The 132,558-nt window shown below is 42.6% G+C and overlaps 1 protein-coding gene across 1 annotated transcript; it reads right to left on the bottom strand.

The window, feature by feature from the left end:
* Nucleotides 1-15,020: 15,020 nt before the first annotated feature.
* On the bottom strand, nt 15,021-121,890 carry Dnajc13 (DnaJ heat shock protein family (Hsp40) member C13). The gene is made up of 56 exons (XM_052187468.1): nt 121,669-121,890; nt 105,217-105,297; nt 96,619-96,694; nt 95,668-95,817; nt 95,206-95,247; nt 90,471-90,671; nt 87,781-87,987; nt 87,442-87,537; nt 86,823-86,914; nt 85,729-85,895; nt 85,541-85,620; nt 85,283-85,452; nt 84,708-84,807; nt 82,857-82,964; nt 81,675-81,830; nt 80,762-80,818; nt 78,535-78,656; nt 77,263-77,338; nt 76,947-77,042; nt 75,997-76,140; nt 72,712-72,794; nt 71,215-71,368; nt 66,482-66,585; nt 66,241-66,400; nt 64,948-65,010; nt 64,056-64,157; nt 62,241-62,345; nt 60,800-61,002; nt 59,686-59,770; nt 56,984-57,138; nt 56,463-56,508; nt 54,312-54,466; nt 53,076-53,277; nt 51,528-51,643; nt 50,404-50,482; nt 47,870-48,005; nt 45,809-45,993; nt 45,295-45,369; nt 44,255-44,374; nt 43,304-43,483; nt 41,837-42,004; nt 39,620-39,733; nt 38,681-38,797; nt 37,359-37,536; nt 35,410-35,501; nt 33,637-33,736; nt 31,274-31,348; nt 30,791-30,903; nt 29,576-29,745; nt 29,403-29,445; nt 28,665-28,838; nt 26,436-26,615; nt 26,043-26,183; nt 24,350-24,493; nt 20,442-20,541; nt 15,021-15,874 (listed from the first exon to the last, which is right to left on the bottom strand). The coding sequence occupies exons 2-56, from the start codon at nt 105,282-105,284 to the stop codon at nt 15,777-15,779; spliced, it is 6,723 nt and encodes a 2,240-aa protein (XP_052043428.1). The 5' UTR covers nt 105,285-105,297; nt 121,669-121,890; the 3' UTR covers nt 15,021-15,776.
* Between the last annotated feature and the right edge of the window lie 10,668 nt (nt 121,891-132,558).

The raw sequence follows: 132,558 nt of genomic DNA, 5'->3' as shown, positions 1-132,558 counted from the left end.
GGTGCACTCAGGAAAATCCCATGAGACATTGAACATATAACCATCTCTCAATTCTTCTTTTTGATGGATAGTAAGTAGGAATAACAGAAATTTATCTTATTAATAAACTAGATAGAAAAATATGGTTTGGGTTATATTTAATGCCAACAATTCTGAAGATATATTAAGTCTTGTGTTTATTTTACACAAGACTTTAACATTGCATTTTGTTTTAACACTGAAGCCTACTCTTAAATGGAGGTGGTCCTTGACTGCCAGGAGTGTCTACAGGGGTCTGAATAAAACATGATGCAGCAAGTTTAATCGAGGTTCCATTTTCTGTTTGCCCCCATGTCTGTTCTCAGGAAATCTTCTGTATGTGTTTGTATGTTCCTTCATCACTGGTAAAAACCTAACAGAAGAGACAAAAACCATCATGAATCCAAGAAAAGAAAAAATATCCAAGAGAAGATAAACTAGCGAAACTCAGAGAGGGCGGAAGAACCCAGGGCTAAGTGGGGCCCTACCACTTTGCCACTCTCTACAAAGAACCGCAGGGTGGGCATAGAGGTGCATTTGAGTGCCCATACCAGAGAACAGGAAATCATTACTAAAAAGACTAGGACCCAGAAATAAAGAGACGACCCCAATAAATAAATTTCAATGGGGAAAGAAGACCCCAGAACTCACCCTACAGAAATACAGAGGACCATTGGAATTACAAGACACATTGTTCAAACACCTAAAAGAAACAAACAGTATTCTGTAGATATAGGACACACAGAATGAGCAATGAGGGTGTAAGAATGCCGAATGATTCTAAAACAAGTAGAGTCTGAATCAGCAGCAAAAGTCACCCAACAAAGAAGCACCCAGGCTTCCTGATGAATTTTGCTACACATTTGAAGAAAAGCTAATACTAATTATTCTCAAACTATTCTAAAGAATCAAAAGGGAGCCCTCCCAAACTTATTCTAAGGATCAGGTACCCAAATGAGAGACCTGAAACTGTGGTGGATAAAAAACCCCACGGGGCAAACAGGCCTTATGGATAGAACCATGAGACCAGGAAGCAAGACCCACAATTGCCTGATGAAAAGACAAACTAGAAACTGTACAACCAAGGAAAAGAGTGGAGTGAAGACACAGCCTGCAAAGTAAATGGAATATCACACAGAGTACCTTACAACTCTGTAACGCCAGATCAGGGATGCAACACCCTTCTCTGGACTCTGTAGACACCTGTACTCATGTGCCCACATGCACATGCATGAACACACATATACACATACTTACACATAATAAATGATTTTGAATTACAATGAGATTGTCATCTCACTCTGGTTAGAATGACTATTCTTTTTGTTTTGGTTTGGTTTGGTTTTTTTGTTGTTGTTTTTGTTTTTTCAAGACAGGGTTTCTCTGTGTAGCCCTGGCTGTCCTGGAACTCACTCTGTAGACCAGGCTGGCCTCGAACTAAGAAACCTGCCTGCCTCTGCCTCCCAAGTGCTGGGATTAAAGGTGTGTGCCACCACTGCCCAGCATGGCTGTTCTTAAAAGATAAAATGATCAGTTGATTATAATGGAACAAACCAGTAATTCCAGACCTGCAGAGGCTGAGATAGGAGGATTGCTGAAAATCTGAGGTCATCCTGAGCTAGGTAGTGAGTATCAGGCTAGCAAGAGCTACATATTGAGACACTTTAAAAAACTAAACAAGCCCGGTGGTGGTAGCGCACGCCTGTAATCCCAGCACTCTGGAAGGCAGAGGCAGGAGGATTTCTGAGTTTGAGGCCAGCCTGGTCTACAGAGTGATTTCCAGGACAGCCAGGACTACACAGAGAAACCCTGTCTCAACAAAACCAAATCCAAAAAACCAAAAAAAAAAAAAAAAAAAAAAAAAAAAAAAAAAAAAAAAAAACCCAAAACCTAAACAAGACAAAAACCTGAACTGCTAGTGATGATGTACAAAGAAATGAATTTTTATGCAATATTGATAGGAATACAAATGAGTTTAGCATTATAGAAGACAGCATTGGGGTCCCTCAAAAAACTAAAAATAGATATTACCACATGATTCAGCAATATCACTTCCAGGTGTGTGTGTGTGTGTATGAAAAGACACCACCATACCATAAAGAGCATGTTCTTATTTTTTGAAGTACTAATTCATAATAACTAAGACTTTAAGACTACTCATAATAACTAAGGATTCAAACTAGATACACACAGATAAAGAAAACATATATAAACAGTTTTCAGTCCTAAAGCAAAATAAAACGGTATAGAAGTGAAGGATAATGTTAGTGGAATAATCCAGAGAGACAATACCGTGTATCTTCTCTCAAATGTGAAAGCCAGAAGTCTGTTTGAATCTTCAACAGTGGTCAATAACATATCAGAAGATGGTAGGGTTCAGAGTAGGAAAAAGAAGGTTGGATTCGATCAGTGAACAACATAGACATCAATGAAAATATTACGTTAATATGTGCAGTTTATAAATTAACACTTGATACTGCACTTTAATATCATCTAGTGCTGTATTAAAATGTAAAAATTCAATTTATTTAACTCAATTATGTCCACATATTATTTCAATGTACAGTTAACATGAGAATATATAAATATTTCACATTTTTTCCAGATTCAATATACATTTATATTCCATCTCATCTAAATTAACTATTTAATAATAATACTTGTTTGGTTAAAAATTTAACTGGAGATTTCATAATATTTATTAAAAAGTGATTCACATATTCAAGTTGTTTTGGATAGTCCTAAGGTCTCTTAAAATTAAGCTCCCAGTTTAAAATTTGGCATACATTAATTAAATTGGAAATTCATTTCCTCAGGCATGATTAAGTGTGCACGAGTGACATGGGGACAGCCACATGCAAAAGTCTTTGCCTTTGATTTGCACAGCCTGAGAGGTCATAGAGAGGTCATAGTGACCGTCCAGCTCTTCCTGTAACGACTTGGTCCCTGTAAAGGATTTTTAGCATCGTTAACAACAGGGAATTGTGCAGCCAAAAGCAATAGTCTGTGCTAGTCATTAAGGGTGGCAAGGATTTGTATCCCTGTCTCTTTTGTTTATAGAAGGAAATATTCTAACTGGAGTTCACATTTTGTATCTAAGAAAGCAAAAATTTAGCTTGACAGGAAGTTGCTAAGTAGGTCTAGTTTATCAAAGGCCCATCCTTTGGCTACGAGCATCCTGGAGATCATCTAAGGGCACGGTAGGATTTGTTCACGGTGATAAGAAGCTCCAGCTACAAAACAGCACCTTGGCTCTGCTGTCTGGAAGGGAAGCCTGTGAAGTCAGTGTCCATGACTTCATGGTTGACTGAGGAGCCAGGCTCCTCCCAGCTCCGTGGGAGTTAGAGATGATCTTGTCGTGAGAATAGAGAAAACATTTTTTATAAAAGTCAAAACTGTAATCATTATTCTTTCTGAGTCCACCCTGTGGAAAATGACTTAAACAACATTTTTGGCTTGTGGGAATTGGCTTCCAGAGGGCTGACTTGCTGCACGTCATTCCATATATATAGAGCACACTATTCATCTCTTCTTCCAAGACACCAAGTAAACTTTCTAGTATGACTAAGCTGTGACCCAAAGTGGCTCTTTAACCATGTGAAGCCGCCACAAAAGAGCAAACTATATCTTTGGAGTGAGAACCAAATATGCTTTCTCCACAGTCTACCCTCACTGTGGCCTGGATTCTGAGTCTCAGGCTGGGTCAAGGGAGAGAGGTAGGTCTTAGCATGAAATTTCTGGTAGGACGCAGGATGCTGAAGGGACTATCCTCTGCCTTGTGAGGCATACCTTCTGGCAGAGTCAGTGGGACAGCTGACAGCTCCTAAGACAAGATGGCATGTTACAGTTGTAGAAATATAGGTTCTGGGGACTTGGGAGGACCCAGTGTGAGTTCAGTCTTTGGAACAAGGCAGTTACTAAGATAAGCCAACTGCCCAAATTAGATGTAAATCCTGTGAGCACTGTGGAGTGCTGTAGTCGGAACTTGGGGAGTCTGGGCTTGGTGGCAGTTTCTCTTACCTTTATTGGTGTGCAGTACATTTTGGGCCACCAACTCCAGTCAGGGTTAAAGTTACAGTCTTCTTGCTTCCCCTGTTGTGACAAAGGGAGACAGCTGAGCAGTTCCTCTACCTTGTATTCTTGCTGATGCCATTTTGGGTTTAACCAATTTAATCTTCTTGATGGGGAATCCCATGGGAAGTTACCCACACCTATTCTAGAAACCCTAGGTCAAGATGCCCCAGTTTATGTATCTTAGCATCTTTTAAGTGGCCTGATTATGCAAACCTCCCTGCTCTAGATAACAGCCTACCTTGCCTTCTATTAAACTGCTTGCTTGTGAAAACCTCCCCCTGTAGCTGCTGAGCCAGAGAACATAATGTGTTTTTTGCCTTTAAAATCCCCTTGCTCTACACTTGGATCCAAAAAACCTAAGTATAGTTCCGGATGGCTGGAATAGAGACTTTCAATTGGCAATAAACCATGTCTGAGTATTCATGTCTGGTGGGCTCCCCATAACATTTTAGAGGCCCCAGTGAGATCCCCAGAGACTGGATCCCAATACTGGGTTTGCGTGGAATCCCTAGGAAAAGGGATGAGTGTACCAGTTGGAGAAGACTATTGAGAGTGTGCCCCTGAGATGTTCAAGGGTCTCAAGAAAATCCTCTCTGGCCAATTACTGCCAAACATTTTAGAGGCACCCCAACACTGCTACCCAAAAGAGAAGAAAAAAAAAGTAAATCTAAAGTCATCTGGTCTGAACACTTCTGGAGGCAAGTTTTGTTTTATGAGGAACTATTTGGTTAAGACACAAGAGGGGAAGCTGGGCACTGGTGTTGAACGCCTTTAATCCCAGCACTTGGGAGGCAGATGCAAGCGGATTTCTGAGTTTGAGGCCAGCCTGGTCTACAGAGTGAGTTCCAGGACAGCCAGGGCTACACAGAGAAACCATGTGAACCCCCTCCCTCAAAAAAAAGACACAAGAGGGAAGATTGAGCACAACTGTAGGTCCTGTGTCTGGGATCCATGTGAGACATCATCAGACACCCCTGGTCTGTTTGCATGTATGAATGTGTAGTGGCCACCCCTGGTTGTTTTTACTACATGTTTCTCTGTATGACTTTTTCTCTTGTATGTTTCTATCCGTTCTGTTGGATAAAATGGAAGTGGGAGTGAGTTGTCCTGGAGTATTCAGTTCATTAATCCCCTGCTCCCAAGGAGGTGCATGGTTTTCTTCAAGTTCATGGGCCATTCCCAGCTGTGAGCTCTCCATAACACCTTCTCTAGTTCTTTTCCGTTCTGACACTTCTCTGTGCTCTCTAGGATTCCCACAACTACTCAGTTCCAGGGATTGAACTCGAGTGCTCAGAGTTGGTAGTAAGTACCTTCTTCATCCACTGAGCCATCTCATTAGCCCCCCAAGACTAACATTTTAACCCCATTATCTGTTCTCATCATCTTCAGTTATGACTACATCTGTGTTCCTTAACTTCCACAGAAAACATAGGATCTTAGAAGATCAATTTTGAACACATTTTCCTTTCATTTTCTAGGTGGAGTCTGTTTATTTCTCAAGGCTGAGGAGAACCAGCTCTATCTGGTAAGGAAGGGTGTGGTTGGATACACTGCCTCCCAAGGACGACAACAGAGCCACGGCCACTCTGTCACTGGTTCTAACTATGGATGATGGAGCAGTTATCAAACCAAAGCCCGACTGGCTCCTATGTGCATTCATCGCATGCTCTTTCTGCTCCAGTCTGCCTGTATTGTATTATTTCAGTTAGAATGAGAAATGCATTCATTACATTTCTTTAAATAAAGATTCACGAGTCAGCAGAGATACCACAAAGTGGGAAGGAAGCAGCTCGGGCGCCACCCATGCTTGACCCTTCAGGAACTAGGGAGGTCTCTTTCCTAGTCCATGGCCTTGGGGCTATGGTGGCTGATACAGAGTCCTGGCTTCTCTAACACCTATCAGCTGGGAGCTAAGAAAGGTCCCACCCATGCTCACCTTCTCAGACCTGGCTACCAGTGCCCAGCACCACGACTCCTCATCCCACAGTGTGGCACAGTAATGCCAGCACAATAACTCAGAAGGTGAAGGCATTGCCACCAAGCTTGGTGGACCAGGTACAGATCCCAAGGTTCCTGGGTTGGAAGGGGAGATCTGACTCCTGTTGAGGTTTGGTCTTTTGCTATGTATTGTAATGCTAAATACTGGGCACCAAGGCCTGGTTGGCCCCAGGGTTGAGAGAATCTGCTTGTACACAAGTGAGCTGTGTAACCTTGGCCCCCCCTCCCCCAGTTATCTCTGATTAGTGAATAATGATGCCTATAGCCTATAGCCGGGCAGAAAAGAGATAAGTGGGGTTTGGGTTCCTGGGCTTGAGGTTTGGAGAGAAATCACAAGAAGGAGAGGGAAGAAGGTAAAGAGAAGAGAGATGCTATCAGTCATGAGATGAGTCATGAGTCATGAGAACATGGCCACGAGAGCTGGCAAATTGGAGTTAAGAGCAGCCCAGATGGAACAGAGCAAGTTATAACTTGGGGTTATTGATAGGGAAGTAAAATAATAGCATGGTGGGTAGATTTCTGTCCAGCTCTAGTGCTGATTAAGGCTTATTATAAATATAAAAGTTGTGTGTCTTTTATCTGGGAACTGATTGATTTAAGGTGGGGTAGAAACCCTGCTTTGACCAACACACACACACACACACTGGCACAGGAGCACACATGCATACATACAACAGTCTCTGGGGCTTTCATGAGGTGATGGGTGGAAGATTCTCAGACTTGGAAACTTGGTCCTCAGGCTCAGAAAAGGCCTGGCAGAGCTGAGAGTGTCCCCACCATCTGGCTGGAGGTCTTCCTCTGGCCTGACCTCCTGCACCTGTTATCACAGCAGTTCCACATGTGGAAATGGTGATAGCTGAAAGGGAGGGGGATGTGTCTGACTGCCTCGCCCTGGAACAGAAGATGAGGCAAAGGGTAGGAAGGCAGGCCGGCCAGGCCTTTGTTTACACTGGGTATCAAAGCCCAGCAGAGGGAGGGCAGTCTCCTTCCTGTGAGTTTCAGCGCCTTCCTTATACATTTACTTTTTATTTTCTCTGTTTTTAAACAGTGTGTGTGTGTGTGTGTGTGTGTGTGTGTGTGTGTGTGTGTGTGCGCGCGCACACACACATGTGTGAATGAGTGTGTGCTCCATGTACACTGAGTGCTGACTGTGTGGGAGTAAGCACACACAGAGGCCGAAGCTACTGGTTTCTCTCATCTTGGCCTTGTTGCCTTGAGACACACTTTCTCACAGAATGCTAAGCTGCACGTTTCAGTGGGGCTGTCAGGCCAAGGAGCTCCTGGGACTCCCCTGACTCTGCTCACTATTGTTGGCCTCCCAGGTGAGAGGTTACACAAGTACAGGTAATGTCTGGGCTTCTGGAGATGTAGGGTGTGTTAGAGTCCTTCCTGAGATGTAACAGAACAGATAAAGGATACCCAGAGAGCTGGGAGATAGTGCAGTGGCTAAGAACCCTTGCCCTGCAAGCAGGAGGACTTGAGTTCCAATCCCCAGTACCAAATAAAGCACATACATACATACATACATATAATTATATACACATACATATACATACACACAACACACACATACATACAACACACACATATACACAACACATACATACATTCACACATATATACACAATATAAACACATATGCAAACATATAGGTAATACACACACATACACACAATATACACATACACACATACATGTAATACAAGCACACATATATGTACATACACACATACACACAATACACATATTCATGCACACACACACACACACACACAGCTATACATTGTTGCATATTCCTAGAGAAGAGCTGTCCTACACAGTTCAGGCTTGAACACATACCTGTAGGTGGCAGCTTGTATGAGTCCCTTGCATTTTGTCCCCTGGGACTTGGGAGAGGTACCCCATGTCTCACAGATCTGCATGAGGGTTTCTGCTGTGACAGATACAAAGGCCCCTACCATATAGCCACCCGGCTCTACTTGCCTCAAGGACCCTGACACAAAGGCTGGGGCCACAGTTAGGTATAGAATGCTGGATTCAGAGGTGGTCAGTAAGCCATTGAAGGATTGATTTTGCCTGAAATCTGTCTTCTTCCAACCCTCAGGATTTCAGGATCTGGTCTAAGATCCTGAACAGTCCCCATTCCTTTCTTATTCAGGGCCATTCTGAGCACAGTTCAATGCTTGAGGGTGGATGTGCCTTATGTGGTGCTCCTGCTCTCGATTGAATAAAATCCTCCTGGGCCTGTTGCTCACTGGGTTCCACCATTCACATGTCCGGCTCCCTCAGCTCCAGTCACAACCAGACGTCATCCTAGAGGACAGAGCAGCAACTCTTTTCTTTCCTTCCCAGGGACTGCTCAGTCCCTCCCATCCTCTGCAAGCATCCAGGTGGGTGTGCCACTCTCCATATGACCACCAGGGGCACTAAGTGTCCTGAAACACGCCTGGTCATCTGGGGCTGGAAATGCTGAGGAGCAGAATAGCTGTGTGGACACTGTTCTTGACCTAGATTCTTCAGAGCAACATCTATGTTTTAGGACCAAATTTACTTAACTGTCAGGTACAACAATGTGTTACCAAAATTCAAACCTTTAAAGTGTTCACCAAATAGCAATAGTGACCAGTGTCAAGCTGAAGTTTCCAGCTGAGACAGCTACTCAGGTGAAGCAGTCAGGGTAGCAAAGAGGGGCGCTGTCCTCCTGTCTCGGGCATCTCTTGGGCTCTCAAGTGAAAGGAAGCAGAACTACTCACTCTGGACAGTCTCGGCCTTAGAACTCTGAAGGTATCACCTCCTCGGCTCCAATGACCCCTCACCTCCTATGACCCTTCACCTATAACCCCTCATCTCCTACAGCCCCCTCATCTCCTAGTTTGTGTTCACACAGTGCCCACCCGATGCTCTCTCCTTTTTCAAAAATGTTCTCCTATATGCCTCAAACTCTGCAAAGGCTTTGAGGACTTTGTTTCCACACTAAGTGATGTGTATCTGTGATGATTTGTCCTCCTCCTCTAGGCTGGAGAAACACTTCTGGGAAAGTGTCTGATGATTTCACATTTACCCCGCTTCTGAAACTAGGCTGTTTTCCCCAATTATTTCATTTCATTTCATTTCATTTCATTTCATTTCATTTCATTTCATTTCATTTTTGCTTGAGGGCACCCTGAGCTGAGCTTCCATTTGACTTGTCTCTTGTTTTGCCATCTCTCTTCCTGGTCTTCCTCCTTAACCACCGTGTGTGCGCAAGCCTGCGTGTGTGTGTGTGTGTGTGTGTGTGTGTGTGTGTGTTGTCGTTGTACATACATGTGGTCCTGTGTGTGCAGAGGTGTCTGCAGGTGCACGTGAACGTTGCTCTTTAGTTTTAGTTTTTGACACAAGAGTATCTGACTAACCTGGAAGCTCATCAATTTGACGGCACCTCCTGGCCAGTGAGCTTCAGGGATCGGTCACTCTCACCCGAGCTAAGGCCCCAGGAGCCACCTGCCATTCTTGTGCTTGGTTTTCAGATATAGAATTTTTATTCATCTTTTGAGAGTTTTATGCATAAATATATTTAACCATACTCACCCCCTCACCTCCTTCTGGACCTCGACTATCCCATTCCAAAAAAAAGCAAACAAACAAACAAAAAACAATAACCTGAGCCCAACCTGTTTACTCACGGGTGCAGACGCATGGCTTTTTCTGCGGGTTCCTGACCCTGAACTTCCATCTTTGTGCTTGAGCAGTGGGCACTTTACCTACAGAGCCGTCCTCCAGTCCTGTTTTGTTTTGAGTCCACTTCTCAGTAGGGCCCATGCTGGCCTCAAACTCACAAGGCAGCCCAGCATCCCAAGCGCTGGCTACAGGGCATGCGGTCACGCCTGGCTCCTGTGAGGGCTTTTCACTTTGCTTCTTAGCTTACTTAACTTACCTCTCAATATTGGCTATTTACACTTTTGCTCTTTAAAATTTATACGCTCAGGCCAGTGAGATGGCACAGCAGTTGAAGGTGACTGCCACCAAGCTTGATTGAGTTTATCCCTGGGACCCACATGGTGGAAGGAGAGAATCGAGTGACAGTTCCTCGTGATCTCTACTTGAGTGACATACATGTGCGTGTGTGTGTGCACACACTCACATATACAAAAATAATTTTAAATATTACAAAGCCTGATCTTAACTCTCAGAACAAAAGAATTCTGCTTCCCAAAATGGCATTGCATCCTGTTGTCTGGAGGATACAAATGCCTTTCTCTGAATGACAGATTTTGTTTTGAACAAGTTCTCTGTCCGTTACCCCCTTCACACCCCCAGAAGTCCCTTTCCTGTTGGGCCCTGGTCACATTCATGCTCTCCGGCTGGAAGAATACACCTGTCAGCGCTCACACCAGGGTCTTACTGCAAAGATGTTCCATCCTGCCCTTCGGAAAGTCCCAGCTGCAGGAAGGGTGTGGCTATCAGTTTGTCCTCTACTGATAATGGCTTCTGACTCTGGCTCCATTGCTCACAACTCTGACCTCACCTCCGTCCTCCCGAGGACTCACAGACAGGTTCAAGCTGGGTCTTAAATTTAACACTGCATGAACTCATTCCACGTCTTGCCTTGGGATGCTGATAAATCTGAGAGATTCATAAGGGGGCTTGTAAATCACATAAAATAACGCATGAGTGAGCAAAACCTCTAATGTAAGTAAGAAACTTTCTTTCCATTTAGGCAAAACTAAATATTTGTAGAATTACTTCCATTTGACCTTTCCCTTAGGAGGCAAACGACTCATCCATCCAGTGACTCAAACCACATCTTCATAAACCATTCTCTGAAACAAACAAACAAACAAAAAACAACAGCCCCAGGGGTGCAAGACCCCGCTTTTCCTTTGCTCAGCAGCCAAAGTGCGGCAATGTTCTTTGCTGGAACTACACTTTACATATGCTATCCTAAATTACTGAAAACTCATGCCTGAGTATCCTAAAACAGTATCCTAAATTACTGATAACCATGCAACTGGGATAGAAACTCAGGGCCCAGATGACAAAAATGTGTCAACATTTTTATTTGTGTATGTAACCAGACTTTTCCATGTACAGTTCTGGAACCTTCTTTTTCTCTTATAATTACAAACAATGGCACGGTATGCTATCTTCTTCCATAAGTTTGATAGTAAAAATAATGTTTTTAACTTCCCACCTCCACCTCTACTCATGGCCTCCAAATTCCAGTGCTATGACCTACCTCTCTATCTCTAAATTAAAGTTAGTGGCCATCCGCCAATCCAAATGTGAAGATGTTTTCTATGTTGAATGATTATTATCAAACACACCTAGTAAGCACAGGGAGAATACAAAGGACCTGGAGAAGTGTCAGGAGTTTCTGTGAGTGAGGGAGAGGCTGTGGTCCCTGGTGTAATGGTTTTACTTGTTAACCCAACACACTCTAGAATCACCCTGGGAGGGAGTTTCAGTGAGGAATTGTCTTAAGTCACAGTGACCTGTGGACCTGTCTGGGCATTGTCTTAATTAGGTTAATAGATGTGGGACGTTCCAGCCCACCGTGGGCAACACCATTCCCTATGGGGTGGGGGGCGATGGTGTCCTAAATTGTATAAACACATCTTTAGAAGTTTATGAATTAGTCAAGTACAATTAATAATAGAATTATTTTATGCTGTGATAAAGGTTATGTGAACATGGTCTTTCACAAAATATTGTTTTATCTTTTCAGTTAGAGGTGGTTCTTAACCTGTGGCTCAAGACCCCCATTGGGAGGTTGGAAAATCCTCTCACAGGACTTGCATATCAGATATTTACATTTCGATTCAAAACAGTAACAATACTATTGTTAGGAAGTAGCAACAAAATATTTTATGGTTGGGTGGGGTCATTACGAGAGAAACTGTATTAAAGGATCACAGCTTGAGGGAAGTTGAGAACCGCTGACCTAGAGCAAGTGCTTTTTAGCTCCTATGGCATATACTAAAGGTCTGCACCATTGCTAATGTGCTTTTGGGGGTGTGAATGGGGAAGCTCTGTAATACTTCAGTAGCCCTGTGCTTACGGAGACAGGTATGGTATAATTAATGGGTGGGTACTCTAGCTAATCGATGAACCCCATTCAAGTGCAGGACAGAGTAGGTAATTGAGACTTTACGATGTATGAGGCTTACTTTTTATTGTTAACGGCAGGATCTAGAATCAAAGAGGACAGGCCTGTGTGGGATTTTTCTAGGTTAATTAAAATGGGAAAGCCTAAAGGGACCATGGGAGGTATCATTCCATGGTCTGGGACTCTAGACCACATAAAAAAGAGCATCAGAACTTGTTGCTCTCTGTCCCCCAGTTTTGGACACAATGCAACTTGTGCCCTCAATGCTTTGCCAAGACAAACCCTTCTGTTAATGTTTGAGTGACGTATTTTGTCAGAGAGACAAGCAAAGCTACTAATATAGTGCATTGTGTAGCTCAGAAAGGCATGGAATTCAAAACTGACATGTTAATTTCTGCAATTTTCCATTTAGTATTTCAGGGTCACAGCTGATTGCAAATGGTTGAAACCAGATAAGGTAGGCCTGCTCTCTAAGAGGCCGTGCACTCCCTCCAAAAATCTCAGAGTTAAATTCCATGTGAGGTTTCTTTTTTTCTCTAATGCTAGTCCCTGGGTGTGAACAATGCAGTTTCCCTTTTCACACGTACGGGCGGCTCCGGTGTGAATCCTTGTGCACGGAGACATGTCTCTGAGCAATCCTGGTGCTCTTGCTCTGCTGCCCTGAAGGCCTGTGCATGCCTTGGTGTATCTTGTGAGTGTCACCACCTGCTCTCTAATACACCAAATTGATTGTACCCACCGCTGATATCTTTTTCCTAATTTTTTTCAACAGTATATTGTTTTTACATCTATCTCCCTCAACACCTGTCAGATCCTTCCCATCTCCCTATCTACCCAACTCTCTTTACTGAAAAACAAAATCAGAAAACCAAAACAAACCAACCCCACAAGAAACAAACAAAAAACCCAAAAAAACAAGAAAAACACTAATTAGAACCAAATGTGCTCCAACCAACCAATCCACCCAATAAAATTCAACAAGTCCCCCAAAATACCACTGAGTTTGTTTCATGTTGGCCAACAACTCCTGTGCACGTGGCCTGCCCTAGAGTGCGCCCCACTGGAGAGAACTGACCTTATGTTTATCAGCTGCAGGAAACTTCTTAGTTAGGGGGTGACACCCTGTGTGCTGGGGAGCCTGCCTTGACCTGGTGTACAGGCCTTGTGTGTGCTGCAATAGTCTCTGAATTCACATGACCACCAGTTCTGTTTTGTCTAGAAGACACCTTTTCCTTGGAGGCATCCCTGCCCTCTCGCTCTTAGAATCTTCTGCCTCCTCTTCCACACAGATCCCTGAGCCTTGATGGGAAGGGTCTGCTAAGCATATCCATTTAGGACGGAGTTCTCTGCACACTGGCCAGGTGTGGTCTGTGTCAATTCCCGTCTACTACCAGAAGCTTCTGTGAGGACTGAGTGAGGCGCTGATCCTATGGGTACTGTGATACAACATCACTGCTGTGCTCCTTTAGCAGAATAATATCAGGTCCCCCTCCCCCAAGAGTCCACGAGCTCTCTAGTGTCCTGACCACATAGGAGTGTTAGGCGTGTGGGTTTCATCTTATGCACCGGGTTTTAAAAACAATCAAAATTGGTTACTTCCATAACATTTGTTCTACTGCTCCAGTGCATCTTGTAAGCAGGTCTCTGTTGTAGGGCCCGGGTTTGTATCTGGGTAGTACTGACAGTTTCCCTTCTCCCCCAGCAGTGTGCAGGGCACCTTCAGGTCCCATCAACACTAGTCAGTAGGTGCCACCAGCTCAATGTCTCCATGTTCTATTATGTAAGTAAATGCTGTCTTGTTATTGGGTCTTAGCATCAGATGGTGGAGAACAACCAATAGATACCCTGTGATGTTTGGGGTCATTATGGGGTGCCTTTGACTAGCAAGTCAACAAGATAGGACCCACTACTGGCACTGGAGGTTTTACTTGGTGATGTCTAGCTGTGGCTTTGTCTCCCTTATCTGTTGATTTCATGTGGGTGCGTGTGTGTGTGTGTGTATACACACATATACATAAAGCTTTATAGTAGTTTGCATGTGGTATTCAAATGGCCTTTAGTGTGATGTTGCCCCATATTCATTTTAGCGTTAAAGTTGTGCAGTGCTGGAGCCTGAACTCAGGGCCTCACGCACCCGCACTCTACCGTGGAGCTGTGTCCCCAGTCAGGATGTTGTAAACTTCCTTGAGCTTTGGCTCGTCAATACGGTATGCAATGCTGGCTCAGATCTTTGTCAAACCACTATCAGACTGGATGCCAATGGCCAGCCTGCCTGCCACCCTGTACACAGCCCAAGTGGCCCCTTCTGCCTTCTGCTTTTCAGGCAGGGTTCTCCTCTCCTCTCCGGGTCCACCAACCACACCAACTACCCTGTTTTTACCTTCCTGCTACCTGTTGCTAATGGTTCACGTTTCTATCTTGGACTGTTTCTCCCCTCAGACTGAAACTCAGGCTCTCCCAGCATACACACATAGAACTGCAAGCTTGAGGGCAGCCAGTGTCACAATGCGGTGACTGTCTCAAACCAAAACAAAAGAAGGATGTGGACAAGTGTTTGCGTGATTTCCATGTTTACATTTTCTGTAGTCTGTGGTCTGACTGGAGGACCTATGCATAGGATCTGTTATGTGAAATATTCTCTGGCTCTTTACCGTTCTCCTGAAACATTAGACTGTTACACTCTTGCTGCATTCCTTAGCAGTCCGGCCCATTCCCAAACAGGACATAAAAGTAACTGAGCTGCTGTTACATCCGAGCATGGGGGTGCCTGCCTTCTGATGTTCCTTCTCCCCTTTAAGTGAACATGGAAGTACTTTCCAAAGGCTAAAATTACAGAACATTCATCTCATTAACAAAGCAGTCAATTCCCTTTATTTTTAAAATTTTATGTACACATATGAATGATCTGTATAATGTACATTCAATATAGAAAGCTTTATATATTTGATAATGTATAGAACATTTCACAATTACACTAATCTCTTACATAACATTTTGACATCCATTTTTAGTTTTAATTTTTTTGTACAAGCTCCTTGTCATTCAGTCTGGTGAAGCCGTCACACAAACACAGCGATGTGCACCGGCTGAGCTCTCGGAGCTAATGACTGAGGATCTGGTCACAGGTGGAGGGGCAGAAGCCTAATGGCTGACGATGAGAGGAAGACGCCGTGGAGACCTGGTGCGGGAGAGAGAGGTGCCCTTTTCTGGGGATAAGATTTAGCCCAATATTTGTAGACTGCAGCTTAATCCCACAGTCACAGTAATTAAAAAAAAACATTATAAAAACTAGGAAGAAAGTTTGTCTTTTTGATTCACAGTCTTGTAAACAGAGATAAAGGAACAAAATGTGCTTACATACATCAAGAAGAAGAAATTCTTGTGTACCCAGGTGGCTGACCCACAGAGTGCTTTCTCAGAACGTGATACGTCAGAATCATGGACTCTTCTCCTAAATAAAAAAATCTATTTATAGAAAAAGGAATAACACTGTCATGAACCAGGAGAAAGGCAGCAGAGTCTGTTACAACATGTCGGTTGGAGGAATGTGGGCGCAGTACTGGCCTTTCAGCATTTATTGTCTCTGAGTGATTCAAGTCTGCTAGCCCAGGTCTCCTGCCTCATGGTCTACAGGAGGTGGCAGGTTAGACATGGCTGATGAGGATGTTCCTGCGGTCAGGTAGCCAGCAACTCCAGGTCCTGCAAGAGAGAGCGGAAAGCAGCTACTTTCTGTATCAGTCAGGTGGACACGGTCCAGCACCCAGTACAGACCACTGGAAAGCTCCAAGTATTATCTATATGTGTAACTGCTCCACAGGCATCGATATAGCATCTATGTATGCTCATGGCTTTTATTATATGACACAATTAGAATAATTTCAAAATTCATGCAGTAACACTAGTGTAAAAACAGGGAATTTTCCCTCTTTTCACACCTGGGAAGTTCAATTTTACAAAAAAAAAATAAAATAAAAAAAAATCCAAGGTAAAGAGCTATGTTACATGGAAAACATGGGAACTAACAGATGGTAAACGCCCTCCCCAATCAGCTCAGCCCGATGAGACACAACTGGATTCTTGACATAAGCAGCTTCCGAGACAGACATTCTAGGTAACCTGTTTTCACTTGGTGCACAGAAAGGCCATTTTAATAAGGACACCCAGTGAACACAGCTCACTGCGTAAGGTCTCTTTGAAGAGGAAGGCTCTGGACATTCTTCTCATAGGTCAACAGCACACTCCAAAGGAGACATTAGCATTTTAGTTGTAGTCTCCACGTGTTCTGTGACTGAAAGTCTCTATCGCATGAAAAGATGGCGCTTGGAAGCGAGCTTGTCAGCAGTCCTAGGCTTTGGCCTCTGGAGCTGACTTTGAGCACCACACAATGGAACAAGCGCTTGCAAGAGAAACTGGTTTAGCACTGCACAGGGGCAGTGCTTAGAGTCAAAGGAAACATGGCAACCGTGTACACTGGAGGGTCAGGACAGGAAAGGTGGAGTGAGCAGCATGCATTGAGCAAAAGGTTTCTCTACCTGCTTCAGAGAGCTACACAGAAGTTAGCAAGCTGCCTGGCAGAGCAGTTCTAAAGCCCACTCCTGAGGTGAAGGGGGCTGCTGCCAGTTAGAAGGGAAGGAGAGACACCTGGGGGGAAAAAAGAAATGTAAGCAGCAAGGGAGTCGTGAGGGAGGACTGGCACACAGCAGGGCGATCTGATGCAGGAAGGCAACAGGACTGATGTAGGACAGAGGCCAAAGTTCACTTCCGTCTCATTGCTCAGCTTCTGAGCACTGAGCGTGGGTAGGAAACGGCTGTCACACACTGTGCCAGTGCTGGTGAGGCCACAGGTGACTGACTGCATGAGCTGGGACGAAAGCTAACCAGAGTGTCAAGTAGTTTTAACACTTACTAAAAGGGTTTTCCCTTCTTAGGTCTTGGGAGCCTATACTATCAACCTTCTGCTGCAGCTCAGGAAAAAGACCACCAAACAAACTGGTCCATCAGTGCAGCTCAGGGCCAAAGCACCACAATGCTCTCAACTGTAGACAGGCCCAGATAAGCGAAACCACACACACTATGGAGGGGTGTGGTCTTAAACAATTCAGACTTCGGGCTACGTTGGTTAGAACTGCCCCTCACAGAAGGACCTCTGAGCATGTCTGTAGGGGGTTGTCTCAATTATGTTAACTGAGGTGGAAGACCTGTCCACTGTGGGTGGCACCATTCCCTCTGCAGGAATCTGAGCTGATATAAGATGGGAAGGAGATGAGCACTAGGAGGCACACACTCATCTCCTGTTGGCTGGATGTAACGTGGCCAGCTGCTTCAGGGTCCTGCTGCACTGACTTCTCCGTGATGGACCGTGCCTTCAACACTTAATATAAACCCTTTCTCCTTTAAGTTGCTTTTGTCAGGGTATTTTTTTCATGGTGATAGAAAAAAAGAAACCAAGACGTGGGCTCAATTTGATTCTTATCAAAATAGGAGGCTATGGCACCAAACCCTGAATGCTACATACTAAAGCAGGCAACACTGAAGTCACTGGGGAGTCTTGGGCAAACTCACAAGGATGGTGAGGTATTGATACACAGTGATACTTGTTGATTACCATAGTCATACAAACAAAACTTTACAGTTGCATACACATGCTTCCTAAACTATCTTAAACAGGAAAACAACACAGAGACATGAAGGGCGTTCTGAACTGAAGGACAAATTTGGACTCCTAGACTGGGATCAAAGGTGTAAATGATGAGCTTACAAAGAAGCCAGCCGTCTACTTCTACTCCCGTCCCTTGTCCCCAGGGAAAGTGACTTGAGTCCCAGCAAGGCTTGAGATGCTCTCAGCTGTGTGCCTCTGGGTCCTAATGGCTTCCTTGGGCTGAGAGGAACAGCTTGCATCTCAGAAGCAGACACAGCAGTTGTGTTCTCCAGGGATAAGTTCCAGGGCTCACGAGAACACTGTCAAAGTGTCAGGTGTTAGAGGAATGAGGCAGACGTGGCCGAGGAAAACCACTCAGCAAGACTGGTGGTATTATCATTTTTATTTTATTTTGAGACAGGATTTGTAGTCTTAGCTATCCTGGAACTCACTCTGTAGGTCAGACTGGCCTCAGACTCAGAGATCTGCCTGCCTCTGCCTCCTGAGTACTGGAACTAAAGGTGTGCGCCGCCACCACCCAGCAGAGACTGGGGTTTTAGTTAAATTGATTAAGCACATGGTATATATGTGGCAGCACACAGGTGGTGAGGAAGCACCCTCACCTGCAGGGCGACTCCCCCTCACCTGCAGGGTGATTCAAAAGCTGAACCGGAAGCACAGGTGGGTAATCCTTTCAAAGGAGTAAAGTTAGGGGGAAATCTAAGTACCTAACATCTCAAAAGAGAACATTCCAGTCTGGATGAGGTGCCAGGAACAGCGCAGATCTAAGGGAAGCATGAGCCAGCTGTGCTTGCCTCATGGCCCCGCCTGTCCAGTCTGAACCGCTTACAGGCTTCACACAACACACAAGTTCCAGCCCTTTCTGGGCATGAGGGTGGGGTGATAGCACTGCTACTCGGCTGTGCCTGTGCAGACGTTCGTCAACTGCAGCCCCCGCAGCATCACTGCTGCTTCCTAGAGGCCACCGTCACCCAGGGATGTGGGTGAGAGAAAAGGCACAGACAGGACACCTCTGTCTTCGTGCTCACTGCTCCCACGTCCAGGACCACAGCAGGTCCAGGTCTCTGAAGAGAAATCCCACGGCCCCAGCTAAGGAAGCGGGGTCAGGGACGCCTTTTCCTTGAACCTGATGGGTATACAGGGAACAAGAAGCCTCATGCGCGGCTCCTGAAGAGCAGCCTTCAGCCTGCACAGCACCTCTGCTGCAACAACTTCATCCCAGGCTGTCCCCCAACTCTACCACAGTTACACTGAGAAACACGCCGAGGAGGCCTCTGGTGGTGCAAGACTACAGTTTGACCCGAGACAGGCAGGCGTCGGGCCGTCCAACACTACACTCTGGGTATCTCTCCATAGAAAACAGTAGGACCCAACCACAGGACCAACGGCACAGTCCAGATGCTCATGGACTGAGGGCTCAGCCCAAGTTAGGAGGAAGGACGGATATTAAAGTGGTCACAGAGGGAAACAGTAGTGTCTGGGCTAAGTGGGGAATTAAAGAGGTGGGCCATTTTCCAGATCTAATGGATTTGAAAATCTGAGAACCAAATCTTTATGATTCTTACAGACTTCTGGGAGAACAATCAGCATTATTAAAACAATGGAGCTATGTGGGGGAAACTGGCTGTGAACATTTTTTCTCTTTATCTCCAACTCTGGTTAAAGATCGTGTGGGGCTGCTACCTACTTACGCTATAAGTTCAGGTAGGGGACGAGCTGCTTCCTACTCAGTAGTCTAACCTCACACTGAGACCTTTAGAAGAGATGACATGCTTGGCCTTTAGTACAGCAACTTAACACTGCTTCTTTTCACGCCATAGTCAATGAAGAAAAGGATAGTTTTAAATGACCAGGCAGCTTGGGTGTCAAATGAACACATGTCCTGAGCATTAGGTACTGTCTTCAGAGCCCTCAGCAGTCTTATTTATAACAGCACTGACATATTTTCCCCATGTGAAAGACACAACATGGGAAACTTAGCAAAACTGCACTGAAACTGTTTAAGAAAAAAAATCTATACACAATTATTTGAAACATCTCTGTTTAGACAGAAAGTGGATGAGGCAATCAGGTTTCAGATACAGACTTTTTTTGGGGGGCGGGGAGTGCAAGACAGGGTTTCTCTGTGTAGCCCTGGCTGTACTGGAACTCACCCTGTAGACCAGGCTGGCCTCAAACTCACAAATCTGCCTGGCACTGCCTCCCAAGTGCTGGGATTAAAGGCGTGTGCCACCACTGCCCAGCTTAAAAAATATTATGTATACATCATTCTGCCTGGTTATGAGCCACTGTGTAGTTGCTGGGAATTGAACTCAGGACCTCTGGAAGAACAAAGTGTGCTCTTAAAGTCTGAACCATCTCTCCAGCCCTAGACACAGACATTCTTTTCACATTCAAATTAAACACTTAAGCACAAGACACACCACACATCTAACCTATAGTTTCTAACTCACCCGATCAAAGCTAACAAGCACTCAACACTGCTCCAATTGAGCTTCTGACGTGCTCACAGCAGACCCTAGGCAACGCTAGCAATGTTATTTTAAGTCTGCTCAGGGCAGGAAGAAGACCAGAGGCTTCTGAGGGGTGTCTAAAGGTCTGACTTACCTGTGAGGTATCCTGCTGTTTGGGAGTCAGAAATGAACAAGTCATGTTTCTGGTCTTTGAAGGCACTCCAGACTGAAGATCGGGAGAGGATTTCATTCACCTGGAGAAGGAAAGCAACCCCTACTTAGCATGATTACGTCAGGGACTAGTCATGAAAAGATTGGACCAAGAAGGAACCATAACTTCCAAAGGCAGAAAGCCACTAGGAAAGAACCAGATCTCAGAAGGGCTGGGAAGAAGATGCTGAAATTGGATTACAACCTTCAATCAGTCTTTCTTTCAAAGGATGAGCTGTGTCTTTGACGAGATCATGAACATGAATGTGCATAGACAAAACATCAGAGTATCACATACAAAAAGGGTATTCTATGAAATACATACATGCCAAAAGCAGTGTATGTGTGTGTGTACACAAGACTGAGATGGAAAATAAGTGTATGTAGCGCAAACACCGCAGACCCAGAGGACACACTCCAGAGTCTGTCCACCAGCCCAGCCCTTTGTGCACTCTGGCAGCAGCATTTCAGCCTGGGCAGGGTGCAGGGCGCATGGGCGTCTGAGAAGGATGAAGAGTCCTGGCTTTAGAAGGCGTTGTTCAGAGGGTGGGTGTCAGGGTCACTTGCCTGGTTTCATTCCTAGACATGCCACTGCAGTCAGGGGAAGACAAGCAGGACACAGGGAGCCTCACTTGCCGTGCAGAACACCAGACATCAGTTAAGGACTGACGCCACATCTGCCATGTGTCTTCTTTAGTGTCATTTAAATGATTCCAATACTGAGAGAAAGCCAGAGGCATAAAATAATGTCTTTTCTTGATAAACCAAAACCTAATTTCACTAAGGGAAAGTTTAGTAAACAAAGCATAAAATGATGATTCTCACACAGAAATGTCCCAAACCTTCATGGGGATGAATGGGCAAAGAAAATGTAGCAATTATACACAATGAAAACCGGGATTGGTGGTGCACGCCTTTAATCCCAGCACTCTGGGAGGCAAAGGCAGGCGGATTTCTGAGTTCGAGGCTGGCCTGGTCTACAGAGTAAGTTCCCGGACAGCCAGGGCTATACAGAGAAACCCTGTCTCGGAAAAACCAAATCCAAAAAAAAAAAAAAAACCCCAAAAAGAAAAAGAAAAACTTAAACAAAGAAATGAAAGATTTTAAAACATCCCACAACAGGGACAAATTCCAATGTTAAGATGAACCATGGTAGAACAGACAGACCCATATTCAGAAGACAGAGCAGTGGCTAAAGGGGTGAAGCTATGGGATAAAGAGTGAGAGGTCACAGGGCAATCCCTGTGCCTGGGAGCAAGGCAGGGTGGCGTTATCACAGTGCTGCTGAGGTGGGAAGGGCCATTTAGTTGTTCACTATAGATGAGCTCACATTATGTGTGAAAGCTATCAACTTAAAACAATCTAGACCAGTGATTCTCAACCTGTGGGTGGTTACAACTGGAAAACACCTATTTCCACTGGTCTCAGGAACTCAAGACTCTGCTCAGTAGCAAAATTATAGTTATAATGTAGCAAAAAGAAAAATACATTTATGGTTGGGGGGTGCTAAGACCATTGGAAATATGTGTTTTCTGATGGTTGTGACCCCCAGGCTAAGAACTGCTGCTCTGGACTAACCTGGGTATGACTATGGGGACTGTCTAAATTGCCTTAATTGGAATAGGAAAATCTGTAGGAAGCCTTTGGAGAAGGCTTGCAGAAGAATCTGAAGGGTCTGCAAGTTGGATTAGAAAGCCGTCCCCTGAAAAGAAAGCATAGCTGCATACTCCATGGGCACAGAAGACAGGAATGCAGAGAGGAGGAAGAGGCGGGGCCCAGCTCAGGAGCTTGCTGGGCTGGGGGCATTTGTGTGATGTTTTGGCTGAGAATCTGGTCTAATCATTCTGTCCATGTTCTGAGAACTTGGATGAAGTTTAGGTTAAAGATAACAGACACATTCATATGGCAGAGGAGATTCCCAAACAGGAGAACATTCAGGCTGATGCTAAAAAGGTTAGTACCACTAAAAAGAAGTTTCCCATGCTGCACCAGGACAACAGAAAACATGTCCCTGGCAAAACCCCGGTCCTCAGACATCTATCTTGTGATGCTCCAGATTCATTTAAAGAAAGAGAACCTACACTGAATGGGTTTCCTGTTCCTCAAGAACAACCCCTGCAAGTGTTTCCTCAGAGTCAACGCGCAGAAGCAGATGCAGTGTGTTCCTTGGGGAGGGACCCTCCTGAGCTGGTGGCAGAGCCTGGCAATAGCATCCATGTAGGACTGATTTTGAAGACTTGAAAGGAAACAAGATTTAAGGCGGTCATTAGAGCACCTACGGCCAGACAAGGTTCTTAGGTGGGTGTCCCCACAGCATTCCTGGGAAGCCACCACATGCGGCTGTAAGGGCCAAGCCTAAGATGCAGTGGAGCCCTGGTCCATGGGGAAAGCTGCAAGAATAGAGGTGAAGCAACTGAAGCTCTTTGGAGGCAGAGCATCTTATCACACGCCTGAAGCAGCGATGGAGCTGGGCTTCCTTGTTCACTGTCTGGAATGTGATCTTGCTTTGGTCTGATCACTCCTTGATAAGCCAGGGTGCTGTTGTGTCATTATATGCATATAACTTGATTTTGCCTTTATAGAAACACACGGATAAGGCACTTTAGACTGCTGATAACCATGGGGACTTTTAAGAAGTTGGACTGAGCGTATTTCATGTAATAGCATGGTCATAAGTCTCTGTGGACAAATAGTGGAAGATTATGGCTTAAAAATTATGTATTTGCGGCAAGGTGACAAGGGGTGCAGTTGTGGTGGTTAGTGTTAATTGTTGACTTCAATGTACAGTCAAGATTCCAAAGAATTTTGACTCACCCTGGAGATGGGCTCTGGGCCATGTCTGTGGAAAACTACCTGGAATGGCTTAATTGATGTGGAAGGACCTGCTCACCCGGTGCACCTCTCCCTGGAGGGATCCTGACCTGCTCACCCTGTGCACCTCTCCCTGGAGGGATCCTGACCTGCTCACCCCGTGCACCTCTCCCTGCGCTCTTGGACTGAAGTAGGAGAAAGTTCCTGAGCAGCAGCAGAGATGATTTATTGCTCTGTTTCCTGACTGAATACAACGTGCCCAGCTGCCTCAAGCTCCCAGCACCCCAAACGTGAACCAGAGTAAGCCTGTCTCCCTAAAACCGCCAGAGTAGTTTATCAAAGCAACCGCAAAGGATGCTGCAGACATCACTTCAGTGAAGAGGACGAAATCTTCAGATGCAACAGTACCAGAGGGCTGGAGAGATACTCAAGGTGCCTTCTGCTGAGCCTGACAACCTGAATTCACTCTTCAGGACCTACATAGTGTAAGGAGAGAACTGACTCTTGCAAGTTGCCCTCTGACCTCCAGATTGAGTCTGACACATATGTACTTATGCAAGCATGTGCACACCCATACATCTTGTTAAGATAAAATAAATTAAAAGTGAAGATAAAAAGTGAATCCTTCAGAGGCCTGAACTCATATGTGCAGGTAAGACATATTAACACAGCTGTTCTGTAAAGGAAAAGAAACTAGCACTTCACAATCACTAAAAAAAAACATTTAAAATGACATTCAGCTCTTTTAAATGGCACCTGATTCTGTACTAAGTGTTTCAAATTCTTCCACACTAAGACTTCTACTTGTTTTCTTCTGGAAATGCAGAACACACTGTCACTTTGCAGAAAAAGAACCCCCTGCAAGTCTTTTGGGGACAAGATTGTGATTTCCTGCAGCTGTGAAGCAGTTATGCAAAACTAGCACTAGGCACCCCTGTAAGTGACGTAAATGCAGGTTCTCAGCTCGCTGACAGCGAAGCTCCTGCCTCTGAAGACCGTTACAGTCAGGAGCACACCGGCGCTTCTTTCTGGCAGCCTCACCTGCTCTCCATACTGCAGACTTCGCGTCATTGCCTTAAGAGCTTTGACGATCTGGGCCTTGGTGGCGGCAGGGCTGTCGAGGTTCTCCAGGCCCACACCTTCCAGCAGCTTTAAGAGGTATGGGACCAGCTCCGTTTTCAAAGCCTGGAACAAACAGTCAACATCCATACGAGCACAGTGAAGGAAATGTCCATCAGCTACCAAAGGTGTAATTTCACTGTGAGGATCATACCTACAGCAGGACAGCCTGTTCTTAGCATTTCAATGCAGTGCAGATTTTTTGTTTTAGTATTAAATAGAAACAGCGTTCTTATATAAAGTGATTTTTACTCAGTTTTACCAACTGCTCTAGGACTATGCATCAATTATATAATCTTCCCAACACTGAATAAGGCACAATTATTATTTCAGATAAGAAAATCAATGCACACGGGGAAAACAAACGTACACCACAGAGCTGGACCTGAGAGAGCCTTCATCTGGACCCAGGAGGGCAGAGCCAGGCTTTAAGCCACAGCAGTAGGGTTACCTGCACTAATGGCGTCACTCTAAACAGGCAGTAGCCTCTGCCTCTGAAGTACTCTATGACCTTTGGATCCTCCTACAACATTCGCTCTGCAGTCATCACGGGGCTATCAGCCTGTTAAGAGCTAAATAACAACATGGTGTCGCACAACTTCCTCAGAATCCAGCAAGGTGACTGTGGTGTGCAGAGCGATAAGCCTCCTGTTGGCTTCACTCCAGGGGAGAAGGGTGGGCAGAGTGCAGTCAGTGGTCAGGCCTGCGGCCAGAGCCTCTGCAGCCGACGAGCTGACACCAGCCACCTCAGGTCTATGCCCACTTAGTACCTTTGCCTGTTTACAGAGGGCTGGCTTGGGGAACAAGCTGAAGAAGAGGTCAGGGGAGGCAGGGGCCCATGTACAGATGTGGGGGGTTTGTCTCCAGTTTAAGGGCAGCAGATGTCACTTGGTCATCTGGCAGGGTTTGTTGTCAAAGGCTGAAGATGAAAGGTGAATGACCAGTTTTTTTATTACTTTCATATTTTTTATGGGAAAAGTGATGTGAAGGTGTATCTGTCCAATGTAGAATGAGCACATCAAACTAATTAGCAAAATTACACTTTCAAGTATCTTTTATTATCGTGAAGACACCTAAATGTACTCTTAGTGGTTTTAGCAATATGTGGTACACTATCTGCTGCAGTTGCCATAGACCAACAGACCCACAAACTGTAGCTTTCTCCCTGTGACTGACATTGTTCTTCCTCTATCTCACCCTGGCCTCACATCACTAACTACAGTCTCTGCTTCCAGGAGTAGGATGGCTGCACAGGTGAGCCTATGTGGTATTTGTGCCCAGAGTAAGAAAGCTCGCTTTTGCCTGACTTTACATTACTCTTTCCCCTCAATGTCTGTGTGCACTGATACCTACTAAGTCTGATTTCTATTAGGTGAAGGGACTCTTTAGGCTCAACATGAGTCTAAAACAAGGAATGAATGAACAGAACCCAAAAAGAATGAAGTAATTTTTACAAAGAAGCTAAGAGTGAATGCAAAAAAGAAAAAAGAAAGGAAGTTCCATGTGAGCATCCACAACGTCCTCCCTGTCCCCCCCCCCCCCCACCCTCCGCCCCCAGAACATCCGTCGGTCTGGAATGCCTGCTTTCCTGAAACCATGCATAGAGAGCACTTACCTGTGCTACTAATTCACCCTGCTCCTTCTGGAACATCCGGTGAAGTGCTTCACAGGCCAGACCCACAGTATCTGCTCGCTTTTTCATTCCATTCATCAGTGGGCCAATGGTCTCCAACGATGCCATGGCTCGAACACACAGCTAAGAGCCCGAAAGACAAGGGTACTTGTAGAGCAGACTATGATACAGAGCAAGGTTAAGTTCCATAGGGACAAAATGCAATTTAAATCCTATTTTGCTGTTTATGAGGGAACTGAGTTCCATCTCTACTAATCACCCTACTGAAACGGACAGAAAAGCGCACAGTAGAATGGGGTCCTGGACTCTGACGTGCCATCAAAAGAGACCACAGATACTGTGGAGCTCCAGGCTCCCGAGTGGACTCAGCAGTACCTCATTGTCAGACAGGACGTGAATAACCCGAACTGCACTCTTAGGAATGGCACTGTTTCTGTGATTCATCGCCTGGATAACTTTGGGAAGATGGCCCAGTGGCGGGACTTGATCTGCCAACTGAGGCTGTGCACTGAAGAGGCAAACTGTGGCCATGGTCAATGTTTCCAGAGTCTCTCCCTGGGAAGAAGAAGAACAACAACAACAAAAATCAGAACCGATAAGCCATAAAGCACTGAAAAAATTCTTAAATTCCCTTAATACATTTGTTCAAAACTAGAGATTAAAAAATTCCAAGCACTGACACTTGAAATCCAACTCACATATCCTAAGAGAGCAGTAAACTTTTCTCTTTGATAAAAGGCACAAACCTAGGGACCTAAGAATGTGCCATTGCATTCTAACAAGTCCTCCTTGTCCAGGCATACTGTGTTTTTATGGCAGAGGTAAAAGATGACTTCTAGATGGCTATGTGAGAATTTAAAACCAGGTTACACACATGCTACTGTGATACAGCAGCAAGAATCCAAGAGGATGCCAAAGTAGCTGGTGTTTCTAAAAGTTCTATGGAAATTCCTATCACATGCCAACAACCCCTTAACTGAAATGCTTCAATCTAGAACTGTCTGAGATCTTAGGATATTTACAGAGATATTACTACCTGGCTTTGGGAATCATTGGGATACTTAAGATATCTGAGACTTTCTAGTTTCAAAATAGAAATGTTTGATCTCTGTTTAATATATCTAGCTACCATTAGATCATGGCCTCATTCATTCTCTCTCTCTCTCTCTCTCTCTCTCTCTCTCTCTCTCTCTCTCTCTCTCTCACACACACACACACACACACACACACACAGAGCAAATGCATCTGAAAGGAACACAGAAATCAGAATACGGCCTACAAAGAGCCATTTTTACGTTTGTTAGCTTCTGAGGATCTCCATTCTTCCCTCTGTCACTTAGAGACTGGGGACTGAGCACAGGCCTCCTGAATACTAAGTGTTTTACAACTGAGCTACCTACCTGGTGCTGGGGGGTTTATGCTACAAGAAACCATGTGACAGCAGAACTATTAGCATCAGAGAAACACATCTGTGGAGAGAACACTGGCAAATATTTGGCACGCTAATCCTATTTTTAAGCTGATTTGTGTGTATGAGTGTTTTGCCTGCATGTATGTTTGTATATCACATGTATCATGTGTGCAATTCCTGCAGAGGCCAAAGAGGAATGAGATCACCAGGTCCCCTGCAAGAAAAGCAAGGGCTCTTAACTGCAGAGCAATTTCTTAGCCCCACTTACAATTTTATTTTTAATTTTTTTCACAAAGTTAATGATAGTTACAATTTCCAAGGTCTTCAGTGTGGTGGCAGACATTAAGCCAGGTATTCCATGCACATGAACTCATTACAACCTCAGCCTCATGGGTAGGTAAAACTGCACACAGCAACTGAGGCAGTTTCAACAAGCCACAGAGCTAATTCCAGTAGACTGGGGTGGTCCAGAACCATCTAACTAAATAGCCCGGGCTCTTAAATTTAGCCTGCTCTATGCTGATGAATTTGGGTTGGTCTCTGTACTTTTTAATCTAAACATTTGGTCAGTAAATGTATTAGTACTATCAGGAAGACTGACCTGAACAGCAGGCTCAAGACCATGCCATCACTTGTTATCCTAGCAGCCTCTGGTGGTGAGGACAGGCACAGCCCTCCCACTCACCCAGGTATCGTGACAGCCCTGCTAACAGTTTCTAAGGCAAGGGTTATGCCTGCCAGACATAAAATGTGCAGGGAAGAGCCTTTCAGTTTCAGAGAAAACCTTAGCATTTAATGTTTAACTCTTCAGCTATGTATGGGTAGAAACCTTTCGAGTGTTGACAATTGTTAGAAATAGCATTTTCTCAATAAATGCAGCTCTAACTTTGTTTCAGAAACAACCACTTTACTGAAGGGTTTCACTATTGAACTACCATTCTCTCTCCCTCTCCCTCACCATGTGCATGTGGATTCCAATGCAGCTGCTCTCCTGAGTTTTGCTTTCTTTCATGCAGTGCTGGGCACCACTCTCAGAGCATGCACATGCAAGGTAAACCCTCCACCACTGCAGAGCCCTGGCCCTGCAGCTGCCATCCGAGTGGTCCAGGCAGCCGAGCTCCCTGGTCAGTGAGGAGGAGTTCTAAGGGAAATGGAACTAGTCTATTTAGCGACTATTTGTCGATGAGGCTTACGTGAGGATTGTTCTTGTCCAGGAGCTCAGTCAGTTTTTCTAGTAGTGCAATAAGGAACTCTCTGGGTTTTCTCAGCACCCAAGCTGGCTGTGCAATAAAGATCCTTAGGAAAACTCCTCCCACAGCAAGTTCACCCTCTGCTTCTCCAAACACCACAGAGAAATCTTCAGGCAGCTTTAAAGAGAGGACAAAGAATCACTAGTAAGTCATCTTAAATGATTACTTGTCTGCAAAATAAGAAATGTAAGACCATTAATAAAATCGTCATATAATAAACTAGTACAAAAATAGCCATTGGCATTGTGTTTTAGACACAATAAAGTTATAGTAATTAAGAGATTTCCTGGGCTAGAGAAACAACTCAGCAGTTAAGAGCACTGACTGCCCTTCCAGAGATCCTGAGTTCAATTCCCAGCAACCACATGGGGCTCACAACCATCTGACTCCCTCTTTTGCTGTGTCTGAAGACAGCTATAATTGTACTCATATACATAAAATAAATCTTTAGAGAGAGAGAGAGAGAGAGAGAGAGAGAGAGAGAGAGAGAGAGAGAGAGAGAGATTTCCTTTTAGTTCAAATGTTAAGTATTACAACTTTTACTTGTGTTTGAAACCTGGCTTTCCAATGGGCATACCAATGTGTCTTAAAAACAGAGTTACTAATAGCTACAGGCTGACAAACTGACTCAACAGGAATTAGAAACAACAACAACAACAACAAAAACTATAAAATGTTTACCTTCCAGTTCACATCAGGGTTGTCCCGTTGGTTTTTAAAGTGCCTTGTGGGGCAGGGAGAAGAGTGTAGGAAAACTACACGTTAGTGAACAACCTTCAGAACATGTGCTGCGGGGCCAGGCAGCAGGAGCACGCCCCCCACCCCAACCCACCCCGGGACCTGTCTGTACTCACTCCAGCATCATCTCTCTCACGGTTGTGGACACCTTATCTCTGGAGCTGTCATTCCAGATCAGCTCTGGGTTTTCGTGAGTTCCCTCAAATATATGCACAGCGGCTTCAGGGTTGTCTCTCATGGCGTCCATGAACACACTGGGCAGAAATTTCATCAATGTAATTCGAACCTAGGGGAGGAAGTTCAGAGTTTTAAGGGCTACTGGACGCATCTCAATATCTGACTGATTTCAAGTTTTCTAAGACAGGATAACATCCAATCTATGCCACAGGTTAGATCAGTAAGGACAAAAGCCCTGCAGAGGGAGGAAAGATAGGCCTTGATCAATGCCAAAGTGACCTTAGCAAGATGAGTCGCCTGCCACTCTTCTCCACCCAGGTCCTTCTCTGCTCCCTGTAGTTAAGACACCTGAAAACACCCGAGCTGGGCATGGTCCTTACGCCTGTCATTCCAGCACACGAGGCTGAGGTCAGGGGACCAACAGGCGTTCAAGGCAGGTTAGGCTATGTAGGGAGTCCCAGGGCAGCCTGAGCTACAGTGTGAGTAACTGTCATGAAACCAGAAGACTGTCGATGGACCGACTGACCAACATATCCACCCAAGAAAAAATTCAGCAGCCCTTGTGTGAAGTTCCAAGAACATTCTCTCTGTACAAGTTTGTGTATATGCAATCATGTTAGAAGCTGAATGAAGGGCCCATCAGTTCATCTGTACATAGTGGTTTGAAGTTACAGAGCCTTTCCAGTGCAGAAAATTTAACTTGACCCCTAACCTGCTGTCCACACTTGACTAAAGATTTCTACACAGCAGACTGTACCCTAACCCTCTGGTCTGTGCCTGTGCTCCTCAGCTGCCCAGGACAGGACAGGACAGGACAGTGGGTTGGCCTACACACCATCTGTTATGGAGCTCTCCTCCCCAGCTCCTCCATGCCGGGAATTCCAACTCAGGTCTTTTTGCTTGCACAGCAGGCAATCTTATCCACTGAGCCACTTCCCCAGCTCAGTACAAGTCTTCTCTTGGAGAGTGTAGTAAGCAGCTATCACCCTGCTCCATACTCTCTTGAACCGTCTGAGTTTTAGCTCAGGCCTACCTAACACAGAGCAACAAGCTCAGCTTCCACAGACAAGCATTTCCTGTCCTTATCATCCCAGACAGACATGAAATCAAATGTCATGAAATAATTACCAGAGTAACTGATATTTTATGCTTACCTTTGGACCTATTAGTTTATCTGCTGTCATTTTGGCAAAAAGTTCTGCTGTCTGGGATCGGACCTGTGGGTGTGTTGAATTACAGAACATATCCAATAAATAAATCAAAGCTCCTATGAAAGAAAGGAAAAAAAAGATGAATGCTCAGATGCAGAGTGACTCTCTCCTCCGTACAGCCTCGGTTCACTTTCCATGATTTCAACTCAGGACATCTTACACTTTTGATCTGTGTCTGTCTTTTGATAAGGTCTCACTCATTATTTCGCCCAGTTTGACCCAAAGTCCTTGGCTCAGACGAGCCTCCTGCCTCAGCCTGTGTAGCTGGGAACTGGGGCCACCATAGTGGCTAGGCAGCTGTTTGAGTTGTCAGAGCTCTAACAACATTTTCATTCATTCTACTTCTCCAGACTGCAAAGCAGCTCACGGTGAACTTCAGATACCAAGCTGGACGGATGAGAAAGAGCTCATGAGTGGGTACATTACCTTTTGCCATGGCTTCTTTGATTATCTTTGTATTTGATGCCAAAGCATAGAGAGTCTCCAGAACAAGCTGACGGCCTGCAGAGCAAAAGACACAGGGGATGCATCAGCCTTCAGCTGACATTTACAGAGCACCCGTGTGTGCAGGCTCAGCCTGCATCGCTGTGTCACATTGTTATACTTCACCCTCATGTTAACCAGAGAGGCAAGAGCACTAGGGCTGTGCTATGATGAAACTGAGTCCCAGCGCCCCCAGCCCAGGGTCTCACAGAGAGGTGGCTCTAGCGGGCTTTCCCACCTATGTCTGCTTCCCGCTCAAGCCCACACTCATGATCATTACACTACATTTTCTTCCTACCTCATGGTTTCTTGCATAGCCCCATCACTACTTCCTAACATCCAGAGAACACCCTATTAGGCACCTAAGATTTCTACTTGTTGTTACCATCTTAGGAGAAAGAGACACCTGTAACTCAGAGCTACACTCCAAGGACACAACAGTATCCTTCTGGACACAGCCCTCAACCACTGAAGCACTGATGTTCATAGTCAAGTAAGTGGGAATGACAGACAAGAGGCCAAAGAAATGAAGAGTTCACTACAAGAAGAGGCTGACAAGCACTGGCTGAGATTCAAACAATAACAATGCTCCTGCACTGGCTGGTTTTGTGTGTCAACTTGACAGAAGCTGGAGTTATCACAGAGAAAGGAGCTTCAGCTGAGAAAGTGCCTCCATGAGATCCAGCTGTGGGGCATTTTCTCAATTAGTGATCAAGTGAGGAGGGCCCCTTGTGGGTGGTTCTATCCCTGTGCTGGTGGTCCTGGGTTCTATAAGAGAGCAGGCTGAGCAAGCCAGGGGAAGCAAGCGAGTAAGGAACATCCCTCCATGGCCTCTGCATCAGCTCCTGCCCCCTGACCTGCTCGAGTTCCAGTCCTGACTTCCTTTGGTGATAAACAGCAATGTGGAAGTGTAAGCTGAATAAACCCTTTCCTCCACAACTTGCTTCTTGGTCATGATGTTTGTGCAAGAATACAAACCCTGACTAAGACAGGTCCTTAGAAAGTGAGGACAGGCCGAAATATCTAATTATCAGATATTCAACTTGCAAGAATAAAGTACAGGCTATGCTATATAAGTGAAGCAGTAATACATTTATATTTTGTCTTTTTAGAAATTATGTATGTGTATTATCATTTTGCCTGCATGGATGTCTGTGTACCACATGCGTGCCTGGTGCTCAGAGATCAGAAGAAGGTGTTGGATGCCCTAGACCTGGAGTTATGAGCTGTGAGATGCCATGTGGGTGCTGGGAACTGAACCCAGGTCCTCTGCAAGAGCAGCCAGTGCTCAAAAATGCTGAGCCATGTCTCTCTCTTAACTCCTAAATTTACATTTTGGAACTGTGATGTTTTACCGCCTGTACTTGTAGGTATGGCAATAATATGCAAATGATTTTTAAAGCTTGCCATTTTATTGTTATTGTTCTTTTTTTTTTTTTTGGAGACAGGATTTTACAGTGTAACCCTGGCTGACTTAGAAGTCAGAGATCCATTTGCTTCTGCCTCCTGAGTACTACCATTTTAAAGCTATTCCAAGTTTGCTATTTATTAAAAAAAATAAAAACCAAACAAACCAAAAAAACAGTATTTAAGAAAAATACAACTCCATTCAATTAATTGACCATGAAGAAACAACAAACAACACAAGAAAATCCACGAAGGTTAGCAAAGTTGACTGGTAATCTATCACAGTATTTGTTTTGTGATTGGAGCTGTACTGCATATGCTGCAGCGTCAATGACCTTCCACAAAGCAACCCTAAGGCTAGAACAAGCACAATGACCAACTATTATGGTGGACAACTGTCCTGCTTTCAAGGAACCTCCATCAGTACAAGTTGTACTCAGGAAATCAGGTTGCCATAGTCTTTAATCTCCTTGGTGATATCTCTCTGTGGGTATTAAATAAATAAATGATAATGGGCACAGGATTAAGTGCAAAGTGACCACTATCTTATGCATACTTTCTAGTACCCAGAATCTTATAAAATACAGCACAGAACGCTGGCACATGCTCAGTCATTCATACCTAGACTCTCCACAACATGATGACACTCCCAGGTTGTTTTCCTGAGGTTTTAGACTTCTTTCCTTCCCCAGATTCCACTTTTATATGGGAAACAATGGAATTTCATTCACTTATACAAAACATAATTAGAAAGACAAAACTAGTATGGTGAATATACTTCAAATACTCCAAAACTCAAGGTGGATGTCAATGTGTCTCATTCTGTATCGACTGTGCCCTGCTGTCCCCTGTGAGCTATCCATGCTGTGGTTCCCAAAACCATCTGTGCATTTACTTACTTGACGGCAACGAGTGAAGAAGAGCCAACAGGTTGGACAGAACCATGGATTCTGCAATGTTATTGACACAGTCTTGGTTGGATGTCACTATATTCACAACCTGAAAATCAATTAACAGGACATTAATATTTGTGATCCTAAATTAAATGAAGTGGTTGTTTTATAAAAGTGACAAACATGTTTGGAAGTAAAAACACTTTTGATGTGATCATCTGAGAAACCTTCCATCTGACATTGAATCCCCATGAACTGATGGGGAGCAGTTAGGGAGGACTGGTCTTCACTAGGACTCTCTCTTGCTTTAGGAGCAAGTATCTTTAGCACCTAACACGACAAGCTGCTCTAACCTCCATTATAAAGAAATCAAGGTATTTTTCTTTCTTTTTTTCTTTCTCTAGCCACTGTTGTATATAACTAAAGACTGATGTCATTTGAACCATTTTTAGCATTTCAGAACACTACTCTAGACCTAATAATGTTTGCTTAAAAAGTTACAAGTGGGAGGAGGATGAGCCTATCCTGTAGAGTCCTGATGCCCCAGGAATGGGGAATGGAGGTTGGGGAGGCACTTTCTCAGAGGTGAAGGGGATGGGGATGGGGTGAAGAACTCTGGGAGGGAGGACTGGAAGGGGGTGGCAATATTTGGAATGTAAATAAATAATAAACTAAAAAAAAAGTTGCAAGATGGCTGGGAGGTGGTTGCACATGCCTTTAATCCCAGTACTCAGGAGGCAGAGGCAGGCCGGGATTCTACAGAGTCCCAGGACAGCCAGGGTGACACAATAAACCCTGCCTCAACTCCCCTCCCCCCTCCTTTAAAAAAGCTTGTTAATGCTTTCTGACATGTTTAGTGAGTATTCTGTTAAGAAGGTGATGAACTGAGAAAGGTAATCTTAGGACACATTACACAGTGAGGCTTGCTTCTTTTTAAAAACTACTTCTGTTCCTGCTCTTGCAGGGCTGAAAGTGGTGTTTTCAGTAATAATGCCAGGCCAAGGATGACCTCGAGGCCTCACTCTGAGTGGCCTGGACAAATACTACCCTGATCAGGGGCTTCCTGACCCTGTCTACAGCAGCAACCCAAACAGCATCTTATGAGACTAATGGTTTCGTTCTTTTTGAGAAAAGGCCTCTAACTTCTCTAAGAGCCTTACCTCCCAAGGGCTTGTGATACCCTAACTCTCTACCAAGGGGGCTGTAAGCCTTGCTGAAACAGTTACTTCTGTGCTAGGTATACAAGAGAAAGAGAGAGGGGGGGGACAGAGAGAGGGAGAGGGGGGAGAGAAGGGGAGAGAGATATAGAGATAGATAGACAGATAGGTAGATAGACAGATAGATAGGCAGGTAGATAGAGTGTTAGGAGAGAGGTGAGGGTCAATCCTAAGGAGGTGTCCTGGTCTTAGTATATCCTTCTGTGGGTGGGCATCAAGACAGGGAACTGCTTTCTCTTCTTGTTGATCTGCTACTAAACTTTCAAGTAAAAAAGGCCTAGTCTCTAACACACCACACACAACACTCTGCAAGACACCTAGGCCCTGGCAAATGTCAACGACTACAGACAGAGCAACCCTGAATGACAGTGTCCAGCATTTGCTCTTTAAAGTTATATTCATAGTTATATTAATTCAATTTTAAAAAATAGATGATTTTGGCCTAATAGACAAAGTGAATATAAGACAGGTTTCCCTATCTTTAGCTAATGATTAATCAAGTCTCAAACCATTGACCATAGGCAGTAGGAAATACAGCATTCCTTAGCACAAACACTTTTACCTCCAGCGCCAGCTGCTGCACTTGACCAGCTCCATGAACTCGGAGAAGAGAAAATATCAACTTAAAGTGCCCGATGCATTCGCTTTCAGAACCTAGGGAATGAGAAGAAGCAGTCGTTTTATTTACAAGAAGTACAATTGCAGGCCTTTGTCAAACACAACCAGTGCTGTGAATCGTGTCTCTGAAACTCCGAGGGCATCTGGAAGCTGTCCAGGGCATTAAGCCATAGACAGGAGAACGTTACTTTCTTGGGTTGGCCTCCATGCTTACTTACCTCTAGCCCCAGACTGAAAACAAGAAAAATGTCAAATAATCAACTCAAATACAACTCACAAAAGTTAGAGAGAATGAGGTAGCTTTACTCGTTCCTTCTGCTGGTGGTGCCCACCTACAGCCCACAGGCTGCACGTGAGTCGGCACACAATGCAGTCCCACACCGTGTAAAGTGAACTGCAAATGTAAACTGTGGGGCTTGTGGGTGGTGGTGAATTTTGGGAACGGGGGTAACAATGACGATGACGACGACGACGACGACGATGACCAGTCACTTACTTTCTCACTAGCACTTTGATGATAATAATGATCTGCAAAGTTCAGACTGGGCACAGTTGTGTCCAGACCTTAGGATTATCCCTTCCCCCAACCTAATTGAAATTTGGGAGAATCTGACATCATTTAGCCTTTAACTAAGACTGGAACAGAACTCTGCCACATGAAGACAACATAACAAACAATTTGATATGCATGCACCAAGGATGTCTCCTGAGACAATAGTGACGTGTCCACTCTTACCACTTCAGTCCCTAGCCCACACACCTGCTGGTACTCAGTCAGTTGAGCAAGCTGGCTTGTTGCCTGCTACTGCACAGCTAGAAAAACTGTGCAATCTTTTGAGGTTCTAGATGCCTTTATCCCCCAACAAGTCTGAAAACAGTTAATAAGCTGCTTTTATTCAGTTTCAAACCCCATGTCAATATGGCAGAACCGTCACTCCTGAGCACAGGGACTCAGGAGAGTATGGAGAGCACAGGTCCTAACACAGTGGGATTGGAGCTAAGTTCCTGTACTTACCCTGCCTTGATGCTTTACCAGAGCAAACCATAAACTTCCTGTGCTGAAGTCTCCCTGGTTGACAAGTTTTACAATGTCAACCACAAACAATACAGAATGATGGTCTCTCTGGGTTTTAAAAGTCTTTAATTACATCTTAATGTACCTTGTGAATGAGTAATTTGTCTAATATTGTTACTAGTTATTTGAATAAAACTTTGGCAAATGCCAAAAAGTCAAAAATTTTAATAGCACTTCAACATTCACTGAAGAAGGTAATAAATACCTTGAAGAAGATTTTAACTGAATTCCTGTTGTGCATTGTCTCTCTTTGGTAGCCTAAGTTAGAAATGAAGGTGGTGTGCTTTAACCTGCTGTGCGCCCGTCCAGAACCAGGTGCTTTGGTAGTTATCTGGAACCTTTAGAATGTCCTTTGAAAGACATTCAATAGAAGAACTTTTAAGTCTTTTCTTATTTTTTCATTTTTTACACACGAAAAACTTCAGGCAATTTTTAAAAAATGAGTATCCATATACAAATAGTACTGTGCTGAGGACCAAAGGGGCAACATTTAGATCATCTACTAATTAAATCAAAGCATGTAAACACGATACGCCAATCTATACCAAAACTGTGACGTTTCACACTAACAAATGATGTTATTGCAGTTTATTCTTTCTTAAACTTGAATTCTTCTAAACATGGTCCTCAAGGTCTCTCCCAGCCTTATTTACAAGTAGGAGACACCAGGAAGTTAACCCCTTTATTATTTTATCACATGGAGCAGAAGAGCCAGTGTGATTTTTCCCTGAGTCTCCACAGTAAAATTGCGCATGTTTTGGAACTCCGGCTGCTCTGCTGTACTGGCGGTGTTATGAATCAAGGGTACAATCACGCACCTGGGTTGTATTTGATGACATTTCTCAGAGCCTCCAAAGCCATCTCTACTCTTGGTAAGCGGTCCCCATGTTGCTCGGACTCCACCTTTGCAGCATGAGTGATCGCCATGAACGTATGGAGGTACTGGGCCTGGGAGCCTATGTAATCCAACAGACTTGCAGCGAACTCTTTTGGAACCTAAGCCAAACACATAAATATTTAAATGTATCATTGTAATAGTGTATCCTGAAGGGTTTTAGAGTAAAAAAAAAGAACCTCAAGAAACAGAATGGATGTGATTAAACTGTAAATACAAATGAACACAGCTATACATACAGCACTCCATCAAGGAATGGGAAAAGCCAAAACCAAATAAAATTTACCTAATTTTCTGAGATTTTACACACTTTCACCAGTATCTTTGTATAAGTAATTAGGTTATCTGTTCCCTTTACCACTCTAATAAGAGCATACATAATGTGATTCTTTTTACAATCATGTTATATCTTTATAATATAAAAAGTATATATAGTTACAACAGAAATTCAGAGATTAGCTCTCCAACTGCCTTTATCAACCATTTAACTTACTTTATTGGCTAGCTAGTTAAATATAGCAATCCTGTGAATAAGAATATACATTATATTTTGGTAAATATAATTTATATTTACCAATTTCAAGAACAAATTCTAAAACAAAGCATTATTTCTCACCCAACTGGGTGTGAATGTCTGTAGTCTTAGGTACTTGTGGGGGGCTGAGGCAGGAGAATTTTGAGTTCAAGGCTAGCCTGGGCCACAAAGCCAGACCTTATCTCACATATGTGTATGCACACATCCATACACACGTTATGATTTACTTCTCTCTTTACAAGCTATTCAATTACAAAAGTCTTGCCTTTCCCTCAAAGCAGCAAATAAAAAGAGTAGCTAAGAAATAAGTAGCTGTTTATGAGCTTCGTGAAACTCAAATTTTTCAACAATCTGACCGGTGGTTTCAACCTTCCTAACGCTGCCACCATTTACTATAGTTCCTCGTGTAGTGCTGACCCCAACCATACAATTATTTCTTTGCTAGTTCATAACTATAATTTTGCTATTATGAATCATAATTATCTGATAAGCAACCCTGTGAAAGGTTGTCTGACCCACAGGCTTAGACCCACTGGTCTCAGTAAGGAGGCTCATCTGTTGTTAATGGTTACACAGCTACCCAGGCCAACTTCTAAAGAACTCAGCCAGGAAAGAGGAATTAATTCCAATTTGTAAAATGTGAAAAGAGTCACTAGACATCAGTAGGTATGATCAACAGCATCAGACAAAGTTAAAAGCCAAACACTTACCTCTAGCTGGAAAGTTGGGACTTCATTATAGATTCTAACAAAAATCTCGCCCACAATAAGTTCTTTGGCATGTTCACTGTAGACAAATTCTGCCCCGTAAGTTTTGTCACAATCGCCCTTTAAAAAAAAAGAAAAACAAGACTGTTAGATGTAAGAATTTAATGTCCAATTTTTAAATCTACCCTGCTTTATCTAATAAGGCAATGAATATGTCAAGAAGGGTGCTCGCTCTGAGAGGGCAAACACGGTGGGCCACACGTGCTAGGTCGTGGCTGGAACAGGCACGGTGACTGACAGAGCGCTACATTACCAGGGCTCATCCTGAAGTCTCAGATCACTGGATGAGGCAAGAGTCAGAGAAGGCAGATAAAGCAGACCGTGACACGACTCTTGTCACTCCTCCAGTGCACACTTGGCTCAGCCATGTTATAGGGTGTGAACATGATACAAGTACACTCAGATTGGGGATTACAAGTAATAAATTGAATTAAAGTACCCAATTATCCCAGTGCATTAATATCCTAAACAGATGTTAACTTTACGGAAGTAGTGACAATGAGAAAATCCTAATGTAGTATTTTAGAGATTTAAATGCATGTGTGTGCCTGTCTGTGCGGGTTTGTACAGGTGAGTCTAGGTGACTTTGAGGCAGATGTATCAGAGATCCCCCTAGTGCTGTAGTTACACAAATTATGAGCTGCTTATAGGGTCGGGAATACAACTCTGGTCCTCTGTGGAGCAGTAGGTGCTCCCAGCTGCTGCATCTTCCCTCGTACCCCAGAGGACTACTTCATACAACACCAGGCTAGCCTTGAAATGCCCAGCGAAGAAGTGGCTAGAGCTGTTGACTAAACATTTGATTGGTGAATTACATATTGTTTCATCAAGACTCATTCTGTCAGAATAAGTCACTTAAGAAAATATAAAACATTAACATACCTTTTTGATCATATTTTCTTGTTGCGACTCAAGAAACTCAAGCAGTTCTGCCCTTGTAGAGTTGTTCCACATCAAATACGGGTTCTCTGTGTTGCTGTTAAGCATCTTCAGGATCTAGGGAGACAGTAGTACTGTTAGGTAAGGGGCCCTGAGGTAACAGACCTTGAACACTGACAAGCTTGCCCATGCTCTCCTTCTTGCAGTTAAGAACAACCAAGGCCGGCTGGAGAGATGGCGGCGGTTAAGAGCTGACTGCTCTTCCGAAGGTCCTGAGCAACCACATGGTGGCTCACGACCATCCATAATGAGATCTGACTCCATCTTCTGGTGTGTCTGAAGACAGCTACAGTATACTTACATATAACAATAAATATTATTTATTATGGGCCGGAGCGAGCAGAGGTCCTAAGTTCAATTCCCAGCAACCACATGATGGCTCACAGCTACAGTGTATTCACATACATAAGAAAGAAAGAAAGAAAGAAAGAAAGAAAGAAAGAAAGAAAGAAAGAAAGAAAGAAAGAAAGAAAGAAAGAAAGAAAGAAAGAAAGAAAGAAAGAACCAACCAAGGCTACAAAAGCTGACACTATCAGAGCTCTTATATGAGTAAATGTGAAACTGGGACTGAAACCTGAGCCTTATTTCAAGCAACTCACCAGACTTAGTTCTGCTCATGAAAACACTATCGTAAGTATTTAGTTAGCAGTATTTCTAAAACAGCCACATCATACTTCTTTCACATACATATACTTGAAAATGAAATCTCCATCTTTTAGCACACTCCTAAGAAAGGAAAAGAGACCGGGATGGGGTAGGCGTGGGAGGGGGGCAGCTTGAGTGTCCTGGCCACAGCTGAGGAGCTCTGCAGGTAGATGGTGTTTCCCTATGGTTTTCTCCAACTCTAAGTATAAACACATATTCCACACCTCAAGTGACTGAATAAAAAGTGTTTTCATTCCTCACTTCCAAAGCTCTAGGCCAAGAAGAAGTAGAGTATGGTAGTTTGAATGAGAATGGCCCCTTGGGCTCAGATATTTAATGTCTGGTTCCCAGCTGTCAGAACTGTTCGGGAACGGTTATAGCCTACTCGAGGAAAAGAAATGATTAGAAAAGTCCTTACTCAGAGATCAGGCAGTTTAAAATATATATCTCATTAAATACAGATATAAATTACAGAAAGACTTGATTTTGCAATGAAACATCTTAAGGCTGCAGACAGTAATCATGAACTTGCTGGTATGTCTGAGGAAGATGTCTGCAGTCAGCAAAAAAGCATCAAACTAGAGAGTAAAAGATCCAGGGGAGAACACCGCTCATTCCTCCTAACTGCATCCCCACACAGACCACTGCAAGCATATACAACTACAAAGCGAGGGAGGGCTTAAACTCTACAAATACTTGGAATTTTAGAAGCCTGAGGATTTTTTTTTTTCTCACAAAAGCAACAAACAACAAAAATAAAGAAGGAAAAGAAGAAAAAAGAAAAACCAGTCCTCTGTTGTATGCTCCCAGGACGACCACAGCTAATATCTGGTGTGTATCCAACACCTTTAGTTTTTAAACACCAAACATGGGGTCTGACCTGTTCACTTAATATCTTTGTTTTATTTATGAGACAGGTCTCATTTTGTAGCCAAGATTGGCCTCGACTTAATCTTCCTTTATGAAAACCTAAGTGCTGCGTTAAACCTTTTAAAATCTTACCTAAAGCACTCAGCACTACTCAGTGTAGATTTACAGTTTAATTTTTTAATGCTGTTTTCCTAGATTGCTTCCCAATGCTCTCACAAAGAGACACCCATGTTGTGAGGTTGCTGAAGTAGTGCTTATTTTCATCATGAAATATGTATAAATACTGTATATAGCAGTAAGCATAAGCTATGGCTTATAAAAGACATCTAAATAAACTTGGTCCCTGACTGGAAACCATCACTGCAAACCCATTCTCTTGTCTGAGCCCTTTGTGACCCAAGGTTGGTAAGAATTCTGGTAGGCTCTGTTACTGAGAAACACAAGGCTAATTCTCGATCCCAGAGGTTAGCCTCTAAGGTGTGTTGTCACAGTCATAAACCCTCAATACACTCACTTTCTTGTCCAAGAGAACAAGCATGTGAATATTCAATTGTCAGGTTTCTTAGAGCAATAAGGATTATCCTGGTCCCTTATTACTTAAAGGACTTTCACCATTCCCAAACCTGGGCTCGTGCCAGTCCATACCTCAGTAGCACTAGCTACAGCTAGCTTTCGAGCAATGTAGGGCGTTAGCATGCCAGCTAAACTCTTCCTTACAGTTGGATTTTCTGGGGTTGCTTGGTCTTCGGGCAAATATCCACCAAGGCGACTCAGAGCATGGACACTGAGTTTGGCAAGACTGTTGGCTACTTCCTGTTATAAAAAATAAGACATTAAAGTATGTACATAGGTCTCCTTACATTAGTGACACAACAGAAACATTTTAATGATCAAAATGGAAACAGCCAGCACAGGAGTATCAAATTAGCACCACCGAGCTGGTGCATTGAGATTTATTTTGTTTTCAAACAGGGAACTCTCTGAGCACCAACATGCTCATGGATATACCCAATGCAGTCTTACAGAATCACTTGAAAGCAGGAAGAAGAGGAGATAGTGTGATGGTGTGCAGATGCTTGTCTCAGGGAGTGGCATTATTAGAAGGTGTGGCCCTGCTGGAGTAGGTGTGTCACTGTGGGTGTGGGCTTTAAGACCCTCATCCTAAGCCCCTGGTTCTGGAAAGACTCAGTGAAGCAGTATTCGGCAAAACCAGAATGGGGAAGTGGGAAGGGGTGGGTGGGAGGAGAGGGGAAGAGAAGGGGGCTTATGGGACTTTCGGGGAGTGGGGGGCTAGAAAAGGGGAAATCATTTGAAATGTAAATAAATTATATCGGAAAAAAAAAAAAAAGACCCTCATCCTAGCTGCCTGGAAGTGAGTATTCTGCTAGCAGCCTTCAGATGAAGATGGAGAACTCTCAGCTCCTCTTGCACCGTGCCTGCCTGCCATGTTCCCACCTTGATGATAATGGACTGAACCTCTGAACCTGTGAGCCAGGCCCAATTAAATGTTGGCCTTATAAGAGTTGCCTTGGTTATGTGCACAGGTTGCCTTGGTGTCTGTGCACAGGGTAAAACACTAAGACAGATAGTAAGGTAGGCCCGATTACTAGATTCACATGATGGAAATACGAACTATGAACGACTACAAATATAAACTATAAAATTAAAAAAGATAAAAAAACAAAAACTATAAAAATCAGACAAGTATAAAGGTGTTGTGGAGAGCTAGTCCCAACAACTTGATATATTATATCTCCTTATTATATAAACTGCATAAACAATTCTGAAATCATAAAATTAACTCTGAGAAAGTGAGAAAATATTATATCATCTCTGCTCCTTAGACTCCCTTGCCTTAATTAAATCCCTCAATCACAAGTGGTTAAAACCAAAAGTGTTCCAGTATGGTAGCGCATAGCTACAACCCCTACTGCATAGCTGGAAGCAGGAGGACAGCCTGAGCTGGGCAGTGACTCTGAGGTCACTGTGGACTGTATTTTGCCAGCAACAGGAACAGTCAACAGCCACCTTCAAACACAGCATCTCTGAATGACTCAAGCTTTGATTCCCAATGACTTACTAAAAGTCGACATGGGTTTGGGGTAAAGTTACCTGCTGGTTTGTTTCTTCATTTTTCTGAATGCCACTCTCTTCCAATGTATAGTCATAGTTAAACAGATAAACAAGCAGATACCACAAAATTCCAGCCTGAAATAGATGTGTCTGTAGCCAGAAATCCACAGCAAAAGAGCTGACACACTCTACTGCGAGGGCGGCCACCCGTGGGATACACTGAAAGGAGAAGAAAGAACTGACTTGCAGGGTGAAAACACAGCCAAGGGAAACCAGCAATGACACAGCCCAGCTAGCTATCTCTTTGTACAAAACATCACATAGTATGCAAAGACTCAGACAATCCACTCCTTTGACTTTCATCTAACTGCAATAAAACATCAACAACACTGTTAATACAATCAAGGTCTGAGCTTCCCATCAGCACCCTTGTTCCTGCTAAGCCTGAAGGCATCAAGCAGAAGCAGCTGAGGAACTCTCTCTCATCAGGTTTCCCAGTCCCAGCTGCTGTTTCATTCCAAGGTCTGAGCCTCCATCCCTTCTACTCAATGCAGCTGACGTCTCTCTTCCCAGTCAGCCATAGCATCTTCAGAGCTGGCTTCTCACAAGTTTCCTAGGAATCAGTATGTTCTGAGATCTCTGAAGCCTTCACATTCAGCAGTGACTGGACCACAGGTTTTACAAAGTCCTGCCCGTTTATTAGATTTTAGTCCCATCCTCTTTTTTTCTTCTTTGGAAATTAAATCTAACTCATTTCTTCTAGCACTCCATGTTACTCCAGTGTTATCTTTTGTGTGCCAGAATAGGAACAAACCCCACCATGTACAGCAATCTGTTTACATGAATACTTAGAGACACAAGTGATTTACTTAAAAATAATTTTAAGTAAGCACATGGCTGTAAATCAAGCACTGGCTGTTTGAAAGAAAACCCATAGTGACTGTACCCAGGGGTCACAGGGGTGACAGGGGTGACAGGGGTGAGCTATACCTTGCCAAAATACAGCACCCGGCAGAGGTCCTTGATGATGCCAGGCATCTCTGTGATCTTCTCCCGACACTCTTCAAACTGGGCAGCCACACTGTAGCATCTGCTTATGTGTCCACACACCTGTAGACAGCACAGAGACAGAAGCAGTCGCGTAAGTAGTCCTTATGTACGACTCAACAAGACATATCAGCAAGATGTGAAAAGATGCTTAATATTAAATGTGATGCTCTAATATTAAACAGGACATTTTGACTGAATTAGCAGTAATCTTAAGGTTTTTCTTATAGGTGCAGAAGTCAGCATATCATGGACAAACACACCACAGCCTCTTTTTGTGCCACCACCGAGCCAAGAATACTTTTGTTCTTTAAAAACGTTATAAGTGTTATTAAAAAAACCAATAAAATGCAAAGGATTATATATACCAAAGAATGAAAACCTAATACTGTATATGCTTACTCAACTTTTACTTTAAAAGAGCTCATGGGATTCTTAGTTAAGGTGTTTTTGTGCATTTATAAACGGCACGATACTATAAATTCTTTTCAGATAAGCCACTTCAACATAGCAGCTGCAACTCAAAGTCAGTACCAAACTAATTTACACCCTAAGCCTAAAGAAATGAAGGGCCACACAAGAGCCATGCTCTGTAATTTAGTAAATTCATAATGGGTTTTCTACCAGGCTCAAGCTCTTTCAACCTCCACAAACGATAGCCAGTTAGATACTTGGTGGAGGATGGGGAGGAAGCTGTGGGGTGCAGAGGGGAGTGAGCCGAGCCTAGAAGGTCAGAAGGGCAGCGTGTGAGGAAGCTGCTGAAAAGGACGGAAGGGCAGCGTGTGAGGAATCTGCTGAGGTCTGCACACTACACTCCTCTTTCTTAAAAACTGGAAGGTGACTGCAGCAAGGACAGTTAGGGTTCCCGCTACAAACCTGCTTGAATCACATCTGCAGCCCATGCTATGGTGAGAAACAGTAGGGCAGGAGTGGCTGTGTTTTAGGAACCCCTTGCTGATGTCTACCATAGAGCTTAGCCTCACCTGCACCGACATGTCACTTGGCTTACTGGAGCGATTCAGGACAGCCACACAGCGACTAAATGCTTCCTGTAACACCTGTCAAGAAAGAAGTATGCCATTAACATTCCATTTGCCTTGAAGGGTAAAAAGCCTTTTCTAGCAGGGATAAGAGCACACAACCATTTAATGGTACATGTCTGGTAACTAAACACTAACTCAATTGACAGCTGTTAGATAAGCAGGTAAAAGGGCCTCGGGGTTTGCTGCTGATTAAGAGTGCTTCCAGGCACTGCTTTCTAGTCAACATCATCTTTATCGCTGGTGAACTCAGTACTCTCCGACTCCTATAAGATCAGCTCCCTTTTACCTTTGATTCTGGAACTAGAATACAGAGACTGATGCTAAGCTATGTGCTGGGATAAAGGAAAAGGAAAAACCGCATTAATGCATTTGTACTGGGAGATTCTGTATTGTCAAGAGCCCCTTAATGTGCCTGGGCAGGTGTAAAGATCAGCCAGTGGGAAGTCCCTATTACCTCTAATCCATTCTCTCGTCTGAGCTCTTCAGCATTGAGGGCTGAGCAGTTGACTGTGTGGAAAGCCAGCTCTGCAGCCGCAGGCAACAATGGGGATTCTTTTGAGAAGAGGAGGTCATCTGAAGTCTCCATTGTTATAGTCCTAATTAGCATGGGATATCCAGCATATTTATAAGGCTGTAACTCTAAAGTAACAGAAAGACAGTGTTAAGGTCACAACATGGATCAGTTACGCTACCCCAAAAAATGAACAGCTCTTCTATGAAGCGTCTCCTAATTTACCTTTCCTTTTTGGTGAGCTCATGTAACAAACTTTTCCAGTAAGTTAACTGTACTTGGCATGGAAATGAACTAATTTTGCAGAATATCTGCTTTCTGCCATCCTGATGACCTTTATAATTCCTCACCAAATTACACGATTCCTCACTAGATCACATGCCGTAAGGCCCTGCAAGTGCTCCTGCAATCGCACAGGCATTCAGCGCACAACTCTCTTAAGAAGAATAGTTCTGTGTGGCGTGCACGTTAGCACTCTGTGGTAGGCTTCTAGGATCAGGCTCCCTGCTCTTTCTATTTTACTATTTGTTTTAAACATTTACAAATCCTGAAATATGAATTGTTCCCAGAAATACTAAGTGAAGCTGTATTAACAATTTGCCCAATTCTGTTCTGATAAGTGCAGTTAGAGGTAAAAGGTGCCATCCACAGGTGGTGTTTGCGAAGGAAAAAAGCCTATTAAATGGGGAAGGCTGCAAATAATCAGTCATGATAGATATTTTTAAATGTATTTTATGTATATGAGTGCTTTGTCTGCATTTATGCATGCATATTTATGCATGTCTGATGCTCTGGGAGGCCAATGGATGGAGCTGACCCCTGGAACTAGAGGTATGGATGGAGGTATGTAAGCTGCCATGTGAGTTCTGGGAACTGAACCTGCGTCTTAGCCACTTCTCCAGCATCTTGGGCCATGATATTTTTAAGCACCTCTGTAATTTCATTTGTAATAAGAATAAAATGTTTTTATATTTTGAAGATGACCAATAATTACCTACCTTAAGTTACAATGTTTTCAAGCTGACTTAAGAAGAAACAAAGTAAACATGTAGGTATGTGTTTAAAACAAATTTTCAAGGTTTTGATGCAGATTTGTAACCTCATTTTTTGGTCTGGAAGCCATAGCTAAGACGTCTTATGTGTACTCTTTAAGACATATACCAAAGCGCATCGAACAAGCACTCCTCAAGAATCCAACTGCTAAATTCTCAGCTGCCCTTCTAAAATCCAATCACAGCTCCCTCTCATCCTAAGTTCCCTAGGATGTCTCAAATCTCCACCTTGTGCTCTCACTCCCTTCTCCCTCCACAACATCTTACATTGTTCTTATGCCAGTAGATTATCTGCTGTAAGAAACTCAACAAAGAATCAAGTATTTCAACACACCCTTATAGATACTCTGGGCTTTTAACTGCTAGGACTACATTTAGACAACTCTGAAACGACATGTATTTCACCAAAACCAGTGCTTTTCTAACTATTCCAAAGGACAAGGCATCGTGAGAAGGACAGTAGGAAGTAGGAGATGTGCAATGGATAACCTTGTGGAACTTCTTCTGCTAGAGAATACTCAGGCCTGCTCACTGTCCCTTCTCCACCTTCTGAGGCTGCTAGAGCCGGAGAGGCAGTCTTCACATGCAACTGAAGATCATTACATGGTCTTTAAGTTTCTGATTCTCCTTACTATCTTATATATAATTTAATGTGCTTGCTGCTAAATGGTAAAGCACAGAACCAACCACAGAACAGAAACAGCATCTGAGAAGGAATAAGGAAACCTTCTTGGCAATGCAGAATACTGAAAACCACAGGCACGGAGAAGGCCCACGGCGAGCAATGCTTGGGACCTTCCTCTGGAAGACAACTGCTTTCCTGATCCAAAAACCCAATTCCCAGAGTCCTTTGCAATAACAGTTCCAAATCTGTTAGAATATGTTGGAGAACAAGTAACTCAGCAGTACGATTAGCTGGAAAGTAAGCCACATCTTTCATGACAGGATTTACCTTCTTTATGGCGGTTGAAAAGGATGCTCTGTGTTTTCAGAATTAAAATTATATTCTCTGGATCTGGCCCATCCACTATTTTTGTTGACTTGGTACATAAAAATTCATATGCTTTATTTACTTTTTCAAACATGTCCTGTATATAACCACAAACAATTAGGTTTTAATTGGAATTTTTCTAATTAAAACTTAAGACATAATTGGTACTAGGTTATTATAATTTACCCATTTCTTTAGCTGTTTTACCTTCACATTAAGAGTTCATTCCAATCAGTCTGGCAGTTCCTCAGAAAACTGGGCATGACACTTTCTGAGGACCCTGTTATACCACTCCTGGGCATATACCCAGAGGATTCCCTGGCATGCAATAAGGACACATGCTCCACTATGTTCATAGCAGCCTTATTTATAATAGCCAGAAGCTGGAAAGAACCCAGGTGTCCTTCAATGGAGGAATGGATACAAAAAATGTGGTATATTTACACAATGGAGTACTATTCAGCCATTAGAAACAATGAATTCATGAAATTCTTAGACAAATGGATGGAGCTGGAGAACATCATACTAAGTGAGGTAACCCAGTCTCAAAAGATCAATCATGGTATGCACTCACTGATAAGTGGATATTAGCCTAGAAACTTGGAATACCCAAGACATAATCCACATATTAAATAATGTCCAAGAAGAACAGAGGAGTGGCCCCTGGTTCTGGAAAGACTCAGTGCAACAGTATAGGGGAACACCAGAACAGGAAAGTGGGAAGGAGTAGATGGGGGAACAGGGGGAGAGAAGAGGGCTTATGGGACTTGCGGGAAGTGGGCACCCAGAAAAGGGGAAATCATTTGAAATGTAAATAAAAAATATATCAATAAAAAAAAACTTAGAGCATGAAAAAAAAAAAGAGTTCATTCCAACTGCCATCTAGTTGGTATGCTATAAGATGGAATTACATTTTTCCCCAAGTAAGTATCTAAGGATTTCAATTTTATGTACTAAACAATATTTGCACTAAAATTTAAATATCCCATTAAGTATACATGAACACACACATACTAAGGGCCTAAGGATGCACCTTAAATGGTAAGGCGCTTGTCTGGAATGCAGGAACCCTCTGGGTTTAAAGTCCAGCACCAAATAAGCTGGGAACAGTGATACGTGCCTATGACCCCAGAGGACAGGGGCAACAAGAGTTTAAGGTCCCTGGCTATATGAGAGCTAGAGATTTCCTTGGAATATAGATCCTGTAACAAAAACAAAAACTCCCCCAAAATTCCAGAAAAAAACCCTAAACTTAATACATACCAGAGACCGACTCAATACAGGAAACTTACTGATAAGAACTACTGTTAATTTTATTCTTAAAATCTTTAAAGTTATATTTTCGTCTGTGTGGGAGGGGCAGGGTGGAGGGGAGAGGTGGACCTGTGTGCGTTACTTGTGGGATAATTCTCTCTTTTCACTTTTGTGTCCCAGGTTCGGTGGGGCAAGCACACTGACCGACCGGCCAGGCATTTACAGTCTGGCCGTTATGCCAAGCACTGTGTTAAAGTCTGCTCTCTTATTTGATCTTCAAAAGAGCTATTTCAGTGTGTATCCTCAGTGTCTTTATGAGGACCCTGCAACTCAGAGACAATGAATGGTTTACAAAGAAACAAAACACTGGCCAGCAGCAGCAGGAACCCTTATGTAAAGACCAGAAACTGTCAGTTTCCCTATAAAAGTTTTATACAGCATGTTAACATCTAAAACATTAAACCTAGCAATTTGACAAATAATGCCAAGCTTTCTATTTTGTTTTTCTGAAGAATTTGGATTGCTGTAGGTTCACAAAACAAAGCAGTAACAACAAAAACTCATTAAATAAACTCCTTAAACTAAAATTAAATCAAAACAAACCTAAAAACCAAGCAGGCCTTTAACTTTTAAAACGTTTACATTCATATAAGCAGCATCTTTTCAAGATCAAGTCTTCCTTCTCAGAAATACTGTATATGTCCAATTTCCTAATTGTTCACTTAGGATAAGAATTTGGGTGTCAGCCAGGCAGTGGTGACACACACCTTTAATTCCAGCACTTGGGAGGCAGAGGCAGGTGGATCTACAAGTTTAAGGTCAGTCTAGTCTACAGAGTGAGTTCCAGAACAGCCAAGAGAAATCCTGTCTTGGAAAAACCACAAAAGTGAAAACAAAAACAAACCACAACAATAACAAAAAGAGAAAGGAAGAAACAAACAAAACAAAACAGATTTTGGGTGTCACTACAGAAAAACAAAACAAACAAAAAAACCAAACTCCATGAACATTACTTAAGCTGTATGGTGATGACAGACCTTAAATAAAGCTTATCTATTATAAGTTAGACATTAGAGTTAATTCTGAAACAGAAATTAATAAAGCTAGAGACTAAATTTGCCCTAAACATACTAGTCCCAGGCGCAGCCCTTCCCCCAGACTGCGAGGCCCACCCACAGAGCGAGCACGGCTGTAGGCAGAGGCCTGCTCACACTGAGCACATATGATGAGGTGGCACATACCCTTCCTTCTGGGTTCTTATCCGGGTGGTACTTCTGGGCAAGTCTAAAGTAAGCCTTTCTGATCTTGCTTTCATCATGCCTAGAAGGAGGGAAATTGTTTGTAAATACAGTAAGGCGCATGTGAAAGGACTTCTGTAATCATCTAACGTGATGTTTGTGACACTCTCAACTCCATATATCAGGAACTGTATTACTATTGATCCCACACTTGGATTGATCATGTATTAGACATCCAATTAAATCCAGTAAGACTTACGTAAGATTCTATTTTTATGTTATTCTTATAGGCAAAATAAAAGCTAAAAGTTCCCTAAGCAAGGTTCAACTTATAAAATTTAATTGTTTACAATACAGTTTTAATATTATCTATTTTAAAAAATTGCAGAATTATATTTGGGATTTGGTAAAATACAAAGTATGGTTTTGGTTTTTTGGTTTTTTTTTTTTTCTTCGAATCAGGGTTTCTCTGTACAGCCCTGGCTGTCCTGGAGCTCACTCTGTAGACCAGGCTGGTCTCGAACTTAGACATCTGCCTGCCTCTGCCTCCCAGAGTGCTGGGATTACAGGCGTGCGCCACCACCGCCCGGCTACGAAGTATGTTTTAAAAACCAACAATTTGTCAAATGCCACTACAACCTATATAATCTTGTTACTGTATCAGTAAGTAAGTAAGAAATCTTTACAAAGACATTATTCTGTTCTTTAAAACCATGCCTATTAAACCACTTTCTTCTATACTGTGTGCAGTCACTAAAAACTTGCCAGGAACACTCCTAATGGAACGCAGTGTCCTGGGCATACCTCCAGCAGACTTTCCCCAAGCACAGCACACACTGCAGGAGGAAGTGGGACTCAAGTGTCATGGGAGCCGTGTGCCAGGTGAAGGTGGCACACTGCACATTTTATTACTGTTCAAGTAAGAAAATGCAATGGCTACCAACAGGGACAGAAGAGTGTAATCTGGTTAGTAAATCTGTAATGTCAAAGTCAGTGCCTAGTGTTCCAGATTATTCTCATAGGCCTGTGTACAAGTAAGTATGGCTTTTTAAACGGGAATTTCATCTTTGATATCAATGTCTCAAGCTGAAGCTGACATCTACTACTGTAATACTGAAATAACTCACAGTCCCTGGCCTACGGGCAGGTTGAGCACTTCATAAGCATCATCTATGGACATCATAGGTGGCTTCTTTTCTACTTCCTTCTTCCAAGCGTCAAGGGAATCTTTCAGAAGCTTAACCTTAAAGACAAAGTAAAATCTGCATCCAGTAAAATATAATAATTCAAAATATAATTTGAGATTTATATAATATTTGTGCTGTATTTATTTAAATCAACATTTCTAGGCTTTCCAATCTTAACAAAGTTGGCAGACAGGAAATACTTATTAGAGTATTTCCTTCTATTTAAGTTATATTTTTATTCTTATCCAATGTATCTTAATAATTAACTTTTAAAGAAACATTCATAAAACACAGAAAACCTCACAATTAGTAAAAGATAAACTGTACTAAGAAAGCAAGCATACAGTGGAACCGTTTTTAAGGTCACCTACACATTACTGATACATGGATATTCACACACACGTAAGATAGAGAACTAACTGAAGTAACAGAGGGAGGGGAGAGGGGATGGCTAATACCTATCCCACGCCTACACACTACAGAGTATTCAGCTTTAAACAGCTGTCAGATTCATTCATTCCTTCATGTTCTTGATAGAGACCAGGCTAGTCTCGAAGCCTTCCTGTCTCAGCCTCCAAATGACAAGGAAACACAGGGGCTCCCTACCAAAGCTAATTCTTTATAATCTGAAAAAACACTGACGGAGCTGACATTAAACATCTATCTCATTAACAAACTTACAAGTTTCCTATCATTCCGTGTAGAGTTCTATCTCAACAAGTGCTGGGCTTGTCTTTATTTGGCTTTAACACTTTGCAGAGGCAGTGACTTGTGGTACCAATGGCAAAAATTCTCCCATCTTTTAGATAGTATCAGCATGGCCACCCAGACCTACTTTATCCCAGCTCTCCACAGACGCAGGGCTCCAGGTTAGGGGAAGCCCAAAGCCGGGTCGGGTCGGGCAGGGCTGGGCCTGGCAGAGCGCATACAGAACAGGTCTGAGCTCTTGCACACGCAGGAGCTATGCTTATGTGAACACTCAATTGTCAGAGCCTCCTTTACAGACAGCAGCTAACATTTCTATCACCTCCACTTTAAAGGTGAATCAAGACTTGGTGAAATCCACGTCCCATAGAGCCAGGCACGGGCCTGGGACTGAAACTTGTCTTGGTCATAAAAGACAAAAACTATAAAATTTTAAATACCTTCCAGAGTTCAAAATCTACCCAAAATGTATTAGCAAACTATTAAGTACTATTGCTGAAGAGAGAGACAGAGTGTTCCTCTGACTATCTGTCCGTCTGTCTTCCCCAACCACCTCCACCACTACCACCCCCCCCACCCCACCCCCACAGTCTCACTGTTGCCTAGGCTGGCCTTGAACTTTGCTTTAGGCAATTTTCCAGCCTGACCTCCCAAGCAGTGGGGACTGCAGGCATGCAGCACTGTGAATACCTAAAAACACTATCCTTCTTCTCACAGGAGAAAACGGATTTAGAGGTGTTTAGAACTATTTTTGCAGTTTAAGAAGGAACAAACTGAACTTACTGGGTCTTTAATTGGCCAATCTGGAAACCGGAGTGTATCACAAAGTTGTTTGAGGTAATAAATATTACAAAATAGTTCATTTTCTAGCTGCGGATAATTGATAACCGGGATGGGGCAGTATTGATAAAGTGCTCTTGTATTGCTCTGCAGGCGCGGTGTGAAGTCAGCAAGATGGGCAGCCATCTTCTCAATCATGAGGCGCCTGCAATCACAGAAGCTTCCAGTCAGGCACTCGGAATGATTGTTACTCAAAGAGAAACATAGGCAATCATGCAAGAAAATTATACAGATATTCAGAACTACTCAACTATAGAGTGAAAATGAGATTAAATGTTACTCAAAGTATTTAGTCACACTGTGTATACCTGGTCATTCCCACTAAAAACTCAGGCCATTACAAAGTTAAATGGCATTTGCATGTACAACCAGGGACTAAAGCTCGCTACTGCCTTCAAAGAAAAGAGGAAAATTACATGGTATTATTTATTTGGCCCCAAGCTAAGCAGAACTCAATTTGGTAAGAAAAATCTTTCAGAGAAAGGAACTCAGACAATTTAAAAATATTATATATAAATATTATCTTTAGTTTATTCATATACCTACATTTTTCCCAATAAAAATGAATGACATATAGCCTGTCACCCCTGAAATGGAGGCCAGCACAAAACAAGCCTAAAGGTCAGCCCATCCATCCCAGAGGCTGACCATAACAAACCAACCTGACAGCATGGAAAATGGAAAGCTGGCCCAAGAACTGAGTGACTCTGAGGTCAAATGTCACGCAGCTAAGAGAGGTGCGGCCACCACCCTGGCTCTACAAACAGCCACATCTCCACGGACAAGTGCACTCTACACTCTACACGGCCATGCATTTCTGTGCATTCATAGGCTTCTCCCATGGCAAGTCTTTCCTTGTAAGACAAGACATGCTTGCTAGAAAACAATTATCAAAATTCTTTTGGGCATCCCTTGTTTGGTCGATTCTATGTATGCAGGCAAAATCTGTGGAGTACAGGCCTATTTCCAAGAATCCAAAAGCTGTGTCTTGACTACATTGCCATTAGGGTAACAGGTCACACTCTTATACAGAAGCTCTATTAACAGTAATTTATCAACCTTGGTAAACCTATTAGTTGACTGGAACCTAAGGAAACCGGTAAGAACTCTTCCTGCAATGGAAAGCAGGCCAAGTGGCCAGCAGCAAACGCAGCATAACCACGGCCAGGACTTCCTCACCTCATCTCACTGCTCCAGATTGCTTCTGGAGTGTCGAATTCACCAAGGAAAATCTCGGAAAACTTCTCAGGTTCATAATTTTCTAGGTAGCAAACCATTGCTTCAGGTAGGATATGTCCAAGTATACTTCTCTGAAAAATATCTTGTCCTTTAGTCTTAAAAAGCAACAAAAATAGACAAATGTAGTTAGAATAAAATCACCTTTAAAGACCTTGATAAATTAATAATTCGAGCATTTCAAGAGAGGAGCACAAGTCCAAGCATGGTGGGGCACGCTTGAACCAGCACTCCAAGGGCCGGGGAAGGGAGATCTCTGTGAGTTCAAGGTCAGGTAGCAGATCTATGTAGAGAGACCTTGCCTCAAAACTCACAACCAAACAAACATTCTAACACAGTGTCCAACTAGAACAAACCACTTCTGTGCTCTAGGGAGTTGGAGGAACACAGTGAAATTAACACCAAGGGTAGTAGCAACAGCCAGCTCTGCAGCAGCCGTAAGGGTCTCAGGGTCACCTGCATCACCACTCAGGAGTGTGGGTGATGAGCCAACTTGCGGCCATGGACCACAGTGATGGACAAGGAAGAGCAATAGAGACATCCATCAGGTACCACGCCCTATTCCAATCGTTACAGCTCCTACCCATACCTGCCATTTCTAAAACCAAGTTGTCTAGCTCCTTTTGAAAATTCCGTGTGGTGTGTGTGTGTGTGTGTGTGTGTGTGTGTGTGTGTATGTGTGTGTGTATCCCTAGTCCACATGCAAAGGCATGCCTGTGGAGGTCAGATACAGGAAAGCAAGCATCTGCCACATGGTGCATAAACAAATTCAAAACGGGCATTTTCAGACTTTTTTCCAACAACAGTGATAAATTTACTGTTAAACTGCTAGAAAAAAATCTGCTGTTCTGCTTTCTAGAGTTTTATTATTTGGTAAACCCTACATATAGAATATTGCTGTAATTATTCCAAATCTTTAAGTGAACAGGGTCTAATCTCCAACTGTTATGGCTTCCCCCACAAGCACAAGGCCTTTGATTTAGATGCCCAGAACCCACATCAAAGTCTAGTGGGCAGATGAGCGGTGACCATGGACAGGGAATCAGGGCAATGACACAAGGACAGGCAGAGAGCCCTGGAGCTCACTGAGGAGCCAGCCCAGGCAAAACACCAGTCTTCAGATTCAGTGAGAGAGCTTGTCTCAAACACTGAAGAGGCTAGACAGGCTGACCTCTGGCCTCCACACAGGTGCACAGGAGAGCACCCACACAGGCACACACAACCCCCATACCCAGTTGTTTTGTTTTAAGATATTACCTATCTATTGATGCACAGAAGTAAAGGAGAAAGGATGCCCAAATGACTAATACTGGATTAAGTATCACTATTTTCTATCACTAAAGATAGATTCTATTCTATCTATATTTCTATATTAAATAGGTATACAATTTAAGTATCACTGTTTCACTATTTCTATTCTTAATACTTAGTGTATTATCACTATTTCTATCTGAAGTGAAAGGCTGCCACCATCTGTTTCCCTTTAATAGTGTCCCTCTCAGGGCTTCAGGGGCTAGTCTATGAAGCCTTCATTACTGTCTAGTGTCTAACACTGGAGTGCTGCAACAATCTTCAATGTCTTCAACAGTGACTAGCTTTGGGTAAAATCTAAAAATTAAATGCTCTAGCAAAAGCCTACTGAATCTGAAACGCCTGCCAATAACTACATGACAGTGACACCTCTCTGTGAAGCACAGTTAACAGGTAAGGGCAGGAGCACTCTGAGCACAGCGCAGCTTCAAAAGGAAACCTCAGAGCACGGCTGCCTTGGCGTCTGCGCCCAAAAGCTCAAGCATTAGTGAACCAGAAGAGATTTCAGTGTATGATTAAAGTGATGATTAAATCTTTATAGAAACCACTGACAGCTATCAAGGGGAATTCATGGTTTTGATTTCAGTGTACGCATGCTTTATTTTCATTTTAAACATCTGCTTAGCCTTTTTATGTGCGGGTACTGCGGAAGACTGTGAATGAACTACTAAATACGATGCCTACTTTCAAGCACTGATAACCAGGACCCACAGACACCTAAGCCAAGTCCCAGACAGCACGCACACTCAAGGTCTGTGCTCAGGGTCCAGCTAACATGCTTACCTCCTCAGACTTGAAAGCCTGTTTGGTATGTGTATACTTCAAAAACCTAGAAAAAAATAGAGTATCTTTCAGATAGAGAAACTGATTAGGTTTTAGCCTGAAGGTTTCTAAAGACTGGACCATTAATAAATTTTAAAACGGTAAAAAATTAAAAAAAAAAAAAAAAGTTAAAAGGGCAACTCATAAATTCATATTCGAAGGCCTGAAATGTACTATAAAGATTTTGATGATCATCTTAAGGTTACATAGTAATATAAAAAATAATTCATTTTAGACAGCAAAATATAAAACCCCATGTGTAACATAAATGTATTTATATTAAATATATACATACATATAGTAAAATAAATTTCAAATACAAGTTCTAGCAAACTGGTATAATTCTTTTCTTCTACTTTCCAAATTTTTAGATATTTCAATTAAGATAATGATTATAATGAAAAAGCAATGCTGCAAAAGTTCCTATTAAGTGTAGCCACATATAACTCAAGTAAGTTAAGACAGTGTCATTATGGTCTTACCGAGCAACAGGAAGCACGTTGGAACCTGTATACATCATGATGAAGAAAAACACTCCGCTGAGATAGAGGCGAGGTAACTGTGGGTTATCTTGCATAATATGATGTAATAAAATGGCGACCTTCTCAACAAGGATAGGGTCAAAGGTTAGCAGTAACTGAAAAAGAAAATAAAATGTTTTGTTTGGTGAGTTATGCTGAGGTTATCATTTCTTTTTTTGTTTTTGTTTTTATTTTTCAAGACAGGGTTCTCTGTATAGCCCTGGCTCTCCTGGAACTCACTCTGTAGACCGGGCTGGTCTTGAACTCAGAAATCCATCTGCCTCTGCCTCCCAAGTGCTGGGATTAAAGGCGTGCAACACCACTGCTCGGTTGAGGTTATCATTTCCACACATCCACGTGGATGGATGTGGATCCACGGGATGTGAATCACATCTACGGGATTCAATAAACTTGTATCAGACTGGAAACCGAGTTAAAAAGGAAGGGCTCATTCTACATTTAATGAAAATAGTAATGAGTAAACTGTTGAGAACTGATCAAAATATGATCAGATAAAAGCCTGAATGTGTCCAAAGCTGGTTCTGTTATGTTGTTACAGGCAAGGTTGATTGTTTCAGAGTATTTCTAATGCAGATGCATGTGTTGTCCAAATGTGTTTGTGTGTATATGAGCACAGCACAGGTGTATACATATATGTCATGTGTGTCTGTGTTGCATTTGTTTCAAGTAAATGAAATGATGAAAACCTCTCTGAAGGACACTAGACTTGACAAGAAGAACAAAAGTGAAAAGCAGGGCTAAAGTGCAACTCAGAGGCCTTGTCACTACCACAGGCCCTGAAAGACAATGGGCTTTAGGACACTGTGGGACCCCTCAAGCCACTGACTACACCCAGTCTAACAAAGATCTAAGCAGCACTGCTCTGAATATGTGCTAAGTCATTTCAGTTTTACTTATTATTTACATAATAATAAAGGTGACGTTTCAATTTTCAATAAATACTTGCTTCCAAAGAATCCCAAATTTGAAGTCAATTGCTACTAGTAAAAACAAAAGCAGCATAGGATGTGGGTGTAAGCACTGGCTCTATTGACAGGCAGATCTTCCAGTGAGAGGAGGACTGTGCAATATAAGCACTGGCTCTTGGTGACAGGCCAAGAGTCTAGACTCAGTTGTGAGAAAGAACAACTGTCTTTTAAGTCATTATCTTAAATTTCTCTTGCTTTATGTCCTCTCTGCTCAACATGGCTACAGTGTTCTACTCTGCGACAAGGTTTAGGAAGGAACAATCAGGGATGTCATGTAGGATTTCCTCAAATGTTAAGGACAGGTGTAGCTTGAGCTTAGGTATAGAAAAACAGTAACTCTTGAGTTTTGCCTTGAATTATCAATCAACAACAGTATTACAAGTTGTCCTGCACAAGAAAACTGAGACCATCCACTCACTGTGCAGCACACTGCTCACAAAATTCTTAGGCTGTGTCATCATATGGTCAAGGCAGTGAGCATCCCACATGACAGAAGACACAGGACCCTAGGTAAGCAGAGCGCAGGCTGGAGAGCTGCCTGAATTATCTGTGTGCCAGCGAGGGAGAGTGCGCCTCCAGAGGAAAAACTACTCGGAAAATTGCTTTTAAGAAATATTTTAAACCCAGTATAAAATAAACAGGTGGATACGCCATCAGAAGATGCTCAATTTATCGGGGCACACACCTTAATCCCAGCACTCAGGGGGCAGAGGCAGGTAGAACTCTGAGAGTTCAGGACAAGCCAGGTTTACATGGTGAGTTCCAGATGAGAGCATTTCTTTCGAGGAATGGGGGCCAAATTCATCACAGTTTTCCTTTCTCTTTAGATACTGCTAAAAGTCCCGTCCCGTCCCATTTCCCACCCCACCCCCCCAACTCATTCTGGAGACCAGGCTGGCCTTGAACTCAGAAATCCGCCAGCCTGGTCTGCAGAGTGAGTTCCAGGACTACACAGAGAAACCCTGTCTCAAAAAAAAAGAAAGGAAGGAAGGAAGGAAGGAAGGAAGGAAGGAAGGAAGGAAGGAAGGAAGGAAGGAAGGAAGGAGAGAGAGAGAGAGAGAGAGAGAGAGAGAGAGAGAGAGAGAGAGAGAGAGAGAGAGAGAGAGAGAGAAAGAAAGAAAGAAAGAAAGAAAGAAAGAAAGAAAGAAAGAAAGAAAGAAAGAAAGAAAGAAAGAAAGAAAGAAAGAAAGAAAGAAAGAAAGAAAATCCCTTTTGCATGACTCTGGAATCTGAAGATATCACACATTTAGGTTCCTGGATATAAAATCTTCCCCGGCAGACCCAGATTAAAAAACCAATTTAGAATGCAGAACTCTGGCTACAGAGATGGTTCCACAGTTAAGGACACAGACTGCTCTTGCAGGAGATCTGGATTTGGTTCCCAGCACCTACAACACAGCTCACAACCAGGTGTAAGTCCAATCCAGGGGACCTGATACGACTTTCTGGGGTACCAGGGATGAACATGGCACACAGACATATACACAGGAACAACACCCACACACACTAAAAATAAACAAGACTCGAAAAAAATCGTAAGTGAATAACTGAAATAAACGCAGGTGTGGCTCAGCTCTATGAAGACCATAGTAGTGAGATAAAGACAATGGCTGCAGGAGGACGCCATGCTTTCCCGCCCCGGGCTAGCCTGGCAGGCAGCACACGGGGACCCACCTGGATGATGTGGGGGAGGCAGGTGCTATCTGACAGCAGTCTTTTCACTCTGGGCAGAGGGCGGATGATGGCGTTATCCTGATCCCTAGAAAATATTTCCTATCGTCAACATTCGACGTACTTACTGGAAATTGTATATTCAGAGCATATGGCATTCCACTAGGCATGAAGCAAGTTACCTTCCTCTTTTGTAAATGAAGACTAAGCTCTCATACAGCTGGGAACATGATAAGGTATTTGGTTTAAATCTACTGGCTGCTTAATATGACTTCATTTCCTTCCATAAGATTTCCTTGAAAAACAGTACCCTAGAAGAGCCAAAGACTCTTATTTATTATTTAATTGATTAAACTTTGTGTTGTCTAACACACTGTCTGTGGACAGTCCCCCCAAAGGTCCTATCAAGCTTTGTCAAATAAACTTAAACCTTAGTTTAATGATGGTCAGTACTCTTCAAATACAGCTTTAACTAATGTACTACTATTTTTAATTATTAACTGTATGGTTTTGAATGTAATCTGATTTTTAAAGAGCTGTAGATGAACACAGGGTGTTATATGGATTTTTCTAGTAATTTCTAACTACCAGATATCTTTAGCATTAAAACAAAATCATATGTGTATAAATATTTTATCAAGATTGAAATATTCTAGGTAAAGGTCACAAATGGGCTTGTTACAGGAAACAAATCCTCGCCTGTAATGGTCCTGTGGAGTGAGCTGTGGACTGACCATCAGTCATCCCACCTTCAACAGCAGACTGGTTAGCCTGGCACATCAGTCCCGACATGGACTACAGACAGCTGTTTCCAACCATTCCTCTCTAACTGTAGAAATGTTATGATTGTTACCACTGGTAGTCCAGCTGGTAAACACAAATTGTGGAAGATTATTTGGCATCCCCCAGAAAAGGCTGTTTTCAGTTACCAATCAATATAACTTGCCAACTACTTCTTTATAACTGTCTCAAGGAAGTAGTATCCCAAGTCACATAGGACAGCTCTGTTAAACTGCTATAGTAACCCTGTAACATTACAGAGTACATATCCACACAGCGGGGAGGGGAGGAGATCTGAGCGTCCCTAATAGTCATAAAAACATTAATGACACTATACCTGCTTGGAAAATATCCACACATTGTGATCAACATGTTCAGTATTAAGGTAGCAAGGTCAGTTTCATTCAGAACGGCCTGCCCACTGGCTAACAGGCACCACTTAAGCTGAGGTATCGCCTGGAGCGGTCGCCATCCATCCATGCCTTGAGCCCAACATCTGGTTTTTGCATTCAACATTCCTTTGGCCCATAATTCTTGCATCTTAATTGATTGAAGGTATCATTATTACAAACACAGTATCAAAGGAAGCATTTGCCAATATTTTCTATATCAGTATTGTCATAAGAAACAACATCCCACCACGAGACAGCGATGTGCCAACAGCACATTACAAGGGATGCACAAGATCTGGCCAGCAGCGCTTCAGGAACCCAAATTTGACTATTGATATAAGAATAACCCTCAACTGGCCAACAGAAGAGTACAAAAACCACTGGAAAATGCACAAATAATAAGTAGGGTGGACAATAACCAAAGTAAGAGAAGGGTTGGCTCTCTTAAAACTGTTTTGGTCAAATTCTGACTGTGCCTAGGAGGCTGAGGGTGGGAGGACAGGGTCAAACTCTGGTGAAGAGGATGCTCTTGCCTCCAGAATTAACAGCTATTATTGACTGATGTTTAGTACATATTAAAAACTTGATCATACCATGTGAAGCCTGAAACTATGACATTTAACATATTAACGTTTTAGTGGAGGGGAACTGGGGCTTCAGTAAGCAGCTTGGATCAGAGTAAAACACTAACACAGTCTTCAGCAGGGTAAACACTTTCTGTTCCTTTCCCGTACTATTAAATATTTATTTCGTACCAAACTTATTCAGTACCATATATGTATGGTACTGAAAAAATATATATATAGCATAGTAATCATTACTGTATACAATTCACTGAAGACTCAACAGTAGTTCCTGAGTGACAGTCCTGTAACAACTGCCTTACAAGATTCAAGTACACAGATATACATCTCTAGAACCTTAAGTCACCTAATTCTTTAGGAGGAAACAGGGTTATGCGCTCACTGGTACTGAACACAGTCATCAAGTTTAAAGGTGCTGTACTTCTTGGGGCTGGAGAGATGGCTCTGAAGGGAAGAGTAACTCCTGCTCTGCCAGAGGATTCAGTTCCCAGCACTCACATTCGCTGGCTCATAAAAACATACCCTCCAGTTCTGGGGCATCTGGGCCCTAGTCATGCCACCCTGAGCACCTGCATGCATGTGGCATACGTTCACAGACAGACACATAGATAAAAATAGTGTCTAGACTTAAGTACTGCGCATCTGCTAAATCAGAGGCATAAGAAGGCAGGCCTGCCAGGTACAATGCTACTCGGCTCCCGTCGGTGTCTATTAAATGGGCTACATGGTAAGTCTGGAAGAGTCTTTCTCAAAGAGAAAACAACAAAGTAGAGGTGACAAGAAGTTTGCACACAGCACGCACCTCATGAAATCCATACGGCCCACTCCTTTCTTTGTCTGCGTTGCCAAAATACCACTCCTTCTCACTCTCTCTCTTCATATCTGGAGACGCTTCAATCACATTGCTCTATGTTAGAGGAAAGTTCAGTTATTTCTAAGGCAGAGTCCATAAAACAACTTACTCAGCACCAAATTTCCTCTCAAGTTATTTTTTTTAATTCCTTCAGAAATAGGATCAAATGCCCAAGGAACAGTCAAAGTTATTTCTTTGTTAATAAACAAACTAACAATTTCCTAAATTCACTCATCTATCTAAATTTAAGGATACCTATATTCCCTACAGCCATTAATAAATTTTCAGGGCATTAAACCAATACTGTAAATAATTATATAATAAACAAATATTAACCTGAAACTATGATGTCCAACATATTTAAGTTTTGGGGAGGGGGCAAACTGGGTTTCAGTAAGCAGCTAGGATCAGAGTCAAAACACCAGCACAGGTTTCAGCAGAGTTAACACTTCCATCCCTTCCCCACACTGTTAAAGTGTGCTGCTGCTGCTACTGCTGCTGCTGCTGCTGCTGCTGCTACTGCTGCTGCTACTGCTGATGCTGCTCACACTTAGGTTCTAGTGTCCGCTCCATACAGTGAGCTGTAACGTCAGCAAGGGAAACGATTCCTATCTACTCCCCTACGACAAGCAGCAGTGTCAGCCCGCCGTAGCTTTAGCCAGCCACAGGCATCCAACTGCTGAGACATACAAGTGGGCGGCAGCAATCCATTCCCTGCACCGTCCCTGCCGCCTCACTACCTGCCCCTTCCTTTCCTTTGATTATAAATATAAGCTGTCTGTCTGGGGCACGGCACCATGAACTATTTTTTGGCCTGGACTGTTGCCAACTTCCAGAATCACAGACAAAACTAATTAAATTAGAAAAACTAGATTTTTAAAAATAATTTTAAATAATGTTCCTTTAGCAACACAGACAATTCTTAAGTTTTTTAATATTTTGGAAAGATAAAAGTTTTTATGTAAGTTTTGTGTACCATGGTTTCTAAATACCCCTACAAAGATCAGCTTTCAGAGTCAAAGTATAAATAAAACAAAATGGCTAAATAAACTGTAAATAAAGCAAAAATTGGCGTCTCAGATCTAAGAGGTTCTGAGCTCTCAGGTGACCGTGGCAACGCACTTGAGCTCTTTGCTCCTCAGGTACTGTGCTGCAGAACAGACGCGTGATGGTCACCGGCACACAGGGCCACTGAGGGGTTTAAGGTATGAATGTATTCCAGAGCAATACTTAGTACACTGTAATGGTATTTAACAAGTGTTCTGATTTTTATTAGTCATACCTAAACCCCAAAATGTCCCATCCTAAAATATTTAAAAGGTTTTTATTGCCATAAATATCTTGAACCAGAAAAATGTTCTAAATTATATCTGAAAACATAAAACATCAAATAGGCTAAAATATAGCTCTCTCTTTAAATCAAGTACCAGAGAAGGCCTGGTAGCTTTGTCATTATATAGTTTGAATAATGCCCCTAGTGGCCTTAGGACAAAACATATTCTTGATGTTTGTCAATGATGATGTATTAAAAGCAAGCCACTTTATAGTAATAGTAAATTTACCATAAAAGACAAATGTTATCAACTAATAAAAACTGATTCTGATGGTAATAATTCCTTTTTTGGCATGCATTAATCTCCCAGCAGTCATACTATTGTAATTACTGGAGCAATATAAACCCATTTGCAGATTTCAAAGAGTCTTGTGATTTAAAAATTGTATCCAAAGAACACAAAGCTCACAGATGACAGAAAGCAAACGTACTTGTAAGGGGACCGTCGCCCGGCTCACATGGAGATGTGCAAGAGTTAACAAGTCCACAAGAATTCTAATGCCGTTTGAGTCCATGAGATCCTTAACGTTTTTCTGAAAGAGGAAAGCATTTTTGCATAATCTAAAGTCTTTCTCTTCCAATAGGTGCTGTAACCTAGGATGCTCTTCAACAGGTGCTATAACCTAGGATGAGCACATGTGGAATTTCTTTAGACATGCAACAACACTTACTTGGCATTTGTAGGATTAAAAAGACAAAATTAAGCCGGGTGGTGGTGGCGCACACCTTTAATCCCAGCACGTGGGAGGCAGAGGCAGGCAGATTTCTGAGTTCAAGGCCAGCCTGGTCCACAGAGTGAGTTCCAGGATAGCCACAGAGAAACCCTGTCTTGAAAAACCAAAAAAACAAAAACAAAAACAAAACAACAAAAAAGACAAACTTATACTTTAAAGAGATCATGTAAGAATTTCCATTTAAATATAGTCTGAGTAAGAACTTCCCTCCCCTAACAAAGACAAAGAGGCATGATAAACCCTAGCCCTACAATTATCCTGCTCATCAGTAAACAGGTTATCCAATAACCAAATAAAATGGTACATTAAAGAACTCTTCCATGTTCCAACACATTGGGTAAGTGCTCTACCTCTGAGCCATTCCTCCAGTGCTTCCTGTCTGTCTCTGTAAACAGAAAGGACTAGGCTCCATGTAGTACATGGAACACCAGGACACAACACTCAGGAAAACTGACAAACCTTTCCCTCCATAAACTCAGTTTTCTCATCTAAAGAGAAAAGAAGCACCTCTGGGTGATCTGACTGACAGGTTAGCAGTGCCTGGGCGCATGTCTTAGAAATGACAGTGTATTTATAGAGAATACTGTACCTTATTAAGGATCAGCTTGTTCAGGAAGAGGATCAGCCTATCCCGCTCAAGTTTATCAGTGCACTAACGAAATAAATGACAATTTAGTTAACAGCGGATAAAAGATCCAGAGACAGTTTCACAGAATCAACTGACAGCTCCTAAGAAATGTCAGTTCTTAAATATTAAAGAGACAATTACAGCTGTCTGCCTGTCAATTACTCTAATTCTTAAGTGTTTTACTTTACATGCAATTTTGTAGCACTTATCTAATTTCCTAGAGGGGAAGATATCTTTATGTCGTTACAGAGACTCCTATCCAGCTTTTAGGAGACATGAAGTGAGACCCTCAGACTTGAAAATGGTGTTCACTAAAACAAACACCAGTGAGAAGAAAATGGCATGTGCTTATAGCACATGTGCTCTGAGTCCTCCAGTCTGTTGGAACAACAGTTAGGATTCTGGGCTGCACAATAGGCACAGTGGTGCAGGCTCTCATTCTAGCATCTGGAAGGCTGAAACAAGAAGGTCCCAAGTTCAAAGCCAGCCAGAGCTAGACACTGAGTTTGCAGCCAGCCTAGGTCACTGAGAAAGATCCTGACCACCACAGCCCTCCCCCATCAACGTACACACAAAGCAAAGAGCACACAGGACTCGACCGTGCGCTCGGGTTAGTGCCAGCACCAGGGCTTTCACATTGGCTGTGCTGCTCGCTTCATGAACTCTCTCTCCACAAAGAAATTCCTCAGCTGACAATGGTCATGGCTGGCGATTCTGAAAACTGGTGAAACGGCTCTCTTTCATATGGTTTGTTAGCATTTAAGAATATAAATGCTAATGTAAGAATGAAGACCATACTCTGCTGCATCAAATATGTCACAGCCAAGTTCACCCCACCCCAGTGCTCAGTGTTGAATGGTAACTTATTTCCTTTTTAAAATCACCGGGGTTCTAAGCAACTTCACTGTCTTCACACTTTAAAATTTAATGTCAGAAATATTTATGATTTTTTTCCAAAATGAAAACCCAAAGATACAACTCTGGAAGTTACTACTTCTATTATACACCTCTTGCTCTCTCCCATACTTCAAGTTGGCAAGTAAGTCACCAAAGCTGTTCAAACTCAAGAGCTGGAAAAAACAACCCGTTACAGGTAAATTTTAACTCCTCTGTTGTTTTCCCTTGCCTCCTACTTAAACTTAAATGACCGTAAGAGCTATCACAGAGACACTCGCTCACGCACAAAGTCACCGTGGCAAGCCTTCAGCTTCGTTTTGACGCTATCTATGAGCACCCACCCCCCAGCACCCTTACCCGTTCTAACATCCCGATGATGTATCTCGTATCTGTGAAGGGCCCTATCTCTTCATGGCATCTGCCGTAAACAATAGCAAGGGCTTGTAAACACAAACACTTCATGTTAACTTTTGGAGTAAGCAGGAAGCGGTGGTAGAGCTCATTGAAAAATTCATACCTAGATTTAAAAAGAGATTTAATAGAAACAGCCAAGAAACAAGCAGTGACAGCAAACCCATGGAGATATGAAGAGACTCACGATCTTTTTATTGATCCGCTCTCTTCATTTTCATCTTCCTCCAACAACAATCTCAAGTAATAGTCTCCTATTTTGATTTCCTCTGCCAGGCACTCGTATTTAACCTTTATTAATAAATATAAACATCAGTTTAGATTATAACAGATTTTTCCTATGCATGGTTTAACATTTGTTTTCTTTTTGATTTTTCGAGACAGAGTCTCTTTGTGTAGCTTTGGCTGTTCTGGAACTCGCTCACTCTGTAGAACAGGCTAGCCTTGAACTCAAAGAGATCTGTCTCTGCCTCCTCAAAGCTGGGATTAAAGGCTTGCCACACCATGCCTGGCTGAGTTTATCATTAAAAAAGCCAAAATCAAAACCAAAAAAATCCCCCAAAAAACAGTAATACAGTCTGTGTCTGTGTGTGTGTCCTAGCATGTATAAAGGCCAGTAGTCAACATTGGGTATAACCCTCTATAGGCCTCCATCTTAAGGAATTTGCCATCTTGTCCAGACCAGCTGTTCCTAGAGTTATGGGATCTGCCTGTCTCTACCTGTCCCTGACCAACCACACAGGTGCACACATGTGCTGTCATGTCTGCACTGCCTCCCAACCCCCCTTATTTCCTATTATATGTATGACTATTTTGCTGGCATGTATGTCTGTGTTCATGTGTACAGTGCATGTGTAGGCAAGGAATCCCTTCAGACTGGAGGCACAGGCGGGAACAGCCATGAGGTTCTAGGAACTAAACTCTGCAGACAGCCAATGCCATCTCTCTAGTAGCACACTTAGATTTTAATGTAGGTGCTGGGAATCTGAATTTAGCTACTGAGCCATCTCCCAAGTCTCTCTTATTATTCCTATACTGTGACTATTTCAGGTAAATACAGACACGTTATGTACAGCTGTTTCTAGGCTTGGAGTTTCCCGGTTGTGCACAAGGGACAGTCTTTCCTGCAGCACTGACTGCCCACCTCACAAAGGCTGCTTCAGCTCATCCTTTATGCCTGGCCAACATGTAAAGGCATGATATTAACATGGTAAGTATATTTTAATACCTCAGGAGCCCTTTTGGACTGTCAGGGGAGATGATGTGTAAGGGAAAACCCCAGGACCAGACTCTGGAAGAACACCAGGACCCTCACAACTTATGCTGCTTATCACAAGAAAAGAATTATGGATAACTATAAAAATTAATTTCCTGATCACATTATCCAAACTCTTTATACAAAGCCTAAAACAACTGCTTTAAAATGCGTGTTAGCTTTTACACCCACTCTCCTTTTCTTCTGTATATCCTCAACAGTCAATGTACTCAATTTCTATTACTGAGCACCCATCTTGTGGTAGCACTAGTCTGTACACTGGGGATTTAGCAGCTGTAAAACCAAGTTCTGCTTAGATTTAAGGCTGCTGCACAGGAGGAAGCTTACGCCTGGCACAGTGGATCTAGGCAAGGATCTGAAGCTAGGCAGATCATAGGCCTCAGACGTGAGCCTACTATGATTATTTTGCTAAATGGACACAGTACCTAACTGCCTTCTAAGTGTGCAATTCCAGGAATCGGAGGGGTAGCTCAGGGGTTAAGAACACACACTATTCTTGCAGAGGACCTAGGTTCAGTTCCCAGCACCTACATCAGGCAGGTTTTACTAACTCCAGTTCCAGGAATTTCTCCTGGCTCCTGCAGGTACTTGCACATGGTACACATAAACTCACATCAGCACACACATCAACAAATAAAAATTTAAAACTAAATAAAACTTAAGTATGTATCTGTGTCCCCACAGTTAACACAGCTCCTAGTCCTCATCAGAGAGAATTTTATGTAACATATGGTAGTTAATACAGAGGCTCACTACTAGTCCAAGTGCAGAGAACAAGCATCTTTGGAATGTTCAGACCTAAATGGGACATCTACATTACACTCTTCCCTCTTAAGGTTTGGGACACTGGGGAACAGGAAGCAGAAAGATGTGCGAGCTGGAGGTTGAGGAGGACCAGAGTAAAGCAGTGTCTTCGGGAAATGACAGGACCAGTGCACTTATGAGCTCACCACAACTGTGGCTACCTGAAAAGACCAAGTCAGTCAACATTCCTGCACACGGCAGAGGGAGCCTTGTCCCTGGCTGAAGAGGTATTGACAGTTATGGCTGCTAGGAGAGGGAGAATCAGGCTCTCTAGGGCGTGGCCCTTGGTAAGCTGACCATGCTCCAGTGGATGGCCCCACACCCATGCATATATGGGGCAGCACTATTTGGACTTAGTTACATGCCTTTAATCACTGCACTCAGGAGGCAGAGAGTTGGACCTCTTGAGTTCAAGGAGCCCAGTCTACAGAGTGAGTCCCAGGACAGCCAGGACCAAAACTATAATTAGGGTATGAAGTTGTGAGGGATGTGGAGGTGTATCTGGGAGGAATTGGTGGTGAAAGTGGGGGTATGAGTAGGATCCACATATATTGTGTGCATGCATGAAGTTGTAAAGGAACAATTAAGAACAGATCTTAAACATCTTTGAAAATTGAAGCCCATATATAATTTTTGGGTGACAGTAAGAGCTCCAGCGTGAAGCAGGGCTGTGGATAGCAAAGGGAATGCAGAGCACATGTGTAATAGGAACTGTGCTTTTACAGGACAGACAGGGAGGCAGTATCAGATGATGGCATTGAAGAAAAGACCTGAAGGAGATGAGAAAACGAATTAGGAGGCTTTTCAGGAAAAAAGATTTATTTTAGGCGCACGCATCGCTTCTCAGTCTTTTGGCTAAAATCAAGTGTAAGCACACACTAACAGTGTAGAGAGATCTTGGTGTTTCCAGGAAGTTAGTGTAGTGGAACCAAGAGCAAGGAAGAAGCATGAGATATGATCAAAGCAAAACCACTCTTGTTTGAGGGATACACAGGTTAAGTCATTTTAAGAATTCATAGTACACAAGGTGAGGAGTCACAGGCACACCAAGGCCTGAGCAGAGAAATTATCCAGTCCACCCACATCTGTGTTTTCCTGCAGTGAGGAACTGAACCTAGGGCCAGGCCAGCACTTTAGCACGGAGCTCTAGTTCCAGCCCTCCGCCTGACTGTGAATTGGATGACCTCGTCACTGTGTACAAGTATGGGGGTGCACATAACAGAGTACAGGGGGCACGGATGAAGGCACTGACACAGGATGAAGGCCACACAGCTAAATGGATAGGGAGCTCTGGATAATTTCTGAAGGTTATACAATAAGATTTGCTAAGATCAAAGGGACTACAAGGCAAGTAGGAAGAACAGCTGCATAACTCTGGAGAAAGACCGTTATATATCCAACTTGTGGATGAACATGTGCATGTAGTCTAGGAAAGGAAGCAGAAGCGGGAGATAAAACCTGCTGAGCTTTCAGCAAATGCAGGGTGGTAATCACTGGGGTTGGGGTGGGGGGACCACCACCACCACCACCACCACCACCACCACCACACCAGGAGATGATGAATCAAGGCAGTGAATATAAACAGAGACCCAAGCACTAATCCCCAGGGTTGCTGGCTAGTTTTATGTCAACCTAATACAAGCTGAAGTCATCGGAGAGGAGGGATCCTTAAGGAAATGCCTCTGTAAGTTGGGGCTGTAGGCAAGTCTCTAGGGCATTTTATCAATTAATGATTATTGGGAGTGGGCGCAGCCCATCTCAGGTGGTCCCATTACTCAGATGGTGGTCTTGGAATCTACAGGAAAGCAGGCCGAGCAAGTCATGAGAGCAAGCCAGTAAGCAGCACCCCTCCACAGTCTTTGCATCAATTCCTGACTCCAGATTCTAGCCCTCAGTTCCTATCCTGACTTCCTTCCATGGTGGACTACAATGTCGAAGTGTAAGCCAGATCACCCTTTCTCCCCAATGAGCTTCTGGTCATGGTGTTCCAGTAGTAACTGGAACCCTAAGACACCAGGTCAGCTTGTGGCCACAGAGAGGAAAGAGGACTAGAGAAACTGAAAAGAATTGAAATGAAGGAAACTCAGGAGACAGCAAGTGCCTTAAACTGAAGTATGCAAAAAGCTTTCCAGGAGGGGATGGGTAATTTAAATTATACACTTCAGAAACTGGTTAAAGATCAAAGCCAGTAGGGTCATGTGTCTGATCAGTGGTTACACTGGCTTTAATTACATACAATCATGCATCACTTAGCAATGAGGACATGCTCTGAGAAACGTGTTGTTACTGGGTTATTCTGCTTTTTTGCAAACAGCCCAAAGCATGCTTAATACCAAAGATGGCTCTGATGTTAATGCATCAATATTATATTCCATGAATCAGCAAAACAACATGTAGCACATGACTGCATGTCACACAGATCACTCATACACTTAAATACTCAAACATAAACTATCTACCATGTATGTTTTTCTACTCTTCACATAAATTAGTTCAACAAAGCAGCAACCAGAATCAAGTGATAATTTGAAAATCTACATTCCAATAAAGAACAAATCTGAAGTCCCAGGTATGGGGGAGACATGCCAAGATGATTGGCATGCACCAAAGTTATTCAAACTCACGGATGAGTCTCACATGTAATGTTGAATAACTTATTAAAAGGTATTTTTAATTTTTTTTGTCTCAAGCAAAGATTAGACTTTCCCAATATTTTTTGGGAAAAAAAAATCACATGGGGAGGATAACGACATGGCTAGAGAGATATTTTAGAGTCTCCTTTGGCAGATAGCACATGCTTTTACTTTTGGGGTTATATGCTATGAAGACAAAAGCTGTACCTCAAACTCATGGTGGTTCCAGGAGATGACACTGGCGCTGCCCAGCTCCCTATCGATGTTAAATGTCCTCATCTCAGACTCAAGGGTATCTTTCAGTTCTTCTCTTGTTTTAAAATTCCAAATTAGGTTCGATCTAGCATGGTCTTGACTAAACCTAAACATACATGCAATCAGGAAAGCATATGAAACAAGCATTTCTCAAAATCTACTAATAGCCTGTACTGTATCTTATAATAAGCAAGAAAAGCACAAGAATATTAAACCTTGTCAAAAAAAAGAATAAAAGATGTATTAAGCAAGCAAAATAAAATGTCATTGGTAGAACCTCATAATAAACACACATTCACTACAAAATTCTTTTATTCTGGAAGTATGCAATATAAATGGTGAAAAACTGAACTTTAAGATAGTAAATAAAGTTGTATGAAATTTAAACATGGATAGTTCAATTTCAGTTATCTGTAGCTAACAAAAATTCAAATTAGAAAACAATATGGTCATATGCCAATTTCTGGCCGTGTGGGATGAGCAACCTGTGTGGCACTCACAGATGACCCAAGGGCCTCTGCAGAACTACTGGAAAAGCCATCACAGCAAATGTGGACAAAACCTAAGCTGGGGTGGACAGACATCCTATCTGCTACTTATCAGTCAGCAAGTGTCACTTCAAGGTTTCATGTTTTCAAGGATTCCTGAGGAAGAAATCCAAAGCATATACTTAAGGATAGCCTATGACTTAAGTGGTCTAAGATGCAAGCAGTGTGGGGTGGTTTCAAACCAAATACTTACATTAACTGGTCAAGATAAAATGAACATGCCACCTTCCAGACGGACACTCAGCTAACCTGAAGACCTTTCACAAAGCACGCATCGTCTCCTTGAGTGTCAGTGTGGAAGGCTGAGGCAGTGGACGAGGCTACGGGCACGGATCATTTCTCACAACCTTCTTGGGCTTTTATTATTCACCTCTTTTTTTTAAAAAAACTTTTTGTTGACTATTTGTAAATTTTACATCATGCACCCCAAACCCACTTATCTCCCTGTCCCTTTGTATCTGCCCTCTGCCTCTGTAACACCTCCCACAAAGAAAAAAAAAACATGAAAAACCCTAGCAATGGAAGATGGAGTATGTTGGTGTGTCACACGACACACCCTTTTGAACAAACATCTTCCCATTCAAATGTTTACTGCTGTGAGTCTGGTTTGAGGCCTCTGTCAACCACCTCTTTCAAGACTCCATTTCTAATATGGCTGAAGGTTGGTATGCAGCTAATTCTACACCATACAAAGTGTCTTGTGTAATCATCTCTAAGCTTTAATAAAATTTTTAAGATAACTTAAGCAACTTGGATGACTGACGTAGCCTTCATTTTGTAAGAGCATGCCAATGGACCCAATCTTGACAGAGTAAGTAGCCACAACGCGAGACAATCCATCCTGGTTCTCCCATCATCAATATCAAGCTTACCAGTGCTGAAAGAGAGGCCTCAAGTTTACCTGTAATAGAAGAGATCCCAGTTTGCTTCTATTTTTATTCTTTGTCTTCTCTTTCGAAGAACTACTGGCTTTTGATTTATGTTCTGGAAAAGAAAACAAACATAGTACATAGCAGTTTCCATGGCCACCAAACAGACTCATCAGGCCTGGCAGCAGTACATCAACCAACACGTGAGGAGCATCAATTTCATCAAACTGTCTGAACAGTTCATAACATTAATTATACCAAATTGTTTGCTAGGATTTGGTCTTATAGATGCTCAAATATCATCATATGACCAAAAATTACTGTTTCAACACCAAGGCTTGTAACCTTTACACTGATCACCAGTAAAATTTACAAGTCAAAAGCTGACTTGCTTCAAACATTTACATGCAATCAATAAAAATTCATGAAAAACATAACATGTAAAAAAGTATTACACCGTTCACAAAGCCAAGAGGCATGGCCAACGGGGAAGAAACCAGCATTACATCCAAGCAATGTAAAGTCAGGCGGAAACACTAAAGCAAGTCAAGACAGCACCACACGCCAGCTCAGCACACTTCACACATGTAAAGGGCTCAACTCACCATATGGTTTTTGTCCTGAATTTAATTGTAGAAAGAAAAAAAATTAATATGAAAATATAAAAAGGAGACTATGAATCTAAATCTGGCAAGCTGTATCTATTATACAAATTCCACAAGAATGTCACTGATATAACTCATCTTCACTATACAACAGAAGAGCCACCTGTGTTTCCAAGCTTACAACTCTAATTTTAGGCAGTTGTAGAACTCAAACCTCCCATAAAGCTCAGGGCCCTGATCCAGAGGCAGGTACATATGTAAGATTTGCAACTGGAAGGTGAAGGTGACCTCCAATAATCCTAAGGTTGTCATGGCTCCGGGGCACTCGCTCTGAGTGTAACCATACAGATTTTAGACACGAAAACCCTACTGTCTAATGTAACAAGCCCAGAGCACTGAGTAGCTTCAATTAACAACCTCAAAGTCTAAACTTCATAGTGTGGCAATTCAGATAAAGCAAGAAAATAGACTTGATAGTATTGAATAAAATTAAATGAAGATTAATCTGTAACAGAATTCTATTTTAAATACAATTTACTGGTTATTTATTAAAATGTTTACAAATTTGAATTCCATACACTAACACAAACTGACCTAAGTATAAAATAATTCAAAGTTTAGTGTTTGCAATAAACCAATTCTCAAAACTCCTCCTTAGAAGCACTTCCAGCAGGCATGGCGCTACTTGTCTGTAGTTGCACTTGGGAGGCTGAAGGGGGCGCTAGAGAGCTGAACAGTGAGTCCAGTAAAGCCCATCTCAAGCAGCAAAACACAAACTAAAGCAACAACACAACACTTAAATTCATTCCCTTTCATATAAATCTGGTAACAGTTCAGAATGGTAAAAATATAAATTTCATACCAGTAAAGAATAATTTCTCATAAAAATGCATGTACAGAATTAGAAGGTAAAAATCCCAGGTAAAAAGAAAATCCCTAAACTGAAAAAAATTCACATGTACCAAAACAACAACAAAGAATATTAGCCAACATTAACCGAAGGCTACTACTAACTAACACACAGCATCAACAGCACTCTAAACCGGCCTATAAACATCCCACAAGAGACACACTGATCTCTTCAGGATTAGCCAGTCGCATTAACAAAGGCACAAGACCACTCCATCACTGATATTGTTTGTTTCTATGTGTCTGACAGCCACAGAGCTGAACCACTGTTTCCTTCATAAATTATCATTATGTAGACCAAACAATATACATATTAATAATAAACTAAATGAAAAAATAATCAGTTCATCTTCCCAACTCAAATATTTGCAGTCATGTACTCAAAAATTTAACTAGCCTGTGCAAACAATGTCAAAAAAAACCCCAGTAAAACTGGTATTAAAAATGCAAATTATTCTCTTCTAAATCACCGTTGTAACAGATACCAGTTTTCTAGATATAGTAGCTTTATGTTCAATCTTACGTTGTATAGACATTACATATGAAGTCAGATACTAAAAACTTATTTGATTGTTTAAATACAATATGGGAATTGTATTTAAAAAGTTGAAGTAACTGTTACTTTAGAAATGGGCTTAACTAGCTGAAGCCAGAAACTTGTAATTTTTAAAAACTAAAATATAATCAAATCAACTGTATGTGTATTTCCACTGCTCGAACGCTGTAGCAGAACTGTCATGAACAGGTCCTACACAGTGCTTTAACCATCTAGTTTAAACATTAAACAACTCTGGAAGCCAGAGATGGGAAGTGATGCTATCTGGATTCTAGAGAAGAGGGAATATACACTTCTGGAACAGCCACAGTTAAGCAGGTGAGGAGCTAAGGCTCAGACACTAGTTAGCAGGTACAACTGCGATGTACTCTGGCCTGAAAGCCTGCAGAGTGGCTCCTCACACCACAGTCATTACTTGTAAGCTATCGTAAACCTGTGATGCTCACCTCCTAAATAACAGACTGATGTTTGCTCCCTTATATTTAGATAGACTGGAAATCCATTTGCAGGTGAAAATTAACTGGTTTTCTTTAAATAATAATAAAAAAGAAACCTCCATAAATAAAGACATTACAGGTGTTGTTAGAAAGACTCAGAGTTAGGTCGGCTCAGAAAGAGCACTTCGCCCATTCTTAACTCTGGGCCATCAGTGATAGAAGTGTGTAGGCTGCAGGAACTTCTGTGGCAAATGCTAGAAGAAACTAAAACTCCACATCTGAATTTGGTTCAAGGAATATCACAAAATTTACAATACATTTAATTAAAAACTGGAAATGGTATCTCTAAAATGTATTTAGATCTAAATAAAACAGACAAACAAATGCACTCTATTTTTATATGTGCAAAGCAAAATATGAAAACTGGAGTATGTAGGAGAAAAGAGAGTAACCTTATATTACCTAACTAAAATCTTAATCACTAGTTACCCAAACTAGTAACTGAGGAAAATATGAATCAGAATTGAATGAGGTTAATTTTTTTAAGGTTTGTGTATATCTGTCAGAAATATCTGAATTAACACGTGTAACTGCAATGAGTCTAACCTAGGACACATTCCCTTTTTACCTCTTTTTAAAAAGTAATCTTTAGAGAAAATAATTACACAGTTCTCCTTTCCTCCCTCCAAACCCTCCCATGTACAATCCCTTGTTCTCCTCCAAATGCACGGCCTCCTTTTCTTTAACTGGTGAGACACCGACAGACAGACCGACAGACATACCGACAGACAGACAGACAGACACACTTACCTCTTTCTGAGCAATGCCCATCCTATCCCTCCAGTGCATCAACACAAGATCAACCTTTTCTTTGGCAAACTTCTCGACTTCTTTGGCAGCTTTTCCAGCTAATCTTTGCCATTCTGGAACTTTATTAAATTTTCCATATTGATCCTATAATATTAAAATCATTACATAGCTACTTTCATATTTGTTTTAAAGCTATATACAGCTGGATCACACTATTTCAAATTAGAAAATAAATAATGAGCTAATTTTCTACACAAGAAACCTTAACCTCCCCATTCAAGCTGCATGATGATCTGTTTTGAAAAGATACAAGTGGGGTGAACACAAACTCAGGAGTTAGGACTGCAGAAGATGACGTGAGAAATGTTACAGAGCATCATGCACACAGCATCACGAGAAATGCTTATGTAATTTACTCAAGGACAAGACACCTATCTCCTTCCCTCTCTCTTTTCCCCCTCTCTCTCTCCATCTGGAAACAAGAGTCCCACTCTGCAGCCCTGGCTGTTCTGGAACTCACTATGTAGACCAGGCTGGCCTTGAAGTCATAGAGCTCTGCCTCTGCCTCCCAAGTGTTGGGATTAAACCGAGTGCTGGGATTAAAGGTATGCACCATTACACCCTGCTCAGGACATTAATAAATCATTAGATACTGAAATAGGACAAGTTACAAGTAACTTTTATTCAGTATTTATCCCTTTTACCAGTAGAGATCAACTCCATATTCTTTATAAAATACCACAGACACTCAAATTTTCAAATGAAAGCCATTCTTGAATATATTATCAGTAATGGATTAGAGAAAAACATACTATCATTAATACAATTAGATTGTGGGGACAGTGTCACAGCTCTGTCCAACATCACATGAGACCTAACTGCCGGCGCTCAGGGTGGCTCTTCACTTCAGCAGCACGCAGCGCCTGGGCCCTGGTCTGGAAAGCACTCACCATAGCTATCTTCACATTGTCTCTGACGTGCATGCGGTCTGCATCCTTCTCCGGAACTGGATCTGAACTGTCCAAGTATGCCAACAAGCCTGGCGGCTAACAACAAAATACAAAATCCATTTTCAAAATAAAAGAAAACTCGTCCTTCAAAGCCCAAATTCAGAACTTGAGTGTTCTCAGATACTACAGTCTGGCCACTGGGGCAACTCTGTGTGGAAGCCCAAGAGTGTGCACCTTCTCAATTAGAATGTAAATGGTATCATTAAATTCCGTCTGATAGGCATGAAAAAGCTTTTCATTTTCTCAGCAGACTCACCAAAATTCGTTTCAATAAGTTTGTGGCAGTTGTGTTATCAGCAGTCCAGAGTCCCACTAGATGTCTACTTAGCTGTCTGAAAAAAGCAGACATTGAGAAAGGTTTCTGCTTTAGCTCAGCTAGAACAGAAAGGAATTTTAAAAAACAAATTTCATAATTATAAGAAATATGTCTACATATAAATAATTCAGATATTAGAAACTGTCAAAAATGAATATATAATGAAGAGGAACTTTAGATAATCTCCTAAATATGAATGAATTTCCTCCAATTTAAAGTGCTTCCTGATAGTCCCACTAATTTGTTTTAAAGCATTACTCTCTTTTATTACACTGGTCTATTGTCTGGGTATGTTTGTACGTGTATGTGAGTGCACATGTCAGAGGTCAGAGGACAATCTGTGCAGTAGGCTTCGCCTTTCACTGTGTGGGTCAGAGACTGGCCTCAGCGTGGTAGGCTTGCTGGCCACTGCCTGTCCCAGGTAAGCCATCTGACTGGCCTGAATTTTAAATGGCATGAACATGACATAGGTTCTTACCCACTTAAAGAAAGAAAAAAATTAAATATTTATATTTATTTGACTCAGTACAGTTAGTCTGTGTAACGGATACTGACGAGCCATGCGTGAGTGGTTTGTGCTACTACTTATAAAGTGGAAACTGATTTCAGAGTCAGGTGTGCTCTGGGCAGCTGAGAGGGTCATGTATCAGAAGTCAGAACAAAGATGGTGGAACTCAGGCAGCCTGGAGTAAACACGGCGATTTACATTTATCATTACCTAAGTGACAGCTGGAAGGAAGGAGTTCTGAACAAGCCTAGTTTAGGGTGGAACTATGTTTAAGGTTTTTATTCCCCCTTTCTCTTTCTTTCTTTATAAAGCAGAGTACCTAACTGACCAAAAGTTCCTTAAACACTCACTCTGTGAATGTTTCCCACGTGGGGCTGTATGATGCAAACAGGCACAGGAAATAAACGGCCTGGGCCTCCTCACAGGAGGAGGATTTATAATCTTCTGACAGACTTTCCTATATTCCCATCCCACGACTGTGAATCAAGACTCTGACAACAGAAAAAGGAACCTGATCCTCCCACCGTAAGACTATCACAAATCATCCATAAATGGGGACAATGGTGATTCCAGCACCAACCTTCATGGAACTGCGTGGATCAAAAGAAAATGGAACACTTATATAATCCCAATGCCCCTGCCTTATACAATGTTCAAAACTAATCTGAATAGAAAGTTAATTCACGAGGACTCCATCAACTTACCTATTCGTTAGCATGCGCTGATCTGAACTGATTGTAAACATCGCGGTGTGTAAGTGTCGAGGTAAGGCGCCTTCACTTAGGGCGAGCTCCTGCATCTTAGTAGCAATCTCTCTGTCACCTTCCTTTGGAAAAAGGGAAAGATGGTACCTAAAACATCAATCTAGAACAAACTCTTTCAACTTTTTTTAAAAAAGATTATTTTATGTATATGCGTATACAGTGTCGCTGTCTTCAGACACACCATAAGAGGGCATCAGATTTCATTACAGATGGTTGTGAGTCACCATGTGGTTGATGGAAATTGAACTGAGGACCTCTGGAAGGGGAGCCAGTGCTCTTAACCACTGAGCCACTCTTCAGCCCTCTCTTTATAACACCAACCTTTCAGCTTTACACAAGGGAAAGGGGAAGGGGAAGGGAAAAGAAAGAGAAGGAAAGGAGAAAAGAAAAGTAACTTCTAGTTACCCCAAAAGAAACACCAGGATTGCAGCTAATTTTAAAAATATTAGTTTGTCTTTAGAATAGGGTTTAGTTTCCAGTTTAATTTACCTTATGAATTATACTTTGCTGAATTTAAGACTTAAAGTAGGATGATTTCTAGAGTATTTACTAGCTAGTGACAGGGAAGGTAGCTTAGGGAGAATACCAATTCTCATCAAAGACAAATACAAGTCAGGCTTGTTTTTGCTATTAATGAGACAATCATTTTTAGGTCAATTACATGGTTAAAGGAGTGTGGTGCAGGATGACTCTTTATTCCAGTTCTTGTGCCCCCCACCCCCACCCCCCTGGAAAATACAACTTTTTCTTTAAGGTTTATGTATTGTTTGAGATACTTGCCAAGACTACGTACAAATTGTATCTTTTAGAGACATGAGCTATAATCACTGGCTATAAATTTAAGTGTGATTTGTATGTAAGGCCCCACGTCAGCGCCCCGTTTCTAAATCATGACGGGCTCTAGTACTGCAGTGGCCGAGCGCTGGGAGGACACTGCGCCATCAGGGTCCTGACTGTGGCTGGACGCCATAAGCTCTGCAGAAGCCAGAGACGAACCTCAAGCCGTGCAAAGCAGCTGCTGGCTGGAGAGGAGAATTAGACTTCAGCAGTGCACACACACTAAACACGCACAACAGAAACAACAGCAAACTTCATCCTCTAACCAGTTTGACGTCCACACTTTTCTGTCTTTAGTTTGCCTATAAAATACTTACAGGCAAACTAATTCTTTGCCTTTTATTAAGTTGTTTTATGCATATAACAACAACAACAACAACCATGTAAGTTCTTACATTTTATCAAAATTGCTAGTATGACATAAAAATACAGGCATTCAAAAGTCATTTAGATTGATATCACTATAGACATCACAGAATGCAGCTACTATTTAGTATGACTATGATTTTAAAATGTTTTTAAAGATTGAATTTTATTTTATGTGATGACTATTTTGCTTGCACATGTATCTGCATGGCACAGGAACTGATCCCTAGGAACTGAACTGCGCACTGCTGGGAGCCACCATTTCTGTGCTATGACTTGAACCACTCTCCTCTGTAAGATCAATCAGTGCTCTTAAGCACTGGGCATCTCTTCAGCCCGTGGTTTATCTTTTAAAGAACACGAGGCTAAAGTACTGCCTCTGCAAAGGCAGCACCTAGGGCAGTCACTCCAGCAGAAGGACTTCTGTTGTTGCTCACAATGAAATCCTTTTCCCATTAACTCTTCCATAGCAGATCCCTGCGCAGTCTCAGTACCTCGAGCTCAATGCTCCGCCCCCAACATCAAGGAAAGCGAGGATTAAAAGCTGACTTTATGTCACAACAAATAAACAATGTGTGAGCGCAGTATCTGGAGATGACAGTGTACATTCATTCTCAGTGTGACCTCTGCCCTCAAATTCTGAATAAAAATCTAAAAGTAATTTTTTTAAATATTTATTTATTTTATATGAGTACACTATAGCTGTCTTCAGACACCCAGAAGAGGACATCAGATCCCATTACAGATGGTTGTGAGCCACCGTGAGGTTGCTGGGAATAGAACTTGGGACCTCTGGAAGAGCAGTCATCTTAACCGCTGAGCCATCTCTTCAGCACCCTAAACCTAACCTTACCCGGAGAGTAAGAAGTTTCCCCTCAAAGACTGAAGAGCAATTCTGCCGACTTCAATGAAAAGAATCAATCAACATTTCAGGAACTTTAAGATTTCAAAATGCTTCTCTCACCTCTATTATTGCCTTCATAACCAATCCAGCTCCCTTCACAATCGCCATGGAAGGATGCTTTAAAAATGAAGGGGAAAGATGAGTGAGTAAAAGAGGACTTTACTCTGACACACTTAGCTGTTCCGCCTAAGGAGCAGACACAGTTTGTGCAAGGTGACAAGCCACAAAGTTAGGGAAAGCAACTAATGAGGAAAAACAAATTAGGAAGAGACCAATCTCAAACGCAGATTGGATTCTAGCTTTAAGCATGTCAGGTTGATGACAGCTTAGGAAACAGGCAACACTAACATGAATAACAAAATATACTATAACTAACAGCAGTAAAATCACAAATATTTATATAAAGTATGTATACAAATATATGAATACGATAAATACTATAGTATCGTATAAAATAACAATGTTTTCCAGTGTTTATGAACAATCTGGCAAAAACTCACCTTGATTATGTGTACATTTGTAAGAAAGGGAACTTTAAGCCTACCAAGGCAAGAAGTGAGCTTTTCATTCCATCTAAGCTGGCAAAGTGCACACAGTAAAGTGCACACAGTAAAGTACACACAGTAAAGTGCACACAGTAAAGTACACACAGTAAAGTGCACACAGCAAAGTGCATACAGCAATGGCCAATAGCATGCGAGCTCTACATAAACCCCAAGAAGTCTGTAGGTTAAAACTCTGACATGGTGATGCTCAAGGTTACGCTGTCACAATGGAAGCAAACACATATGTACACACACGTGCACACACAACTAAATACACTCTGATCCACCTGTGGGAGGAGCTCAGTAGCAGTGCTTGCCTGGAACACAGGCAAGGCCTTGGACTACTGACCCTGAAGGGTAGGGAAGCAACAATTCGTAATGGAGTCTTTCAGACAGAGCAGCCATTAGACAAGGGCATGTAAGCTCACCTGGAAGAGTTTGAAAAGGGTTCTTCCATCGGAGGCCACCATCTCTAAGAGCATATCAAACTGCTGCCCATCGGTCGTCTCACTATACGGAGCACAGAGGGCAAAGGTAAGGAAGTCCAAGAGTGAACTAATTACTAGGGCACCAGTCCCATGATCCTGAAAGAAAGCAGCACACTGCTTAGAAATCGACGCAGGGAGCTTCAGCCCCAACACAGCAAAGACATGCTCCTTTTCTTCATTCTCCGTGTCAGACACAAACAGTGACTTGAATTTTTCAACAGAGATTCAAATGTTCATGGTACTCGAGTACTTACTTATTTGTTAATATAGTAAAGCCACTGTTTATCATTTTCTAAAGAACATAATTAAAATTCAAGATTAATTAATTAACATAATTAAAACCTCAAGAGAATAATTCGAATTTCTCAAATGTGCACTCTAAAGTTAATGTGTAACTGAATGGAGGGAGGAAGGGAGGAAGAGAGTTGGGGAGGGAGGGAGAGAAGGGAAGAGAGAGGGGGAGGGGAGGGTGTCAATAAATCAATCACAGGGCTCAGGGCTGGCTCAGCAGTGAACAATATTTGCTATGCTCCCAGGCACCCTGGGTTTGATCCCCAGCACCCACATGATGAAGGGTAAGTTCAAAGCTGCATTATTACAGTCCTAGGGGATCTGAGACCTAATCTGGCCTCCAGAGCACTGCAGCCATGTGGCTCAGACATACAGGCAGGCAAAACACCCACACACATTTGATAAAAATGGGGAAAAAAAAGAAAAGCAATCTAACAGTATCTGTAAAACTGTGGCAATTTGATTGTTCACAAAATGTCTATCCTCTAAGAAGTCCAGTGCCTGAGGGACTGGTAGTCAGTTACGGCGAGACCTATTCTAAGATCAGCTTATTTCACAACATTTATTTTTTTAAAGGAAAAAATCTGAAATAGCCTTATAAAAGTCCAAAGGCATTCCTGGTACCCTTTTTCATTTGCTAGTTAGCTAATATTAATAGCAAACTCCAATTACTATATTAGCTAATAAAGTTCAAGAGTATTTTGTTACCAGTGACAAAGATGAACTGTAACCATTTGAGGTATGGCACTGTGACAAAAACAAGGTTACACCACACTTCTAGGAAATCTCTGTATGACATCTCACATGAAGAAAACATTAATTACAACTTACCACATGGGAATTAAATTTCTCCAATAAGTTTTCCAGAAACTTCTTTGAAGATAGAAGCGAAGCTTTGTTTAGCTGCTCTTGCCTTAAGTCATAGTCATCATGCATGGGCTGTTGATTAAAGAGTGAAATTCATAAGCAGTGTCCTTTGTCAGCATCAAAGAAAAGGCATTTATAGAGACTCTCACTCCACATGGAAGTGGTTAAAAACCATAGCCTTTAAATCCACAGCAGAAGGAAAAAGTGTGATGGGCAGCAGACACAGCTGACAGTCCCTCATGTGTCATCAGAGTTGATAATTCACCAGTAAGTAACTGAACATGATATTTCCATACAGTTATTGCACAAGCATTGTTCTTTCTCAAGTCACAGGCCTTCTCAGCAAAAGGAAAACAATTCCCCATCCCAAGATCTTTAAAAGTTAACTTGAAATGGTGAAACTTAGAACTTAAAAGCAAGTGCTAAAATTGGCAAAGTGGCAAATAAGCTTTTCCCCTTGAGGTGACTGTCCTTTGACTGCTGATGCCTGCATGGTGGTCAGAGCAGAGCTCAGATCCTAACCGGACTGGAGGCAGGCTTAAGCAAGGGAAGCAGCTGACTATCTGAGCCTCAAAGTCCTCCTGTAAGACGGGCCTGCTGGGACAACCCATAGCCAGGCCTGTAGACAGCCACGGCATACACTCCGTCTCACAAATTTCGTCTCACAAATTTATGTTCTAGTTTAATTCTTTAACAGAGTTATTTGGAATAGTTGAGATAAACTTTGTTTGGGGGAATAAATACAAGGTGTTACATATATGATTATGTTATATTGGTCCTCTTATCACTAAGACTGCCTCCAAAGCTTTAGATACAGAACAATCCCAGATAGTACACAAAACCCTGAGATAAATGAGGAACTCGGGAGTGCTGAGTAGTCACTCCCTCCACTGTGTCACTGAGTTACATCTGTGCCACCCAGCTTTCCTGTGCTGCTTCCTCAGCCACTGTCATTACCCCAGCTCGCCATCTCTCCTTGCATGACAAATGGGTGTACCACTCAGACTTTTCTCTCTCCTCCATGATCCACCAGTGGGTTTTCTAAAAGTCAGATCTAGGCCGGGTGGTGGTGGCGCGCGCCTGTAATCCTAGCACTCTGGGAGGCAGAGGCAGGCAGATTTCTGAGTTCGAGGCCAGCCTGGTCTACAGAGTGAATTCCAGGACAGCCAGGGCTATACAGAGAAACCCTGTCTCAAAAAAACCAAAATCCAAAAAACCAAAAACCAAACAAACAAAAAAACCAAAAAAAAAAAAAAAAAAAAAAAAAAAAAAGTCAAATCTAGTCACATGACTGTTTCCTTGTTGAAAAATCTTTTAGTTGATGTTATAAAAAGGACAAACCCAAGTCTTTGTTCTGACGGAGAAGACTTTTACATGACCATTTCTGTATGTGCCTTCAAGTCCCAACTACCCACCCTTGCCATCCCACACACACCTACAATCACTTCCTATTGTGTATGCTTATAATGCATGTTTTTGGACATGCCATCTTCCATGGTAGGCAAAGCCTATCCAGAGCTGACAGATTCCCTACTCAATTTTGGAATGCAGACACACAGAGACTCCTCCTCCTCACCACCACCAAAGACTAAGTAGTGAGCCTCAGGGGTGCCACGGGCTCCGTCTCACACTGTACATGTGAGACTACCTCACTAGCCTGCCAGCAACTTGGATGGAAGGAACTGCACACAACATACCGGTTAGTAACAGGATGTGCTAACTGAAGACACAAATGGCCATGAGAACACTTTGGGAAATGCACAACTATGAATCACAGGAAGGGAAGCCTGCTGTCAACCTAAGCAGAGTACTCACACACATGAGGGCACAGAGCATATCCACAGCGGCGTGGACGACTCCGTTGTTGCTTCTCTTGAGAGCTTTCACCACCTTCATTCCTAGGCGCTCCCGAAACCTTCACAACAAACACCAAGTGCAGTCACAATGTCACATTTGTTATTAAAATTACAGGTCATCTTAAGTTTCCACAGTGACATGGTATCAGTTACATGTTCTAAATCCCACCTCTGGAACACACTTTCCTAACCCTATCTGCTTTACCAGGAAACCTTTTTAGTGTTAATGAAGGACTTGTGTTAATCCATTAACACAAGTCAGCCATACTACCAATGACTATGGGGCCAGTGTTCCACATCAGCCCCATCTACCTTCCTTTCTCATTGCTCAAGGATAAAAATTACTAAACCATCATATATAAGAGATTTAGCCCACATAAAAGAAATAAATTATTCAGTATTTTCTATTTTAAGTTGTTCAAAATCTTTACAGAGTTAGATTCTAAAAGCAACATGTACAGTTTTTTGGTAGTCATGGAGATTAAATCCAGAGCCGTGGATGAGGCAGCAAGCCCTCGACCAGGGCTAACTTACTTTGGAAGCTGAGTGAAGGCCAGGAAACCGGCTTTGGAGGCTACTAGCCTCCTCACAGCTTGGAACTGGCTCTCAAGTTCTGCGTTTGAAGCAACCACATCCCCTTCTTGAGACAGCAGTGCTGTTATGGCATTATTGATTAGCTTTTCCTTGTTTTCTGAGAAGAGACCCTGGGGTAAACAAAGAGTAAATATTTGACGTCTGTTTCCAGAGCACCAGCTAATGATAACAAACAGAGGACAAGACAACTTATCTTACATCCTGTGTGACTGCATGCAGAACTCCACTGTAGGAAATGTTAGCGTTGAACCTGAACACGGCATCTGCAAAGTTGCCATCTGCAGAGATGAGAAGGTTCAAGGGGAGATTACAGCTTGGTATTCCCAGGTTTAAACTACTGTCCTGTTAGTGTGTGGACATACAATTACATTACAGCAAGTACTTACTAGGAGGTGCAGCTAGGAATCTGAGGTGAAGGCTCTCAACTTCCTCATCTATAGGCATGCTGAGTAATCCCCATCGCTGGCCTTTGTGGGTCGGTGTCATCTTAACACAAACATCTCTGTTACCAGAGGCTCTTACTCCATCCAGCAAACTTGCTAACAAGGAATCTCTAAGCAAAGTCAAAAGCAAAAAGCTTTAGATTTGATACTTAAAGAGACTTTGGGTCTAGAATGTAGCAGAGGCCTTTCTGCTGGTCATGTGCTAGGGGATCTACTGAGGTTCGGTGGTTCAGTGGGGTTAAGTCCTGGGGTTCAGCATCAGTGGCAGCATTCCAGGCTCAGAGCAGCCCTTCACCCTACTACTGCTTTATGATTTGGTATGAGGTAGATACACCATGGCTTCTGTGCTTCTTGGTTTAGCGTGTCTACAGGTTGTCTATCATTAATAGCTTTCCTTGGGCCTAACATACAAGTCACAAAACACACTCCATTAAAATCTTGCACAATTTTGTATAAATTAAAATAATTGGACAATCATCATAATCCAGTTTATACATATTCTGACCACCACAAAAAGTGCCTCTGTATCTATCTGGAGAGACCCAATCGCTGATGTAACACATTACTTTTGATTTTGTTTTAAAACGTCCAAAGAGCAGAACCATTCAGCATGTAGTATCACGTCTTGTTCATTATCTGCTTTCACGGTTCACCCATGTTGGTGTATGTGTTAGTGTCCAGGGTCTGCACCGCTGCAGAATCATACACAGTGGTAACACGACATTATGGGTGCCCACTCGAATTCATGATATATACAATCTTCCTAGCTTTCGACAATTCTGAAATGTTATGATTATAAGTGTTGGTCACCTTGCCAATACCCAGAATCACTGATGAGACAAGCCTCATCTGGATTACATCTGTTTCTGGATATGCACAGTTTAAAATATGCAGCAATGTCTTCTCCCAAACTAAATAATTTCAAAGTTTCAGATTATTTGTTTTTATCCTTCATTGATCAATTTACTTGCCCTGCACATATTATGATCTCAAAATTATAAAATAAAAAACACGCACACTCACACACACACAAGTACCTTTCTGTTGAGGAGTATTTCCGAACTTGCCCTTTTATAAACTCAATGGTAAAAAGTTGTGGGTTTTCTGAGTCACAAACCAATGCAAATACCTAAGAAAAACAAAATTCAAATAAAAAGTTTACCCAAACCCCTAAATGTTTAGATCTATAGTATTTCATTGTAAAAATCAGGTATCATTTTTTTCTTGTAAAGTCATTATTCACAAAATGTAATCTGCTTATAATATCAGAATTTAAGAATTGTTTAAAAGTTTCATTCAAATTTCATATGCAACTATGGAAATAAATGTTCCATTCTTTGTATATTAGGAAGGTAATGTTTATAGTCTCCATTGTCTTAAAACTAATAAATAAAAGGTTGATAATTAAACACAGATCATGTTCGTTTCTCATTCACTTTTGTTGTTGTAGCGGATTTTTGAGACAGGGCCTCATGTAGACCAGGCTAGCCTTGGACTGGATATGTAGCTGAAGCTGGCCCCTTCAAGTGCTAAGCTCATGAGTGTAAGCTACCATGCCAGTCTGCTTCTTGTTCCTTAGAAACCAGTAAATATTAAAACAGAAACTCAAGTTTATCGATAGGGAGCTGGTTACTTAAGCCAAGCAGGCTTACTCACTTCTCCCAAGGGCTTCAGTGTTGCAATGTTGTAGGTTGCAGGATCCCGTTCTACTAAGCATGTTTCTGTGACTGCCAGAACTCTTTTCACAGGTTCCTTCAAACAGTAAAATGGAAATATGTTTAAAAGTTATTAAAGAGCCGGGTAGTGGTGGTACACGCCTTTAATTCCAGCACTTGGGAGGCAGAGGCAGGTGGATTTCTGAGTACCAGGACAGCAAGGGCTATATAGAGAAACCCTATCTTGAAAAATGAAAACAAAACAAAACAAAAAAAGGTTATTAAAGAAAACTGTCAAAAACAACAGAACAATTTTTTATATTCAACACACATCTCTTACCGAATGTCTAGGAGATATTTTTTGGACCACAAACTCTGCCAAAGATGTGATAGATTCATCAGTGCTGTATTTTCCAAAACGAAGATTTAAATATTGCTCAAATTCCAGTGGTTCCTTCCTGATCCGCAGGGAGATACCTATGTAGTTGCCAGCATGTTCTATTGCACTTTTAATGATCTCTTCTCTTTGCTCTGATGCAAATAAATGCTGCACAGATTTTTAAATTTCTATGTCAGGAATCAAACAACTAAAACAGGACCGTATTTACTTAACACAAATGAAAGAGATTAATATAACAATTTTAAGAATAAAGGCAACAAAATATACTGGGTAAGTAAATAGTATATTGTGGTTAAAAGGCAAATACTAAACTTAAAAATACATAGTTTGCAATATGAAGCTATAAGCCAACTCAGCCAACAGGCATTATCCTGTAACTTTGCTCAGAGTCTGGTTATCAACCACCACTTGTACCAAACAGCATGCCACCTTCCAAGGAGGAACCCCAAGCCTATGAAGATAGGTGGGCATTGTGGGGTAGCATTTCATTTCAATCAAGGCAGCTCTGCACTGAACTATTTTAGACAGTGGTTTTTTTTTTGCAAAATTACGTTAAAGAATATTTGAATGTTTATAATCATTGTGCACTGATGCTACAAACCAACAGTGAATGTTATGCTACACAGCTAAGAGAAAAGATTTGCACTAGGTGCCTGGAGACCAGAACTACATTAGATACATTGCAAGGGATAGGGTGGAAATGACCCACTAAGATTTTTGTTTTGGCCAGAAAAGAAAGTTATAGCTCTTTTTGTTGAGAAATCCTGCTTAGGTCATGTTTATAAACATGACTTTATTCCTACCACAAACACAAAGGAATTAAAGATTGGCTAACTAAATCTGTTACAGTATTACATTTGTTGTGAATGATTCATTTCGGTTAGTAGCTTTTACAAAACTATACAAAACAATTCAATGCTATCCCTCAGTATATGAGATGGTCTGGGCCCAGGACCTCTGTATCTACAGATGCTAAAGTCTCTGAAGCAGTACAGTGCTTACTTGCAGTCTATGTTTTCTCTGTACAGTTTAAACCATCTCTGAATCCTTACAATACTGAGTACACATGTTACACTACATTAGTGTGCTATTCTGTTTAGGGAATGGCCACTGAAAAGTTCTGTCAACATTTAGTCAGGTGCAAACTTTTCCTTACTATTCTGATCCCTAGATGGCTGATGCGAGGATGGAGAAACCATGGAGACTGAGCCAACTGTACTTAGGAGATAAGTTACATGAACTCTTCTTCCTATCATTAAACAATAAAATGTGCTGGCAATAAAAAAGAATGTCCTAACAGGTATTGCTCCACCATAAAGTCTGGCTGAGTAACTGTGACAGGCTGTCACATGACTGAATTAGGCATACTTCCCACCAAGAGGTCAATCACAGCAAAGGTCTGCAGTCCAGGGAGGAGGCGGCATTTGGACAGGAGACCTTAAGTTACTTTAAAATGGGGGGAAACAAGTTTTTTTTTCCCTTTGGGCATTCATGTTTTGTATGTCTCCACTCAAGAAAATATCCATCCTGTGTTTTCCAAATGAGGGAAACCAGGATGGACTCCATCAACACAGAAAGCCTAAGGCGGAAAGGGCTGAGAGCAGACTGCATGTTATAAATGAGGCTGTCTGCATGCCCATCACCGTGTTCGCTCTCCTTTGGCTACCATCTACCATCTTACGCATTGAAGTGATCTGTACTGCTCTGCTCTGCTACCTGGGGTATTGTATCCACAGAACACTAAATTTTAGGAACATGTTTCCTGGACACTAAGATGGCTGCAGGAACTAAGACTGACAAGAAAAATGTGTGGGTAGGCTATTCCGATCACAGACACGAGTGCTCCCATGTGAGGCTGCCAGCTTAAACTTTATTAAGGAAAGGAAGACTCTACAAGATGATCCTATCCACAGTACTGTGTAATAAACAGGGTTTCAGCATTTCACGCAGTGTCTGGTATCTCCCCTTTTCCTATTAACTCAAAATAACAAAACAATACCATGCTGCCTGCTCCAGACTTGAAGGCCTGCACACTCACATTTCATAGTATAAACAGGTCAACAGAGGACAGTCCCTAGAACTAAGATTTCTAAATTACATTTTTCAAAGAAAGCTTAGAAACTTTCAGGTATGACATGATCCTGGTAAAAACTACAGCGCCATTTATGGAATGCTACTCAGTGTGAAGCATCTTATATAAATTACCTCACCAAGTCATCAGACAAGTACACATGCACACAGGTAGACTACATAGTGTGCATATTATTCTCTTCATTTTGGAGAAAAGGGGACTAACCTTAGGTATCTGTGACATCACAGCCTGCCTGCCTGACAGCACACTTCCTCCCAGAAGATACCCATACGGTCAAGTGTGAAAGCTACTTTCTTCAAACAAGTTCAGGTGGAAGCAGAAGACAACCTCACGTGCTGCTCCTCAAGCACAGTCCACTTAAGCCCCTGCCTGTCTTTCTGTCTGTCCAGAGCTGGGACAAATGTACCCCACACCCAACTACGATTTTTAACTGTTCTCTGCAGATCTATCTCAGGTCCTCAGGTACTTCGCTGGTGAGCTATCTTCCCAGACTCCAGTTATATCCCTTTGAAAATGTTGTTTTACAAAAACTACTTACCAATCTACTAAATCCTCCATACAGTATACAAAATCCTCCCTGATAATCAGAGAGATCTACGAAGCCTTCAATATTCCTATAATCATAGGAACACAGCACTCTGTTGGTTACAGGATTTATTTGGTCAAAGCCTCCAGGAGTTACTTCCAAAATCACAGGTTTCCTTGTATCACTCCAGTGATGCTTATAACAGTTATATCTCTAGAGAGAAGCACAATGTTACCTTCAGGTTCAAATTTAAGCATGCCATAAAATAGTTACTGCTGAAAGGACCAACAATATAAACAATCAAAGTTTTAACAGCTTCTACACAAACTGTCAGGTTGTGAAACTTACCTAGGGAGACTGGGAAGAGTGTAGGGCTGTTGGTTTCATTAAGAATGTTTGTACTAACTGAGGACACTATGTTCTTCCTTAATTAGCACAGACCTAGGTTTACAATGTGTTGTGAAAGAATTTTAAAATACCCCCTAAGTGGAAAGAGGAAACAAGAGGAAATCTAGCTGGCAAAAGCATGTGCCTGTGGTCCAGACACTTCAGAGGATGAGGCAGGAGGATTGCTTGGGCCCAGGAGTTCCAGGGCAAAAGAAGCAACAGCGCCAGACCCTGTTTCAAAAGTCAAACAGAGCAGAAAAATACAAAACAGACAAAAAAAAAAAAATAAACCAACCAATAAACAATACACAGCATAAAGCCCTACCCCCAAAACAAGGCCCTAAAATCACACATGACACATGGCCATGCCCCAGAGGGAACATTAAATAGACAAAGACATGCATTCTGAGTTAATTTTCTAAGGAAAAGGATTTTAACTGTTGATTAAGTTCAATTTCTGGGGAAGTCATAGTATTACATTTAAAGACTTAACAAAATCCCCATGGGGAAGATACAGAGAGAAAGTGTGGAACAGACACTAAGGAAAGGCCATCCTGAGACTGCTCCACCTGGGGATCCATCCCATATACAGTCACCAAACCCAGACACTATTGTGGATGCCAACAAGTGCTTACTGACAGGAGCCTGATATAGCTGTCTCCTGAGAGGCTCTGACAGTGCCTGACAAATACAGAGGCGGATGCTCTTGGCCAACTATTGGACTGAGCACAGGGTTCCCAATGGAGGAGCTAGAGAAAGGACCCAAGGAGCTGAAGGACCTTGCAGCCCCACAGGAGGAACAACAATATGAACCAACCAGTAACCCCAGAGTCCCAGGGATTAAACCACCAACCACAGAGTACACATGGAGGGACCCGTGGCTCCAGCTGCATATGTAGCAGAGGATGGCCTTGTTGGACATCAAAGGAAGGAGAGGCCCTTGGTCCTAAGAAGGCTCGATGCCCCAGTGTAGGGGAATGCTAAGGACAGGGAAGCTGGAGTGGGTGGGATGGTGAGGGGGGTGGGATGGGGGGTTTTCAGAGGGGAAACCAGGAAAGGGGATAACATTTTAAATGTAAATAAAGAAAATACCTAATTTTAAAAAAAAGAAGTGAAATAAAAAAAATGTAATGACTTTATGTTGTTGGCCCAGTACATTAACATACAATTTATCTATACTCCCCCAAAATTTATGAAGCCAAAATTTTACCAGTGGTATGATTTCTTTCTTTCTTTCTTTCTTTCTTTCTTTCTTTCTTTCTTTCTTTCTTTCTTTCTTTCTTTCTTTCTTTCTTTCTTTTTTTTTTTTTGTTTTGGATCTGGTTTTTTTGGAGATAGGGTTTCTCTATAGCCCTGGCTGTCCTGGAACTCACTCTGTAGATCTGCCTGCCTCTGCCTCCCAGAGTGCTGGGATCACAGGTGTGCGCCACCACTGCCCGGCTAGTGGTATGATTTCTTAATCATAACTGAGAGGTTATCTTTGAGTTCTGATCACACTAGCGAGCACAGTGCCCTGGGATGAATGATGAGATCCCTTTGCAAATCAGACTAGACGGGCACCGCGTGAGCAGCGTGACCCACCAAGGTCCTTTTACTCTTCAGTTTTTCTTTCTATGTTTCTATTATTTAATCAGCATGTAATGTGCTTAGACATGTTTCAACAGCATTCTTGTGGTTCTCCTTCCCCCACCTCTAGTCTCATCTTTCAAAAAAGATTTAATGAAACTAAGGAAAATTATGTGGCACAGAAGGAAACGAATGTAAATGAATGAAGTGGGAGACAGAGAAAGAGAAAACAACATGCAAGCTATAAAATGAATTTCCTCCTCTACATTCTGACGCCAGTGTCCTACCCTGTGTGAAGAATGCACTACACCATTCTTAAAGTAAAAATAAGCTGGTTGGTTGCTCACAAACACTATTTTTTGACACCAAGAGAAACTGTATCACAGGTGTTCAGCAAGAAGCAGGGCTCTGCCGTCAGGAACACTCCCAACACCTAACAACTCAACAACGACATTCACGGGCCCAGCTCACACCCGTGGCCTCAGCACACTGTTCTATAGCTCCATACAAAGAACTCTGTAGAAAAGATAAAAGTGTCTATATCACTCAAGAAGACAGTCAGGGCCCTGGTGACGGTTGACAGAAGGCAGATCAACACCATACCTCTCCAGCAGGAAGGGTACCAAATGTGGTGGTTGTCTTTTCTTGTATGTCTGTATTCATATGCTTGGTGGCTTCATGTGCCTGTGTATATGCACGTGAAGGCAAGAGATCAACTGGCTGTCTTTTTCTGTGTACCTAATTGTGACAGGGTCTCTCAGGGATCCTGGATCTTACTGACTGACTACCTTGGCTGGCCAGAAATCTCCAAGAAGCCCCTGTCTTTACCTCCTAGTGCTGGGGTTATAAGCTTGGCTTTTTGGGTATTGGTGGGAGAGAAGGGCTCTGAATTCAGGTCTTGGGCTTGCACAGCAAGTACTTTCACCCACCGAGCCAGCTTCCCAGCACAATGGTGCTTTTCAATTAGGCTTGTCAAAACACCAAACTCACTCTACAGGATTGTCTCCATTCCTCTCAGCTGATAGCGTCTGCTGATGGAATGTATTATTATCTCTAAGAACTATTGCTGAGAGTTTGAAAGACCATAATCTGGAGTATATCCAAGGTGCCAGCAGGACTCAGACCAAATTCAACTTATGTAATGGAGCTGCTTAGCTCAGCATTTGAAGGGGAGGCCCTGCCATGTTCTGGAGCGGTGCAGGTGTAGAATCCCCTGGTAATACTGTTTCTACCTCAACCAATACAAAAGGGAGCTAAAAGATAAAACTGCTGAGTTTCGAAAGTAGCTGTCATCCAAACAGAGACACAGAAAATTCACCTGGGATAATTCCAATAGGCACACCAGGCTGTGTCACGGAAACCCAACAGAAGCTCCTCAGTTCTGATAAATGCACAGCTTGTCAGCTGACACGAAATCCTTTGACATGGCTCCTGGGCAGCCAGCCAAGGGCTACCATTAAAATGAGCAAAGCTTGGGGGGCTTAAACTCAACAGAAAAATGCTCCTGGGGAGACAAGCGTTTAATAAGGAGAGCCTGCCCAATTATGTCTATGCTTATGAGCATAACAGAGTCCACTTCCTAAAACGTTAGCAAGAGACAATGGTTTCCAGAAGTGCTAGAATATAAGGCTTTCTTTTCTCCATTAGAAAAGGAGAAACAGCCATGCTGTGGTGCAGGTCTGTGATCCCCATTACCTGGAAGGCTGAGGAGGGAAATCATCTGCCTGGGCTACTAAGTAAGGTCAAGGCCATCTGTGAACTTAATTAGACCCTGTCTCTGTTTTAAACTTTAAAACCTGAGGGCTGCAGCTGGAGCTTGGCCTTAGATTTAATCTCCAATGCCAGGGAAAAAAAGTGCAGATAAAGGTAAAACCCATGCACAGTTAAGAAATGTGATGTATTGCCGGGCGGTGGTGGCACATGCCTTTAATCCCAGCACTTGGGAGGCAGAGACAGGTGGATTTCTGAGTTCGAGGCCAGCCTGGTCTACAGAGTGAGTTCCAGTACAGGGATACACAGAGAAACCCTGTCCTTTGGGGGAGGTGGGGAGGAGGAAAAATGTGATGTATCATGAGAAAATCCTAAAGTCCTCCCATCCCCACTCCCTGGAAATCTCTGGTTTAATGGAGAGGCCTGGCTGGAACAGTCAGGACTCCACTAAGCAATATGGTTTTTCTCAAAGCTGCTAGCACCACTCTGGGCTTTCATACAAACCAGACCCAAGACAGGAGCATGCAGAAAGACAGCACCAAACCTCCTAAACCTCAAGCCTTCAACAAAGCAAACTGCTTCAAGGCCACCCACACTACCACTGTGTACCCAGGACTCTAAGCAGCACCTGACTGACTGCACTGCTTATAGATTTATTTATTTTACATGTGTGAGTCTGTGTATCATGTGCGTGTCTAGTGCCAGTGCCGGTCAGAAGTGGGTTATCTGATCCTTGGAACCTGGACTAGAGCTCTGGATCGTAGTAAGCTCTGCAGGAGCTAGGAACCAAACCCCGTCCTCTGCAGGAAAAACGGGTGTCTCTACTGCTCAGCCGGCTCTCTAGCCCCTACACCACTTTGAATGCTCTGGGTTCTTAGAGAATTTTTTCTTATTTGACAAAAATAAGTCTGAAATTTGTTTCTCTATATTTGGTGGTTCCTGCTAAACCACATTCATGTTTTTCTTCTGCTGAGAGGCATTAAGGTTGCATTTGCTTTTGTTTGCTGTAATTATGGAATGATTTCTACAATGAAGGCAACAGTTACTCACATCAGAATGAACACCAATAAATGTCAAATCTTACCCTTCCTGTGATTTTTCCCTCTGCAAAGTCAGTTCTAAATCTCTGAAAGAAAACACAGCACAGTGTGTGAGGACAGCTTGGTAAGGAAGGCTCCTGAGCCAACCGTTCCCACCCCAGCCAGGTGATCACAACTCCGTGATCATGATAATAAACAGTTAGGAAACTTACAGTTTAATGACAGTTAGTAAAGATTGTGAAGCTTCACTGATGAGTAAAACAGATTAAAGAGACAGTGCTTCCTCATGTATACACATCTAAAAAGACTAATACACTTAAATATAGAGGATTTCCTGGTTGGTCTTTTTTTTTAATGGGAAAGAAAAGGTTTCAGTGTCGAGTTAAAGGTTAATTAATATAAAGCAGAGGAGTGGACACAGGGCTAGAACTCCGTCTCCAGACTTAAGGTAGGCAGCTCACTTCCAGGAGCGAGACAGACCAGGTTTGTGACAAGGGTCTTCTCACCAAAGCTTCCGTAAGCAGCTCTGTTCTGTGCTCTGTGGAGAACTTCAACGTTTCTGACTTTTTCCCGCTGCCTTTACGAAATGTGAGGTTGAACTCTGTTCCTTGTCCTTTCCCAACAGGGCTGATGCTGCAAATGTCTCCATAAGGCCACTGGCAAAAAGAAGGAAGCTTTTAACTTCAGCCCTGAGGTGACAGGTGCACTGTTTATTTTCACCTCTTTCATTCCATATTCTCCGCTTAAAGGAACACCATTTTATAAACGCTGCAGTCTGAGGAGTGAGGAGCAGCACGGATAGCAACTCTATAATTCAAGTTCTCTTAAAGGCTTTTAATTATCAGAGCCGGTAACAAAAAAACTAAACTATGTTAATATAAAGCAACTTAAGTAAGTGAAAAGAATTAGGGAATAACATTTCATGATTGTACTCATTAAGAAAGACAATCTACAAAACATGTCTAATTTAGAATTAAACTGGACTATATTTAAGCATGTTCACTTATTCATGTTCAATTAGTCTTGCCTTTACAAACAAGTACTTCTAGTTCTTTGGAAAGTCTGTGAACAATAATACTAATAACTAATATGCTAATAACAGTAACAACTTTAGAAAGGGACTTTCTAGAGGAGATGGCTAGAAATAGTATCATGCGAAAGTCATTCCCTTGAATGCCTAGGAAGGATGTGCACATGCGTGCGCTCTCTCTCTCTCTCTCTCTCTCTCTCTCTCTCTCTCTCACACACACACACACACACACACACACACACACACACACACACGCACATACGACTCGTTTCTTTACTTCTGGTCCTGAGCACAAAGCATCACGTATACACAGTCATCTTCAGACTGACACTTCTCTTCTGAACTGCTGGCTTTAGCAGATAAAGTGGGCTGCAATGTTGACTTTCAAAGGTTCACATAAACCCTCAACAACTTCTATTAAAATTACCTGATTTGTTACTTCTAAGGTATTGGGATTATATGTAGTAACTGCATGGGTTCCAACTGAAAAGACTCGCTTATACCTACAAGGAAAGACATGCTTACATTTAGTTTTAAGCAACAATTTTTTATGAAAATACATATGATATTTAAACAAAATGAATAGAAGCATGTTGGCTGATCAACGGTTCAATGGTGATTAAATAGTTTATTTTTATATTTTCAAATTTAATGTCCTAAAATGTTATAAAAATTAAAATCCACCAGTCACTTATTTTAGTGGGAACTATTAATATTCCTACATAAAAATATGACCTTGGGGCTGGAAAGATGGCTCAGTGGTTAAGAGCACTGGCTGCTCTTTCAGAGCCCCTGGGTTCAGTTCCTAGCACCCACGTGGCAGCTCTCAGCTGTCTGTGTAACTCCAGTTCCAGGGCATCTGATACCCTCACACAGTCATACATGTAGGCAAAATACTAATGCACATGAAATAAAAACAAAGAAAAGTTATGTTTATTTATTTTTAAGAAAGAAGGAAGGGCCGGGCGGTGGTGGCGCACGCCTATAATCCTAGCACTCTGGGGGGCAGAGGCCGGTGGATTTCTGAGTTCGAGGCCAACCTGTTTTACAGAGTGAGTTCCAGGACAGCCAGAGCTAAACAGAGAAACCCTGTCTCAAAAAAACCAAATCCAAAAAGAAAGAAAGAAAGGAAGGAAAGAAGGAAGGAAGGAAGGAAGGAAGGAAGGAAGGAAGGAAGGCAGGAAGGACAGACAAATGACCTCTGGACAAACATGGTAATGTTAGCACAAATTAAGTTGGTAAGGCACTAGCCAGGATGCTAGAAGAACTCTAAATAGGACATTTCTCTTTTAACAAAACACTGCAAATGGCTAATTCTTTTGAAGTATTCTTTCATCAAAACCACAATGGGAAGGAGGGAAGGACGGCTGGCAACTGCTCAGCACAGCTCACAAGGGAACGTTAATTCCAACGTAAGCAACGGGCAGTCTGCGCTGCAACGTTAGACATGGAGGAAGCAGCCTTCACTTCTCGCTGCCCTTCCGGAAAGCAGCACACCCAAACGAGAAAGACTACTACAATTATCAGGAACACTGACGAAGAGGGGCTCACGCTGACAAAAGCAAAAATTTAACTAGAAAAAGAACATTTAGAAATAAAGACAGCTCTTTAGATATAAAACAAAAATGAGCAACACAGTAGTCAGAATAAGAAAATGTAAGAAAAAAACTAGGATCAAAAAAATTCACCGCCATAGACACAGAATAAAGAAAAAATATCTCCTACATGCCTATGCAGATAAATTTCAAAATTAAGAAGAATCACTGCACAGAAGAGCATCGGAAAGCTGTGGAGACTGACACCGTCCAAAACCCCAGACTCAGCAGTGGAGAAGCAGCAACGCCCAAGCTTTAAGTGGAGAAGGGTAATGGAAGCATCTGAACTCTGATACTTAACCCAGCAACTCGACAGGGAAGACCGAGACACTGGCCTGCTTTTAAAGCAAAAATGAGTAACAACCAAGTAGTTTCAGAGAAGCAAAGTTCAATTAGGAGAGCAAAAAAATAAAACCACCCAAACTCTTCATGACTAATAACTATTGAAAATACTCATATTCAGTAATACTTGTATTATAAAAATGGGCACTAAAATAAATCAAATAGTTTCCAGACCTCTAAGTTTTCCTGCTTTTAACTGTTTTATTTTTTTATTTATTTTTATTTTTATTTATTTTTTTTGGTATAGAGTAGAGTTTATTTAGGACAGAGGATGGGGAATTAATGGGGTAGTGGAGGCAGAGAATGGCAGAAAGAGAGGAGAGAGGGGAGAGAGAAGGAGAGAGAGAGAAAGAAAGAGAGGGAGAGGGAGGGAGGGAGAGAGAGAGCGAGAGAGCCAGAGCTTTTAACTGTTTTATACTTAAAAAAAAAAAAAGAAAAGAAAGTGTACGAGGGCTGGAGAGCTGGCTCAGCAGTTAAGAGCACTGTCTGCTCTTCCAGAGGTCCTGAGTTCAATTCCCAGCAACCACATGGTGGCTCCCAACCATCTGTAATGGGTTCTGATGTCCTCTTCTGGTGTGTCTGAAGACAGACTACTCATATACATAAAACAAGTGCCTTTTTAAAAAAGAGATGTTCAGTCCAATAACCAAAAGCTACTATTAGACTCAAGAGGAACCATCATGCTTCCAGCAGAGACAGAGTAACCAAGTGCGCTGAAATAGCCTACAATATTTAGGGGTCTATGCCACTGCTCTTGGCTACCTTCCAGCCTGACAGTGAAGCCCTACTGCTGGAGACACTATGAACTGGAGCCAACAGAACATGGAAGTATCAAGCTGGTACCGGCCTGGAAGCTTTATGACTGGCTAGTTTCCACAGTGTTTAGAGGTGCTGCATACACTACAGGAGAGGAACAGCAGGCATCAGTCTTACCCAGATGTGACTGTGTGAGCCACAGTGAGGGGTGGCCTGGCAAGAAACGCCCACTTACAAGGCTGGTCCAACTGTTACAGGAGTAACCCAACTACCTAAGTGGACTGAAGACCCACTCCATGGCATGAAACCAAGAACCTGAGACTAGGCAAGCCATGGGCTTTAAAGGAGCCTACTACTATTATTCTATTAAATAGGCGAAAGAGTAAACCTGCCTTAACGCCAGAGTCTTACACCTATAGATGAGTGCCATCTCCCAATCCTCCCAAGAGAAGCTTCTATTTGAAGAAGATGGTGACTAACACAGGACCTACAACGGGTTATGGTGCTAAAAGCAGGAAACTGGAAAGCTCAGTCCCAAATGACACATGTATATCAAAGCCCCTTCTTTCAAGGTTCTGGGAGCATTGTGGGATAGGGAGTGGGAAGAATGAAGAGCCAAAGATGGTGAGTGGCTAAAAGGAAATGGTGTCTTCCAGACTCAACAGGTCAGCTTCATATAGTAAACTAACAGCAACTGTGACATATACAAACCTGTGTAAGCTCAAGCCATGCCAAATCCAATATGGAAAGCAGAAATGGGCATCAAGTGGACCCACCTCATTCAAAGAAACCACTGCTAATTTAACTAATAGCTGCTGAGAAAAGAAGTCCGCTTTCTTTAAGAGCATAGGCCCTGGTAATCAACCATAACTTCACTGAAGGGCACACAACCAGGAATATATGATTAACACAGTTGAACTTTACGGGCATTAAAAACAAACAACATCGTATTTTTGTTTCTTTATTGTCCATTTTTTTTCTAACCAGCATACCATATAATAATAATGCCAAAGTTATTTCCATATGGGCAAAAAGAAAATGATAGGATGTGAATTTTTTATCATGGATAAAATTCATTCCGTATTTTCCCTCAAAATGTTTAAGTCTAAAGTAGAACAAGAAACTAAAGAATAAAACTATTTTCTTCAAACAGAACACATTTCTCCCTAAGGTCAAATCAGGTGACTGGTGAAGTAGGCAAGGACTTATGTCCATAGCTAGTCATAAAACATCAAAGAATTCATTAATTACTGGGAACTAAAAGAAACACGTGGCTTCTAAAACTGATATTTGACTGAAATATAAAATGAAATCAATAGAAATAATTCAAAACAGCTATTTTCTAGAATAACATCTGAGTGTGAAAACCCAGATTCTCTGCCATCCGGAAGTAGGCTAAGAGGGCCAGGGAGGGGCTGTCGCTAAGCTCTGCGTGGTTAAGCACTTGCCCCGAGAGCAGTAAGTGCTGGGTCAAATGGCAACCTGCCTGTCCACCCAGCCCCAGGAGACAAGGGATATGCAGCCCAAGCTGGCGAGGGAGACTAGTCCTAACAGCCGGATCTGGGTTTCACTGAGAGACCAGACCCTGCCCCACTAACTACGATGAAAGAGAATTGGAGGCTAATTTCTGATGTCAACCTTGGACCTCCACATGAATGCACACACACATACACACACACACTACATATGCATACATGAAAAAAAAAAAACAAGCACTAAGACTACAGAATTGATTTCATTTTGTGAGTGAAAAGAATAGCAATTACAGGTCTAAAAATGTCCCAAGAATTAGCTGCTATCACATCTGCATTAATTTTAACTGATGCTATATTTTATATGTCATGTAATATTTCAATACATATGCGTATTATATAAGGCTCAAACCAGAGTATACATATCCATCTCCTGAACATCTGTCATAGCTTTACACTGGAAATCCTCCTGGCTGTTTTGAAATACATTACTATTATCCCGAAACGTGCCACTATGCACTCCAACTCCTGATGCAGGGAGGGCAAGCCAAGCCTCAAGTGTGCTACAGAAGTGCTCTACAAGGATGTCTTATTCCTAAGTGCCCACTGGAGGGCCATTTCTCATTCTTCCCGCTCATAAACTTGTGGTAAGTACTTCCACAAGACGAATTTCTTAAGAATCCACCTGTCTGAGCTCCACATGGTACCCACCTCTCTTCTATGCCTGGCTTACTGAGCTCTTCAGTTCTATTCATGTCACCAATGACAACTTCATTCTTTCTGCACCTGAATGATACCCCACTGTGTGTATGCACCACCACACTTGCACATCGGCCTGTCCATGGGTACTTACAATGCACCATTCCTAGGCTGTGTAAAATAAGCATGAGAGTGAAGATGTTTATTTATTTTCTTCAAGTTGTCTCATTTATATACCCAATAGCAGGTTACCTGTATCCTGTAATAGTTTTGCTTTGACATTTTTAAAGACCTCTCTTAACTATACTAATTTATATTCCAACCAACAGTCTAAGGGCCATTTCCTATCTGTCCTCCCCAGGACCTGCCTTTAGTTTTCCCGGTAATAGCCATTCTTACTATGGTGAAATGATATTTACATTTCCCTGATGATTAATGACCATGAGCGTTTTTCCCACGCGTGTGGCCCTCTGCATGTTTTTAAAATGACTACGTAGTGCTTTTGTCCCTGCTTTTTCGTCTGTTTGGTTCCTGGAGTTCCTTACATATTCAGACTATTAATCCCCCACCCCCCATCAATTGAATAATTTGCAGCTACATTCTCCCATTCTGTAGCTCGTCGCTGTTTCCTCTTGCTTTGTAGCAGGTTTTCAGTTTGATGCCATGTGTTTATTTTGCTTCCTTTTCCTGTGCTTTAAAGGTCTTGTTACTCTATTCTGCCTGTCCCCCCAAATCCTGGCCATTTCAATACCTTAAAATATTTCTGTGTTTTCTTCTCAAAATTTTGTTTTAAGCCCTGTATTGAGCTTTCCAATTCACTTGGAATTGGTTTTTCTAACTGGTAAGAGGAGGTGCAGTCTTACCTCTGTCTGTGCACATCCAGTTTCCCAGCACTGTGCACTGTGAAGACCATCCCTCCTCAACCTAGCCCACCATGGATGCTAGAGCTAGGGTTATGCCCTGCCTCTACTCCGCTCCAAAGTTCTGCTTTCAGGCCAGGGTCCTGCTACTTCAGTCACTACAGCGCTGCAGTGTGAAGTCAGGTTCATGAGGCCACTTGCTTTCTTCTCCCTATGGGTAGCTTTAGCAACCTGGGGATTTGTGGTAGTTTTATTTGGACTTGAAAATTTCTTTTTATGTTGTAAAGAGCAAAGAAAAAGGCATCTCTTCTCTTGTCCAGCTTCTTTCCGAACATAAGCACAACACAGTGCCGGATTCACTTTCCTCACTCTCCTACCCCAAGCCCCCCACCCTATCCTGCTCTGGGGTCAGTCATGACGACTGTCTCTAATGTGAGCATCTGTCACTAGATTTCAGACCAAATGTCAAATTTCCTACCATACTGTGCTTAAAATCCTGTTTGGATACTGAAGTCCCACTCAAAATTACAGCACCTGCTCTACCAACAAACACTGACCAATCCATAAGCAGTCCGTACTTGTAAATTCCATCTAGAAAAAAACAACGGATTACTTTGAAGTTTTCCACAGTGAATCTGCACTTCCACTTTAGCTGAACATCTGTACCTTCCTTCCTGCCTAAATTGGCTTGCTTAAGCCAAAGAGGAAATCTTTCTTCATGGCAGAAAAGTGCTTTTACCCCCTGTAATCTCCCTTTCTTGTTCTCAGAAGAAACAAGTAATTAAATGATGTATGGACTTCTCAAGTGGGGAAACCAAGCAGAGAGGAAAAGCTGCTTGGTCAGCCGGGTCTATCCTCACAGCCAACAACCCTCTACTCAGAAGACCAGGAAGCACCTGGGAGTGAGGCCCAATGGGACTGGCACAAAGGTACAGAAATCGGTCACATGACACATCTGAGGCACAGCCTGGAAGGTTATCTCTACATGAGGCATGTGAGGAAAAAGCAGAGAAATGTATTCATTTGACTGCCACAAGCAGTAAATTTCCCCAGATGGTAGAGCTGGGATAGCAATGTGCATGGGTCCAAAGTCTCTTAAAACAAGCCCGAACTCAGAAAAGAAAAGGAAAAAGAAAAGGAAAGGAAAGGAAAGAAAAAAAAGAAAAGAAAAAAAATCACATGGAGAATGTGTTATATAAATACAATTTTAGAGAAAAGGTTTAACTAGCAACTAAAAATAAAATTTTGAATCGTGTTTTTATTTTTTTTATGTTAAGACTGTTGAAGAATATTTTAAACACAGATTCAAACTGGCCAGAAAATAAGTAAGTATAATGGATTTTAGTGCTGCACAATGCACACAGTCAATGGAAACCACCATCTGAGGAAAGGGGATTGAAAAGAAAACCTGTTGAAAGGAAGGTCTTCTGTTCATGGGTGGGAAGCACTAGCTCTGCTGAGGAGAGGCACCCTCCAATAGACAGATGCTCAACGCTACTAAAACCCCGGCCACTTGTAGGGAGATTAATAACTCACTGAAAAAATCGATATAGCAGTACAAGAAACGCAGAATAGTCAACATAACGCTGAGGTTGCAGTCTCGTACCTCCCAGTCTCAAAGGGTACAAAGCTACATTAAATCAAAGCAACATGTTAGGGACTTTATCCCAGATGGGTATCCAGATCAATGGAATCAAACTGAGAATTCACATTTGGTCAAATGACTTTTGACAAGGGTGTCAAACACTCAATGGGAAAAGAATGGTCTTTTCTTTTCAACAAGTGATTCAGGTATAAGTAGATCTTCATTGCACACCATATAAAATTAATTCAAAATTAAAGTTATAAAAGTCACAGAAGAAAACCCATTTTAACCTTAGATTAAGCAATAGCTTCTTACAAATGACAAAAAGAACAAGAGACACAAAAGGAGATAAGCTAGATTTCATCAGAATTAAGAACTGTGTACTTCATAGAACAGCATCACTAGAGTTGTACAGGGCATCCCTCAGAACTGGAATGATACATGCCAAACAATTACCTAGTATAGAATTTGTGTTTAAAGAATTTCTACAGTTGAGCAATCAGAGAGACAACTAAATTAAAAAATGGGTAGATGATATTCACACTATCTTGTACACACCAATTTTCTCTAACTTTGCTCAAAGAAACTGTGAGGGGGCACACACACAGTATGTAAGTTCATAAAGCAAAAAATTAACAGAAAACAAGTCCAAGCAATAGATCTTTCAAAATTAGTGAATTTGCTAAGGTAAGTGGGGAACACTAGTGTTCAAATCCTGGGCTACCCAAGAGGCCACCACACCACCAACCAAAGAATGAGAAGCCAAGAGTCAGACCAGAAGCTATGCACACACACTGTGCTTACTCATGACCCACCTCAGAGAACTGTGCTCTGTGGTCACCTGTCTGTCAAATGGAGATGTGCAGATGCACTAATCAGTGTTTCTTAGAACAACCAGGGACTGTGCTGCTTTTCTAACAGTTAAGGAACTCCGATCAGTGAATATCAATGTACTTAAGACATAATTTCAAAGCCTTCATTCACTCAGAATCACCTCATTTAATCTTTACAATAATCTATAGGGAAGGAATTACCATCACCCAAGGGGCGGGAACACACAAGGACATCTTGGTCCAACTAAAACAAATATAAACATGAAATGATACTGTTTCCATTCAAGGAAAAAGTTTATTCTAATAAAAAATTTTATTCAAATAAGTAATTAAATAAACACAGTCTTTTTAAAAGCTCCAAACCTCAGCAGAGGCAAACAGTTGCTTCACAGGCCAGCCTCTGTCAATGCAGTTGGCAACCCAGGAGCACAGGCTGGCAACAGCAACACTGTAGCAACCCAAGCCACAAGGGCTTGACCTTCTCTTGTTACTTTTCAATTTTTTTTTTAAAAGAAAAATCTAGAAAGATCAAAACAAAAGGGAACAACAATGCATTTCCAATGTGACATATACACTTAAAATGTGTACACAGCTTTTCAGCAGAGAAAGCCCAAGAGGACTGTTGGGCTGTGCCTCACCATTAAAGAACTGACATGGGACTGAAACGATTCTATATAGAAGTTCAGAAAAAGCCAGGCAGTGGTGGTGCACGCCTTTAATCCCAGCACTTGGGAGGCAGAGGTAGGCGGATTTCTGAGTTCCAGGACAGCCAGGGCTATATAGAGAAACCCTGTCTCGAAAAACCAAAACCAAAACAAACAAAAAAAAAAAAAACAAAAAAAAAAACCCAAAGCTCAGCTAGGTAAAAGCCAAGGATACTTACTTTCCCCTCCAGGAGTGCTTGGTTGTGTAGAAACATGCCAGGTCCTTATTTTCCCTAATTATGTTCATTTTGTGCTGAAACCTGGAAGACAAAGGTATGAATTCCCTTAGTACAGTGTTACAGTCTTAAATTTTCCTGACTCCCTCATAGCAAGGGACAGTATTTCTCAGTTCCCTAGCTCTGCGCTGCTGTAAGGTTAAGGACACAGGGCTGTTCAACACTGTGTTCAGCACTATATGCTGATTGTCCCCCAACCCCTTCTTTTTCCCTGGATCCACTAGATTTTGCTGCTGAGTGCAAGGAATCTAGTAAAGGTTTTCAGATGAAGAAACCTAATCTTTACTCCCATACTGTCACACTGTCAGCCAGGGCTTTGACTGATGATGAACACCTTAAATTAACTATCACAAGTCAAGTCAATTATAGACGGTTTCTGTTGCACAGCTAAGGGCTGGCCACACTGCTGTCCTTGGCACTTTAGGGAGCAGTTTTTCCTAAGTAAGAATTTGCAAATAAGAACTCATTAAATTAGGAAAGTAATACATGTCCATGATAATGAATCTAAAATGCTCATAAGGCTATCTTTCATCCTAGAATCCAAAGGCATGCACTGTAGCCTCCTTTCTTATATTTTGAAAAATCATCTTTTCAAAACAACCAACCAACCAAGCTGGGCATGGTGGTGCAAACTTTTGATCTCAGCATTTAGGAAGAAGAGACAGGCAAATCTCTGTGAGTTACAAGTTAGCCAGAGGTATACAGTAAGACCATATCTCAAAACAAACCTACCACAAGACTGTCCTACATCTCCACAGAAGGAACTACCTTTCCCTAGAGAATTAAATATTCATTGAGAAAAAAATATTTACAGCTATATAGTATTCCATTTCCTAGCGACGTGAGGACAGTACTACTTCTGTAAACTGTTTATTACCAGACTTATCATGGCAATAAAGAGAATGAGACTGAGAATTTAGAGATGTTTTACAGCAGTCTGATTAATGGAACAGAGCTGCTGAAACTGTGGTGACTCAATGTGTGCATGGAGAAGGCAGCTGTGCTGTATTTTTTTATTGTAACCTAACAGCATACAAACCCAGAAACCACTTATTTCATGGAGCGTGGGGAGGAACAACATTTGAATCCAGGTAGCTTTGAAAGATGGTATTTAGGTGACTCCTAACAAAAGGCTGGTAATGTTTTCAAGACAGCATAAATTATTTATACAAAAGCTAAGTTTTGTGGGGCCTGGTTTTCCAGCTGTGATGTAGACTCTTCTCTCTGACCTTACTAAAAATTACTATAAGATACTTACCAAAATGTAAATAATTCAAACAGGAATTATAGTTTGCTTAGGCTTGCTTTACATCTTTACATATGGCAATTCCTTTTTCAAAACTAGTTCATGAACCATAAATTCACCCTCCTAAGTATAGGATTCCCTCAGTCTAGTCACAAACCTTCCACAATCAACTCAAAATCCTTCTCATCAGCCTGACAAGAAAGCAGTCAGTACTCCCAGCACTCAGGACACAGGAGATCTCTAAGTTTGAGGCCAGCCTTATCTACAGCGAGTTCCAAGTGTCTCAAACAAACAAACAAACAAAGACCAAAACAGACCCCCACTTACAGTCACACCCTGGATCTCCTCTCCCCTAGCCCTGGCAGTAAGAAACAGACTCCTGCTCATGTGTTTTCCTTACATCAGGGACCTTACCAGTAAGGCTCTACTGTGTGGGTATGTTTTGTTCAGTCGTCCACTGAGGGACATTTGTGGTGTTCTACCTTCTGGTTATTATGTACAGTGCTACTATGACATATGTGTGTGAGCTGTTGTGGGAATGTTTTCATTTCTGTGAGTATATACTGCAGGGACAAGGAGAGTCCTTACTCTTCCTCTTAGTTTTACACCACCTCATTTTACCTTCCGCATAGATGTTATGGTCCGGAGCTTGCAGCTTCGTCTCCCTCAGTGAGAGTGCACCAACCACTGTTTTAGACTCTTCCCGCCCTCCTCTCTACTCTCCCCAGTCCTTTCGTCCCTGCTTTCCCCTCAGTATTCTTCACAGTCTAAAGTCCAGTTTGTTATTCATCTAATAACTCTATTAGTTCACTAATGTATCTCTGGAGTCTACAAGAGAGACTAACACCAAACAGTCACACTGTACAAGCATCTGTGTGTGTGACAATTCCATGGGCAGTCCTGACGGGCACCTAAAGCCTGATGCTCTAACAGGGGCAATCCAAGCAAGGTTTTTGTCATAATTATGGAAAAGCATCATTAATTCATGCTCTAAGGAACAGAAGCACAACACCAATTTTTGAATCCTTTGTTAATTATCAGAAAGAAGAAATGTATCTTATAGTCAGCACGCATTTTTTTACTGATATGTGTCAAGCAAACTGGCTCTGGGCGACGCTAGGCCCCTTTGCTTGTGGTGGTATGACACAGCACTAGTGTGACCCTTTATTTAAGCAGGTGTGACCTTTGTTTGAATGGGAGAGACACTTTGTTTATTTCTGTACTTTGCATTTGATATAATTCAAAGAGCCAACCAAGAGTTATTGAACCTACCAACATCCCTTCCTTCTAAATCATTTGCAGTAATTACTGAAGAGAAACTTGAGATATTATCTCTAAAGACCCAAAACAAGCAAACAAGCAAACAAACAAAAATCACCCTAGTCTACATATATGGTATCGTTTCCCTTATGTACTATAAATAAAGGCTGGAATGATAAAGGAGAAAGATGGACAGCAAGGTGAATGGTTGACATTGAAGAATGAGGTTTGGATTCTTGGTCCACACTGGAGGAAACACAATGTCTGAGTCTGTACCAAAGACCTATTTTGGGCAAACTGAAAAGGAAGAAAAATGCTTTTGAGGAGAAACTGGTATTATTATGGTATCATAAAATAAAAACGGGAGCAAAATCCCAAAGGCCTGACGACAGGCACACACTGGGAAGCTAGCACTTGGGTGGCCAGAGCTGGAGACAATGGGACTAGGCTGGCTACCTAGCTTCCTCATAAGCCAGTGCCACACAGCCAGCCCCATCTCAAAACTAACTAATAAGAAATAAGAATATTTTAAAATATTAACCCCATAGAACTTAGGGTATGAGCTATAAGGAAAAGACATGATCCCTAATAAATCCACAAGGGACTAAAGCAAAATAATTTTGCAATTAATGACAATGGAGATGTATGAATTCTTAAACATCTGAAGAATGAATTTATGAGTGTCACATTGTCTGGTCCACACTGTTTGCAGAAAGATGAATTTCAGGAAGGATGAGAACACATGGAGAGGATTTTAAGGCAAAGGCAGATAGACAGGTCTAACACATGCTATAAAGAAATGACAACAAAAGCTACCAGGACTGCTTGTTAAAAGAAAACTACATTTTTAATGTAGATTAGCATGCTGGCAGAAAAGGACAATAGACTAGGAAAAGTTCTTGAATTTCTTTTGAACATCAAGATCCCTCTAGCTGGGACCAGAGACGGCTCAGAGGTTTAGAAATCTGGCTGTTCTTGCAGAGGACAACCTAAGTTGTTTTTTCTAGAGGACCTAGGTTCAATTCCCAGAACTCCAGGGTGGCTCACAACTATCTGTAACTCCAGCCCTCTTCTGACCTCCATAGGCACCAGATACATAAATAGAGAAACATAAAAGTAAATCAATTTAAAAAACAAAAAATAAAAATATGATAACTATTTTCACAGCATCTCCACATTCTCTGGGCAATATTCTGGGAGCGACTGATCCTGCTGCTGACCTGTCTTCAAAGCCAATAAAGCAAATGTGATCTTTATGGACAGGAACTGCTCCCTGGCACCAAAGGCTTGTCCTTTGGTCATGTGTGTCACACTCAGGTAAGCATGTCTGAGTGATAAGGGGGCAGGCAGGAGTCAGGGACCCGTGCAGTCAAATCACCTTACAAATAACAATTCAGTGCTGGCGTCAGTCTCTGCACGGCTTCAAATTGGACTCAATATCCACTGAAGGACATCTCTGAAGCCGAGGAGACTGTGACGTCCTAAGATTCATTTCACGATGGTGCTTCCCAAGTACTCAGCTGTTAGTAATTGCACTAAGCATCTACAATACATTTATCAAATCCTGGTGCCCTGATGATTCCCATTTTGTTGACAACAAAACTGAAGAGCTGAAGAAAATCAATTCCATCCTAAGGTTACACAGCTAATTAAATGGATGCATCAGACTCTGGCCCAGTCTCTTAACTCTTCATTCTATATACTTAATCCAAGCTTTCCTGAATCCCCTCATCATCAGGAAATCCATTTTCACCACGTAATCTGGTATCATTTGACAGCATATTCCTGGAATAACTGAAAACTTACTTCAATTATTATCTTTACCTGGAAAGAATCAAACACCTGTATGAAATAACTTTTGAAACTACAAATTCAAACAGAGAAACAACCAACCACAGTAAATGCAAGGCAAAGACTCCAAGGCTGCTGCTACACCAGCTGTGCAGACTAGCCACTAAGCACTTCCAGAAACCAGCTACCTTTGAACTTTCGCAGTGTTCCAAACAAACATGTGATCGCAACCTACCAGAGCATGACTTCAGGTTCTTCTCAAGGAGATTTCAGAAAGAGTATTTTAACTAATTTTGAGCCTCTTAAAAATAACCATTATTTGCTGGATGGTGGTGGGGCACGCCTGTAATCCCAGCACTCTGGGAGGCAGAGGCAGGCGGATTTCTGAGTTCGAGGCCAGCCTGGTCTATAGAGCCCAGGACAGCCAGGGCTATACAGAGAAACCCTGTCTCGAAAACCAAAAACAAACAAAACAAAACAAACAAACAAACAAACAGATTTTGGTCTGAGGCTGGGACCTACCTCCCAGCAAGGATGGCATTAACTTTTCTAAATTTTCAAGTGTATTATGCCCTTAGGAAAATCTTTTTAGTTTAAGGCTAGCTTGGGCTACCTACTTAGTTCCAGCCCAGGCTTTAAACAAGAAAAAAGAGGTGAAGACTATGTATTGGCTGTAACCATTAGGGGAAGGCTAGAAAAGCTTCCATCAAACCACAGAAACAGAGCGGCAGCTAGCCTGGGGATGCTTGGAGCACCGTGGTCAGGGGATTTACTTGAGAAGACCTTGGCAGATGTGGCACCGATCCCACGGCTGCTGGTCCATGTTCATAACATACGCACTACGTCAGCATGCATCCACCATCAAGGCAGCGATGGGGAACTTAAAAGAGAACTCTTACTGCCAAAGGTACATAGAGGAGCTACTGCTCACTGGCTGTGTGACCTGGAACAACTCTGAACAAATCCATTTCTCTTCGTTACAGCCATCTAGAAAATAGGGATGAATACCTGTCCCAAAGGGCTGTGGTGTGGACTAAAGGAGTCAACGCCTTTACTTAGAGCAAAACTCAAGAATATTCATTAGCAACTATTATGTTTTAAATACACCACTCCAGATACACAAGTTCTTGTGCATTTCTATTTTCTCCTTTATTTCCAAGAATTTACTGGCACTTGTGTGCGTTAAGCCACTGGGGTGGTTCTTTCTCTACCTTTTATTAATTCCAAACCTCCTATAATTCAATGTAGACCAACAACTCAACCTGTTTGCTGTCAGTTACAGAACCAAACAAGTCACAAGTTTTAAACTGCCCACTGTCTCAGTCATGTGATGAGGTTTTCTAACTCTCCATCTTATAAATCCACGCTGTGCACGATCCTGGGGACATCAGTCACCTGGCAGCCTCTGTTTATCAGACTGCCTGCTAGGATGTGGCAGGTACTGTTAGGTAACTTTACTTCACAGAGGACCCGACCCTGTGGAGCAGAGAAGGCTAGCAGTGTTGTGGCCATGTGGGGAGCTCCAGTGAGCTCGCGCCGGTGAAAGGAGAGGAAGAGTGTAGGCTAAGGACGCTGAAGCCTGGTGAGAACACACACACACACACACACACACGCAGGACTGTGACGGACCTTCATGAGTTTTGCTGCCACATCAATTTCAAAAGCCACAGTTGCACTGATAAGTGACTAGGTGAGATGAAAAAAAAAATCATGTGACTGTGTGTGTCTGCATAGGAAGAACACAGGTGTGTGTCTGGGAACCTTATTCCCAATGGATGAAGAAATCACTGTGTGTCGCCTAGAATTTCTAACTTCAAAAGTACAGTGTTCTATTAATTTAATCAGCATTCACAATTTTTACTTAACCATTTGTGAACCTCTGAGGGGAAAAAAAAGAAATTTCATGAACAAATTTAATGTCCAGTAATTATCTCTTCTCTATTTTAATAAGCTCTAAAGAGTTTAAATATAATTGTTAATGGGTAAAAACACTTAAGCAGTCTTTATTTATTATTCATGAAGAAAACTGCAGAACTCCTGGTACTGAGGCTGAATGAAACCTCAAGCTGCAGCATGGTAGGAGTCATTTACGGGCATGTGCTATAAATAACTGCCCAGCTTAAAGCATGGTAAACGGTAGGACAGGATCCTGTCTTGACAGCCTTTGCCCAGTAGGCACGCCACCCGCTAAAACTCTCAGCTAAACTCATCCCTTCAAGAATGTCAAACCAAGACTTACAATAGTCTTTGAAGAGTTTCTCTGCATACCCCCGTAACGACGCCATGCTGAGGTCTGCATGAACTGAGGTTAGCGGCAACGCTTTCACTGCACACTTGGACATGGCACTGTGACAATTTTTTTGCATCATCTCTGTTAATGCTTTTCGCAGAAATGTAATAAAGGTTAAAATGCCAATGTCAAATTCAGGCTTGGCAAACTTGGTAGTGTGTATTTGTAAGCCTGGAACTTGGGAGGCTGAGGCAGGAGACTGAGTCTGAATAAGTAAAAGATGAAAAGCAAGACCCTGCCTCAAAAGAATACAAAATAGAAAGGGTTGGGGCTGTCCTCAGGGACACAGCGCCCGGGCTCAACACTTAATGATGTGCTGGCTGCAATGGCTCTTTTCAATGAATTCTACGCCTTGCGCTTTCGAACAACAGTTGTGCACTTTAATTTATTACTGGCAGTAATGCTGGCACCCGCTTACAATCATTTGTGAATAAAATTAGAATGGTCCTAAGAAGATGACTTCGTGCGTGCACATACACATACACACACACACACACACACAACCACCACTACTACCACCACCACCACCACCACCACCACCACCACCACCACAACTGAGTCCACTTAGCAGGCCCTACATTATGCTGACACTGAACAAACACAGACAGTGACAGGCACAGTCTGAAGCAGACAGCAACCAGACTGTAAGTGGAAAAGGTTGCATGTACAGCAAAATTAAGCACACACACATGGCTTGTGCCAAATAAATTCAAAGGACTACATAGCTAAGGATGATGAATCAGTACATTAAAAAATACAATTAATGAACAAACGAATTGAAGTAAAAAGGTTTTTCACCTTTTTGTTGTTGTTGTTTTTGTTTGTTTTGTTTTTTGGAGGCAGGGTTTCTCTGTATAGTCCTGGCTGTCCTGTAACTCACTCTGTAGACCAGGCTGGCCTCGAACTCAGAAATCCGCCTGCCTCTGCCTCCCAGAGTGCTGGGATTACAGGCATGCACCACCACCACCCAGCTGTTTTTTCACCTCTTGAAAGCATATATTCTGCACAACTATCTCAAGTAATTATTATATAAATATGACAATTTGGAATAAGGGAAGAGATGAATTTCCTCATTCTGAGTCTATGAAATCTAAGTACAGAGTTTGCTCTCAAGTAATGAACTCCAACTATGAGTTTGTTTTAGAATGCATCAAAAATTAAGACGGATTGATGGACAGATAAGACAGAACTGTGATAAAGCAACGACAGGAAGATATTAACGGCAACGAGGCACGACAATGTCTGATACAAAGTTCTTCCAATGTGGCCGGAAGTGACACGTGCGCAGTGTGCTGAGGGGAAGCTGTGAGTCTGCCTTACTTTCCTGGGTAAGCTTGCCTAAGGTGGAGTGCTCACCATTCCCCACAGAATACACCCTACATGGCAGGCAGGCAGGCAGGCAGCAGGCAGGCAGGCAGTCACAGCACCAAGGCAAACCTGTAAAGGTATCCACTGCCACTCAGGTAGTAATAAACTAAAGGGTGAATCCCATACATTGGCCTCTTAAAAATCTAATCTCCACAACTGGATTTGAAATCTCTATCAACTGTAATTAGCTTAGTGCTGTTTAAAAACAAAAGGTTAAAAAGTGGCTAACAACATTAATTTTTACCCAGATTAAAAAGCTACATCTAAACTGTTTTAGATAAAATGTGCCGTACTGAGGAAACCTGCAACCGAACTTTAACCCCACTTTTGCTTTGCTGTTGTTCTTGTTTTGTTTTTAGGCAGGGTCTCATTAAGTTACCTAAGCTGCCTTCCTTCAAAGTCTTAGGATCAGGTGATCCTGCAGCCTCAGTCATTCCCATAGCTGGGACAAGAGTACTGCACCCAGGTCATTTTTGTTTTGTTTTAATGTGTGACTAAGTCCAAGTTAGAGTATCTTCTTCAGAAAGAGTGGATCAGTGGATGTAATGTGTATGACACCTACAATAAGGCATGGATCTTTGGTTTCTGGACACCTTACTCCAACACCCCTTGACCTCAAGAGCTTACACCCCTAGAGAAAACTGTCACAGAATAGGGAAGCAAGCAGTAACATTGTATTTGACTGGCGGTCATATACCCCAGTAACTGTCCAGGGGTTACAGTATGCGACTGTATTATTTGTCACATCAATATTAATAATCTCAGTTCTGACCCATTCTCTCTTAAAAAGGTAAAATAACTACGAATTTCTTCATGAAATAAAGGGAGGTTAAAATTGTTAATCTCAACGGGGGGGGGGGGGGAGTATTTGAGAGCAGTTAACTGTGCACGTGCAGGTACGCAACACAAGTATGTGTGTGGGGAGATGAAGGCCCATCTCCAGAGTTCATCAGAAACTGCCCCCCCCCAAACTGAAACAAGGTTTCTCAGTGGGCTGAACCCCACAGGTTACTCTAAGATGGTCTGTGTGTGAGAAAGCCCAGGAACCCACTTGTCTCCACCTCAACAGCACTGAGATTACAGGTACTCCACACCTGACTTTTTCAAACAGGGTCTGGGTCCTGAACCTGGGACCCTGTGCTGTGCTGAGTTACTCCCAGCCTCACTCACCACAGCAGTTCATTTCATTGTCTCTCCTATTCAGCAATATAAATCAAAGGCCGAGCTGAAGGAGATCTATTTTAATCATGCATACATGGATTCCAACTGATGCATCTATCTCTTCTATTTTATTCAGACATAAGTTGATTCCATCTGAGAGAACACTTCATTTCTAGATAGATTTATCTATTTTATTTAAAAATAAATTTTTCATGTAAGATATATTGTGACTCTGCTCTTTCCAAACTGAAAATTTTCATCTGAAAGAATATTCATCTTTTCAGAAATGTGCTCAATTCTCGTGAAATCTGTGCTAATCACTTATACATTCTAGTTCTACATATTTTTTAGATTTTTTTGACCTCATTTCTATTTCATTGTATCTCAAATGAGAATATTGCTTTTGCAAGAATGACACACTCAAGACGAGCCAACTCTTCTTTATCTCAGTTAGCAGGTACTTCAAAGTTTAGCTCTACCATGCAAAGGAGGCCCTCCCTAGTGGGCAACAGAGATTCAACTTGATTTCCCTTTACCAACAGGAGTTAATTTCCTTCGTCCTGTAGCAAACACAGTTTAAATTACATTTCACAGTTAGCACCCTATACCTAAGAAACACTATTAGAACACAGGCATGTCAGTGGCAAACATTTCCTCACCCAACACTACACAACAGAAACAAGTTTCAAGTTTGTTCTTTCTAAAATACCTGTATTATATCTACCTCTGCCAAGGGGTTTATAACCTACAGGGCACCTTTAAATTACCTTTAAAGAGGAATATTCCACTTTTAAAAAATAAAGTCAGTGACTTAAAGGTCTGGGGGAAATGTGACTTATTTGCCCTAAAATTTGATAAATATTCAAAAATACATTCTGAATCATGACTTACAAGTTTGAGGGAGAGGAATTCTACAGCAAAAATACCAAAGGAACATAAAATCAGAAATGCCATGAAAGTCTAACTTTCAATAAAGTTAGTATAGAATTTTAGATCTATTAGAGAAAGCCTGTTCCATGAAAAACCTGAATATTTCTTTAAGTTCTGATACTATAGTTAAAGGCAGAGCATTGGAATACTTACTACAGACTACTTCAGGTATTTTCTTTCCTACCTGTTAATCAAGTGTAAACCAGTCCCCACTCAGTACTTCGGTTAAATACATGAGCTTCTTACTATTCAGGGGGTGTATCTATCAAAGGCAAAACAAGAAAGCCCACTGCTTTCTAATGCTGTTTTACAGATCATATGACAGTATATGGGCTGCTGAATAAAGTTAAGAGCACACAGAAATAGTATGTCAAACTGAATGCACCTCTTCACAGGTAAATGTACCTTACGTCAATGAACATGACTATTACCACCCCCTGGATTCAACTAGCTGCTAAAAGAATATTCCCTAAATCAGTGACTCTGGGGAGTTCCCATGACTATGAATCAGTTTCTCTAACAAGAGGGATTACGACTGGAATGCACTCAGCAGAAGTACACTGCTCCAGAAGGAAAATGTGTTGAAGATATTAAAATTTTGAACTAGGTTCTGGAGAAATGGCTCAGAACTGATAATCTACTAAAGCAGTGGTTCTCAACGTCCCTAATGCTCGATCCTTTAAAACAGTTCATGATGTACTGACCCCACCCCAACCCCCAACCATAAGGTTGCTTCTCTGCTACTGCATAACTTGCTACTGTTATGAATGGTAACATAGTATCTGTGTTTTCTGATGGTCTTAGGTGGCCCCTGTGAAAGGGTCATTCAACTCCCAAGAGGGTCAAGACCCACAGGTTGAGAACTGCTGGTCTAGAAGCCTGGACTGCTCAGTTTCATGTACTCATATCAAGGAATTCACAACTGCCCGAGACTCTAAATGATCCAGGTGATCCAATACTCTCTTCTGGGCTTCTGCCCCGAATGTCCAAGTGCTCACTTGCATACGGGAAAGCCTATTCATAATGAACTAGCTCCACAACCTAATCAATGTAAATGTAAACACCAAACTATCTTCTACAGGGCTTAATGCACATCAACTTTCCAGCACTAGAGCAGCTATAAATTGAGAGGTTCTACTTACCTTTTTCAGTCTGGAAAACAACGCTAACAATTATTCCACTTGTGGAAGTTAGTCACAAAGATGACAAATTTGTGCCCTTCCATGTTTCTATCACAAACTGATTCTATACAAAGGTGCATATCTCTGACAACTGTATTGCTTACTGTGGTGTGGCCATACTTGTTTGTATATTGATATGCATACAGTCAGTTTTGCCACAATGGCGGTTTGATAATTTATTTGTAACTTATCCCACCATGGCTGGCACACTGGGCTGGGGCTGGAAGTTGGAGGAAGTTGGAGAGTCTGCCCAGCACATACTGAACCCTTAGAGGAGCAGGGGTCCAACTTCACACTTACTGATGTGCTATTTCATACATCTCGGGAAAACATGAGGTGAAGGTAGATAAACACTCAGCTCAACAGCTACTTAGAAATTCTCAAAGCATGTACATGCACATCAGAAATCAAAACCTTCAATCCATGCATGCACCAAACAACCTCGTGTCCCATCTCATTTAAATTTCCTTTCCAAAAACGTCATAGAAACTCAATACACTGTGACTCCTTCCAATGCTCATGTCCACAAGCAACTAACAAAATGCCAGCGTACTGGCCCGTGCCAAACAGTGCTGCTTCCATGTGTCCACTGCTTAGATATTACTGTATAGCTCACAGTTCTGTGGCCCTAACCTATTTTTCATAAAAGTCCTGTTTTTATTCAATTTTACATAGCAAAGTGATTTTTGGGAAAGCACACGGAATGCCTTTTGACTTTATATACACCAGAGAGGTGTGCTTATTTCCTGTGTTTATAGTTGTTGTTTTGTTTGCCAAATCATGTACTGAATGGATGCATCACCTGTCAATTAAAAAGTCTATGCCTGCCGGGCAGTGGTGGTGCATGCCTAAAATCCCAGCACTCTGGGAGGCAGAGGCAGGCGGATTTCTGAGTTCGAGGTCAGCCTGGTCTACAGAATGAGCTCCAGACAGCAAGGGCTATATAGAGAAACCCTGCCTTGAAAAAAAACCAAATTAAAAAAAAACCAACAACACAAAAAAGTCTATGCCCTATGAATCAGGCAGGAAACAGAGGTGGGAAATTTGGGGGGGGGGGGAGGGAAGGAGGGAGGGAGGGAGGGAGGGAGGGAGGGAGGGAGGGAGGGAGGGTGGATTCTGGGTTAGAGTCAGGCAGGAAATCTACCCAGGAAGGTGTGACAAGAAGGATGCATGATACCTGAGCACAGGTAACCGGACACATGGCCAAATGTAGGCTGGAATAAACGGGATATTTTAAGTTATATCTAGTCAAAGAAGAGCCTACCTATATGGCCGAGGTATTTGTAAAAATATATTTCTAAATACTAAAGTTCCTACACTTGTTTTCCTGTCTTCTAAAAATGTTTTAGTTTTGTTTTATAGCTAGGTCTGTTTTTGTGGAGACCTTGCCTGTACTAATCAATACCGATGCCACAGGGGCAGCTCTGTCTATTAATGTAGCCATCTTTTGGTTTCATGGTGCATCTTCCTCCCTTTTATTTTTAATCTATCTTTCAGAGAGGGGCTCTTGCACACTATATATCTCAGTGTATACATCTTAGAGACAATATATGTGTAAATACGTGTATTTGTGTGTGTATAAAATATGTACTAGAATTCTAATAAAGCTTTGACCATCCACCTTGAAATAAAGATAGGGATTAAAAGTGTGCACCACCATGGCCTAGCCACCCAAACTCTTTTTAACTTTTATTTTTATTGTTTTTAAATGTATGTGTATGTTGAGGGGGGAGATGTAGGTACTGAGACCAGAAGAGGGAGCTGGATCCTCTGTAGCTGGTTACAGGTGGTTGTAACCTAGCCTGAGCCTGATCACCAAATCCAGGTCTCTAAAAACAGCAACAATTCTCCTATCCACTGAGCCAGCTCTCTGCCTGTATTTCCAAGTCTTTGAATATATTTTATCAGTGTTTTTGTGAGACAGAATGGGCAGTTTCAACTGACACTACATACAGGTCTGTCATTTTTTTCCTCGTGGCAACACAACAGGTAAGCAAGCCCCAAAGGCACGCTGCATCTCTCTGCTGTGCTCTTGTTTTCAGCACTTCAGTTCGATTCCTTCAGTGCCTGTGTTTCTGAAATTATTCCTCACATGCAGCATCTGAGTATCGCCTGTTGGATAACATCATCTACCTCCATCAATCTGAGGGTAGCTATGATAACTGTTCTCTTAGGAATTTCTTTTCTTCCTTTTAGCTTTTCATCTGTGGCTTATTTCACTGAAAGCCAGACATGAATAGAGTAGTGGAAACTAAGGTGAGTAATTTCATGACCAAATGAGTATCCCTTTTTTTTTGTGATGCCAAGTGCAGAGGTTACAGCAACCTTGGTAGGAGTTGAGCTGGGCTTATGTTCTTGGAACAGTTAACCACAAGGCACAGCAGCTACATTCTTTTGCAAAATAATGTGTATGTGTGGAGAGTGATTTAACTACAGAAATGTCTGTCTGACCCTGGTGTTGTACACCCTGTGACCTTGTGCTTTGGGGGAGGCAGTCTCTGTTCTGAGTATTATATTCTTCTGCATATTCCACTAAGCTCAATATATTTTATTATCAATAGTGCTGGTAATATGACCCACATATATACATTAGACCTTGTTATCCCAAAGAGAGACAGAGTTAGAGCAATTTCTCAACCTTCTTAAAAGCTCTGTTGCTGTTCCCCTCCACCTGCTCTGAATGACAGACTCTCAGCAAGCCTTTTTCCCATCTTTCCTAGGAGCGTACCCAGTGAAGTTTGTGTGTAAACAACTTCTAAGTTGGCACACTCACTTTTATCCATTTTTCAACTGTTGTAGCTGAACTCTTAACCACTGTCCAAAAGCCCTCCTCTCGTTTTCACCCCTTCCTCTCTAACTCCTCCTTCATGTCTGAGCTGACCTAGTGGTTCTCTATGTCCTCAGCCCTCTAAGCTGACTCTGAAGTGATCAACTTAGTTAGTCTAGTTTTTGTTTATTTAGCTGGTTTTTGTTCACACTCACACACACACACATACACACATCATGCTGTACAGATTAGAGCAAGGCTTTCTGTCTTAGAATCACTGTTAAATGGTATAAATGGTTTCAGGATAGCAAAGAGCATGCTAACAAGTATTTTATACAAAAAGGCTGAGGAGAAGATTTTACCAGGCCTCCTGATGAGCCTAACAACCTGAGCTCAATCCTTCTGTCCCACACAATGGAGACACCATTACAGCTTACTACTTGAGTTCAATCCTCAGGTCCCACACAATGAAGAACACACTGCACTCCTACACGCTGTCCTCTGACCTTCACACATGTTACATGGACTCAAACACGCAAAATAAATAAACAACATTTCAAGTGCAAAAAAGTTATCCTAAAACAAACATAATGAACTAAAAACTTTAACTTCCACTAGACATTAGGCCTTAGCAACAAACAAAACTAGGCTGCCATGTAGTTGCCTAACTTTGTTTACACTTTCCTCAGAGAAGCAAGAGAAAAGTCTGAGACAGCCACCTCAAACTCACCCGTGTAATTACAAGCGCTGGGGGCATGGGGCCAACACGGATATAACATGCTCTTGATTTCTGCTCTTTCTTTATCTGTTGGGCACTAGGTTCCACTATTAACTTTTCCTCTAAGTTTAAGAAAAACAGATTATTACCATTTACCTGAGCAACCAAACAATCCATGCTTTTCAGCAGTGTGTAACTGTTTTACTGTAGACATTCATTTTCTTCGTAAATGTTTACCTTAAAAACTTGGTTTGTTTGCAGTTATGCTTGCTAGTATGAGTTAGATTACTTCTGCCACGTCAGAAAAGAAGAGCCATAGCTTCTCGGGGAACACGAATGCTGGTACTGGCCCAGGACTTTAAACCCCTGTTTCTTTCTTTCTTTCTTTTTTTTTTTTTTGTTTGTTTTTTGTTTTTTGTGTTTTTTCGAGACAGGGTTTCTCTGTGTAGCCCTGGATGTCCTGGAACTCACTCTGTAGACCAGGCTGGCCTCGAACTCAGAAATCCGCCTGCCTCTGCCTCCCAGAGTGCTGGGATTACAGGCTTGCGCCACCGCCGCCCGGCTTACATCCCTGTTTCCTGACTCGGACTTTTTTCTCCTTTACTTTGTTGTACTTCCTGTTTTCAAACAAATGTAAACTCAGTGTTTTTTCAACTAGGATTGGCGGTCTCTGAATGCAAAGTGGTACTAAAAGCCAGAGCCACCATTTGCAATATTGCAATATAAACATTGTTTTACACTATATATGAAAATTAAGAGTTTTATACTGTAAGCTAAATTAAGTTAAACAATGAGGCACTAGAAACAAACAAAAAACCCTAAACTGTAGAATAAAAGGGAAAAGCAGATTGCGGAAGAAAGGAATCACTCCTTTGGGATTCATCTCTGGGTTAGGGGCGATTTTATTTACATCATCCTTCCAGCAAATGATCAGTCAGGGATACGGTTTCAAGATAAGAGTGGCTAATTTAGCATCTTACAATAGAGGGCTCTTTTTGGAAAAGGGCACGCAGGTGCACTCTCGACACCTTCGCCCACTTCATTGAGCGTCTAAAGTGCTGCTTCACCTACACCAAAAGCAGCGTTCAGAGGTGAAATCACAGCCCAGCACGGGCAACAGTGAACAGACTACTTTGCATGAAGGAAAAGCCTTGGGGAGAAAACTTGGTGTTTGATAAAGGACCTGAGGAAGAGAAGAGCAGCTGCTCCTCCTTTCCCATCAAATCGAAACAAAACTGAGACAAGGGGAGAAAACAAACAAACAAATCAAGCGAGTCTACGCGGGACCCCAAGAGGAAGGAAGGAGGACCGCTAACCTAGGAAACCGGAGGCGCCGGCATCCAGAAGGGAATCCCGAGGGCGGAGCCCACAGGGGAAGGAGGTGTGGAGTCGAGCCAGGGAGAGTGGCCGAGAGAAGTAGGGGACAGGGATAGTGATGGGAGAAAAGACTGCCAGGCAGAGAGAGGGGTGGGGCTGCCAGGGCAGTGCCCCGGGCAAATGTCACTCAGAGCCGGGGGAGGGGAGGGTCCGAGCGCAGGAATCCCCGGGCGGAGGGTCACTGCTTTAGCAGCTTCGAGCCACAGCAGCTTAACGCCGCCCGCCCTGTGGTCCCTGCCCGGAGCCCCCGGGTCCCCGAAGGTGGGAAGCGGCATCGCAGAAACCCAGAGCCGGAGGCGGCTTTACCTTCGCCGGAGGCTGGAGGCTCTCCAGCCCGAGCTCCGCCCGCCGCCGGCTCCACGTCTTGAGTGAGATGAGGCGCCGCGGGCCCCGTCCCCTCTCGTTTTCCCTTTCCCCGCCGGGGCCTGTCGCCGCGGGTTCCTGCGCCGCGGCCCCCACCCCTCCGCTCCTCCCTCTGCCTCTCAGAGGCTCGCTCTGGACGCCGCCATCTTCCACCAGGCTGCCAGCGCTGAAACCCAACGCGCGTGCGTGGCCGCCGCCCCGGCCGTCACGAGACCCTGTCAGCTGACCTCAGCGCTTCCGCCTCGCGCCCCGCCCTCGTGTGTACTTTGCTCCCTCCCCCCTCTATGGCCCATTTGCCATCTTCCGGGAAGCGTGCGCGCCGCCCACCGTTCCGCCTCTAGGGAAGTACGCGTGCGCGCAGCGAAAGAAAGCCTTGGACCAGAGGGTGAGGCGCCACGCCCCCTGGAGCTTCCCGGGAGGCCACGCCCCTAAATCGGTGGAGACTCGCCTCTGTCTGTGTTCTGCAGGTGCTGGCTTTGGCTACTGTAACTCTGCAAAGGAGCATCTCTGTTTCCTAGGGCTAGACTTCGAAGCCTAGGCGCATCCACGAAGCCGTCGAAAGCCTCAGTGCGCATCTCTGGCCTAACTTTTGTGGGTATAACTTTTACTCGCTTCTGACACACTCAGAGCGGGGCTTTAAGTTTTGAGTGTTCAGGGAGATAATGGAGACTGAAGCCTCAGAGGTCAAAGGCCTTTGAGGCTGAAGTGCCGGACAGGTAACACTGCGGCATTCATTGTCCTCTGATACCAGAGCCAAGATTTAATTGGCCAGGTACTTAAGACCAATTAACTTATAGCCATCCGAGATAGGGACTATCTTCTATTTTCATATACTAAATCGAGGTCTAGTCCCTCAGTAATAAGTAGACTTAGTATTTGAGCTCAAGTAAGTTGACTCAAGAACTTATGCTCTCTGGATAGGAACTCACTGAAACTATATGAAAAGGAGATCTCAAGAGAGTGATAGTATCAGAATGAAACAAAGTTACAGGTAGCAATTGTGTCAGAGCTATGAACAACAGTCGGTGTCTCATCTCAGATGTGAGAAGGGCAAATTACCCTCTAAAACGTGATTCTATGGGGGGAAAACTTGTACAGACACACAGTTTGTACAAGTCTAAATGCCCTGACGAGCTCAATATTCTTTTTGTATAGCAACCCTGGAATTGGAATTTCTCAGGGACCCTGTCTGTGGTTGAATCGTTTCATAGATGGAGGTTATGGGATGAAAAACATGTACAATGGTTTCTACAGACTTTACTTCTTGGCTGATTGACCCATTTGTGTTACTGGAGACTATTACATTTTTCCTTAGGAAGTCTTTCCCACACTGTCCCAGTAAGATAAAATGCCCGTGAGCAACCAGAAATGGCTTGTTTGGAAAGATGAGACATGAAGTAGAGTGGAAAGGGGGGAAAAATACAACAATGAAAAACAAAACAAGAAGCCCCCTTGGCTTATCCCAGAGAAATAAAAGCATGGCTTATATGGCTTTGCATATGTTACGGACCTGTTTCTTTTTGGTAGAGAAAGCTGACCTATAGTATAAAAGTGATTAAATCAAGGTGACGTTCAGCCAAAGGTTGAGCCAAGATTTGGTCCCGGAGTGTAACACCCAGGCCATCAAACTACTAAACGTTTGACACTGCCTCTCTATTTAATATTTGGAACCAATTAGATGAATGCTCAGAGGTTGAAAGAGCTTAGGTGACATGAACTGCCTCTGTCCCCTGTAGTGGAAAATTTCCTGCCTCTGAACACATCCTGAAGTGGAGAAATGGTGTATTCTTCCCACAAGCCTTCTCTTGCAGGAATCGTTTCCGGGTTTGGGTGGTTGGTTTTGCTGTTCTGTCCTCCTCCTCCTCCTCCTCCTCCTCCTCCTCCTTCTCCTCCTCCTCCTCCCTCTCCTCCTCCTCCTCCTCTTCCTCCTCTCCCTCCTCCTCCTCCTCCTCTCCCCTCCTCCTCTGTCTCATCCTTCCATCACCTGCCAGTCCTCCTGCCCATGTCATCTTATCCCGTCCTTACCTGTGTTTCCACCTACCAGCCTCTGTACAGCTTTCTCATCCCCCTTTGTGGGCTTTACATAAAGCTGTCACTCTTCTTAAGACGCTAGAACTAGAGACAGGAATTAGGGCGAGTAGGAGGACTTGGCTCATCTGAGACTTCCGTTAAGTTACCTCGCTCCCCACCCCCTCAACATTTCTGAAAGGGGCGTCAGGTTCACGGTAGTCCTTCAAACTTCTCTTTCTGTGTTTATCTTTTTGCTTCAAAGCCCACGATTGCAAATACTTTCTTCATAGTGCGCGCCTATCAAATTTTCAGACCAAAGTTGTGTGATACAATATTTCAAAGCTTTTAAAATTCACACCTCACTGCTTTCTAGACAGCAGTAATTTTATCTGTGTTCTGAGTTGACATTCAACACAGGAGACGTTCAAGATCTTAAAAGACCCACATGGCAGAGCCTGTTTACTGAGTTCCCTGCTACTGCTAAAATGGGCTTCCTAAGGATACCAATGCCCAGACCCAAAATAACCTCGAAGAATTCTACACCATGCAGCAGTGTCGTGAGCCATATCTTGTTTGTTCGCTGCTGCCTTTGTCCTGGTTTCTTGCTTTGTTTCCCAGGCTAGCCCTGAATTTCCATTCCTCCTTTGTCATTGTCTGGAGTTCTGTGGGTTTATGTTATTTAAAACCTTATTAGAATTATTTTAGTGTATGAGTATTTTGCCCAGATGTATACCTCTTGCATGCCTTGTGCAGAGGCCAGAAGTGTGCCTTGGACCTAGAGACATGAATGGTTTTGAGCTGCCATGTGGGTGCTAGGAATTGAATCCAGCGCCTTTGCAAGAGCAACAAGTCCTTTAAACAGGTAAGGCATCTCTCACTCCTGTAATGCTTTGATCATGGACAGTCATGACTATATCCAGAAAAGGTGTTTTAAATACATTAACCACCATCCCCGTGTGGCTGCTGAACATGAAGTAAAATTTGAAAACAAGATAACATGATTTTTTTTTTTAATCAATGATATGTGTGGTAGCATGAGAAGTAGCCCCAGGATCTTGGGCATCTGAACATTTGGTCCATAGATGGTGGCAGCGTTTGGGAAGGTTTAGGAGGTGTGTCACTGGAAGCAGGCTTTGGGAGTAAAAAGCCTCACCCACTTCTAGTTTGCTTTGTGCTACTTGCTGCTGGCACAGGGTGTGGGCTCTCAGCATCTTGTTAGAGCTGCCATGCCCATGCCTGCTGCTCTGTGCCATGCTCTCCCACCGTGGCAACCTTTGATCCTGTTAGAACCGTAAGCCCAAATAAACACACAGTCTTTAAGTTGCCTGGGTCATGGCGTTCTATCACAGAAACAGAAAAGCAACTAGTATAGTATGTGTTGAGCCAGATATGAGTCACCAGTCCTGTTGGACATCTCTTATGAGGAAATCTGAAACATTCCAAACTTTGGCATTTATATCAGCACCTAAGATGTTTCAGATTTCAGAGTTTTCAATTCTGGATTTCTACCTACTAAAATCTACCTGAAGTTCTAACAAAAACAGTTCAAAGAAAGGACCTTTACCCTGCACTCCTTAGAGCCTGATAAGAAACTTGTTTCCAGAACTTTCCTATGGATTATCTATATACACAGAGATCAGGTTCAACTCCAAATACAGAAATGATTATATAGTCTCTGCTATTTTTAAAAGGGACATTCCAGCGAGGGATTTTCTTTATTTGGTTAATTGATGTGGGAGACTTGGCCACTGTGGCTGGCACCATTCCGCGGTCTGGGATTATGGGCCGCAGACAAAGGAGGAATAAGCCAAGCATTCCTTCAGCAGCACCTGCTTCTGGACTGTGGCTTCAAAGTGATCAGTTGCCTTGACTCGCCCTCGTGATGGGCTGTACCTAGAATTATGGGCCAAAATAATCCCTCCTTTCTTTCCTCAAGTTACTTTTGTCAGGATATTTTATTATAGCAACAGAAAGATAACTAAGACAGCAACCAAGTTCTAAAACTGTCTTAGGCCCAGGGTTTGCAAAGATGTTGCCGGCCACTAGTCTTGGCAGTACCAAGGGGCTGAAGCCCTCTGGCGCTGTAGCTAGGCAACAAGTGAAATATGGTGACCTCATTGTGGGGCAACTTCCAAGTAAGTAAGTAACTAGTTTTCTGCACTGTCTAGGGTGGTGAAGGAAAAGATAGTTCAGCTTGTGTATCAGCCTGTGTTGACTGAGCAGTTACTTTGTACCTTGGGAAGAAATGTATCAGCTCCTTTTCACACTCTCTGCCCTCCTTGTTCCTGGCAGGAGATACATGTTTGCTCATACATAGGCCAGAGGCCAACCTCAGGTGGTCTTCCCCAGAGACATCCACTCTCTGACAACTCTCGATGTTTTTAAGATAGTCTAATTGGCAGGAGAGCCTCCCCACTGAAGGAATTACAGATGCACTCTGCCAAGCCCAGGATTTTGTGTGTGTGCCACAGATTTAATTCAGATCCTCATACTTGCGCTGTATGGAGACTAAGCTGTCTCTCCACCTATCGGTTTAATTTCATTTTTTACACTTATTTTTACTTTATGTGAGTGTTTTGCCTGCCCCTTTGTATGTGCACCATTTTCATTCTGGGGGTCAAATACCATCAGGTCACTTGGAGCAAGAGGTAGAGATGGTCGTGAGCCACCACATGGTCCAGGGAACCAACCCCAACCTCTGTGAGAGAGAGACATAGCCTCTTTACAGCTGAGTCACTTCTCTATTCTCCTGATTTAATTTTTACAACACACACACACATACACACACACACAAGACACTGCCATTTTCCCCATTTTTCAAGCTAGGAGCCCAACATTTACAGGATGGTCTGCAAGGTGTTCTAGTGTCAGGTCCCTGGAGAATAGTAATGTCTCTCAGCAGGACTCTTGGGATTCAATATCCATGCTCAGTACCACTGTCCTCAGCTTAACATAAACTACAATAGCCATGACCTCCTCTCCCATTGGTCAGGTATGACCACTGAGAATTGTCTTGAAAAAAGTTTACATAGAGAGTTTAAAGTAGAACAGCACAGCCATGTCTACCAGCATTTCCCCAGAACGGCGTGCAAGGCCTGCAGTTTGAATTTCATTTTTATCAGCATCAGTTTTATAATACAACATTTAATAATTTTAAAAGGCATTTTATTTTATTATTCTTTGGACAGTCCACCTGCATGTATGTCTTTATACCATGTGTTTGGCTTATACCCATCAAGGGCCAACAAGGGCATCGGATCCCCTGGAACTGGGATTGTGAACCAAAACGAAGGTGCTGGGATTTGAACCTGGGTCCTCTGGGGTGAGGCATATCCTTCAGCCCCAGCATTGGATTGTCTTGTTTAAAACAGCTGCTAGTTAAACCAACTCTTCATAGCCACGAAGCACCTATGAATACAGAATTTCAATAGCAAGCATCTTCAAGGACAGAAAACGAGGTCTTCCTACATCTGTACTCTACTTTGTTTCACCCCATCTGGAGCCTCAGGATTGAAAGAAAGTGAGCTGTCGCTACTGACTGGAAGTCAGGGACAAGAGGGAAGTAAAACTGCAGACAGTGTAAGCTAAACTCAGAGCAGTGTGTGGTCGAGGTCCGAGAACAGGAGTTTCACACTTTCTTTCTCTCTCTCTTTTTCTAAACAGCTGTATCTCAGTCTCAGAGCTAATTTTTCACAATGACAGCTCTTATGATGGTGGAACCCAAGGCTGTGTGACGGCAGGCAGACTAACAGACCAGGCCTCGGACTCTGATCAGCCAGGGGTGCTGCCCAGCCTTTCTTTAGTTTTCCCTGAGTCCCAACCCTTACCTCACCTCTTCTCTCCCTCTGCTCAGCGTGTCTTGAGGAAAAAAATGAAGCTTAACTCCACACCCAACACCGGGCAGAGTCTCCAAGTATTTTAAGAAAGCAGCAGATGGTTGTGTGGTGTTACTGCATTTGCTAATAATAGAGGTAGTGGCTTACACAAAACATGCAGGGGTGGCTGCTTTCATCTTCAAAACTGTTTAATTGATTTCTTTCTCTCTAGCTTCATTTTTTCTGCCTTATTTTTTTTTTATATCACCCATGTACAAGTCAGTTTTTGTGAGCTTGACATACTAGGCCTGACATACCTGAGAAAAGGACCCTCAGCTGAAGAATTGCCTCTGTCAGATCGGCCTGCCGGCTGTTTGTGAGCCGTTTTCTTGCTTATTGATTTCTGCAACATTGATTGATGTTGGAGGAGCCCACTGGGGACGGTGTCACAGCTGAGCAGGTCGGCGTGGGCTGCAGAAGAAAGACAGCTGAACAAGCCAGTGAGCAGCACTCCTCCGTGGCTGCTGCTTCAGTACCTGCCTTGAGTTCCTGTCTTGCCTTCCCTCACTCAACTGTAAAGTGTAAGAGAAAATAAACCCTTTCTTCCCCAAGTTGCTCCCGGTCCTGATGTTTATCACATCAACAAAAGAAGCACGAGAGGACAGTCCCTAACCTCAATGACTTACAGTCAGTGAGTCATTCAACTACCGGGAGAGTTGAAGGGCGCTCACCCCTTCAACTGGTGGACTCCACCCACTGCTGTTCTTCAGAATCCCCTGGTTTCAACCGCACTGTGTTGCCACAACATCAGATTGTTGTAGCTTCCACTGAGAGCTGCAACCAGTCTCCTCACTGCCCGCCCCCTGCCACTATGAACTTGAGCATCCTTCATTGCAGAGTCTCTAGAAGGTGGTAAATCCATTGCCACAAACAAGATGGGAGGGAGTGTTGACCTAAATATCCTTAAAGGAGTCCCAGCTCTGTAGGCGAGTATCTGTGGTGATTTGACTGAGGATGTCCTCCGGAGGCTCAGATGTTTGAATGCACAGTTGATGTTGGAATATGTGGTTGAAGTAGCCCCAGTTGATGGTGCTACATGGATACTTGTTGGAGGTGTGGCCTCAGGGTGGGCTCTGAGGTTTGGAAGCCCAGGGTCATCCTCTGTACAGCCTCTCTGCTTCATAGTTGCAGTTTAAGATGTGAGCTCTCAGCTTGCTGTTCCGTGCCTGTCCATGGTAATGGTTCTTATCCAGCAGGAACCACAAGTCCAAATAAACCCCTCCTTCTATAGGTTGCCTTGGTTACGGGGTTTTATCACAGCAATAGGAAAGCAACTAATGGGAAAGTAACTGACACAGAGTGTCTTGTAACAATCATCACAGATCGTTACAATGACACGACTCCCTTCTGCCACCCTGCCATCTCACTCTGGTCCACAGCGTCTCTGATGGAGGGATAACCTGCAGCCCTGCCTCTTGAAGGAACCAAACAAACCACGTGGCTCCCCAGACTTCGCAAGCCCCTGGAATAAGGTTGCTTATTGGGGCTTTCCTTAAAACTTGATTGTGTTTCTCAGATGAGGCTGTCACAGTTTAAGAATCAATGATTTTCCTGATATGGTAGCTCTCGCCTTTAACCCTTAATCCCAGCACTTAGAATGTTGAGGCAGGCAGATAGATCATCATGGGTTCAAGGCCAGCCTCGACTTAAAGAAAATAATCATGGGGCTATTAAGAGCACTGGCTACTTTTCCAGAGGACCCAAGTACAATTCTCAGCACTTACATGGTGGCTTATAACTCCAGTCCCAGGGAATCCCATGAGCACCCTTTTCTTGTCTCTGTGGACACTATGGGTGTATGGTATACCTACCTATACATGCAAGCAAAGAACCCATATACATAAAATAAAAATGAAGAAAAATTATCATAGTTTCTAGAGAAGTAGAGATTTCAGAAGGATTTACTGAGAGTGACTGATGGTCTCTGTCCAATGAGAAAGATGAAGATTTTACAAAGCATTACCTTTTTGCCCCCATGACATGAAATAACTACCTAACACCTTTGGAGAAAGCTAACAGTTCCTGGTGGAGATGCCTAGTGTGAGGCCAGCCCAGCAAGCCTTCAAAGGTCTAATGTAGTTTCTGCCTGGCCCTGCTTTCTGTTACGCCTCTTCAGTGTAACCCACAACACCAAACAGAAGCTGTCCGTGGCCATGAAGCAAACGCTTGCAAAAACAAACAGGGCTGTAGATTCAGCATTTGGCAGAAGAATAAGAGACTTCAGTGAAAGCTTTGGTTTCATTTCTGTTAGGCCAGCAAACAATAGTTCCACGCTGGCTTTCCTGGTAAAAAGGATTTAAAAAAAAAAAAAAGCTGACATTTCAGTCTCTGCTTTTAAGTGTGTGTGTGTGTGTGTGTGTGTGTGTGTGTGTGTTCTACCTTTTCTACATCTTTGTGTCATCAAGGAGTCTTAAATCGCTAGAATAAGAACCTTCAATGTCTGTGTTAGAGAAAGATAAAACCCCAAATAGATGATGGATGGATCCGCCCTGTTCTGTTTCTCTTTTCTCCCCACCCTCCTTTGTGTCACTATCTGTTCAGCGTTACTGTCTTATAAATCATCTCATTTATGGGGGAAATTGGTCAGCTGTTCTGTAGTTTCCAAGCAGCAGAGAGCAGTGGTCCAGCTCCCACAGCAGAGATGATTTGCTGGGGAAAGGCCTTCCGTGAAGTAAGTCCCTCTGTTCTTTCATCACATAGCTCACTGTCTGATGGCCTGGGCTTGTCTAAATCATCAGTGCGACATTTTTCACAAGGCCAGGTCTTTTTAGGAAAGAGTTGGAGTCTAAAAATCAAAGGGCCGACATCCCCCTCTGCCTTTGTGAATGACATTCTGGGCAGAGGTTTGCTTGAGAGAATAGCACGTTGTCAGCTGGCCATTTTGGGATAAATTGTTTTGATCACGGTGTCCCTAGTGCTGTGGTGGTGGTAGTGGTGGTAGTAGGTTTTGGTTTGGTTTGATTTGGTTTGGGTTTTCAAGACAGGATTTCTCTGTTTAGCCCTGGCTGTCCCAAATCTCACTCTGTAGACCAGGCTGGCCTTGAACTCACAGAGATCCACTCACCTCTGCTGGGATTAGAAATGTGTGCCACCACCTCCTAGTACTATGTTTTATAATTGATAGTGAGAAGTTTATTTTTTAACACCACCCACCCCTTTTGAGTTCCTGTCATCTGTGTCACTTCTGTGCTTCTGTTAGGAATCCCTGCTCACCACAAGGTCCCCAATGGAGGAGCTAGAGAAAGGACCCAAGGAGCTGAAGGAGCTTGTAGCCCCATTGGAGGAACAACAATATGAACCAACCAGTGCCCCCAGAGCTCCCAGGGACTGAACCACCAACCAAAGAGTACACATGGAGGGGCCCATGGCTCCAGCTGCATATGTAGCAGAGGATGGCCTTGTTGGACATCAAAGGGAGGAGAGGCCCTTGGTTCTGAGAAGGCTCAGTGCCCCAGTGTAGGGGAATGCCAGGACAGGGAAGCAGGAGTAGGTGGGTTGGTGAGCAGGGGTGTATAGGGGGATATGGGATGGGGTGTTTTCAGAGGGGAAACTAGGAAAGGGGATAACAGTTTAAATATAAATAAAGACAGTATCTAATAATGATGATATAATAATAATAATAATAATAATAATAATAAAGGAGTCCCTGCTCACACTCTCCTTCCAGCAATTCCTTTCTTTCTTTCTTTCTTTCTTTCTTTCTTTCTTTCTTTCTTTCTTTCTTTCTTTCTTTCTTTCTTTTGGTTTTTCAAGACAGGGTCTCTCTGTATAGCCCTGGCTGTCCTGGAACTCACTCTGTAGACCAGGCTGGCCTCGAACTCAGAAATCTGCCTGTCTCTGCCTCCCAAGTGCTGGGATTAAGGAATTTCTTGTAAATTACTTGGAAAGGAAACTAGCTTCCATCAAAATGCATGAGACTCAAAGAACAAAGGGACTTTTCTTTTTGTAGGTAAACTGCAAGGCCGCCTGAGTGGAGGTTTGTGAAGAGCCTGCCTCTGGTACACACTAGAGCTTTGAAAGAAGATAGGCGAGCACTGTAAGTGCTGTGTTCAGTCAGAATGACCAGAGAGTTCATGTTGGCAGGACGGATGTTGCCTGAATCAGAGCAAAAGTCTGATGACAATGGCCCTGGCTCCGCCCACATTGATGAACAAGGGACAGAGTCCACACTTCACTTAGAAGAAAGTCGCCTCTCCCCAATCTCTCTTTGCTTAGCTTTATCAACCTAAAATGAATATATAGAAATATGTACTCAAGGGAGTTATGGGATTTCTATGCACATCTAAAGTGCATAGAAAAAGACCTTAAAAGTATCTTGAGCTGGGGTCTGGGCATAGAGCTCAGTGTGCACTCTCTCTGAGCTATCTCTTCAGCCCCATAAAAATACACAGCTTGAGCTTAGTAAATGCTATTTCTAGCACTAGCACTATTTTTATAATTATAATCTGCTTATTTGAAGTAGCGGTAAAATTAAACTCAGACCCTTGGGGGGGCGAGGAAGGAAGGGGTGATGGTAAAACCTACATGTTTAAAGACCTGATCCTGGTGCTGGAGAGATGGCTCAGTGGTTAAGAGCACTGACTGCTCTTCCCAAGGTCCTGAGTTCAAATCCCACAGCAACCACATGGTGTCTCACAACCATCTGTAGTGAGATCTGATTCCCTCTTCTGGAGTGTCTGAAGATAGCTACAGTGTACTTACATATAATACATACATACTTACATATAATAAATAAATCTTTTTTAAAATATCTGATCCTAGTGCTAGAGAGGTGGCTCAGTGGTTTGGAGTGATTGCTGCTCTTGCAGAGACTTTAGTTCAGTTTCTAACAAGTTGCAGCTGCCTGGGACTCCAGTTCTGGGGGGTGGAGTGGGGGAGGATCTGATGTCTCTGGGCTCTTCATGCACCTGCACTCATGTGCACACTAGCCACACTTAAACACATAAGC

Source organism: Apodemus sylvaticus, chromosome 7 (assembly GCF_947179515.1).
Source record: "Apodemus sylvaticus chromosome 7, mApoSyl1.1, whole genome shotgun sequence".
Taxonomy (NCBI): Eukaryota; Metazoa; Chordata; class Mammalia; order Rodentia; family Muridae; genus Apodemus; species Apodemus sylvaticus.
The sequence above is the reverse complement of the archived record's forward strand: the minus strand, read 5'-3'. Positions and strand labels throughout refer to the sequence as shown.

Excerpts from the sequence above, each read along its gene's own strand:
- Dnajc13 (XM_052187468.1), bottom strand. The coding sequence starts at position 105,284 with ATGAACATAATTAGGGAAAATAAGGACCTGGCATGTTTCTACACAACC. Across the intron at positions 87,988-90,470 it reads ATGGAGGATTTAGTAGATTG|CATTTATTTGCATCAGAGCA; the intron begins GTAAGTAGTTTT and ends AAATCTGTGCAG. Across the intron at positions 66,586-71,214 it reads GGAACCACCATGAGTTTGAG|GTTAAATACGAGTGCCTGGC; the intron begins GTACAGCTTTTG and ends TTATTAATAAAG.